A 144179-nucleotide genomic window follows, 5' to 3' on the forward strand; every position below is an offset into this window, starting at 1 on the left:
GCAAAAGAGGAGATGGACAATCTGGCTTGTTATTAGAGCTCAGTTGAAAAGCCTGCATCTCAGATAATATGGTGGTGCACCAATGCCTGGAACTGGCAGCTTGCACATCCAAAAGGGCATCAAAGCTGAAAGGTATATACAGGTTTTAGAAAAACAAATGCTCCACCTGAATGTTGTTTTTGTTGCATATTTCAGCAAAACAATACTAAAGAGCTTACTGCATCTATTACAGCAACATAGGTTTGTTGTAAAAAAATTCTGGGTGTTGAATTGGCCTGACTGCAATTCTGATTTTTCACCAACCGAGAACATTTGAAATATCATGAAACAAAAAATTCTAGATGTTGAGCAGCTAGAATCCTGTATCAAGGTATATATAGCAACATGCCTCCTCGGTTCCCAGACCGACTGTTGTTAAGAAGAAGTGCTACACAGCACTAAAAATGATCCTGTCCCAAGTTTTTGAGACATGTTGCTACTCTGAAATTCCAAATGAGCTAAAATGTTCTTAAAATGGTACATTTTCTCCAGTTTAAACACTTGATCTCCTTTTCCGTGTTCTATAGCGAATAATATATGCAGACATGTGCATTATGTTCTTTTATTTACATTTTACACAGCACCCAACACCTTGGAACTGAGTTTGTATAAAATAGATTAAAGCTACAAATCTGGCCAAAATCAGTATAGATTGGTTTTGCTGTTTATCTACTATATTGAACCAGGGAAACAAATACATTGGAATTCTAAATGAAAATAAACAGTTTCAAAGATCTTTATTGCACAATTTATAAACAATCCAAAATTAATTTGACAAAACACATGCACAGCAGCCCCTGCTGATGAATATCAATATATTTTATCTTATTTGTATATGAATATCAGTTAGGGAGTAGTCTGAATGTCATATTGCCAAACTAAGTTAGCTTTGTAAACCTGTTGCCATTTGAGAAACCATGAAGCACTTTTTAACTAGTTCTGTGAAACATTTAGTGGATAAGAAGTATTGCATAAAATCTAATGTGTATAAAGCAGAGGTTCCCAAAGTGAGGGGGCGCAAAGCCATTGCAGGGGGGTCCTGGTATGAAAAGAAGAAAAAAAAAAGAACGCTTGGACACTGCTAACATAATGAACAGGTTTTTGACAGGGCTCCCACACAAACGCAAAGCAGGAGATGAAGCATCGCCAAATATGTTTCCAAACCAACTTCCTTCCAAGCCAAAGACAAGAAAATCTGGTGAAGCATATCTTCCCTTTGGCTTCACCTGCACAAGTGCCAATGTAGGTCTCTGCGACAGCATTAGTTTCCCCTGCATCGGGAGCACGCGCTGGGCTTTCCAAATCAGGGACAAACAGTATCCCACATTCTTGATTTTTAGTTCACAAACACTTCTTGTAATGACTAACTACTCCCGACATTTTGGAGATGTTATGTCTTTATACAGTAAAGTTACAGTGGGATACAAATAATATCAGGCTGATCCTGCCACAATTTGTTCCCCCGCTCTAAATCACGGACTAACAGTATCCCACAGTTGTTAATGTTTTTGAACCCATTTTGCACAGAGAGACATTTTTTGAAAAATGTATTGATAGCAATGTTGAATATTATTACACAGGAAAAAAACACAACTACACATAAAATAATCACACCGTGATGCCTATGCCTTTCTAAATGGAGGGACAGTAATTGCGTGTGTGTATGTAAGCGGGTAAAACCTGAAGATAGTAAGATTAACTACTATTATTTTGTCTCTATCTGCCATTCTGCAATTCATCTCATGTAAACAATAACGTGGCGCACAGCGTGACGTGAAAAAAGGCACATACAAGAACATTTTTCTTCTAAAACAAAGGGGGGCCCAGCAAAAAAAGTTTGGGAACCACTGATATAAAGGATTACATTTATGTTTAGGTGGTAGGAGTTCTCACCCAAAGCAGTTTCTTCCCATAAACTGCACAGTTTCATAACACATGATTTTAAGGGCATGACTGAAGACGTTTAACTGACCTTGCAGCTTCAGTTCTTGATGCAGAGCAGGAAAAGTAAGTGTTTGTATGAAAGACTTGCCGAGGTCTTTGAGGCATTAGATTCCAGGATGCCTCTTAGAGGAGCACGGTATCCTGCCCGAGGAAATGTGGACAGTTTCCTGCCTCACTCCCTTCTCTGTCCTCAGTGTCCTTGTCTTTTTTTTTCCTGTGCCAAGAGCTGGACCTCCATTAGGCCCCAAAAGATTGCATAAATATTTCGCCAAGCTGGGGTTGCTTTCATAAATACCCTGTGAGCACATTTTGAAAGCATTAAAGGAGGAAGAAAAACTGAAATTTTCCAGTTCAGAGACAAAAGTCAGAAGTCTTGAAATGACAAAGTTTTTCATGTTGTTTTTATGTCAGTTGATCTTCACTAATGATTTAGTAATTTTATTCTCTTGTTACAAATATAAGAGTCAAAAGGATTAAGAAAATGATTAAAATAATAAAAGACTAATTTTCTTTACTGTATCTGGACTGATCAAGTTGTGTCACCCCATTCTGAGCCTGGAAAAAAGCCCTCAAAGAAATCCAAAATATCAGCGAAATATCAGACATTGTACAAATGAGCGTGATACAGAAACACATGTAAGAGCATGGTAACTGACTATGCTCTTCTCCTTTCTTTATTCCACTCCAGCATATAAAAGACTATATCGACATGTGTATGTTAAGTGATAGGCTTGTACAGGGAATTCTGTCACAGTCTGGCTGCGAAGCAGAATGTGTGGGGTGAGGAGGTGGAACCAAGAGTTTTGTCATGCGAGGAGACAAAACAAAACTTGAGAGTGACAAAAACCAGCTGTTTGTTAAGGCTGGCAAAATAGTATAGAACAAAAGGCAAAGCTGAAACTAAACAATAACCTAAGCTGGGTGAACTAAGATTAAAACTTGAAGAAACCTGGAGCCACGACATGGACATAGCAGACAACCTGACCACGACTGAATCAAAACACACAGACTAAATACACACAGGAGGTGATCAGGGGAAGTGGGAAGGGGAAGAAACACATGGGGAAACAGCTGACACAAATGAACATAATGACGGTACAATGGAAGATTAAAACTAAACACACTGAACATAGGAACACAAGCTCTCTTCAAAATAAAACAGGAAACATAATGAGAGGCAACACGAACTTGACGACATAAGCCACACAGACATGAAACACGCGAAGGCCGAGGGAGATTTAAACACAGGGGTAGGAGACACAAGGGGAATCTTGAACCATAAACCATAAACAGCAAAAATAAGCTAAAACTCAAAATGCTGGGTCAAATGACCCAGGATCCTGACAAAGTACATCCTGGCAACAGTTATGAGAAAACTGATCAAAATTTCACTCATTAGCAAGTGTGACCATTTCTATAACAAAATCAAGTTTTATTATCAAGTTTTTTGATCTGGAGCATCCAGATGTGTCTTAACACAGTGGCACAATCATTCCAGGAGTGGACGTCTCCACAAATTCACCCCAATTCCAGACCGTGTGATTCTCGGAGAAACAAAAAACCAAAGGGCTACATCTCAGACTCTGCGGGCTTGACTTAACATTTTAAAGTCAAAGTTCATGACAGCATAGTTGGAAAAATGCTGAAAAAGTATGGCTTGCTTGGACAGTTTGCCATTGCAGTTCAGGTTAGTTCAGTTACATCTGTATAAACCACAAGACCTCTGGAACAGTGTCTTCTGATGAGATGAGACCAACATGAAGACGGACCTGGGCACCTTGCAGTCATTAGGGCAACTGTGAACTCCTGTGTTTACCAAAATATTCTAGAATCAAAATGAAACACTGAAACATGACCTTAAGAGAGCTGTGCAAAAACGAATGCCCACAAACCTGAACTGAAACAACATGTAACAACTGATTTAATCTTTTTTGTGTGTTTATTTTGGTTTAGTGCATAATGTTTGATATATTAATTTAATTAAAATCAAGTAGAATTTCTCGCTTTTTATAGTGAGGTTGGAGAGCAAAGACGGGTGAGTGCGAGACATCTGGAAAGCTGGTGGACGTATGTGTCAAACCAGGAGAACAGTATAAGAGTGTGAAATCAATAAAAACCATTAAGCAACACGGGAACAGTGTGTCAGGTCTAGGGATGGGTATCGTTTAGGTTTTATCCGATACCGGTGCCAAACCGGTACTTTTGAAACGGTGCCGGTGCTTAAACGGTGCTCAAACCGGTGCTTAAAGAATGGAAAATACAAAATTGGTCCAAAAACCTCTCATGTTCAGCTGTTTTTTTTTTGTAAAAAGATAACAATGTTAGCCTTTTCTGCAGCTATGGGGCATATATGGTATCACTCTGGGCTGGAAGCAGTTCTTAATCAATGGAAAAAACACAAACTTTGTCCAAAAACCTCTCATGTTTAGCTGTTTTCCACTTTTTCTTTGGTCATTTTAGCCTTTTTGGCCAGGGTGAAGGGAGTATCTGCCATCAAACAAGAAGACAGCCGCATATAGCTATGATGATGTTTGCTAGTTCACCTTACATGCATTAATGTAATAAAGTGGTTAGCTTACTCAGCGTAAATTACACATGAACAACATTAAGCTACTCACGCAGAGAAGAACGGCTGCTGCTGCCATCATCATCCTTCATCATTTCTGCTACACTTGGCTTAAAGCACTTGTTGCAGGCTGCTGAGTTTGCATCTTTTGCTGTGAAGTACAGCCAGACTATTGACCGCTTCGTCTTGGGCATTTTTAATCTGTAGCTCTGCTCTAACAGAATGTACGTACCTGGACCCGCCTACTATCCTCGGAAACGTAAAATGATTGGCTAGAATCTAAAGTGTATCATTCCATACCAGTTGGTGGCGGTAATGCACCTTTCAGTTGTTTGCCAACCGCCAATACAAATGTAAGGAAGAAGAAAGTGTACCACAGCTCAGGAAAAAAAAGCTCCGAAATAAAGCACCGAAATGTGCGCTGCTTTTCGGTCTGGTTACTACCGTTCATGTCAGAACCGGTGCCATCATGGCACCGGATACCGGTACCCATCCCTAGTCAGGTCACAGTTCTTTCTACAATTACAATTAGATTGGACAGGACCAGAGGACAGGAAAGAGAAAGATGAAGGAAAGAGAAGTTGGGAAGAGAGTTAACAGAAGGAGAGGGAAAGGAAAATAGAGGAGAAGAGGGTCACCTGCTGAAATAAAAACAAGCAAAGAAAACAACATTGTAGGGAAACCAGAGCAACGACCAACATGAGCACAAGTAACAGTAAATAATAAATACTGAATGTTACTGAGCAGCATGCAGTACTAATAATGCATGATAGGTTTAGAGGCAGAGGCCAACCAAGATAATGTGTGTCTGTGAGTGCCTGTTGTACACTGGTGTGAACATTTGTGTGTGTGAGCGCGTTTCTATTCATAAGGTTTTTCCATGTGAGTGTCTAGTAGTGGATGTGATTATTTCAAGTTAATCTTATTATTAATAGCTCTATAAACTGGTGAATCATTTGGTGAACTTATCATATCACAGGACTCTTGTGAAAACTTTCTTTTGTAACGTCACCGATGTGATTCAAGTCAGTAATGCCATATGGGAAAATTAAGAATTAAACATAGTGATCCTTTAGTAGGACTGAGCAGTGTGATACTGTTACAAAATGTAATCATGTACTTTATTGTTGGTAAGAAAGAATACTTTTACTTATCATGTCAAATTGTCCTTTAATTAACCTAACCTGCTAGATGTTTGTAGTCTCTCCGTGCGCTGCCATTCTCCCTCTTCTTTTTGTCTCGTTTTGTCTGTTAACCATTTTCTATCATCTTCTATATCGGATACAAAGATTAAAAGTACCTGTTCCAACCACATTTACAACACCTGTAAAACTATGAAAAAAGGTTTTGTTGACAGATGATGTTTTTCAGATTATAAATCTTTGAAAATTAGCATTTACATCACACTGGAAGACCAAAACTGCCCTAGGGAGAATATCTATGTTTTTAGAGCTGCTGAGATACAGCAGTTTAAACTACTTAGTGAACAAAATAACAGGGTATTGTACATGCAGTATAGAAATAGGAAATAATATACAAAAAAGGCCTCATGCCAACAAAAAGCGACTGGTTTGAAAGCCACTTGTTCACAGGTCAACATTTCCTGAAGGTTGGTGCAGTGCGCACACTGAGCGTTGCCTGCTCTTTTATAGATTTTACACATGACCTGTGTGTAATTCTGTCCCTGATGCCATCAGTGTGCAGATTGTTTTCTGCAGCAAGCAACAATGCATAATGAACACACATACGCTCTCGCTCGTTCTCTCTCTCTCTCTCTCTCTCTGCACGTTTGTGCTGTGGACATTTTGTTCGGTATTGAATTGTGGGACACTGACCTTTAAAATCCCTGCTGTGCCTTGAGACCACAGAGCAAAAACTCAAATGCTGCCTAAACAATTTGGAGCTTTTCACTAAAAAGAATAAAAGAAAACACAAAACAACATACGGGATAGAAACAATTACAGCAGTATGTTTTTTGTTCATAGAAGGTTTAGAATTTTTTATTTTATTCATTGTTTATTAATGTTGTATTCTATTTTATGAAATTTTAGTTGATATATATATATATATATATATATACATATATATATATATATATATATATATACATATATATATATATATATATATATATATATATATATACATACATATATATATATATATATATATACATATATATATATATATATATATATATATATATATATATATATATATATATATAAAATGTGCTATATAAATACATTTGACCTTGGCTTTTTTCTTCTTTTTAAAACTGTTTTTTTCCTTATTTTCTTTGTTTTGATGTTTAATTGTTTGAAAACTTGCAAATTTTATCCTGTTCATGGCTCAGACATTATCCTACACACTATGCAGTTGAATACCATACATAGGCTTATTTCAAAAGAAAGTATTAGGGCCATATTTATGTTAAATAGTCCAAAGGCATATTCCAATGTAAATGTTCAATTTACAGTCATTCTTTTAAAAGTTTTGCAATGGTTATTTCAGTACATGATTGTTGTGGATGTGTGATATAGTTATATTGTGTGTGAACTTATGGAAGTAAACAAACATGGGGATTCTGATGACAGGACATAGAGATGAAACAGAGATAGACTGGACACAAAGGGGGAACTAACATCATTAAACAAGAAATCAACTAAAATCAACTCAAAGGCACAAGAAGATAACATACTTAAGAAAACATCATTTATCTTCAAAGAAATCAACAAAAAAATCCAGAACAAAACTCAAAATACTGGGTCAATGGCCCAGGACCATGACAGCCATACAGAAGCAGCCATGCACCTGTGATATGAGGTTTTGTAATATTTTGTCCATGAAAGACTATAACCTGAACACAGGATACAGGTTCAGAGTATAGATTCGTTAAACCTTACTAGGTGGTCCTCCTTTTCCTTCAGCACTCACCTTTTTTTGGGATAGATTCAACAAAGGGCTAGAAACATTCCTTAGAGATTTGGTTCCATACTGACATGATAGCATCACACAGTTATTGCAGATTTGTCAGCTGCCCATTTATGTTGGCAATCTCCTGGTTCAACACATATCAAAGAGCTACTGGAGTTAGATCTGGTGACTGTTGAGGCAGTTTCAGTACACTGTCACTGTCACGTTTAAGAAACCAGTTTGATTTCATCTGACTTTTGTGAGATTGTGCTGGAAGCAGCCATCAAGAGCCATCAACAAAATTCTCACGTGTGGGACTAATAAAGGTTATCATAAATTATCTTAAGATAGTTCACTGTGATCATAAGGGAATGGACATTGTTATGGCCCCTGGCCTTGGAAGAAGTGAACCAGCCTTCCTTCAAGCAAATTCAACCGTGACAACACCCACAGACGATTGGCTGTCTGGGAACCCGTGTCAGCCTTCCTGCATGTAAATTCAAATTTGACAATCCACTCAGACAATTGCCTGCCTGAGGACCTGTGGTTTGCACCTCCAGGGAGAGAGACCAATCTGCAACCAATTGTGCACACCTGTGCCTTCAAAAGGGCTGAAAAACTTTCATTCAGGGGCTGCTGCTTTGAACCGAATGTGCAGTTCGCCCCACATGCTTCTGTCTGTGAGCCTAGCTTGTGAAACCCTGTTTAAGGTGTGGAATTTGTTTGAATAGCGTTTCTACTTGTACGTGAGCAAGTTATTTTTGTATTGGTTATTTGCCAAGTAATTTGTACTAAATGTCACTATTGGGTTTCAGTTCTGAGTTTCTTTCTGTAAATAAAACTTTGTCTTAACTGATCTCGTTTATGCTATCTTCCCTGTCCCCTAGCAAAACCGGGTCATAACAGACATGTTCACCAACAATTCTCAGGAAGGTTATGGTGCTTAAATGATGTTCAGTAAGTGCTAAGGAGCTCAGAGTGTTTCATGAAAATATCCCCCATGCCATTACATCACTCCAACCAGCCTGAACCATAAATGCATTTAGATCAAATTCTGACCCTACCGTCAAAATATGGCAGCAGAAATCAACCAGGCAACATTTTTCAAGCCTCTCTTATTCACAAACAACCAAAGTCACTTAAATCAGCTTTCTGCCACATTCTGATGCTCAGTTTGAACTTCAGTAGGCTGTCTTAAACATGTTTAAATGTCTGAGTACAATGGGCTGCTTCCATGTGATTGATTAGATATTCACTTGAATGAAGGTTGGACAGCTGTGCCTAATTAAGTCACAGCTGAAAACAGCTGAAAGTCTTATACCATTAAGCTCACATTTTATCCATATATCTCTTTTGTAGATTTTAGTACAACAGTTTAATGGTGGACAAATTAGCAGTTACTACTGCTACTACTACTACTACTAATTATTGTTATTATTATATTGTAATTTTTCAGGAAAATTGCAAAATACAGTAAAATATTTTCTTCCACACAACCACACACACCTCATTCTTTCCTCTCCTTTGCTGAAATGCATTAAACTATAAAAACATTTCTCTTTGTCTGTGAGTGGGCCAGAGTTCAACGCAATCACCTCTCTTTGGATTTAAAAAATAAACAGAGATAGAAAAATGGAAAAATGTTTCTGATTCCAGCTTTTCCAGAAGGGAATTCAGTGTAGACTGTCCTCCAGGAAATGATGGTTACGAGGCAGCTAGGCAGTTTAGTATTCAGAGAGTCCCAGTAGAAGTGACCAGGCCAGGAAACATGTGGATGCAGTGCATAACACACAGCCCTCAATCATCTCCCTCAACCCTCCTGAATCCATGCCAGCATCAAAACACAGCCTCCTCCCTCCTCATCAAATGAAGCACTACATTCATCTCACGTTTGAAGTTCTAGAAAAATACAAAAATGGGACACAATCTGATGTTAATCAGTTCCAGGTATTACCTTTATCCCTTTCCTCTTTTCAAGGCAGCAGTCCTAATGTAAATGTCATTTGGGTTTGGTATAAGCTGCGCCCTGCTTTCCTGACATGTTTTTGGCACTGTCCCAGATTATCTGTTTCTTTTTCCAAACCTTAACAGATATCTTTGGGTAGGTAATGGAACCCGATCCACTGATATATTTGACCCTGTAAAAAGGCCCAGTCTGTGTCACTAGTAAAGCTTAATACTTTGATTATTTTACAGCTGTAATTTATTTCCAAGTATTAAAAAGCTACCCGATCAGCATTGGAGGGACATTAGTCATTAGTAAGGTTTAGTCAGTACTGCATTTCACCATTACTGCTCCATTTTCAGCCTGTTCCAGGAACTGCAAACTTACATGAAAAAGCCTAAATATATATATATTTTTTGTGAATAATCATGATGACTAAAATGCCCAAATTGTAACACAGTTGTTACATAACTTAATGTCTGTATTCAGTAATCAAGAGATCCTGTAAATTTGCAGGTTATTAAGGTGACATTAATTACAGAATGACATTAATTAATTAACCGGTTAATTAATTGTTCTATGAATATCTTAATATTGTTTTATTTGATTATAAAATATCAATATTTTTTTTAATGCATCTTCAAATTCATGATATCAATGCAGTCTTTTATTACACAGTTAGACAACACCATACTGTATTTGTAAAGAGGGGGACTTCATATAGAAATTACATTCAAATCATATTTAACCAACATCCTTGATATCCATTGTTTTTGTTTTAAGTTCACAAGCTGCAGCACACACAAACAACATGTTTAAATATTTTTTTACTCGTCGAAGAATACATTTTTAACTGCGTCTGTAATATAGCGATTTCAGCGCATTTATTAATTAAACGTATTGTGCTTTCCACTGTTTCTTGTATTTACAATCCTCCCAGTGAAAACGCTGGGCCCAGATGAAAAGAATCGACTTTCCGGTTATGCACCAAAACTGATTGAAGATTTGCGTTAAGGAACAATTTAAAAGTTTTTTCCTTAACAAAGTGGCTGTTAAGCATAAGTAGCCAGTTTGTTTTGTTGATTGAGAATCACGCAAAGCAACTCCAGCAGGATACACGTGTGGAGCACTGTGATTATATGGGAATGCGTGGGGTCTGTTCGCTGGGAGTTGTACGCCTCTTTACGGCGCTGGCACGGCTGGCAGCCTTAACCCAATTTCCCTCGGGATGAATAGTATGATCAACATAAACTTTCACCCGAAGTGTGGCGTTGTAACTGTGTGTTCTAGAAGAAGCGTAAAAAAAAATAAAGTTATTCTCATTCAACCATGGTAACCTGTTTTTTTTTTTTTTTTTTTTTTTAAAGTTGGTTGTAGCAATAGTGAAGGAAACAAGGATTTAGTTATTATTAGGCCTCATGACTTTGGTTCTGTGACCTACGACCTGTTACTGTTTTTTTCGTTCTCATCGGTTTCTATTTTGACAGCACTTGGCATTTATTTAAAACTCTTGCGAAAAGGATCCGAAAGCACATTTCCTTCAGCAGATGGCAATCAAGGCAAAAATGGATCTTGGTGTTGGTTTCATATTGGTGAGACCTGAATGCTAATGTTGCTTTAGGTCACATGGAGGAGAGAATAAGCAACTCTTGGGCTTCTTTCTACTTTTATGCAGGAGTGAAAACAGGTCCTTAACCCTAACTTATGAACGCACGTTTTCTTAATGCTTTTGGTAATGGGATTTTCCTTTTAATAAGTGTATAATTTTTATGATTATCACTCTAGGAGTCAAAGTTATGGTGTAAACAGTTTTACGACTCCTCAGCAGGGGGTTATGCATCCTGGCTGTCACTAGTTCTTAAGTCTCCCAAGTTTCTCTCAAAGTTCAGTAAGTCCTCCCATCAACTTGGCAACAAGCCCAGAAGTTTATTGCACGCTGCATTCGCCTTGGTAATTTTACAGAGAGTCAGAGAGAGAGACTCCTCCCCTGCAGGCAGGCTGCTCAGCCGAGGCGCGTCTCTCCATCCTCAGCCGCAAAAGCTCCATGGGGACACGCACAGTCACACTTTAGCCACTGCTGATCACCATCCACTGCAGGCTGTTTTTATGACTTTCAAACTTTCTCTGGGGTGGAATATGAAACAGCTTTTTTTTTCTTTAATGGATTGGTAATGAGGCAGTAGGATTATCATTATTTCTACAGTAACGTTATTAATTGGACTTTGATGAGGACTTTGTCCTTGTCTTTTGTCGGATGATGGCGCAGACACTGTCCGTCATTCCACTACTGGGCATTATTCTGGAAATCACTTGTTTTGCTGGTAAGATAATAATATTATCCCCATTTAATCTTCTACCTTAAACGTCTACCTTAAAAAAAGGATTAAGATGAGAAACATGAAATATATTAGATTATGATCTCTGTCTGATCTTTTTTTTTTTTTGTTAAATCTGTTAACTCAAAGTCACCCTCCAGCTCTATAAAAGCTTTTGCCGCTTTTCTAAGACATTTCAAACACTTTGTCCTCAGTTGTTCTATAGTTTTTGTCTTTGCTGATATCACTTTAGAACTGCAGTCCAGTTTGAGGAAACATTTAAGCAAAAGCGTTTGAACTGTGGCCTGATTACTTGTTTTTATGTTGTAAAATGTAAATGACAAAAGTACCCCGTTTCTGCTGATGTGCTATGTTGTTCAACAGTTTAATTTTTTTTTTCTTCTGAGATCATTAAGGCCCACTTCATCAGCTCAGGTCAACACACAGCGTTTTTTTTTTTTTTTTTCCATACAATGTATTATGTCCTTTAGGGCCTCACGGGGAGGTGGTGGGCAGGCTGTATCCTCAGAAACAGGAACCCCACCTAAGGCACACTGTGCTAGACTATTGAGCCTGACCCGGCCCATCTTCTCCTGCTTCCTGTTTTCACACAGCTCCGCCATTTGCTGCAGCAATGGAAAAAGGGCCCTATGTAGCCAGAGACTCAGATACAAAGCACATCTTATAATGGAGACTGTTTTTTCCTGTGCTCTGCTTTCAGTTTTTACCTTGTGCCGTTTGATTTAATCTTAATCTTAAGTGCATTTGTTTAAAACAGTAGGGCCATGATCTCTGAAACCTTCATTTAATCATTGTTTGTAGAGACTTATGTCATCACCCTGATTGTGTTAAAAGTAAGTCATTGCTGTGACTGATTTGTACTGTTAATCTCTCCAGCAGCGGAACTGCGGTTTATATCTGATCCACCGACACTAAATATCTATGGCATCCATAGGATGAACAAATCTGACAACCTTGAACTAACATGCAGGTATGTAAGGCTATGCACACACCTTATAGACGCTAGTGTTGGGGAAACTGGTTTTACAAACTTTTTACTTCACACCAAAAGATTTGCCAAACAGCAAAACTACCCTAGAACTTATTCATGCCCCCGTCACATGCAACAAATGTGTGCGTGTCATTGTCTCTGTTTAAAAGGTGCCTGCGCAGTATATGTTCTCAAGAACTCCTTATATAAACAACATGAACATCTGACTGGAGTAATTGTTTTTTACAGGAAGACCAAGTCAATAAATGAATAACATTTAAGTAAAAACATGGCCATTTGATAACATTTTGTGAAAGTTAGATGTTTTTGGTATTGGTAGTTTTTGACAGCTGTTCACTGGCAGGCTTGAAAACAAAGACCTGGTTTTAGGCTTATTATTACAATTAAGGTAAGGTAAGGATTGACATATACAGATGTGGTCAGGAGTTTACATTCATCCTGGAGATGAAGGTCATGCTACGTTTTGGCTATTAATGATTACACAGCATTCGTTTTTAATGATTAAAATAAAACAAGAATAAGGTGCACAATTTTTCCACTTTATTTAGTCTTTTCTTTAATCCACACAGTCAAAAGTAAGAACATGCATGCTCAAATATATACATTGAGTTAAATCTTTTAATAAGAGATGCTGAAGGTTCTACAATGTCTTTTAACTTTACATGTCCAAGGCCTATTAACTTGTAATCATGATTGACTACAACTGGTAGTTTCGCTAGGCTCGCATAAAAGAGATTTATTTGACAACACTCATTGGACTGACCAATACTCAGACCAGTGGGAAAGCCCAAGGAACTTAGGATTTAAGATGGAGAAGTGTAGATTTACACAAGTTTGGAAGGTATCTTGGAGTCATTTCTAAAAATCTGCAGTTTCCAAGATCATCAGTTCCTACAACTGTACATAAACACAAGTTATTAGGATGTGTCACCACTTTGAGAGGAAATTGGTTAGGATTTTCAAGAACAACCCAGGGAAACCACTAAGGCTCAAACCTGCCATAAAATGGGAACTGCTGGAACAACAGTGTCATTGTCTCCAATGAAGTAAGCTGTACATCAGCCTGGTGGTCGGGTGCTGATCAAGAAAGAAGCTCCTGCTCTTAAATCAATACCTTCAATTTTGACTGAAATTTGCAGCTGCCCACATGAACAAGCAAGAAACCTTTTGGAGAAAACTTTTATGGTCAGACAAGAGAAAGATTGAGTAATTTGGCCACAATGACAAGAAGTATTGTTGGAACGGTAAATACGAGACTTTCAAATCTAAGGGCGCTGTACCATCTGTCAAGCAAGTTGGTGGTAGCATCATGCTCTGAGGGTGTTTTTCTGCCAGTGGTACTATTACATTGTGCAAAGTGGATGGAATATTGATGAAACACTATCTCTAAATTGTTCAGCATCACTAATAGTGGACAATGATTCTTGGAACAGGTAAAGTAGGCTAACATTAATCTTCTAGAATGGCCCTCCCAAAGCCCCGACAAAGCCCTATTAAAGATTTATGAACTACTCTTAAAAGCCAGATCTGTGCAAGGAAACCAACCAGGTTAAATAAAATTGACCAATTCTGCCAGGAAGAGTGGTCAAATATTAACCCAGAATTATGCCAGAAGCTTGTTGATGGATACCAAAAACATTTGGTCCAGGTGCAACTTGCTAAGGGACATTTCCCTAAATATTAGTGGAAATGTATGAATATATATGAGCCTCTATGTATAACTTAGACCCTGTGTGGATTATAAAAATCCCAGGTAAATTCAAACTTTTGTACCCAATCTTGTTTTTAAAGTCATTAAAGGTATACAGTTTCAAGAGTTCATTAAAACCCCCCATATACCATGGCATTCTTGCCTATTTTGAGTGTATATAAACCTTTGACCATAGCCTATGCTATATAGTGTGATTTTCCCAGAACTGTAACTACACTTTTCACCAATAGAAACCTCAACAACTGTCTATATATAGCAAAATGTGGACACAGTATTGATAGCACAAGGATAGTGCCGTCATGAAAGTGTAATAGGTTATTACCGTATAGTTGACTAATTTTGCTAATGCAGTAACTAGCGCTCTTCCAGTGTAAACATTCAGCTTTTTCTATTGTCATAGCTCTGAAAGTAAGTGTATAGTTTCAGAGTTGTTTATGACGTCATCTCTCCTTCCTGTGTTTCAGTAAAAGTAAGTAAGACTCAAAATTTATTAGCTTCATGCCTACATGAACAGCTCCGTTTCACTCTTAATTGTAGAGCAAACTTTCTCCGCAATCCTCAATATAGCCCTTTAAGTTCCACTTTACTTTTAATCATAGACTGTGGATATAAAACGGACGCAGTTGTAGATTCTTAAATATGAAGCTAATGTGAACGTGCCTTAAACTTGCATTCTCTTTGATGGTCAGCAGGGGGCAGCTACATTAGTTGCAAAAACAACCATGTAGCTATATTTAGGAAAATTACAGTCTGCTCACTTGATCTCTCCCCTTAGTAAAAAATCATGAAGAAAACAAAATGGAACTTTTTATAGGCAGATATTACAACACTGGAACAATAATAGTAATTAGTAAATACTATAATTTAATATACTGTACTTTCTTTTGCTTAAAGTTTAATGTAGTGTTAGTAGTTGACTACTTGAGTCAAAATGTAAATAAAAATTTTGCTACCTCAAAATGCAGATAAACTACTAGATGTTGTTTACTGCTCCCCATCACTGGCTAAATTCACCGACTCGGTCATGTAGCATGTGCAGTATAATTCTCTTGTTTCTTCTCCTGCAGAGGTCGGCAGAATTTGAGGTGGACCACACCTGCTATAAGCACTCGTTACTCTATCAGTGACTGCAGCGGATCAGGACTGTTCTGCAAAAGGCTCACAATCACCAATTCAACTGTCAATGAAACTGGACAGTATCAGTGTTTCTACATAGGCCTGAAAGCTGAAGATGGTAAAACCTCAGCAGCAGTTTATGTGTTTGTTCAAGGTATAACTCTATTTAAGTTTCTTCTTCTTTTTTTGTTGTTGTTGTTTTATTTTTTTTTATGTTTATTGCACTGTGTTTTTCAAGCATCCATTTATATAAAGGAAAATATGGGATTTATCAACTTCACACACTGAAATACATCTACTATTGTGATTTGTTTGTTAATTTTTAGATTATAAGGTGCCGTTTGTGCCATCTGAAAAAGAATATGAGGTGGTGTTTATCCGTGAAGGGGAGCGAGTGGTAATACCATGCCGGGGCTCGGTGGAGAATCTCAATGTCACACTAAACATCGTAAGAAGCTGTTTCTGGTCTTTGCTTCTTGTCAGTAAAGCATTTTTATGAAGATGTAGGTTGGTAAACAGTTGTGTTTACCAGATGTGGTGTTTTATTTACACGCTGTGCTCATGTGTAAAGCAATTGGTGTGAAATTCTTTAAACATTTCTGTTTGGAATCATGAAATTTGTGTGTTTGTCAGAAGTATCCAGTAAAGGAGTTTCATCCGGATGGGAAGGATTCTGTGTGGGATGCCAGGACGGGCTTCACTGTTCCCACTCATCTGATCAGCTACGCTGGTGTTGTGTCCTGCCAAACTCGTATTGGAAACGAGACATTTAAGTCCCCGCTCTACATTGTGGCTGTTGTTGGTAAGATGGAAAAAGATACAAAGAGAAGTTATCAGTTGTCATTTCTATGGCTGTAAAAACACCCATATGTGACTGGAAATAACACCAAAACTTACTGGGAATTCTAATTTTGACTTTGTAAGGTGAAAGACTCTCTGCACCAACACTCTGAGCACCAGAGTGTTGGTGCAGAGAGAGTCTGTAGTCTCAGGAGAACAATAGTGTGTCGATTTACTATCTTCCCTCCTTTTTCCGCAGGATACAAGATTTATGACCTCACCCTGACCCCCAACAATGTAAGGCTGTCTGTGGGGGAGCAGCTCATACTCAGATGCACTGCATTCACAGAGCTGAACGTGGGCATCGAATTCAACTGGACGCACTCTGGTGGGGCTCTGGTCAGTACCCCACACTCTTCTGTTCTCATTATCGTTGTAAACCTGTAATGAACTTATGTAACAGTCTTAAAGAAAAGTTATATTGCTCATGTCAAGAAAGTACTAGCTGTGGATTATTTACAAATACAAACTACAGAAAAATAATTATCAGCACCGGTGAAGCCCCTCAGTTTATCCATTGTCTGAAAAAAGAGACACGTCAGACAACTTTCATAGTATTGGATCCCCCTGAGAAACAAAAAACTTAAACTTATTTTGGGCCTAAGATGCCAGTATCAAAATTATTAGAGGATATCTGCTCTCAGAGGCATCGTAAAGATCTAAAGAGTACAAAATTGGTCTGAAATTGATTATTTATAGCAGTCTTAAGCCTGAACTTTTGGCTCACAATAATTGTTTTTGTATATACACTGATCTCATTATTTGGAGCTTATTTGGAACATTATTTGGAACTTTTTGGAACATAAAATTTGAGCATTCTCCATTGTAACAGTATAAACATGACTGAAAATAAGGAAAAGCGTAACAGTCCACCTTTAGGTTGGCCTCTTTGACTTACTGATGAGAAGAGACTGAGATACCAGAAGTGCTGTATCTCTCTTCCTGCTGTCCTTGCACAAATTCATTACTTCCTGCTTTCAGGAATCCATCAGCCTTCATCTTGTACCACCAAAGTGCAAAGGTGACCAGATGTGTTTTTGATGTTCTGACTGCTTACATTACTGGGAACAATAAGCTGTCTGGACTGAGGCAACACTTGATCTTTAATTTCTGTAAAACTAGAAAAAAAAACCCTCCCACATTCTGTTATCACAGCCATTATGAGTGCCACGTGAGTTTAAAAACTGTGTGTTTATACATTATGTCTTCCCTCTGTCAGACTTCGGTCAATGGTTCAAGGCCGCCCCACACAATTCCCCACAAGAAGAAGCTGTGGAACTCTCTGGAGCTGTCAAACACGCTGATCGTGGAGAATGTGACGGTAGCTCACGGAGGAGAATTCATCTGCTCTGCTTCGAGTGGGCAGATGGAGAAAAGCGCTTCGGCATTTCTTACAGTTTATGGTGGGTGCTCTGAAAACAAAACACCTGTTATGTTGGCTGAAAACTTTCAAAAAGTTCCAAGCCAAGCAATAATTCAGCATTCACAAAAAATATGTGTGTAGTTGTTAAGCTCAAAGACAGCTGAAGATTGTACTGTGTTAAATATTCAGAGTAGGTTTTAACTGACACAAATTATTTAGTTTATGTTATTTGATTACTGGCGTTTTATGCATTGGAAAAAAATTATCCTACAGTATGCTGTATGCTGACATAACACTTCAGCAATATCAAAGATGCTTCTATATTGTTGCTGCAGAGCCTTCTGGTTGAGCCAAGTTCAGCCTACTAGTGTGTTGTCTGTTCCTACTTGGTAAAACTTAACATTAAGTTATTCATGGGAAATTAACATCATTGGTTTCCTGAGGAACTACAGATGTTACTGTAGATGGTGTTGACTGTAGTACTTTGGACTGGGAACCTAAATTGTTAGCTAAGAGGCCACATCTTTAATGTTTGTCTCTGTTAGAGTGGCTTTGCCTGATTTACCCTTCCTTATAGAAAAGTTGTTTTAGCTCCTCTATCTTTAAACCAAGTATTTGTTTGATTGACTGCCCTTTGCAAACACAAGGTTTGAACAGCAGGTGGGTGGGGCTTTGTGCTTGGAGAGATGTGTCTGAGATGTCTCTCCTCACTGACATCAAACAGATCCTAATAATTAAAACCCTAATTCAGCCCTCATTGAAACCCCTGAATTTCTGCTAATTTTCATTTAACATTTTTTAACATTAATAATATTTTTCATCTTTATAAACTTGTTTGTGTTCTTTTCTCAGTCTTTTTTTTTTTAATCTTTTTTTTTCACAAATTTAATCTCTCACAACATGCTGTTTATTATTTGTGCATTTATCTTGATGACAGTCATATGGGGCAATTAATTTTAAGTATCACACCAATCCAGTTGAATTGTAATACTATTATTAGTAATAATAATACTTGTTGTTGTTCTTATTCCTATTATTGCAATCAGTTATGCTTTTAAGCCATCTAATAAATTTTAATACCACTTTCAGGGATTTGGAAATGGTCTAAACTTCCCTTTCCTAAAATTACATTTGTTCAGCATCAGGAGAAAATTAAACGTGCAGTTTGAGATAGATTTTCCTAGAAACAATTGACAAAATCATAGAATCAAATGAATCATTTTGTATGGTATGTATGGTCTCAGATAGTTTTTGGGTTATTGCTTCATTTGAAGCCAAAATAATAATTGTAAGAAAGTCATTAAAAAATTGATCTTTTCTCTATTTTTGTGATTTTTGTATTTCCAGAAAAACCTTTTATTGATATGGAAGAGCCCTGGACAAAGGTGTGGGAGGTAAATGTGGGAGAACCATCTACATACATCCCCGTGAAGTACTCAGCTTACCCTGAACCCATCATTAAATGGTGTGTTCACAGCAGTACTTGCTTTATGCATAGCAATTTCCATGCATTAAAGCTACAGTTTCAAAACTGGATGGATTTTATAACTTTTCTCTTACTCTTACTTTGTGTTCCCAGGTTTAAAAATGACCTCCCATTGAATGACTACAGAATAAAACAGAAGAGTGATGCCCTCGTCATACGTGAAGTTAAAGAAACAGACGCTGGCATTTACACAGTTATCCTGACCAATAAAATTACAAAAGAGGAACAGAGGCGCTCTTTCCAGCTGCTGGTCAATGGTGTGTTTTTTTCCTCTTCTTTCCCTTTTGCATTCATTTTCAGCTGCCTGTTGTGGATATGATTCTACTTCTTCCTTTGCAGTTCCTCCTTGTATCATAGAGAAGGAGATGGCAGTGGACACTGATGTGTACCTGTACGGCAGCAGCACGACTCTGAGCTGCACCGCTCGTGGATTTCCCGTACCTACACACATCCAGTGGGAGTGGATGTCCAAAGAGGACTGCCCAGAGGCTTTCATGCAAGTCAACTCTTCAGTGTGAGTGTAAAAGAGAAACAAAGAGGCCATTTTCACACATAAATGTTAAAGTTGGGACTTTGAACACAGTTGAACTTTTTCACATGTGGCACAGTTAGACAGGTTCAGGGCAGAAAGATACATTCGGTTCAGAGCTTTTTTTTTGTGTATGCATGGAGTAGTCACATGACTTTGAGTCACTCATTGTCAACAGGTTGTTGATATAGAAGAGGAATAGCTGCTTTCGTGATGTTGACCAAAACAAGAGGGGAGACAATGAGAGCACACTGTGATCCGATGCAAATCAGCGGATGTGATTCATTCTCTTCACAATGTCCATTTTTAGAACCATGTCAGTTATTCAGACTTAGAATGTGCTCACTAATTTTGGACGACTTGTACTGGCCTAGTGTTTGTGCTCACTCGATCAGCTGTTTAAGATAACAGCCCTGCCGATGCAATATTCAGCCGGTTACACAACAACCTCACGAAAGACTCCTGTTGTGATTTCACAGTGTTGATAGAAAGGAGGATGGTGTGTGTGTGTGTGTGAGGGACCAGACAACACCAGCAGCAGATTCCTTATCATCTTTCTACACATCTGAGCACTTCCTCTGTCCTGCACTACGTTTCCTGTTGTTCCTGTCATGTTCTTTTTCAAAAAAGAGGTTCTTCCTGCTAAAGCTAAACCTCTTCTTATTACTTACTTACTTTCTTTCCCTGTTTACTAAATTTTATGGTGTTTCTCGCTGTATTTGGGTGTATTGGCAGTTAAAAATGAGAATAAAAATTAAACTAGTAGGATTGGTAAATAGAAAAAAAGTGGAAAAACAAGTACTTAGCCGTCATTCTGAAAGACCTGCCAGCTTCTTTTCATCTTCTTTTTGTGTACCATTTGTCAGTGCTAATTCAGTGTATCAGAGTGAAAGAGGAAACTGCTGTGCAGCTGTTTACACAGCTGGTGTTTTTGCATTTAATAAAAATTTAAAAAAAAGATCAGAGCTGGATATTTGTGTTTTATGATTCTTCTGTTCACTTTTGTCCATCAGGTCAAGACTTGTTAGGTCTGAATCACAGCTGAAGGAGTGCACAAATTGGAGAGATGTCAGCAACAGAACTGGTCACAACCACGTACAGCCAATTAGAACTGACACTGATCAAGCTCAAAAGGTAACAAAAAGTCTGTGATTACACCATATTTTCCCTTTTGCTCCAAGAATTTTACGATATCTGCACGATACGGTATTTGGAGTTTAGCTAAATAGTAGTTACTCACAGATGAAATGTATTTCTCTAGAAAATCACGAGCTCTTTAAAGATTCAGAAAGCTGAGGCTCACGCCCTCTACAGATGCACGGCTGCGAACAAAGTAGGCAAGGATTCACGTGTCATCTTTTTCCATGTAACACGTAAGTTCCATCCTTTTTTTACCTCTTAAAAAGCATCTTGTTGTAATCGTTTTGTGTCTGATGGTGTGGCTTCTGTCATCATTATAAACAGCCTTTTCAGTATTCTTCTTCTTCTTATATCCTTACTCATTCTTTACCCATGTGTTTCCATCCCTAGGTGGCCTTGAGGTGACTATGTCTCCCTCTAACAGGCCTTTGGAGGAGGATCATGTCATTCTGCGGTGTAAGGCAGACTCACTGATCTACGGCAACCTCACCTGGTTTCGTGTGACCAACGTTTCCAAGTCAGAGCAGGGAACATTGGCGCAGCCTTGTCGCTCACTGACTCTGCAGCCTACTCCACTGTCGCATGCTGTCCTGACCCCCCAGCCTGGCACCAATGTGACTCTGGAGCTGTCACTTCGCAATGCGTCCCATCAGGATGAGGGCCTGTACGCCTGTCAGGTGGTAAACATCATCACTGGGGAGAAAACCTGCCTGCTACACAGTGTTTCTCTCAGAGGTGAGATGTACTCACAGCATTTTCTTTTTGTAAAGAATAGGTCAGGGTTTGTTAAGTGAATCATACTTTTGTTTCAAAATAATCTTTATAATTCTGATTTTTAGACCTCGAGGCTCCAAGGATCCTTAATAACTTCACTGACCAAAAGGTTAGAGTAAGTTCGACAGTCACTCTCCGCTGTATGGCTGCTGGGACGCCAAACCCGACTGTTGCCTGGACCAAAAACAACCACACTGTTGTGGAGAGCTCAGGTGAGACATGTGCAGCGTTGCACTGAAAACTGATTTACTTCATGAGTTACAAGAGCTGCAAAACAAAACACCTGGTTGCCTTTCAGGTGTTACTCTGAATCAGCAGAACCGTAGTCTGACAATTCAGCGTGTGACGAAGGAGGACAGTGGTCTGTACACCTGCACTGTATGTAACAGCCTTGGGTGTGACACAGCACAGGCCTCTTTGAGTACTGAAGGTCAGTCACTAACTAAGATGATGCCAATAAGTAATACATTTCATTAAACGTCTTTTATTGTAACTCATGTCTGCTTTTTAAAGTGTTTTTTTCTCTCATTGGGGTTGTGTTTTGTCTTGTTTTTTGTCCATCTGCAGATGCTTTTTTTTAATATCTTTGTGGTTATTTCTTGCAGTTTCTCTGCGCGTTGCATGTCATTGTCATTGACTCAGGGTCTCCCTGACCTTCTGGGCCCTTGGGCCTGTCCCGGGTGTCTTGTGTTGTTTGTAATACATTCTCAGCTTAAAATCATGAATATCCTATTGTCTGTGTGAAAGGTTTTGGCCTAAACCCTTTGGCAATTCCACCAATAGTAAAAAGACTGGTCTCACAAATTCACATCGCACATAGTTTTTCTTTTTATATGTCAAAGATCTAAATAAAAATAGCTTTGCTTCCTCATGACAGGAAGCTACCCCAGTTAACGCACATCCTTCTGGGAGTATCTAAATCTAAAACAATTAAAAGACGGCAGGACAAAGGGAAAAGCCAGCCCTGCCTGAGCTCCAGCCTCTGCTCTCTTGTCCACAGTCTTTTTGTACCAAACACAGGGACACAGCGAAAAACAAACAAATGACCTGACTAGACGCAGAGCCTACGTGACCGTCTCCCCGCCAGCAGAATGTGCACCCGGTTACAGTAGCTCACAATTCTGCTCAGGCGCCAGCTCTGTTAAAAGAGGGGGTAGAGGGACAGACCTTCTGACAACAAAAGCCCTGTGTATGAGGGTGGGGGGAGGCAAGCAATTGAACGTCACTTTAATAACATTTTTTGAGTTTTGCATATTACAAAAAAGTAATACTCACACATTTGGCCAGCTTTTAACTAAAAAAGGAATACCTAACCAGTAAAAATGGAGAGCTTCTATTACAAATATAGCATAATGATGGAAATGGCCAACAAATAATATAGCCAGAAAGTAAGTGAAACTAGCACAGGTATCTGTGGTGGGTGTGCTAGTGTGCTGTTAATGAACAATTTGTGATCAGAAATCTGACTGTCCATCATGTCTGTCATATTCACAAAGGGATGAGAAAAATCCCTGCAAACAACCCTTCAGTGTAACCTTTTCTGCCCCCATCTGCCCCCCAAATAATTCAAGCTCAATAGCAGTGGAACGAAAGGGCCCATTACAGCAGCGACACACTACAATGGCTCTGATAGACCTTTTCCAAGTTGTCTTTGGCAGTAGTTATTCATTCTGACTCCTGACCATTTGTTATGACTAGATAAAATATCAGGTTGCTTACAGTCCAGATTCCAACAGTCTCCTTTCTCCAACCTAAACACAGACATACACATGTGAACAGGCCAAAAACAATGATAAACCTGTCTGAACTTTAGGAAATGCTGCCAAGGCACCTCACTAAAATTATAACCAACATTCCACTGCGACTGTTTTTTCCTCAAACACGGGCCTCAAATTTGTCATGCGTGCAGTAAAATCTGTTCTGTGATACCACTACACATTTTATGTCATGTACCTTTAAATTCTTATTTTAAAAATATTCTTTGTGTATATCTTAGGTGCAGAAGAGAAGACTAATGTGGAGCTGATTGTTCCTATTGGGTCAGTGGTCATCGCTATGTTTTTCTGGTTACTGATCGTCTTCGTCATCCGCGGGAGAAAGAGAGTAAGAACTTCCTCATCCTCTTTTTCCTGTACTTTTCCTTCCTCGGATTTCCCCTCCAGTTACGCACACGGATGATGTCCATTAAAAAAAATGACAAACACGGTAAAACTGACGAGTACAATGACATGCACTGTAAGGCATTTACGGCTGATTGGAAGTGACTGCTCTGGCCCTCAGTAGCCGCTCTCTTTTGTATCCAGGAACAACAGGGAGTCTCTCTGCTCCCCTAAGTCACGTAGGCCCACCACACTGACTAGGCCCCTTTTATGGAATGGCCACGGGAGTCACTGGAAAACTGTTGTGCACTTTGATTGCTGTGAAAGGGAATAACTGAGAGAAATGGCAGCTCATTAATTTACATGTTACATCTCTGCTTGTCTTTAAAATTTGCCACTGCGTCACTGTTTCAGCCAAATGGAGTGGATCTGAAGACCGGCTACCTCTCCATGATCCTTGACTCAGAGGATATGCCAATGGATGAGCAGTGTGAGAGGCTCACCTATGATGCTAGCAAATGGGAATTCCCCCGGGACAGGCTGAAACTTGGTGAGACATGATTATCATTCAAACAATCTTTGAGAAGACTTGTTAAAACAAACATGTGCACTGCTACCAACCAGTGTCTACCTTATGAAAGTTTATAAAGTTTCTAAAACATTACATGAAGTTACAGCCCACATTTGATTTAAACCATGCTAACAACAGGACCAAAGAATCATCGATGTCTGTCTTTCAGTGTTTTGATCACTGGCCAGCCAGAGGCAAAAATAGGCAATCATGAGATTCTAAATATTGTTTTTAAGCCCATAGACCAAAATGTGGATATGGCCCCAGTGACAATACTCACAGATGACATTCCCTCATAAAATTCTAGATAAACACTGATGTTAACAAGCCAGTCAATCAAGACTTGCACTATATACATCAAATACAACAGAAAGTTCAAGATCAGTGCTGTGATTTGAAACACTTGTTTTTGATACTTCCTGTCACAATGGCTGATAAAATGCTTGAGATGGTCAAAGCAGGCACATTGACATCTCTCTCCCCCCCCCCCCCCCCCCCACAAACAAACAAAAAACAAAACCTGATGACTTTTTGTCTGTTGCCATTTTGTCGTTTTGAAACTGTGCCAATATTTGGATAGGAGAATGATATTAAATGGCTAATGCTAGCACTACCTACTTATGAGTTCTGAGCTGCTATTTGAACTGGGCTGATAAGTCTAGCTGATGAAAGTGAAGTGGTAATAAGTTCCAAAGAAAAACTGCACCACACCTGAAGGTTCTGGTAGCCGTTGTGTTAAGTTTGACGCGAGGAGCAGTCAATAGAGCTGCTGAGTGTAGGGCAGCACAGGGCAAGGGTGTAAGGATGAAGGAGGTATGATAGATATGGGGTACCATGTAACTGAAAGCTTTAAAGTGAGAAGCAGAATCTTTATTGGATATGTTAGCGAATGGGGAGCTAATGAAGGTGTAATATTGTCAGTAGACTCTTGCTGTAGAATTCTGTATCATTTAGAGTATCTCAGAGACCTTTACACTTACCTACAAGTGTAGAAAGATCAGGGAACAGCTCAGCTAACATAAATGGCCCTATAGCATAGTGGGTTACACATTTGCTTAACATGTGAAAAGTCCCTTTAGTGTTGTGTCACGAAGGCCATCTGAGCTATCTGCTGTGGTGACCCTTTGTGAATAAGGGAGCAGCTGAAAGAGGCTTCTCCTTCATGTTCAGCATGCTAACAACCATCATACCTGCCAGAAGCTTTTTTACCACCTTAGTTTAGCATTTTAAAATTTCTAGCACTGTCCTCACTAGTTGCAATATTTCAATTAAAAATCACAAGTACTAAAAGTATTTTTTTTAGGGATTTTGGTCATGACAAACATTTTACTTTAAAGGTGACCCACTGGGACGAGGGGCATTTGGCCAGGTGGTAGAAGCAGCTGCATTCGGCATTGAGAAAGTGACCACATGCACCACAGTTGCAGTCAAGATGCTTAAGGGTTTGTATTTTGTCCTCCTTTTATTACACACAGCGAGCAAACACAATAAAAACCTTCAAACACGCAGAACTAATGTTATCTCTATGTGCAGAGGGAGCCACAGCAAGTGAGTACCGCGCCTTGATGTCAGAGCTGAAAATTCTCATCCACATTGGACATCATCTTAATGTGGTCAACCTGCTGGGAGCCTGCACAAAACCTGGGGGTCAGTCAAACCAAGTGCATTATTTACTTTAGCTGACTAAGCATGTCCTAAGCATGAATTTGAATCTTATAATCTTTATAAATCAACATCAGTGTGCCATCTGTTGCCCTTTAATGTGTTAATGTTCATTCTTCCTTCTGATAATTAAACTTCTTTCTCTTCCTTCTGCTTGCAGGACCGCTGATGGTTATTGTTGAATACTGTAAACATGGAAATCTATCCAGCTACCTTAAGAGCAAGCGCGGAGAGTACAGCCCCTACAAGGTAAATTATGTGTAACCCACATGCACCCAGTAAACCACAGTCAGTCCTCTGATGTGGTTTACAATCCAGATGGTTGCACACAATCAAATAGACTGACTGATCATTAAGTGGTAGTGCAGTTCTGTACTGTCCACAGATTGTATCTAACATGAACCATATTGCAGGCAATACAAACAATTCCTGCATGAAATGTTGGGATTTTTTCATTAGTTTAACTATTCTGTGCTGAACAGAGGAAGCGAGTAAATAGCCAGAGGTGGGTGTCTGCAGAGGAGGATGTGACTGAAGGGGATCTGGGTCTGGGGAAGATTGCCCAGCTGGACATCTGCACAGGAACAGCGGTCTGCTCTACCACTTCAGACAGGGCTTCAGGCAGCAACATGGACATTCAGAAAGGTTCTGAAGACAACTTAGAATAACATTACTGTGGTGCCACTCAGGCTTCGTATTTATTCCTGTGAAATCTCGTTATTACAGAGAGTTCAGATGATGACCATCTAACCATGGAAGACCTGATAAGCTACAGCTTCCAGGTGGCCAAAGGAATGGAGTTTCTGTCTTCTCGCAAGGTGAAATCACAAGGGTCTGAATTTTTTGGTGCACAAATCTGCATTGAAAGTGGAGATATTACTTAATTCTTATTATTCTTAGTAATTATTAGTAATTCTTATTACTTAATATTCTTATTATTTATATTCTAAATTCTTATTACTTATTACTTAATAATTATATTACTTAATTCATGCTTTGAATGTAAATGTCTCTGTTTGGTCGATAGTGCATTCACAGAGATCTGGCGGCCAGAAACATCCTTCTTTCAGAAAACAATGTGGTGAAGATTTGTGACTTTGGTCTCGCTAGAGATGTCTACAAAGACCCGGACTATGTCCGCAAAGGAGACGTGAGTCCTCTTAACCGATACTCCACCAGTGTGTCCCTTCATTAGAAGCACTAATCTAATAGCGCTTGGGCTGCCCTCATGCTGTAAATCAGTTCTGACCAATTGAAGCTGAGACTCAAGGTATCCTGTCACACCATTCACCAACACATTACCTGAAGTTCATTTTAGTCAATGTTGGTGCCAAATAGGATCCTGTCTTGGCTTCTTCAAAAAGCTCATCCTGTTGCTTTTTCCTCCCTAGTTAAATGATCCTTGTGCACCCAGGTGTTCATATGATTGAAAAGACAGTGAAAGTCACCAAAGCTATCAGCCATTCTTCCATAGTCAGCTTCTGATGCTCTAGACCTGGGTCAGCATGGGCGTTCTGACCTGTCTGATATCTTTGTATCATGTTCACCTGCTATCCACTATATCCATGCACATTAACAGATACCACTGTAATAGGATAGTAAAGGTTATTCACTTTACTACATACTCATTTACACAAATAAAGCATAAGAAGGAATAATTTACTGTTTTATTGTTACCACAGGCACGTCTCCCTCTAAAGTGGATGGCTCCTGAGACCATATTTGACCGCGTATACACCACGCAAAGTGATGTTTGGTCCTTTGGCGTCCTTCTCTGGGAGATCTTTTCCTTGGGTAAGGGTTAAGTTTAGAAGTAATCAAATAACACTGCTTAATGACCACTTTATATCTGCAATGAAACTTCTGTAATGTCTTCTTCAGGGGCTTCTCCTTATCCGGGTGTTTGCATTGATGAATCATTCTGCAGGAGGCTTAAGGAAGGTACCAGGATGAGACCACCCGAATATGCCACCACTGAGATGTAAGTAGACAGTGACGGTTGAACGATTTACAGAAATGTAACTTGAATCATTTGCTCTTATTGCGGTCCTCATTGTCCATATTCACAGATACCAGACCATGTTGGACTGCTGGCTGAATCGTCCCACGGACAGGCCAACATTTACCGAACTGGTTGAACACCTGGGAAACCTGCTACAGGCTAGTGCCCAGCAGGTCAGTTCAGGCCTAAACAAAAAGGCAGCAGTGTTCATAAGTAATAGGATATTTAAAATTCATTTGTGCCTCAGCAACACTTTAAAACATTGTCAGCTACAAAGAAGTTGTTACATCTGTGCAGCGTACCCTGAATGCCTTTTATGGGAGCTTTAGCAAGTTTTTTAGGTGAAACAAAATCAAAAAGCAAATGACAGCAAATATGAAAACATCACATATATTTGAAATGGATTTATAATGTGGCTTATGTATTAGATTTTTAAAGTTTATATCTCTATTTGTTTATGTATAATTATTTAATTCAGTGTGTATTTTGAGCCAGTAACGTACTCTGTATCTCCAGGATGGGAAGGACTATATACCTTTGACAGTAGGTGAAGCAGAAGAATGCCAAGCAGCCCCTGACCCCAGGAGACCGTATAGCAGGCCTCAAAGTGGCGAAATTCTTGAAGCCCGGCTTAACTATGACAACCCATCATCCCTTGGGTCAGCGTCATGCTCTTACCTCCTTCTGTCCACTGCTTCTCTCATTTTGTTAATGCTAGAGCACTCAGTTGTGGTTTTATTGAAACATCCTCTTTGTACAGGTTGTCCCAACAGAATGAGAGGTGCAGTCGTCCCCTCAGTGTGAAGACATTTGAAGACGTCCCTGTGGCGCACAGCAGTGTCATGGTTAGTGTAAAACTACACATTTAACAACCACCTCATTCATAAAACAAGAGCACAGTTTATCTACTTAGTACAAAAAGTCTTCAGAAAGTCTACAAAGAGCAATCAGCACCTTTAGAAGGAACAAGATTTTATCTGTCCTGAGTTGTAGCTCTCCTTTGAAATGTTGAATTGTTGAAACTTTACACTTTTGTGTTGTCTTGTGTTTTAAGGTTTTCTTAGAGTTTAGTTAAAACAACAGGATCACTGATATGGGAAATAAAGATTATTTGTTAGCCAGAGAACACTTAATGGATGTGACATTTTAGCAAAACCCCTGACTGACATTTTGGAGAATACAAGAATGCAAAAAATCTTTTGAACTAGGACAATAACTTTCAGACGAACAAAAAAATTGAATTTGTATTAAGCAAAACTTTTTGTGTAATAGAGAACCCCCCCCCCCCTCAAATATCTATTAACGACTTTTCTTAATTGCTTAATATTTTTACAAATACAGCTAAATGATAATTAAATAATCATTCAATTCCCATTTCATAAAAAATGTTAATAAGTTAATACCTTCCCGCCATACAGCAACCACTTAAGTTCATTTAAGTGCTGTCCTCTTGGCAGGAGGGTCACACAGACAGTGGCATGGACTTCTCACCAGAGGAGATGAAGGGTCTGAATCAACATCTACCAACCACACCCAACTTAAGGTGGGGACTAAGCCTTTGCATGCTTTCTTTGAGTGGTTTATTTCATATTGTTTTTTTACCCTGTGAATCTGTCTTAAATGTGTCCTCATCTTGCTTTGACTCTTTAGCCAACTGTTGCGGTGCAAGAGTAAAGAGTCTCTGGGTTCGGAGTCATCCAATCAGACGAGTGGATATCAGTCAGGGTACCACTCTGATGACGCAGACACCCCAATATATGCCAACGAGGAAATCATCATGAAGCACAAAATGCTGAAGAAGCCTCCTCTGCCCAAGACGCCGGACAAATTCAACATGGAGATCCGCTACAGCACGCCACCAGTCTGACCCCATTTTTTCCCGCAGTCTTTTCACTGTACAGTATTCATTTAATCTCTGCGGGTATTTCACACAAGGAACGATACAAGTAATAGAACTTCACGTGTTCACTGTGGAGCTGAGATATTTTCACAAGCGATACTATAATTATTCAGCAGAGAAAAATGAAGGTTGTATGATAAGTTTGTAAGTGCTCTCTTTGGACAGCCGGAGAAATGCTATCGTGTTTACTCAGCGAGTAAAAAAAAAAAAATGTCTAAGGTGCCCAAATGTGAAGGAATGCCTACTTCCTGAGGCACAATCCGCCCACTTCCTTTACTACAGGAAATGGCATCTGGAATTTTTAGATAATTAAACCAGCAAATATTTTCTTTCACTCTTTTATCCTTTTTTATTGGTGGCACATTGAATGGCTGATAAGGAGGCAGTTCTCTGATATCGATATTTTTAGAGTATTATTTGTACAGTTTCTTTATTCATATTACTTGCATTATTTTATTGAAAAAACATTAGTAAAATGGCATTAAATGTAAGTAGTTTCATAAAATAAAAATAATCATAGATGAAAGCTCTTCTCGTGTGTTGTTATTTGTTTCCTTTAAATCACTTATCACTTATTGTTCATCCCAGTATGATAATTCGTGAGTGTGTTTGTCTGTTTCTTTGTGTCATACATGTCATTTCCTTTCTGCGTCAAAGCAAACAATGTTTTCCCAGCCTTGGTCATTTATTGTTCATGTGTGTGGGTGTTCTATCGGAACAATGCCCTTCTGCCTTGGTTATTTTCTTTGGTGTATTCAGGTCTCGGTGCCCATAATAACAACCAAGGCCACTGTGGCCACAAACACATTTAAAGTGCATATTATTAAAGCAGGTTTGCAGGCTAATGGCAACAGTTGTATGCCACACTTTATTCTGAATCTTATCATCTTCCTGGGTTGCTATATGTATTTTTAAATAGCTAATGTTTTTAAGCCTTGTTGCTGCAGTCACTGAGGTGGGGTTTAAAAGCTGAGTGGGTGATGAATGAATGGGATGCATGACAACAAAACATATTTTGTCTACAATCAAGGACAACAAGCCCAGCTAATTATAGCATAGACTGGAGGAAACGATACAGTCTCCTTGGAGTTGTTTCCAAACTTCAACGCGGTTATATTGTAATTCAATTTAGGAGGATAGTCCAATGCAGATTTACTGAAAACGACAAATTAGAACTTTTAAACCTAATTTGTGTAATGCATATTCTAACTGAGATCTGATCAAAGGCACCAATAAAGCAAACCTTATTCATATTAAAGAAAAGTATTGACTGTATAGGAATTAAGCACAAGTTGCATTAACCTCATTCTATTAACTATAAGTGAGCAACAGCGCCCTCTTTTGTGGAAATGATATAGCCCCCCCCCCCCCCCCAAAAAAAATAAAAATAAAAAAATAAAAAAAATACACCACCAATTAATTATATGAAAAAGAACTTTGCTGGAACATTTAAAAGACTGAACAAGATTTATATCTGCAACGAATAAACGACAACTGTCCACTGCAGAAACTTGGAGCAGTTTCCTCAGGAATGGATTAGCAGGCCAAAGACAGAGCTCTGCACGGGCAGGAAATACCTTGGCATCCACAAACAGACTGCCTGTGAACATCATCTTGTGTTACACCCCCAACAAACCAGACTGCCAGCTCACCAAATGTACCCAGGCATAAAAGAAAACACATGCAGACAGACATCCTTCCCCAGCATTAATGCCTGAATTATGCTTCTGATGTAATAAAGTTACAGGAAGACTGCAGATGTGAAATGGCTAAAGATGGTATTCTGAAACATAGACACAGAGTCTGAAAGGTGTAGCCAATGTGGAAGTGCTGTAAACTTGCATTCTTTTATGGCCAACAGAAAGATGTGGGAAGAATGATCTCTCAAATGATCTCTGACTTCTATAAACACTCTTCTAGGGAGTTTATCATTTTAAACACTAGTTTCAAGAGTTCTTTGCAATATGATATTCATTTGATCAAAACAAAAAAAACTTGTAAAGTAGCTTGTCTGATGGCCCTCCACTCCTCAGTGGTTCTTTGCGCTTCTCTCGTCTGTCCTCTTTTTTTCTCTTTCTCTCTCAGTATGTTTGTGTGAGTGTGTTTGGGTGTGTGTATCTAACCACACCCTTTTCTTGCAGGAGTGGAATAGCTTTTGGTTTCCTGCCGTTTGTTTCTACACACCTGAGGCTAATAAGCTCTCCTGTTTGTCATCAGGTGATTGTCTCACCACTATTTTGATTGAGGAACGGCTTCTGTTGTTGATTGAGTTTTAAGCTATGTTAGTCAAACTGGCTCCTCATGGGGTAAGTATGATCTGCTTTTGCACCTTGCCTTAAAAGGACAAAAAGTTTCAATTAAATTTGATATACAGTGCATGAAATCTGAGCTCTTGTGCTAGTAGCAGAATTCTTCTGATATGTCTGTTGGGGTACATCTATTATATTGTTGTGCTATAAATATAGCAAACAAAGGTTATCACCACTTAAACTATAAAACAAGAATTCTCATTCAGGGACTTTGATCTATCATTTACACCACTGAGGGGCAGTAATGTTCTAACATCCAGTCTAAGATCACAAAGAGCCAAAGGGCTCTTGATAGGTAACTGTGCACCTCAATTTTGAAACCCCAAGGTCCTGATGGTATGCAACATCAAGTATGAGCATGAAAACAAAAGAGGGTAGCAGCACCATTTTGGATCATACAGGCGATCTACCTTGCTCTTTCACTCATCTAATTATATTTGAAAAGATTAGCTGAAACGTTTGTGCACACACACAAAGTCTGGAGTTGACAGAATGCCTTGTTAAACTGTCAGACCTGGGTTAGTGCGTCACTCACAGATAACAAACTGTGAGGTCTTATGACCAGGATGTCATTAGTCTGTCAGTGTCTAAATGCCTGCATAGAGTCAAACTTTTAACAAAGAGGCTTAGGTGCACGCACCGCTTCACTTGCAACCCCCATCAACCTATCTATCTCTGTCTATATATGTACATACACACTTATTTACCGTTTCACTCATGCTTGTTTGACTGACACCTTTATCTGAAATGCCTGTCATTTGCCCTAAGCGTTCAGAGGCTGGCTGTCAAGATTGCTTTCCATGATACACATACAGTATTTAGCAGCAAATTAACTCCTGTGGCATTTATCGAAAGAGGTAACCTGGAAGCAAAATGTTATGAAGTTTTCTAAGAAAAACCATGGGAAATGGATGCCAAGGGAATATGATTGAATTACGACATAATTAACAAATTAAATCAACCACAGCAAAGAAAATATCATACCGAGTGTGCAGGGAGGGGATTTAAGCTACACTGTCGACTGTGCCTAGAAGGAGAGCTGAGGTCTGACAGGAGTGGGAGGTGATATGGAGTACTGTTGGAGCCTCTGGGCTTGGATTGGAAGCAATGTTTCTATCAGTCTGTCCGTCTGACCTTCCAGTCTGTGGGATATGCTGCTCAGTCACAAGGAAGATCTCCCTCCAATATGCAATATGTGTGACTGACTGAGACCTGCCAACTAAGCTGCTGATGCAGTGCCGACTGAAGTCATACCTGCGGTTTGCAAACTTTCCAGTGTAATCAAATGCATTTCCGTTGCAGGGATAATTATTATTAAATGGTGAAAAAACAGCTTTACTTTTATTCATTCATTCTTGATTTAATGTTTATTTATTTAACTGATGTGCCACCCATCCTCTAGTCAAACCCAAGATTCCTCTTTAATGAAAAGGAGACATCATAATTAAGGACAGGTGCAAGCACACACACTGATTATAATTTGCCACCACATGTTTGAGCTCAAGTCACAACATAATCCTCAACTGCCTGAAATCCAGACCCACCAGGTAGGAAATGTAAATGAGTGGTGTGATTGTAAAGACTGATTTTATTCTCGTAAACACTAGCATAGTGTTTACGAGAATAAATGCTAGTATGGTGTTTACGAGATTAAATATCATGGGTGATATCAGGAACTGTTTACAAAAGCAGAAACATACTTGTATGGCTTTGATGTGTCAATTATTCACGCCACAGCGTTGCAGGAAGCTGTCGGGCATTTGTGAGCAGAGACCTGTATTAAATGGTGCTTAGAATCATACATATTAACAAGCTGGAAATTTTCTTGAATCAGATAATATCCCAGACAGCAATATGAAAAACTGTCATAAATTACATTACAGAAGCTTTCAGAAAGAGATAACATCCATAATTTGAATACAATAAGATTAAAGTATTTTTTTAAGCAAGAGGTTCTTTTGTCTGGGAGAAAAACATGGATGTAATAAAGTTGTTTTATCACGTCAGATGGCTTGGGATAACGACATTTCAGAGACACATCACATGAATAATGCATGCTGAAGAAACAGGCAGGATGATATTTGAATGTACGTTTATTTAATGACACCAAGCCTCAGATTTCCCATGGTACTTTTTAGTCACATCGCTTTGTTTTCAAAAGGGAGCATGAATAAAATGGCCCAGCTCCAGCCCAACATTGTTAGTGCAATACTGCTATCTGCAGCTGGTATCAGGTTATGAACTGAATGATTCCTTCACAACTGTGCTGTATATTCACCACAATTGATTGCACAATTATCCATTATGTATTGAGCAGAGCAGGATGTGCTGCCACACTGTTATTGTGTGTCTTCCTACAAGGGGGTTGAAATCTGCAAAGCCAGATAAGAGTGCCGGCCGGACTGTCCATTCACAAATTTCTCATGAGGTCACTCAACTGTTGGATATTAAAAGCCAGTGGGGTGGCTGTGGTAGTGCTGGTAGAGGAGGGGCAGTAAAAACAGTAATAACCCAGAGGATGTTTTTCTCACTGTCATGATAACACTGCTAGTTCCTTCCTTAGAAAAAGGAATGTCCAGGTACTGTAAATACACTTCATATCAAGGAAAAGAAGACTATCGGTGTCACAATTACCTCTTTAGGTTTGTGAATGTGCGCACGTGTCTTTGGTGAGTAATCGCTGAGAAGTGTTTTTGTGCCGGTCAAACACAGCTGTACAGGAAGGAGACCCTCTTAGGTTATCACTGCTCTCACTGGACGCTCACGTCATTGCCCAGCTCCGCTGCAGATGTGTTTTTCTGTGCCCCAGGAGGGAAAACACGGCAGGAAAACTATAGCGGTGACAGGGACATTGCACAGAACGACAGGCCCTACGTGATTTTGTTGCACAATTCCTGAACACAAAGTGATAGTCAAAAGTCAAAAGATCATAATTCATAACTGTTGCATTCCATTCCTGTTAAACTGTATGTTCATGCATAGACATCAGAAATATTTTGTCTTTCGCAAGAAATAAGCAGTACTGTCAAAACACTGTTTGATGCGGGGACCACATGCTTGTAGCTGCTGTATTTATGCTAATTCCAAACCAGCAAAGCATGACTTTGTAAAGAAGAATTTTGCAACAAAATCCCTAAATGTGAATGTTCTTGTTTTGCTATTTAAAGTGACTTTTTTTATGAAGTGAAACAAGATGAAACTATCTACATCATTATGGTAAAAATTATGTGTGTTTTTTTTTAAATGCAAGTGTGTTTTGGGTTACATAGAGGGTGATGATGAGTTTAATAGCCCAATTACTGGAGAAATCCCATAATTGGAGAGCAGATTGTGCTTTTTATGCTGCACTACTTCCCTTCTTCCCTTTCCACATTTTTTGAATCTTCACAAGATTGATTTTGTATCTGGTATTTGCTAATAGTGCGTTTTATCATTTAATCTTGAATACTTTTTAATGCCACACAGATACCTGGCAATGTTAATCTGTTCTTTATTTTGAAATGGGGTCTAAAAGACATCAACGTGTCTTTTAGACCCCATTCCTACAAAACTGCTCAAAGAAGTCCTGCCATTGATTAATTCTTCGATCTTATATATGATCAACCTATCTCTAATAATCGGCTATGTACCACAGGCCTTCAAGGTGGCTGCAGTTAAACCTTTACTCAAAAAGCCATCTCTAGACCCAGCAGTCTTAGCTAATTATAGGCCAATCTCCAACCTTCCTTTCATATCAAAAATCCTTGAAAGAGTAGTTGTCAAACAGCTAACAGATCATCTGCAGAGGAATGGTTTATTTGAAGAGTTTCAGTCAGGTTTCAGAGTTCATCACAGCACAGAAACAGCTTTAGTGAAGGTTACAAATGATCTTCTTATGGCCTCTGACAGTGGACTCATCTCTGTGCTTGTCCTTCTTGACCTTAGTGCAGCATTCGATACTGTTGACCATAATATCCTATTAGAGCGATTAGAACATGCTGTAGGTATTACAGGTATTGCGCTGCAGTGGTTTGTATCATATCTATCTAATAGACTCCAATTTGTGCATGTAAATGGAGAGTCCTCTTCACACACTGAGGTTAATTATGGAGTTCCACAGGGTTCAGTGCTAGGACCAATTCTGTTTACATTATACATGCTTCCCCTAGGCAGCATCATTAGAAGACATAGCATACATTTTCACTGCTATGCAGATGACACCCAGCTCTATCTGTCCATGAAGCCAGATAACACACACCAATTAGTTAAACTGCAGGAATGTCTTAAAGACATAAAGACTTGGATGGCCACTAACTTTCTGCTTCTTAACTCAGATAAAACTGAGGTCATTGTACTCGGCGCTGAAAAGCTTAGAAATATGGTATCTAACCAGATTCTTACTCTGGATGGCATTACCTTGGCCTCCAGTAACACTGTGAGGAACCTTGGAGTCATTTTTGACCAGGATATGTCCTTCAACGCACATATTAAACAAATATGTAAGACTGCGTTCTTCCATTTGCGCAACATCTCTAAAATTAGAAATATCCTGTCTCAGAGTGACGCTGAAAAACTAGTTCATGCATTTATTACTTCCAGGCTGGACTACTGCAATTCATTATTATCAGGATGTCCAAAAAAACTCACTGAAAAGCCTTCAGCTAATCCAAAATGCTGCAGCAAGAGTACTGACAGGGACTAGAAAGAGAGAGCATATTTCTCCTGTTTTGGCTTCCCTTCATTGGCTTCCTGTTAAATCCAGAATTGAATTCAAAATCCTGCTCCTCACATACAAGGTCTTAAATAATCAGGCCCCATCTTATCTTAATGACCTTGTAGTACCATATCACCCTATTAGAGCACTTCGCTCTCGCTCTGCAGGCCTACTTGTTGTTCCTAGAGTATTTAAAAGTAGAATGGGAGGGAGAGCCTTCAGTTTTCAGGCCCCTCTTCTGTGGAACCAGCTTCCAGTTTGGATTCGGGAGACAGACACTATCTCTACTTTTAAGATTAGGCTTAAAACTTTCCTTTTTGCTAAAGCATATAGTTAGGGCTGGACCAGGTGACCCTGAATCCTCCCTTAGTTATGCTGCAATAGATGTAGGCTGCCGGGGGATTCCCATGATGCATTGAGTTTTTCCTTTCCAGTCACCTTTCTCACTCACTATGTGTTAACAGACCTCTCTGTATTGAATCGTATCTGTTATTAATCTCTGTCTCTCTTCCACAGCATGTCTTTTATCCTGTCTTCCTTCTCTCACCCCAACCGGTCGCAGCAGATGGCCGCCCCTCCCTGAGCCTGGTTCTGCCGGAGGTTTCTTCCTGTTAAAAGGGAGTTTTTCCTTCCCACTGTCGCCAAAGTGCTTGCTCATAGGGGTTCATATGATTGTTGGGCTTTTCTCTGTATCTATGAAGCGCCTTGAGGCGACATTTGTTGTGATTTGGCGCTATATAAATAAAATTGAATTGAATTGAATTGAATTGAATAGACTGGGCTTTAATTGTGTTAGATAAGACATGCTTTTATAAGTCCAAGCGTTTGCTTGTATTTGTAAGTTGCTAAGAAGAAGATCTTAATTTAGTTTATTTAGTTAACTTAGCCAGGTGTCATACAACTACAGTGGTCCACACATTCAGCAGGTCGCTTATGGCACTTACAAGAAAGTGGTCTAAAGTTAATGGAGTAGTTGAACATATTAAGACATGCTTGCTCTCTCTTAGATGGAGCTTGGTTTTAATTGTTCTTTTTTGAACTTGTCTGAGGAGGGTGGAATGACATTAAGATGAACATGACATCAATGTAGGATTGGAGGATGCGTGCATGCGTGTGCATGGATATTTATTTAGTCCTAAACAGCTCAGATTGGAGGGGAAGGAAGACCGATATCCTAACACTGAAAATAAAGAAAGCAGAAACAGGATGTTTGGTGTGCACAAGGGGAGATAACGCCATTGTGTCCAGCATGGTCAGTATGACAGCTGCAAATGCTGTGCCTCCAGTCAAGTCATTTAATCCATCTAATTTTATTTATGATAAAGAGTTTTATTGGTAATAATGATATTGATAATAAAAATTGTTATTATAATGCAATTCCTCCAATTTTTGAACTGTCAAACAACAGATTAATTTCATCATGTCATCCATGCATCTCTTAACCACTAATCCAGTTAAGGGGCTTTGAGGCGAGTGGCGCCTATCCCAAATATCATGGTCATGGAGTGAGATTTGTTAATCATTACTTTCCAAAATCTTATTTTATTGAATTTATCTTGCATAAACAATGTCTGATTAAAAAAAACATTCAATAAAGTCTTTTTTTCTTTTTAGGTCAGTCACCTCCAAACCACTTGTGGAGTGTAAGTCAGATTTAATCATGTTATTATTGTTGACATTGAATGTCATCTGGACAGTCGGCCTTCTAGGAATCCAATAATGTTCAGTTATAATAATTCTATAGATGATCCAAAAACATTCACTAATGCATTCAAAAACATATCACAGTTTAACATGTCTGGCAAAGAGTAAAAGGAGAGACCAGGTCAAATACTGATTATATGATGAGACACAGGTGAGAACAGCTGAAAACAATGAAAATCAGGTGAAAAAATGAGGGAGGGGCAGACAGGAAATAAGACATAGGTGGAAAATATCAGTGGGAGGAAAAAGGACAGGGTGTAAAAGCATAAGAGAATGGTAAATGGCCTGTATTTGTATAGCGCTTTTCTAGTCCCTAAGGACCCGAAAGCACTTTACACAACCTGTCATCCACCCATTCACACACTGGTGATGGCAAGCTACATTGTAGCCACAGCCACCCTGGGGCGCACTGACAGAGGCGAGGCTGCCGGACACTGGCGCCACCGGGCCCTCTAACCACCACCAGTAGGCAACGGGTGAAGTGTCTTGCCCAAGGACACAACGACCAACCGGCAACCTTCCGATTACAAGGCGAACTCCCAACTCTTGAGCCACGATCGCCCCGTGATAAGAGAAGAACAAAGAAAAGAATTTACCAGAATATACCATGGGGGCGACAGCACAAACACATAGACAAGACAGGGGATGGAAAAGACAGAGGACATCTGAAATAACAAAATCAAAACAGGAACCAAAGCTCAATAACATCATAAAAGCAGAACAATAACAAAGGGAGTCCTTCCCACAGACAAGGGTTTGAGGGGTGAAGCTGCGGTTAATGTGGTCTCGAGTCACATCCAAGTTTTTCCTTCCCACTGTCGCCAAAGTGCTTGCTCATAGGGGGTCATATGATTGTTGGGCTTTTCTCTGTATCTACTGTACAATATAAAGCGCCTTGAGGCGACATTTGTTGTGATTTGGCGCTATATAAATAAAATGGAATTGAATTGAATTGAATTTTTAAAGTATGAAAGTGATGTTTTTCATTGAAAAATAAGAGCAATTATAATTAGAAGAATAATTAGAATGATGACCTATCATGCTTATTTCTAGCTCCACATATGTGTTGTTGGACTCTAGATTAGCTTAGTGTGATTCATATTCAAACAGTTCCTGACAATGAAGGGCAGAGCAGTCTGATGACGGAGCATTTTGCTGAACCCATTATCTGAAACTTTAGCACTAAGCGTCCACCCTTGTAACTAATACACATGTAACAACTAGTCATTATATATATTTCACCACGCTTGCACATCACTACTATGTAGAAAAAAGTCTTCAACAGTGACTATTCATCTCTATTAATTTAGCAGAGCAGTCTTCACATGAATCAAAGCTACAATGAATGACATGTTTATGTCGTTCTGGAACGCTAACGTCGTTATTTGTTGTCTGTAGTGCAGAATAGATTGAATTTTAACCTGTCATGACAAAAGTTGGACAGCGTTCTCTTCTTAAATACCACTTGAGAATGGAAAACAGCCTCAGGTCTAAGCAAACATCTAGATATGCATCTATCTAGATTTGTCATCTTTGACATAAAACAAGCATGGCATCACATACACAACATAATTTAAACTGTCGCAAACTACACCGCTTGAAGGTGTCAGTATCATTACTGTGCCAAGTTTTTTCCTCGGGATATTTTTCAGTCAACTACTTGCCTGAGAACTGGAGCCTCTCCCTGTCATTGGGCTAGAGGCAGCACGCATCCTGGACAGTTAGCCATCTAATCACAGGGCTAACACAGAGAGAATGAAAATAACATTCATATCTACAACCAATTTAAAATCACCACGTAACCTAAAAAGCATGTGCTTTGGGAAGAAGCCAGAGCACCTGGAAGGAATGTACACTCCACACAGAAAGTCGTGAGCCCGGTTTCAGACACGCACAGCTCTCAATGCTAACCATTGTACTGTTGCACTATTTTTATCATTATTATTACTCTTTTGTCACATTATAGTGTTGCCATTTGCGTTTAACAACTATGCTGTCAGTACAGCCTTGCATAATATTACTAAACTAAAAAGATGATTCTTTGCCCTCATAAAGATGAAACAATAATTTTGAGTAAAATGCAACTGAAATATATAAAATCAAAGGTTTATTTATGCAACTGATTAATCATTACGGTAAAGTACTTGCTATAAACGGAATGTACGCCAATCAAATGAATTTCATTTGATCAGAATCTGTTAAATTTAAACGTTTACAAAAATAACAGAAACACAAACATGAACATATAAGAACAGCGGTGAACAAATAAATGATAAGGAAACATTTAGGATAATGAAATTAATTAAAGTATTTTTTGAGTGCGGAGAAAAACAAGGTCTCGTTTTAAAAATGCAGTCTGTGTTTGTGTGTTCCTTCAGGTACTAGGTACTAGTGAAACAGTGAAATACAAATCAGGAAGTGATGCTCAAGTGATTCATATTTGAAACAGAATATTGTTCAGACATACAAGACACTGCACAGTGGTTTGTGCTGGGGTTTTCCAGCCCTGGAAGGCGTATATTCTGCAGTTAGGATTACAAGGTAACAAATAATAGTCTGTCAACCTTCGACAAATACTTTCAGAAGTTTACTGTACAGCAGAGTCAGGTTTGGGTCAGGGAGGTGCTCACGTCTCATCTAATTGATGGCATTCTCACTCCAGTTTATTGCCTTTGGTCACGTGTGCTCCCACAGCTTTCCTCTCACATTTAGACCATATGTGAAGGGGATTAGAGGCTCTGACAAGCTGGGCCCTGCAACTGTGAAAAGTCATTTCACAGTCCTGTGCGTTCATCACCTGACTTGAGGAACTACATATTACATGCTTTACAATAATTCTCAGTAAACAAGAATATTGCTTCAAAAGTAGAATACATGCTTTACGTAATCAAGTATAAGTATCAGTAACACCAGCTTTTACAGATAGAGTAACCCTAACCCTTTACCCCATGGTTTAGAGATAATTTAAATTATTATTATTAGTAGTAGTACTAATAATAATAATAAAATAGCTTTGATGAAATGTATTTATTTGCTTGGTCTGTTATTCCCAAACTGTGTTTGGGGTTACTTGCAAAGAGAGAGAGTATCTGAGCTGCTCTAGAAGAATTTATCTTTAAGCTTCATAGATAAATTTCATGCAATATATCTGCCATCTAATAATAAAATGGGCCATTAAACTTTCTAGGAGAGAGAGAATTTAAACATATAAAATTTTATCACTGTGACCACAGTGGAATCAAGACAAGTCAATGTTAGACAAAACAGTGGATCAAGCAAAGTTAAAGTTTAAATGGCATTTTTGGCAAACTTAACTCCGGGTGAACGTCACGAGCTGTGTGCAGTTTTCAATGAAACTGGAGATTAAAATGAAATGAACACCTTGCTTCAGTCAGCCTTGAAACACAAACTAAATGTTTAATGAGCAGACAGGTGATACCTGCACATACCAGTGGAATGTTCCAATGAACAAAAAGGCTTAAAAACATGTCACAGAAGAAAACACCGAACATCTAAAATGTATCTCCTGATAAGATAAACTGATAACCTCTATAGGTATAATTATTTCAAATTCATGAAACTATGAGGCCTGTTGACAATTTATAGGTTGAATGTGAGGGAACCAGATGTTTCCATGACTCACACTGGAGAGTGAGAACTGTTTTGCAGAAACTTTGGCTCACTTTTATAGAGATGTTGCCTGGGTCCAGGAAAACGATGTTTAACGAAGTGACAATTCTGTTTCTGATATCTGGCACAGAAATGTTAGCTAGCATAGTTGCCATGCTGTGCCGTGAGCTGGCACCAACAATGTGGCATCAGGTTAATGATTACCTGAACTGCACAAGGATGTTGACTTCTCTCACTTGAACTTTGAGGAAGATAAACACACTGCAGGAGAGTTTTTCAACTACCCCTCTTTATAACGCTGATTATAAATTTCCAGTTCGCCTTTTGGATTAATTTTAGCCTTTAAGTAAACAGAAGTAAAAGGAGGACCTGAACAAAAACAAACAAACAAAAAGAAAAAAACCCATGACAAATACAAATGTTTCCACTCAGGTGCACTGCACACTGTAATGTAACGTCCGTAGTTAATTGGGTTTTTGACTCTAACTTAATTTCTATTACATTTTTAAATATATAGATTGTGCTTCAAGTATTGTAGGGTCTTTGAAATAAAAAAGCACTTTGAGACGATATATATGTAAATAAAATTGAAGTGAAAATTGAATTGAAGTACTTATGTTGAGTTACTGAGTTGTACTATCTGCCCCCATACTGAAGAGTATAGCTGTGCATTCTTCTGCAATGGTAATTGTAAAGATTCATGGTCCTGTTAATGTTCAAATCCTTTATATAGTATTGTTGTCAACTTATGTTATGTTCAGATTTAGATTCTTGTGAACTGCTTTGGTTTCCATGGTATGTGTAGTCCAGAACAGTGTAAAGGTTTAGCTGGAAGTGAAGAGCTACAACCACTATGTGGTTATTTTTAATATATAAGCCTTTACAAATTTTGAATACATTGTCATTTAAAAAACAGCCTCATTAAATTCTAAGTTTTTTACATATCAGGACATAATAAAAATAATTAAAATATTCTGAAAATGAGGTGAAAACAACCTCAGATGGACTACAACACATGACATATTACACTGCATCATTGTTTATTCCACAAATATTAAGCCAAAATGCAGAAGTACTTTATGAAAAACTAGGTACACTCTTAGTGCTTCCATAGGAAATAAAAGGGTACATAAGTTAATCAGTTGCATTTGGTTATCATGAGCAAGGTGTGAGCACCTCCATAAAAGCAGAAGTTTTGACTGATCTGGAACATGCAGGTGTGCTTTAACAAAATGCCACAGAGGAAAGACACCAGGAGAGGCAATTATTGCTACCCATTAATCTGAGAAAGGCTATAAGGCCATTTCTCAACAATTTGAAGTATTTTATTCACAAGTGGGGAACATTCAAAACTGCTGCCAGTCCTTCTAAGAGTGGATGTCCCCAGCAAATTCAGCCCAAGTTCAAAGAAACAACAACAATCCCAGTGCTACATGCCAGACTGTACAGGCCTCAGTGAGCATGTTAAATGTCAACTAAAAAAAGACTGAACAAGTATGGCTTGCTTGGCAGGGTTCTCTTCTCGTAAATGCTAAACTGCATCTAAACAAACTGCGAGACGTACAGAACAATGGCCTTTAGACAGTTGAGACCAGCATTCATGAAGAAAAGAAAACAATCTAAGTTTTCCACAATCTTTCTGCAGTTTGATTTTCTTTGTGCTAAATAACATGATGTAAAAACACTTGGCTCAAAGGTTAAAATCTGAAGTTACCATCCACCAAATTCGTGAACTTACTTTACTGTATGCCTGCTCGATATCAGGATTTAACCTCTGTGAGCATGGTAATCTACTAACATATGCTTTTAACTTGTAGAAACACTGAATATAAGTACAGCTTCAGTCCTGTTTAAACCAAGCAATGTGAACAGGTTTTAGTTTTTTTCTGCAGTAGTGATTTATGTTTGTGGTTCTGTTAAAAGCACGTCCCATCGTGTCATAAATTAGTGTCATAAATCTCTTATGAAATCCAATGGTAGGATCCAAAGCAGGATGTGAAATTTTGTGAGGTTTGTCATGTTATATAAGTGAAAACTATGCTTTGATTGAATGACACAAAGAAAAAGCAAGTATTTCCTTTTAAGATATGCTTTCGTATATAGTAAACAAGATCTACCATGACCATCACATCATGGCCCCGGGAAGACACTGTTCCTGATCAGGAAACAGTGTGGCATTAAATCTCCTATAAAACTCTTATTTTTGGAGGAATTAAGGAAATAAAGCATAACATGTTCATTAGTGAGGTCTTCTGACTTTATAAGGTAGAATAGATCTCCTCGTGTTTACACACTGAATCAATTTAATTAAGTAATTGTACATCTGTTATGAGAAAAACTCTATAAAATACTGCAAATTAAACAAAGTCACGCTTGAAGTTTGCTCACTGTTTTTGTATTTACAACAGAGTGATGGAAGCCATCTGCTGGGGCCCTGAGCCCTTCTGCCTGAGAGTTGCCTGTTAATGACCTGATACACAGTTATAGGAACAGAAGGTTCACTCTTAACACATGAGGAAGTGCAGTGTACCTTAGATAAAAAAATTTTTTTTACCATACCCACACACACACTCATGCATACACACGCTCCTCCTCACCCACCCAACTCTGCCCACTCCCTCTGCGGTCTGTGTATCTCAGAGCTTCTGGCAGGCAGGCCACAGGAGCACCCTTCTTCAGCCCTGACAGGGCGCACAGAGGGGTGCATGTTTCCTGAGCAGCTTGAGCAAATATGGGAAGTGGTGGTGACCCAAAAAATTACCCATATGCTACGCTCCTTTCCATTTTCAACCCGACACATCCGTTAACTGCTAAATATGTGCAATAAAAACAATGTGGAGGCTTCTAGTGTTATTCAATTTGTGCAATTTATTTTGAGAGGTATCTTTTTCTGAGAAAGACATTATGTCACGTTATTACTAATGAAGTAGTAAGCTCCTCACTCAAGTCATGGGAGTCTTGTGGGTATGGGAATGTGTTTTGGTGTACATCAAGACAACCCTTTTTTCTCTGAGTAAAGACTCGATGTTATCTCTGTTACATATTCACTCGCTGGCGAAAGACAGAGCTCATGCATCACATGGTAAAGCATGAAGCATCACATGATGCTGAGTAAAGACACTGTGGTCAAGGAGGTCATTTAATAGAGGCCCTGGAGGGATATTGCTGAATGTTTCTTTCTGGAAATACAATTATGATTAGTCAACTTCACAGATACTGGAGGCAATTGTGTTACTGGGTATTGCAACAATATTTTACTTTCTGGAAATCTGAAAAAGACTGTTATCATTGTTTATCTCCTGAGAAAAGGCATTGAGTCTTTGTAATGGCCACAATCCACTAGTTTTTCTGTTTCCTTCTTACCATAAGCTTAGAAACACACCGGAGGTTTTCATATTAAACCACCAGATTTACCACGAACAGCATCCAAATGAAAGTGACATGCTTATCAAATTTACAGCCGCAGCAAGGAACCGCAACGCGTTGAGCAATTGCAGACACAAAATATTGACAGGGATGTTTTTGCACACAACACATGGGTTACAAAGACATGCTTTGATGTTTTTTTTTATTTTATTATTTCTTTCTACTTTATGATGAAACATATCATTTGTGTCAGTTTTGTCTGAGCAAAACAGAGGATTATTAAAACATTTTTTGATACTGATTTTTGTTTAGAAAGAAAAGCTGCATTCAATGTCATTGTAAGGGGTTATTAAAGTATTCCGATTCTGATTGATTCTGATTCTGATCAATAATGGTGTGATATGCTTTGGCAAACGTTTTTGCTGTCGTAGCAATAGTTTTCAAAAGAGTGCAAACCTGTTAATCCTAGAAGAAATGCATAAGCCTAGAAGTCAGTATATCTATACACTTGCATAAGTTATGCAAAGAGAAAACCAGTTTTGTGACTGTTGTTTCCATTAAAATGCAAAACACTAGCCAATCCTGAGGGTAAGATAAATGTACTGTGGGATTAGTTATATGTGTGAATTTAAAATGTCTTGTTTTATGCTGTGGGAAATCTGCTAAAGATCTATATTTCTACCAGTGTCCTAATTACAGATTCATCTTAACTTTTCTTTCTAAACCTTCCTAAAGTCTGACTAACAAACATCTTTGCCTCAATGATGGGATTTCCTGGCAGTCTCTTATCAGCTAGATCCTGAAACAATGGACTCTGCCCCCGCAACTTTCTGCACCGGGTCTGTCTGAGGGGCTGCTTTAAGTGCTGCTGTCCTCCTCGTGGCTTTCCCCTCATGAACAGATGTCCTTTTCTGGGTTCAAGCCAAAGGATTTAAAATACAGCAGGAAGAATGGCAAAAATATCAGATATTGTATTATCTGTAACTTTATTTGGCAAAACTGAGATCCAGTTAACCTCAATTTTCTGGTAATGTAGAGCTTATCAAAATCACTTGTGACAGCGGCCTGAGGGCAAAAACCTGCAGTGAAGATTCATCCCCACCCAGGTGGGAGAGAAACATATCAGCCGAGAAACATAACAATTTCCTTTATACTAAGCCATCATGTGTTCTCTTTATTCTAATGACTTAGTATAAAGAGAGTTAAAATTGCCAGGGCTATACAGTAAGTTGAATTGTGGGAGCAAAGATGTAAAATAAGGACCAAAATTGGGAATTCAATATACACAAATTTTATTTACACTGACACGTGTAATAACAACACATCAAATTTACAGAATAACTCTAAAGCTTTTAATAAATATTCAGCAAAATCAACCAAAAGCTCTTAAATGAGAGGGAGGAAATGCAGTTACAACTGATCTCTCTATTATTCTGAGACATCTTCTTCCTGGTTGTAGAATTGTATTGACTTTGTGATGATCACACATGACCATAAGGAGCAGTTCAGCTTTGGCAGTTACCAAGTGAACTGGCAAAACTGGCTGAGATAATGAATTAGCTAAAATTAGCCAGAGTGAAAAGTTGCAGTGGCAACACAGACAGAAGCAATTTCTCAAGTTGAATCTACAGTAGGAAGTTTGTGCGCACATAAAACACACCATAATAAAATTCTGTACCATATCCTCAATAAGATAAACATCTTCAAAAGCAATGTTACTTTAAAATATATGCACATTTATATTTACAAAAAGACAGAGCAGTAAGACTGTGGGGTTTTTGAAGCCTAAATGACTTGATGACTCTTTAGTAGTGGCACCTCTTGACAGTAATCATACAGACACATGCAGACGCGCACACACACACACACACACACACACACACACACACACACACACACATACACAAGCATAGAACAAAGCACACATGTTCATATATTCAAACAGGACACTTTCTGGGTGCTCCTCATAACATCCACCACAAGGAAGAGGGGGTTTCATAAAGGTCTGGACTGATACAGACTACTGGCTGAGAGGTGCTGAAAGTCCCACTTCTGGTGGAGGAAACAGCTGGATACAAAGAAGAGAGGTACTGCTGGGAAACCAGCTACTGGCCGGAGAACAATGAGATGACCGACACGCTGAATTCTGTACCCAGTGTCAATATCTGAAGTTAGAGCCTGGAAGACCCTGTGTTTTCCTCTTGCTTGTCACCTCAGGGAATACTGCAGTCCACTTAATGGCATTTCATATGACTTTAACGACTGTACTGCAATACAGAAGTACAGCGTTAGCATGGGGTGAAAACAACTGCCTTTCTGTTTCCTTGTCCTTTGTGAAGGGATAGAAGGTGAAATACAGAGAAAACACAGCGCAGAAATGGCAGTACCTGTCTCATGCTTGTAAACAAATATCATACACTGGATGTGGCAGGAGAGGAACTATATCAACCTTAACAGCTATTTACACCCTTAACAGGAGAACTCCAGCAATGCATCTGTCAAAAACGACCTGCTTGTCTAAAAAAACTGAAATGAAGACTTAAAGGCTTCAGGAATCATCTCTGTTGTAAAGAATGATCTAACATCTCATCGTAAAGCATTATTACCTATACCTATATACAGTTAAGCAGTTAAAAGTCGAATAAATGAAAAGCTAGCGTACCATCTCTCTGAAGACAACTGTGTGTAAAGAATAAGTGCTCATTCATGGTAATGTGGTAATATGGTTCAGCAAAGACAGGTGTTTAGTGTCTAGGAAATGACCTCCAGCATACAAAAAAGCAGAAATATGTTCTAACTAACATGAAGCACTTACGGACTCTAAGCATGGCATAACATGCTGTCTAATAGCTTATACACCAGAATCTTATCATCTCATTTTCAATTGGCCCCTGAAAAGTAGCTCCTTCATGTAAAATAGATCTAAACAGATGGGTATAATACTGATGATAACAGAACAGGATATCACAAAAAAAAGTAAAAGCTGCATTAGTTAGTATGTGGAATGATGTGAAGTTCAAGTGCCTTGAGTGCTTTTTTTCCTCCAACAACTGCAACAGCAAACCACAGTAAAAATAAAAATGCTACATACATTTTCATGAAAGGAAACAACAAACAATAACAAAACATATAAATGCAAAAAGTATATATATGTGTATATATTAGTGCTGTCCGCGTTAATCTCGTTAAAATGACATTAATGGCATAACTGCATTAATTAAATCTCTGTTAGCGAGTTAGCGCAGATCGGCCCATGCTTGGGTCTGGACAGCACTAACGCGTTAACAAGCAAACCACGCTAACGAGCTAACCACGCTAACGAGCTAACCGCGCTAACGCATTGACGCTGTGCAGCCCCACGCTAACTCGCTAACGGCGATTTGCCACGTTAATGTGGGTTATGTCGTTAATGTAATTTTAACAAGATTAATGCTGATAGCACTAATATATATATATATATATATATATATATATATATATATATATATTGGGAGAGAGTAAGAGACACTCCCCCCACGCCCCGGAAAAACGCAAGAAACAAAAAGAGGTAAAAAAATAAAAACACCAAAACAACCTGTATGAAATGTGTAATATGGTTTTACATAATGACAGTTTTAGAGTAACGTTTGATGTCCCTCAATTCTCCCTGGTGCCTTAACAGTTCCTTCCTGGAAGCAGGGGTGCATTAGTCCAACTGTTCTCCCTGTAGTCGTCAACAACAGTGGCAAAGATAAATGCCTTCCTTCTACAACACATGACAGAAAAATGCTGCTGGTACCAGGTTGAGGAGCAGGTGTAGTGGTTGGGTGTTTTGTGGCGGATCATTACAGGCACTTTATGAGGCAGCCAGACAGGTCGGGTGGGTTCTTACACCCACTCGGCTGACAGGATTGTTCCCTCCAGGAAGACCTCGTGTTGGACTAGTAAGGGCTGAGTTGGAGTACTGTTACTGCCGGCTGAGTTGAGATGGTGAGACGCTGGGCTCTGAGAACTCTGCTCCTCCCTTGCTCTAGGCATCATAGGAAGCATGGAGCTGAAGTTCAGATAAATCTAAAGATAAGACGAAAGAGCGAAACAAAAATCTGTGAGGGTTGATACTGTGTACTGGCGTGTTTAACTTTAAACATATCAGTGATCAGTGTTGTCTCATCTACACAATTACTCTGTCTTTTAGCTGTGTTGTTTTCTTATTCAATCTTTCTTATTTTTCTTTTTTCTTTTTTTTTCTCAAGATTAAAACCAGGTTTTAGGCAGAGCCTAAACAACCATCAACAGCATTGTAATGAAATTCTACGGCTCTGTTATCTTGACAATTTTCATACGGGATGCACAATTACTCATCATATAATGCCTCTGCAAGAGACTTCACAACACATCTCTAACATATCGTGTCCTTTTCAAGCATTCTTGCTGTTTCTAGGATGGCTGTAGCTCAGGTGGCACAGCAGGTCAGCCACTAACCAGAAGGTCAGTGGTTTGATCCCAGGCCCTCCCAAATATCTTGGGCAAGATACTAACCCCATGTTTGTCTTCTGGTGGTGATCAGAGGGCCCGGTGGCGCCAGTGTCCGGCAGCCTCGCCCCAGGGCAGCTGTGGCTACAATGTAGCTTGCCATCACCAGTGTGTGAATGGGTGGATGACTGAATGTAGTGTAAAGCGCTATACAAAGGTCATTTACCATTTCTAACTTGCTCGGTCTCATGTTTGTTGTCAGTGATTGCTGCTTGTGCTGTTACTCTCTCTTAGACATTAGGCTCCACATGTATACATGTGCAAGGCCTGGGTCCATCCAAAATTAAGCCATACTTCTAAATATAAATTATTTTCAAATGTAATAACAATCCTATTTTGGCTAAAGTGGTCCTGTCACACAAAAGATAATACGGTATGAATCACTGCTTTTACTATATTTAATATGATTCCAAAAATGAAATGATATCTTGTTATTTCTAGGCTTGTCTAACAATAATTTCCTGTCCTGAGCCACACAAGTATATATTGTTCTGTAGGCAGGGTTTTCATACAATCCTCAGTTTAACTTATCTATGCTGTTGCCATTGGCTATTTCTTAACTTAATCCCAGAAGCTAGTTGGTGTGAAAATATAGGAAAACATTGTTTATTTGATTAGATTTTTTTCTGGGGAAGAAACCCCAAAACTCAAACCAATTATGTATGTTCCTGTGTTTGGTTCCTACCAAATCAGCTACCCATGAGTGGGAGTCATCACAATCAGTAATCAATACTATAAAAAAAAGCATTTTTGAGCACATTATTTTTTATTAAACCCTACCAACTGGAACAAAAGTCTATCCAAGCTAAACTCACGGTCTGTGAGGTATTCTGGGTACATTATTTTCAGGAATGTTGCCTTGGATAATGAAAGAAAACAACACTCAAATGTTGAAACCTACACGCTTAGTGGCATCTGACAGCTGCTGTTCAATCGTTTCCACGACCTTCCTGAACGGGGGTCTGTTGAAGGGGTCAGCATCCCAGCAGCACCTCATAATCTCATACCTGCACAGCAGTAATCAAACATACAATTATTATATCCCGTTTCTTTTGTGTATATTGTTTTCTGTTCTCACTTCCATCTGAAAGTTTTAACACATCCTCATTTTTAGTTTTTCTTGTGAAAAGCCAAGCACAACAGGAAGACAGAAAGCTGCTATTGATATCCTGCTCATCACACTCTTTCCTAGTCATGCCACCTCCATCTGTCTCACTAAATCTCTCCTTTTGATGATCCACATTTCAATTCAACAAAAACTCACATTTCACTGGGCGCAAACTCTGGGGCATCCATTCTGTATCCTTCTTTTATTAGTTTGTAGAACTTGGCGTCCACCTGCATACCAGGGTACGGACTGTTTCCTATGTTCAACCGAGATATTTAGTTACATTACACACTTATGAAAACACACAGATAGCCAGACAAATACACATAAAGTGGATGGAGAGACATACCCAGTGAGAAGATTTCCCAAAGCAAGATGCCATATGACCACACGTCACTCTCGAATGTGTAAACACACTCAAAGATACTTTCTGGAGACATCCATTTCACTGGCAGACGAGCCTGAAAGGTAAAGTGAATATATGGCAACTTGCAATAAATTACAATGTGACATGAAACCTTTTCCTGGAAATGTTTTTTTTTATGTGGCTGGGGGCAGAAAATGTGCAACAGAGGGTTGATAAATGAATAGCCTAGACAAAGTATGCAGAAAGTATTTGCCTGGGGTCCCAAAGAACACCCAGAGCTCGGCACAAATTTGTGAGGCTCATACCTCACAAATTTGACAATCAGTTTATTGGCTGTCATGCATAGAGAAATAAATTTGGGATAGAGGTGAGTCAGAAATAAGACTACTTACACAAGAGATGTAAGTGTTAAAGTTTTTTCTTTTTAATAAAGTAATGTGTTTGCAGCTGTCTAGCACCTGAGGGATACAGAACAACTGAGGCCACTGTTGAAACAAGGAAAAAATGTAATATGCTAAAATAAAACTTTATCGCAAAGAGATTCTTCTACAAAATGTAAATTAAATACAGTACAGGTTCTCCATAGACAGATAAGATCAGGTACCTACACTGGCTTGGGAAAAACACACGTAAGCTACTGTGTTCACAAAAGCTCGTCTTATAAACAGGTACGTTGGATAACTCCTGAATTTACATATCAGGAAGTGTGGCAAGGCAAATGAACCTCTGGATTTACAATTTGAGAACTACACAAACAAAAGCTTCCAGTTTTCCGGATTTGTCTGTACCATGTTCCTGCGAATCCATTACAAGAGTAGAGTTCCTACTAGCAACCTGGCTAAAATCAACAAACAAACAAACAAAAATCTTGTTCAAGTAATCCCTTATAAAGTCCAAATCTTTCCTTGTGACACTGTTGATGATTTTGATTCTGGTGAAATCTTAAATTTAGACTTTGCAGCTAGTTATTTTCTAGCACGTGAAAGTTTTGCTAGTGAATTCAAATGAAGCATCATTTAAACTAAATCTCACTTTCTAGTGAGCTAGAATAGGTCATAAAGAAGGAATTTGTTTTTATAGTAGGTCTGAATGGTGATGAATTAAGCGGATGACCTCCAAACCTATCAAACAGTCTTATCCTACTCCAAACTAGTGATACTAAAGATGTATCACGCCCAGGACTGGACTGGGACAAAAAATCAGCCCGGGCATTTTGACTAGAGAACGGCCCACCAGGTATTATAGGAAAAGCCATAAAGCCTTTGAATGAAAACAAATGCTGTTGTGACAGTGATGGACACTGTCTTGTTGGTATATATGTATCAATCTAATAAACTTAAACCTACACCATCCTCCCTATTCTGGTATTTTAAACAGTACTTACTAGAAATATCAAACAACCTAATCAATAATTACATATACCTAACTAGCAGGGTTGCCAACTCCCAGCAAAAAAATAGGGGACCACCCCCCACCCTCCGCCTCATGATGCTTAATCGACGTAATCGACTTTAATTTATTTCCAGGGTAAAACAAATGCACGGAAACCAGTTATTTTTCTACAGTAATTAAATAGATTCAATATCTTTCTGCAACAGAATTGCAGACTGCACACATGGTACTATAGCTTATTAGGGCATATATTAGACTTAATATTTACTATATACAATAATGTATAATTACACAGTATAATAATTTTTATATATTTTACATCAGATGACCACTTTGGTTGTAAGATTCGGTTGTATTTATTAAAACCTAGACATTTTAAATGAGAATAAGAAAGAAAAGTATATGGCTGTGGCTCCAGCAAACATCAGCTGATACTAGAAAGTAATATCAAATAAATTATAACAACAGCTTATCAAGCTTAAACGTGTTGCTGTTGTTTAGCGTGACATCCGCTGGTTTCGTCTTTCTGGCGCAAAGTGGGGGATAAACAAACGAGACGGGACTTAGGACAGCAAAGCCGATCAGCTGATCATTGATCAGTTTCATGATTGAAGTAGCAACAGGAGCTGGAGGGGGAGACAATGAGAGAAGAAGAGGCAGCTATGCAGCGTAAAGACACAGAATAACTCCAGCTTTGTGTCTTTTTTAAATTTTTTACTAAAGCTCGGGACAAATGGCGTTCCTTTACACCTAAATACGGAACTTTAAAGTTCGACCTCATCGGTTGTAATTGGTCCAGCCCAGAGTCGATCATGACCATTTGGCCAATCCACCACCTTTCATTGTTTATACCGTTACAAAAAAACAAACAAAAAAAAAAACGTCGGCCCATTAAAAACAAAAAATCACCATCAGCCCACCGGGCAGATGCCCGGTATGCCCGATGGCCAGTCCAGCTATGATCACGCCTCTAATATTATATCCCTGTGTGTCCTGCAGCTAGTGCAGACTTACATTGCCTTTGACGACATAATTAGAATCTGTGGTGATGTCTCGGGCAAGGCCAAAATCACAGATTTTGGCCACTCTTCCTTCAGTCAGTAGGATATTTCTGGCAGCCAGGTCTCTGTGAATACACTGAAAAACAAATGCATCATTACTTATACAATCCAGTGATACATGATACATGTTACATACATTAACAGTTAATCACATAGTCATGAATGAGGTGCTTTTTCTGAATGCTTTTTGCTACTGAGCTGCCGCACTTGGGTCTGTAACATACAACCACTGACACCGATACATGAGAGCACTGGCCTCAGTATCATTGCCTCCACAACCAATGAATTTTTCAGCAGCTTGCTTCAACATCCATTTTGGATCTGTTTACTAGCTGTGGAAACATGATCCATGCGTCACGTTAAAAAGGTCAGATTATCAGGCATCAGAGTTTTATCCACAAATCTAATTTGTTAGTCCATGTAAAGAAAATGCATTTTATACATGGTAGAAAATAAATAGTGAAACAAATGTGGACTGCCGTTTGTGTCCAGCCTAATATTGTCATGACTGGACATCAAAACCTGCAGCACAGTTATGAGGAAAATGGACAAGAAATACTGATCTTATGCAAGCAATATAACCCTATAGCATTAGCTCAAAAGGACAGAATGTGGGGTGGTAATGATAATGTTAAAGGTGTACAGAAATTTGGAGTAAAATCCTTTTTACTCCAAATTTTGAGTAAAAATTTTGAGTAAATTCTCTCTCATTCTCTGTGGCATGAGCGCTAGCTGTGGAAAGAAAAATACGCAATGCACTCATTATTTAGTGAAATATTAAGGGTACACTGTAGCCAAACTCATGTTAAGCAGTGCTTGCATATCGTGATCTGGTATTTGCTAGCTTAAAATACATTTGGAGAATTTGGAGAATGTTCTGGAAGGACACCAAATTTTTTCACTGTGAGTGAAAAAATCAGAACATATGTATTTTGCTGCTTTATATGGACTGCCATTAAAAAATGACATTCAAGTGGATGCTCACATTTTTCGAGGCTAAGAACTCCATGCCTTTGGCAACTTGGTATGAGAAACTGAGGAGATCTTCGGTGTCCAGAGACAAACCGTCATCAGCAAACATCTCATTCTCCGTGTCTGCTTCAACGTAAGGACCACCTGAGAAGACAAACAAAATGAAGATGATTTTTCCAATGTGATGATGTAACCACCTTGGCGTGCTAATAAAGATAGGAGAAATTTGATGAATGGCTGGCCGGCTTGCCTTTGCGTAGCGAGTTTCTCTTCTCAGAGGATGAGCTGACCGGTGCGTTGCCAGCAACAGAAGGCTTCATGGTCATGTAGCTGTTCAAGCTGTCACTGTGAAGAGGAAAGGAGCAGTCTAGTCTCAGCTGAATACAGCCACACATAAGCATGCTGCTGTCCAAATAACTTCCTCCTACGCACGTTCTGGATAGTAAATACTAGTTCTGTTATTTCCACGGGACAATAAATCACTTTTTAAAGATAAAAAAGAACCTGACCCATCTGTGACTCTCTGCTGCATGACGTTGCGGTTGTAGTAATCGTCCTCAAGCTTAAAGCAAATGCACAAGTCTCTCTTTCTGCGTAGAAAGTTGAGCAGATCTCCGAAACAGCAGTACTCTGTGATCACCAGGGTAGGACCTGCAGTACAGTGAAAATAAATCTCCTCAAAATTTGCAGCAATTTATGAAGTTTACAACTTTATTCCAGTCATAAACAATAACGCAAGCGAAAATGGTTGCCTCACCTCCAACTGTGCAGGCTCCCAGCAGGTTGACAATATTTATGTGGTTTCCCAAGTAACTGAGGACTTTCAGCTCTGACATTAGTGCTTCTTTCTCTGTGGCATGAGCGCTAGCTGTGGAAAGAAAAATACGCAATGCACTCATTATTTAGTGAAATATTAAGGGTACACTGTAGCCAAACTCATGTTAAGCAGTGCTTGCATATCGTGATCTGGTATTTGCTAGCTTAAAATACATAATTGTTGAGAGCTAAATGTAATAAAAGAGCTCTGTTGAAATTTTTTAATATAGCTATATAGCATAGCGTGCAAACCACCAGAAACAACAAAATGACTCTGTTTACAGGCATCTGCAGGCAAATTATGTTTTCATTAGAATTTCTGGACAGCGTGAAGCTACTGTGCACATTTCTCACATAGTCAAAACAGCTACACGGTGCTTATCCCACTTACATTTAAATGCACTTACATTTGAGCATTTTCACAGCCACAGTCATGACTGAATCTGCTTTGGAGAGTCCATATGCAGTGGCTTCCACCACTTTTCCAAATGCACCAGATCCCAGAGTCTTCCCTAAAAAATGGAGACAGAAACAAAACTGTTAATCCCCATCCTGTTTTTTCTCCAACAAACAAGTTCCATGGTAGTGTTCCTAGGACAACACCAGTTTTAACCCCCAGGCTGTGTATGTAGGCACCAGGACATGCAGGATCCTGTTTAAGGTTTGTTGAAAACACCCAGAATATGTCAACAATATTGTGTTTGCAGTGAGGGAGTGGGGTTTCATCATTAATGAACTGTGGGACTGGTTAGTAAATAAAGACCACAGACATGGCTAAGCCCCTAATGCTGTGTCCATACACAGAAACCAGAGTGGCTGTCAATCATTGGGAACTAGCCTGAGGGTGGCAACAATGATGTCATACCCACTGGACTGTTAGGCTTTATTACAGATACAAGCCCCCATTTATCTTCATATCATCCTGCTCCCTACTTACACCTAAGACATGGCACCCAGAACATAAATTTTAGGGCTGCAGTGTGTCAGAAATTATGGATTAATGTAATCACGGGAGCCTAGATACGGAACACAGTACAGATTTTGGTAAATAGGTTCCGGATGCTCACCAAAGCGCAAGTTGTTTCGCGGAAACTCCCACTGGTCATCGTACGGTAGCTGGGTGGGGTCAATGTCCACATAGTCGTTTCCGATAACTTTCCACTGAATCTGATATTTGGGTTTCTAGTGTGAACAATAGGACGCGGAGATATCAAAATACAATTCATGCATTAATTCACATGTGGCATCTCTCTGGTCTTTCTATTCACTTGTTTATAAATGTAATCAAAGAGGGTGGGGCATGCAGGAAATGTACAGTGCTTTCTTACCTGCATGTACTTGTAGAACAGCATGATAAGGATGAGGCAGAGGATGCCTGCTGCTGAAATGGAGCCAATTAGCAGAGGGGTGAACAGGTCATGTGGAACTCTTTTCTCTGCAGAGAGACAGAAACAGTAATGTTTGATAGAGCCAATTGGGGAATCTTTTCAAGGTTTGTCATGTTTACATTCTAAACGACATTGACAAGGAGGCATTAAGGTAAGCCAGAGAAGTCTAAGTCACAGTGAAGCCCACTTTGATCAAATAACCACAAACTAATCCAATTATACAAGTATACATACTGTGGAGTTCTGTGCTTTTATTCTTTCTTTAAAAATGATGCACTGTGTTTTGCTAATTGCTTAAATTCCCCTTGTTTTTAGTTTGTTTTTTTTTAAGCCGCAATGTTGTCCTTATTTTTTACAGCTGCGCTGGGAATAATTAGAAGTAATCAGTGTTCTGTTCCGTTGTGTCTGGCTCATTGTGATGCCTTATTGTTTTGCTCCTCTGTACAGTGGGGTGTAATAAGCTCTTTAGCGATAAGAAGCTTTCTCTCCACTTCAAATCTGAGAATGCAGAGTCTGCAGGAACTAATCCCCTGTAAACCTGTCAGTGGTTTCTAAAGCTCTGCGTGTTCTCTGCTGCAGCTCACTGACACCTCCGGGCCTCCCACAGCACCACAATGCCCGGCATCGCCAGGACGCCTACTGTGCTCCACAGTCTCAGCGCCTCCGTCTGGTCTGCTGTTACTCTGTAAAGCAGAAAAATCCTGGGCACACACTCCCAAAGGCCTGTCCTGTCTGGCCACAAACACTCGTCTTCCTCATAATGCTCGCCCACATACCCGCTGGAGCCACAGTGAGCCCCTGTGTCTTGCATAAACCCAGTCCTTCAGGCTCATTTGGGGACAACTCAGCTCAGACTCAGGCTACTTTGAGGACACTGCAGAGCAGATGGGGAGGCCGTTACAAAAAAGTGGTTTTGGGGTCATGAAGTAAACAATGGACTCACCAAATGCTATCTGAGCCAATCATGTCGGTGGTATCTCTTCACCAATGTTTACCTAACAGATCATAGACGAACAACATCTAGTAGTAGGACTTCATTTATGGGTTAATCCCTGCCAAAGTCATGTTTTCAGTAAATATTTTGCTGAGGAATTATCCTTCCCCTCAGTGGCGTTCACTGAGGGGAAGACCTGCTTAGATAACTTAGTGCATGGAGTCACAGATAGAGTTTGCCAGATCTGTAATTTTTTTTGTGTTCCAAAAAGTAAATAAATTCTTACACCTATGTCCTCTGTTGTTGTCCTATAATATTACGAAGAAAGCATGCAGAGGATTGCATCACTTCAGCAGCAAAACATGTGAACTGACAGACGTCAACGCCTCCTTTAATTCCACAACCCCTATTTAGACTACCTGTGCTGCTTATGTATGACTGGATGTATATCCGTGAATTCAACTCACCACTAATAGAGTAAAGTATGTAGGCTTGCTCTCCCTCCACTGTAGCCACACATTCCAGAGTATTGAACCGTGCTCTGCTGATGTTCACCCGACTCTCCACCTCTGTCTTCCCGAACATGGGACTGAACAGTGTGATGGTGATGACATTGAGCTCCTCCTGGGTGGAATTTACCTGCTGGGAGCACCTGAAGGCAGAAGATTATATACTGTTGACAAAAGAGTTGATGGGATCATCTAGATTTCCAATGGTTGTAGGTTGTCTGGAATCTCTTCTGTATGTCTCTGAAAGATTACTTTCCTGAGGCTATAAAACCCTTTCAAATAACCTAACTTTACAATATGCAGAACCACAGAAGCATGCATTTCTATTTTAGTACAACAGCAGCTGTTAGTTTCACCTTTTGTGATGTCTTTTTGTGCTCATGAACCAAAGATGAAATATTTGTAATTAACCTTTGACGGTACTGTACTAATAAGAGTAGCAGTTATTTAAGTGCCCTCTGGTGATAGGCTGACTTAGATCAGGTTACTTTCTACTTGGATATACATGCCTTACATGCCTTTAATGAGTGTGCATGTAGTGAGCGTTAAGTGGATTTGACTACAATTTAAAAAAAAATGACTGGCTAAAGTTTGGATTATCAGCAGTGATTCATTGACCCAGCTGCTTTGGATTGGTATTGCTACAGCAACCCAGGGCTCCTCCTTCAGCACACTTTATGTTTGACACAAGATGAACCCTGTCCACTTGTAGTACCAACCAATCACAAATCAATACTTCTCAATCCCCTGTCACATGGGAGGGTCATCTTATCACAGTCAACCAATCACAGGTCAGCCCAGTCAAATCCCTCAATCTCACATTCCACCGTCATCATCATTCCTGACTCTTTCCAATGTGTCTTTAGTGTGACCCTTAGGACCCTTGACATGCACTTCATTTCTATCATGTTAAAGGTTGAATATGGAGATAAAACTCCAAATACATAAATGGTTAGTGTTGTGTGCAAACACAGTGCTAAAATACGCAGTAAACCACCAAGAATTCTCCGAAATGCAAAATGAAAATGTTGTATTTAGAAAGATTTTCTGGAAAGTATTTAGTTAAATTCACAGATGTATGTCTCATTGCCTTGCTAAAGCCATGAGACTTTTTTTTGAAGACATAAATCTAATAATTGGATAACATTAGAGAATTTTGTTTGTTGGATACAAATTACAGAGCTGCTATTGATTTTGGTTTGGCAGGTTTTCCTTTGTTTAGTCAGTTTATGAGACAGATGACCGATCTGGCTAATATCAGTTTCCAACCAGTATAATTACTTTAGGCTGGAGTTATAAAGTGCAGCACATACCATTGCACTCTGCCTCTGCTAATTATTATTTTACTTTCTGCTGTGTTACAAATTGAGCAATTATTTTGTATTTATCACAATGAAAAGTGTAGTTTTCCCTTGAGGGACCACATCCATTTTTTCATTTTTGCAAACTGAATTGATTAAAGCCTTACTAAATCACATCAGTCAGCATAATAACTGAAACTCTCTAGCTATATTATTTTATAAAATGTTGCTCAACACTTAATCAGGGGCTTTGAGGCCATTGTTTGGTCAGATATGTTTGGCAGTGCCCCAGCAGCTGTCATTGCTAAACTTGGTGCAGGAATGTATGACATGACATTTCAAGATGCAGCCCTGTCCGCAAAAACATTGAGAAAAGCAAGACAAACAGAAACATCTTACGAGAAGTCACAACCCTTTAAAAATATATTTTGACATGTTGGTAACAGTAAGTAGTAGTCAGTAAATAGAAAGGATTTTAGAAGCTTTAAAAATCTCACCTGGCATATGGATGCTCACAGTAGTACCAGGTGATCTGGGGAGCAGGGAACCCCTCAGCCACACAGCGCACCTGTCCATTCACTGGGCTGTCAATCGATACAATTTCTGGTTTACCTGATAAACACAAGTTAATGTCACAATGTGTTAGGTATGTAACAATGAACAAGCAGGAAAAATATTGGTTTAAGCATTAGCAAAGTATATTTGCAAGGTGTGGTGAGGGTGGAGAGCTGGACTTCATTCCACACAAAGTAAGTGTAAAATACACTATGGGTGGGTCATGAAATTCATCCCATGGCTTAAGGGAATATGAAACCTTTCAAAAAAAAAAAAAAGTGAAAACAACTTACTGATCACAAAGACGGTGAATGTCTGATTTGCTGAAGCATCACCATTGGAGGCTTGAAAGGTGTAAACTCCACCCTCTAACATTTTCAGCCGCACTAGCCTCAGCTCACTGATGTAACTAAACATAAAATAATTATTTTATTAGTGCACTTGTTGATTTTTAAGATTCAAATATCACAGTATTCCATTCAAGCTCTAATTGCGCCAAAACAGGAAAGAGCCGATTCTCATTTAGCCACTCTGTGAGAAAGAACATAAAATGTTCAGATATTTGCATTTTATATTGTAACCATCTTTTCTTTGTTTTCTGCTCTTTCATGTGCATCTGCAGTATGCATATGAAAAATATTATTAGACAAGTATTAAATCTTTTCAGTCTTTTTTTTTTTGCATCTATTCACTGTTGTGGCCACTGTAGTAAAAGAAGTTTTTTCTAGTTATCGGTATCAATTGTATCAATGGATATTTACGAGTTATATCAAAGTCAGGCTTAAAGGTTGCATCAGGTTTTTATTAGGAACAAGTCTCGGCAAACATCTTGAAACTAGTCTGGGCGTCTTCTTCCTGTTGTAATGCAGCATTACCCAAATGAAGTTCAATTCTAATGATCATTGAGACATAAAAAAGTGTAGTAATAAAAACATATCTTCTTTGCCAAAAATAAGTATTTTAAAAGCTGTTCACCCTACAGGATATACTCTTATTATCTTTTTTGCTGTTGCAGAATTTTTCAACATATTTCACAATGCCATATCTTCTGACAGTAATATTGAGGGTGGGAGGCACGCAGGATTACATCAGAATACACATTTCTATCTGCAGCATGTAGGTTACACTCCAGATATATCATGGTTTTATTTCTCAAGACAGTCATTCACAGTCTGACAGCTCCTGTTTCACAAGAAACCCCAGGGCACTGTTTCAACTGTATATTTAAAGGGACTATGACCTGCAGCTAAGCCAGAGATTCACCTAAAATAAACTTGGCTGAATGTGATGTTTCCATCTTTCCAACACTTAGATAAAAACAAAGCAAGTGTGTGCTTGTGTGCTGTCACACCTGTATTCATCACTGTGTGTGGTGATCACATGGTCAGTTGTGTTTCTCAGCTCATGGCCTTTAAAGCTCCAGGAGATGTGTGGCTTTGGATAAGCCACTATTCGAACTTTCAGGGACAAACTCTCGCCGGAGCGGACATTAAAGATGCTGCTGTTTGTGGGCATTAAGTCGATGAATCCTCTTTCTGAAAAATAAGAAAATTAAATTGTTGTCAAATTTGTAGATTAATGCACCGAAGTCTGAATGATCTAACTAGTGCTGTTCTCATCCAACACATGCACTCCAAAGGGTTAAGATAAATTTAAATGTGAGCGGTTTAAAGTAAACACCTCACAAACTGTTTGTAACTGTAAGCAGTAGTTTGAAATTTTGGTTCAATTTTAAGTTTTAACAGCAGCAGAATACTGAAAATAGATCTCATCAGGAGTTGGGAGAAAATGTACCACTATATACTGTATGCTCTGACTGATCTGGTCTGTTATTTGGGGCATGATGTTACTTACGTATATTATTATTATCACATGCCAGATAATCGGTGGCTGTTTCAGGAATATTCAGTTATTTTGTTGTCACCATAAAATGTGACTCTAAGTGGTGATGGTCCATGAGAGTTCATGATATACACAATACTGGTGCCAGATGCATTAACGTCTTTAAAGAAAGTGGAAGTGATAGTACAGAATGAATGCTATTTTGTTCCCTTAACTTTTTGTACAGTGGGTTAGATTTAGTTCAGCCTAGTTAATGTCTAATAATCACAGTGAAATATATCTTCTCATTTAACTGTTATGCTCTTCCTTTTTTCTAGTCATATCTGTACTGCTGCAATGGTGGATGCTTATATAAAACACTGGTAAAGTTTCAAACAAGGTATGTTTAAGTATTACCAATGAGCAAAAAGCTCAACATTAGTCAGTTTTGTTCTTATTCTTGACTCTATATGGTAAATGGCCTGTATTTGTTTTTGCTTTCCTGGGGCGCAGTGACAGAGGCAAGGCTGCCAGACACTGGCGCCACAGGGCTCTCTGACCACCACCAGTAGGCAACGGGTGAAGTGTCTTGCCCAAGAACACAACGACAGAGACTGTCGGAGCTGGGGCTCGAACCGGCAACCTTCCGATGACAAAACAAACTGCCAACTCTTGAGCCACGATCGCCCCATGACATTAATGAGAGAGAACATGCTTAATATGGTCATATAAGGTGTTCAGCTTTGGATGTGAGTGTAGAAACACCTACCTGATGTTCACATGTTTTGTTTGTGAGAGGCAATCAGAAGAAAATGATTTTTTAAAAGCATGAATCATACAAAGCTTCATTAGTAGAATCAAAGAATACTAATACTGTTGGAAATTAGTGTATTGGGTTCCCTTTAACTCGTTTAAAACACTGAAAACTTAATGATGCAGCAAATGTTTGAGGAGAATATTTCACAAAAACTCAAAACAAGAATCCAAATGTGTTTTTATTGCCATCTGTGAGTGACAACAGAATTGTCGAGATTGGACAGCTGAATTCCATAACAATTAAGTTCATGTCAAGCTTCAAATTCAAAAAACAAAATTACATCACTTACTCACCATATACATCGAGCCACACCGACTTGCTGCTGACCCCTTTTCCATTCCTAACTTCACATATGTAACTCCCAGCATCCTGTGGCCGTACTGCATCGATTTGCAGTGTCGTTCTGTGGCTATTGGCAAATTTTTCCATCAGGGATTCTGAAGAACTGCCAACCTTTGCTGGTTGCTGTGGATACCAGACGGCACCCTGTCAACGCCCAGAGATCTCTAGAGATTAACCCTGTCTGCATGTCTATGCTCACCAAGCACAAACTACCACATGCACACAACCACCTGCATGCAAGCACACACACCTACGGTAGCCCACAAGGTACACTGCAAGGCATACCTGAAGCTTAGACATCATGGACTTTTTAAAGACAGGCAAAAGGAAGACGCAAGGACGAGGCTGTGCTACCAGTGAAAGATTCGCCAATATTATAAGGGACTTGATTTAATTTCCTTTGAATTATTTTCATTTTGGAGCACCAAATTGTAGCAGCTCATTTGGAATGGCAACAAATGCAGAATTTTAAGGCAACTCAAAAAGGGAAGCATTTAAATCTTTCACTGACGGCAAAGCACACAGCAAAGACAAAGGCAGAAGGTTCTCACCGAGCCAGGTGGGGTGACCCACGTGATGTTGATTTCTCTATTGGCATTACTGGTGTTGCAGGTGAGGGAGAATCTCTCACCTCGGGTCAGAATCACTCTTGTGGATGGTTGGAGCTCAACTACAGGAGGCGCAGTGGGTACTGCAATAAACCAAACCTCATGTGATGTCATTCCTTTGGTTGATTTTAGCCAAATCGAAAAATGTGCATATGCTGCACACCCACACTATTTTACCTGGTACAACACTCAGGAAGAATTGGCCTGATCTGACGTCCTTTCCATGGAGTCTTCCTGCACACACATAGCAACCTTCGTAGGCCTTTTGTGTGTTTTGCAGGTTTATGCCATGCTCCAGGCTGGCGGAGAACTGGAGACCAGGGGGCAGAGTTTTACTGGAGCATGTTTCCAGGTGCATATTCTCCAGATCTGGATCAGTTGCCAGGCAAGGGAAGGAAGCATTTTCTCCCTCACGAGTAACATATCTAGACACCTTTAGTTTTCTGAAGGGATTTCCAGGATCTGGCAAAAAATAAATAAATAAAAGAAATTGCAAAGGTAGCATGAAAGCAGGGTAACAGTATATGGGTATTTGAACTTTTTATTATAATAATGGGGATGTAATGCTGGATATCCAGTTCCTTTATATACAAGGAACAATGTACTTTGCTGTGGCAGTCTTTTCTGTTTCACATTATTAAACCTATATTCCTAATAATCTCCAAATTCAACCATGAAACCACTGAGATCAACTTTTGATCTCAGTGGACCCGCTGGGTACTGTGAGATGCTGACTCGATTGATTGGTTTGCTCAGATAGATTCTGCAGATGCTTTATCAGACTGGGACTGAGGACTTTCTAGGCTGGGTCAATGGCTTTGCATCTCCAACTAATTTCTGCAGATAATTGTCTTGCTGGGGAAGGCTCATCTCAGATGTTTGAGGTAATTGATAATATAAACTAGAAACTGTTGCTACTTAGCTCAGACTTAACTGGCCATGCACTTTGTGCTGTTTGTGCCCTGTGAAATCTGGGATCTGTAGTCTTAAGTCACACTGCTATTACCATGGGAACCATAATTGTTGCCAAAACAACCAACAACCAGGACTAACATGTGAAAGATTATCAATCTGTAGATATTCCTTTTGAATAAGTTTCTTAACGAGAAAACAGGATGATCTTCCAACACGATTTAAACAATTACCAAACAAAATACTTCTCAATATTTCTAAATATCATCTGCTAAGCAGTTCCTGCTTGTTAGATGAACGGATTGTGGAGTGAATGATCAGCACATGATAGAAGCCAGCAGTGATGGCTTTGGGCCAAGGGGATATTGGGTCATGTAGAAGAAGAAATACAGTAAAACTCAGTCATACACTCAATAAATAGCTCTGGTAGGTACTGTACCTGTCCAGGGCAAAGTCACAAACACCTTCTTCTGCTAATACGCCCACACACATAGATTTTGTCTACTTTTCCCTGCAGCCTGCGTACACTCTCCTTTCTCTTTCTCTCACACAAAATTACCACACAGTCTCGAAAGCGTTTAATCACCAAGAAACATTTAGGTACCTTTCACATAGACGTAGATGGAGGCTTGCTCCTTGGAACCCTCCTCCTGGCAGATATAGCGACCCATGTGAGTAGGCAGAGCCTTCTTAATTGAATATGTCAACATCCCATCGATGTTGTTTGCTGCCAGCAGCTTTGACCTCTCCCGCTTCCACTGTATCCTGTTTTCACCCTGGCAACGTAGTTTGAAGGGTTCGTTGAGCTGGATGACGATGTGGGGTCTGGCAGGGGTGATAGTGGGCTTTGTATCACCTTGAATGGGAAAAAGAATGTATTTAAATGAATGCCACAGGTATGAAAATGCAAGAAAGTGCAAAATCAAGGCTATATTTCTTAAGCCTTCATATGAACTTAAGGCCCTACAATTTATCCATTTGGAGATTTGTTTTGTTTTTACTTGACCAAAGCTATTGTACAGCAGTAAAAATGTTTTCAGCACTGTGAAATCAAGATGTTTCCACTTATATGCCCCCACAAGCCTCCCATGCATCATGAAAGCTTAGGGATAAAATCTCTGATGTAAAGTTAAACATAAGGGTAGCCCACACCAAATTTCAAAGCAAAAGATTTATACTGGCCGTCATTCACAATTTGACCAACAGGGACACGAACTTTATGTGTAAAACTTCTTCAGTATATTTATTTGTTCTGAACATTTATGACTTGTGACTTCTTGAAACAACATGAATTGTACTCATGGCTTCTGTACTCAGGATGTCGCTCCACAAAACAAGATGTTTTGCCAAAAAATTGCTTGTCAATCAATGTCTGATTTTTATTGAAAGATGCTAGGAGACCAAAAAGAAAGATTTTCACAAGAAAAAATTAAATCAATCAATTTATTGATTAACTTAAAAAAAACAAAACAAAAGCAGCCCTCGAATTAATAATAGGGCTCTCTGATGGATCCAGACCCTCAAGCTGGAAATGACTTTGCAAATCTGCATCAGTGGTGTAAGTAAAACAGCTTCAGAATATGTAAACTGTTCTACGATAGTTAAAAGAAATGCTTTTCGACTGGCATTATAAAGCAGACTGGTGGTGAAAAATGTGCCATATGAGAACACTCAATACTTAATATGTGCTTTAGCATGGTCTGTATTTAAAGGGGTGGGGGTGTAACCCAGAGTCTTAATCTGCTGCACCAACTGAAAACAGGTGGGGAAAGATTGAGTTGCTTGAGTAATGTTTTTGTCTCCTGAGAAAACATGACTGTCTTTATTGAAGCCACTTGTGATAAACACTATAGGACTGTGGCTGCAGCAGCAGTACAACAGGAATGAACAACAAGGTTTTTATGTGAATAGATGTGCTCTTTCCATCCTTTTAATTCATACTTGGATAAAATATATAAATGAATAAACACTGTTCAGAGAGCCAGTCTGGCACTAACAAGCCATGAAGAAAGACACTATTGTAAGAAGGATGTGTAGCAAGAAAACATTTATCTTAAATGATGAAATACAGGGAATTTCAGGAATTGCAGGGTATCAGTATACAAATACACCCTGTTAAGAGACTGTAAATAATACCAACATTGCCCTGAGTTCGGGATATTAAAACGTGAAGATTTGGATATCAGTATAAAAGAAGGAGATTAATTTACATGCGATGTATATTAAGCCTAACTGAATCTTCATTGCGTTTATTTAGTTGATCTGATTTATTATATCCACCAAATTTAGAACAAACACGGTAAAACTTAATTAGGTCCACACTGTGCGTAAACGGGCTAAAGGCACACTTCGTGGCGTGCCGTATTGCGTCATATGCCAGGTAAGCTTGTGCGCGCTCGCTGGAAATGTGGCAGTTATTCGAAGCCTCTGGTGAAAATGTCGTGAACATCAACCGTCCCCTATGGGCGCATTATATGCTGCCAAGCTGTCGGTCAGATGGAAGTCCACCTGATGCCGCCCTGAGCTGGAAGAAGCTCCGTAGGCGCACCATGTGCGCAAAGGAGCGCAAAGTTAAACAGCAACACTCGCGGTTCACCGCTTTTATAAACATGCATGGCCAATGTCGGTTTTTCATAAATTTCCATAGAGATAGCTCTGGGAAAATCCCAAACTCTGTTTCCTAACAAGATTTAAAACAACAACAACAACCCAAATCTAATTTAAAAAATGACATACTGCACATCAACCCACTTAAAGCGACCAAAAAATTGAATCGTGAAATTTTAATAAACTGACACTGAGTATTTTTTAAAAGGCAGTAAAGATATTATTAACTGTTTATAGACGATTGTCCTATTCGGCTGGACTCTGAAGGTGATGCCAAGTCGTAACAGTTGCAATGTTTTGCTATTCATCCTCAGATCAAAACACAACCAACCCGGAGCGCAGGCGAAACGTTTTACATTGCTCAGTGTTAAAAGTCACACATGTGACAATATTTATCTAAAAAAAAAGTGAGAAATTACATGTGAATGCAGTCCTGCTTTCGACAGGCGTTTTGCATACTTCCTGTGAATCAAGAGACGCCAATAAATTTCCATACTGACGGTTATGTGCAGCTCCAGGAAAAACAAACGGCTTCATCGTGCACAAAATGATCAAGAAGTCTCTTTGAAGCTCACTCTTGCACATTGTTCAACACTTTATCGTTTTGATTACTTTTTTTTTTTTTTTTTTTTTAAATAGCGCCCCGTTTTCCCAATATAACATAAAATATTAAAGTAGCTCCAGCGCCCAGATCGTCCGCATTAGTATCCACTTTCCTCATTAGGTTTCTCTGACTTCGGGTCGTCTTATTCAGCACCCTTCAGATCTGACTACTTCATAGAACAAAGAGAAGTACGGAAAAATCGCGATGGGAGGCAAGTGCAGCGGTACGGTTCGCTATACGTAGATTATCTTTATCACACTGGGCTGCAAAATAGCAATCATTAAAACAGAAACCCTTTCTTTGTTCAAAATTGAAAAGCAACAGTTGTCTGCGTAAACTGGCGCGTCAAGTGTAAAGGCTCAGTCTTACCTGGATGGAAGGTTAGCTGTAAAAACACAGAGAGAAGTATCCAGTGGTATTCCATAGTTATCATTCCATGGGTCTACCTGTGAAGGTGAGCCAATGCCTTTATATGAGTAAGGTAGCTCTTGTCTGCTCGCCTAGCGCGTCGGAGTTGTGGGCAGTTGACCGTGGGCTCTGATAGAGGCGCACTTAGAAGTCTTTAAAGGCACAGATGCTCAATTCATCTCGCAACAGCAGCAGCCGTCGCCAATCTGCAAACATACTGTTCTCCTGGGGAGCGCCAGAGGGGACGGAGCAGGCCGACCAGGTATCTCTGACTGGCTGTGGCGTCAACAACATGTTTATAGGAGCCAGTGGTGGAGCCTATTACTCACACGATACAGTGAAAGAGGGAGGTGTTTGTGACCTGCAGTGTGCTTCCCAGCACACACACACACTGAACTCAGAGAGAGACTGACAGATCAAGACAAGGATATATGCAAGATGGCATATGCTGTAGATGATGTTATCGCCGATGTAGCCCGCATGCACATGCTTAAGATAATTTCACTTTTTTTTTAAACCTTTTACGTATGAGTGGAAGTCAGATCGATAGATGTGCATTTTTTGTGGCTTTTGTTTTTATCAGATAAGAAGTCTAACCAAATGACTGCACACCATTAGCATCCATTTCAGCTTTAATCACACTAGCATTGGTCATTTTTCCTACGGCTTTATTATTTTACATGTTTTTTCACCAGACAACTCCCTCCTCCTAAGAACAGATATGACTAGCCCTGTGAACCTCTCTCTCTCTCTCTCTCTCTCACACACACACACTAATGTGGTCTAGTTTTCCATTGCCTGTCACATCCATTGCTTTCTGACTGTCCGATTTGAAAGCACGTGGCAGCGCGATTTTAGCTAAAAGCAACTGTTGCAATAAACCACAATACCGTCCTCATTAAGTCGATTAAGTTTACTCTGTGAGTTAATTATTCATTCATAACGTACCCTATCTGTCATCGTGTTCACGTCAAATAGGCATAGAACATTAATTTTGGCCAGTGGTAGGAAAAATTGGGTTCTTTTCCTTCCTGCAAAATGTGAAAATATTTTCAGTATATTCAATTCAAATGAATGCAAAATTTTCATTTTTCTTCACCTTATTAAACAAAGATTTCAGTTCTTGCCTCTGTCATATTTAGTATTTGAGCATCAGACTAACAGATCTGTCTAAAAATCACATGAAAATTTAAAAAAAAAAAAGCCAATGTTTAGTTTTTAAACTATAATTTCCATAATTAGACTTTGCATTTTAAGTTGCACTGCTTCACAAAAGCAAAATAGGGCTGCAACATTCAAATAACCCCCAACACACACAAACTAAACCCTTGGTTAGATTTATATCAGATCTAGTGAACCTGCACAAGCAAGCTCAGGCCATGAATGACACTGCCAGCTCTTTGAAAATAGTGCCATGAAATCCGATATGTTTGCTAAGCAAGCAGGTAATTACTAATGACAAAAAAATAGGGATTAAGTTAGCTTTCCGTTGATGAACATATATACTTTGGCTCACTCAGTGCATCATCTAAACAACGTTGGTGTGTAGAATGTATTTATAACCAAACCAGGATGTGTTCATGGTGAAGGACATCTGTAAATATGTATTTGATGCAGTTGCGTGTTTACTTATAGAGTATATGCTTGAACCACAAAATCACCGCATGTCAAAATGACAGGCAAATAAAACCTGCAAATACTCTGCTGCGGCACATTATTTTAACTGATAAGAAGAACTCAACATGCACAAGTGCTCCTGTTTTTCATCTGTGTACAGTGCAGCAACTATCACACAGTTTCGAACAAGCTCTATGTGTCTGAAAAAACATATTTGTCATGTAAATATTTTAACAACATAAAAAAGAAACGAATTTCATCCTGAATCTTCTGACATTTAAAAGCCTCTCCAATCAATTCTTAAAAAAAAGAGTATCACAGACCTCACTATAAGGCTCAAATAGCTAACACATTGAAACCAAATCTCTAATTTAACTTGCTCGAAACATTAGCTCCTGTGAAAGATCATTCAGTTACCACACAGCAATTTTTCCATTTTGTAAACATGACAACTTGTTGTCAAATCCACCATATTCTTTGTGTGTTTAATTGAAAATTACTTGCCATTCATTCCCCTTGTGGTCGAGGAAATGACTAGACTGTATCGCAGCTTGGGTATTGAAGATAATGAATTAAAGATTCTTCTGAGAGTCACAGTGCTAACACTACTGATGCAGCAAAGAATTAAGATTAATGAGTTAAGTCAATGGAATGAAACACACAAACAACAAGCTTTTTAATATATTTGCAAAAAATGAATATAAAAAAGCAAAACGTTGTTGCCCAATATGTCATAAATATAGAAAATGGAACATGGTCTGAAAGAGTCTATGAACAAACCTTTGTTTTTCTTCTGTAGCCAGAGCACATTTTCCACCCACAAAACCATGATTGTAATATTAGAATGTTTTGACTATTTCATGTCCAGGAGGCATCAATATCCCCTCCAAACTTCCAGAACAAGGTTTTTACTGTCTCTCTCCCCTAAACATTTCCTGTGATGAACACGGTACAGAAGAGCAGGAGAAAACACTGGGATGGAGAAGGAAGTAGGAACCTGACACTTGTTTTCATGCTAATTAATATTTTGGACTCCCGATCACCCTGGGCCAAGGACACGGTTTTGAGCCAAACCATAATTGCTTCCAACACTTCACTGAGAGTGACTAGTGAAATAAAGATGTATGCAGGCACATTTACACAGATAAAACGATTATGATGGGAGAAGGGTTTTGGTCAGGATACTGAGGCTTGTAAGAACTTGTGCATGTGATTTAGTCAACAACCCCTTAGGAGCCATCAGCGCAGTACCAAAGAATCTGATACCAGAACAAAAGCTCTTTGTTTCTTGTTTATAAGAATAGTGTACAAAATGGGCAGGCAATGTGTACTAGTACAACTAGTACTTTAAATACTAGTAGTAATTCAAGTTCTAGTTCAAGAAAATTTAAATTGCAACATATATAAAACTGAAAAAAATGAAAATGTATCAAATGGAAATAGCATGCAAAGCATGTATCTTTCATCACAAGCACTTTTTCCATTTAGTTTTTCATCCCCATACATGAGCTGCACCAAGATATGTTGAAGCGCTAAACTAAAATAGGCTGATCTCGCAGAGATACCATATGTCGTGTAAGAACCAGAGCCAGTCAAATGAAAGAGCAGATTGAGATGTACGTTTGGGTAACTGGTCCACCTCGTTTCTCTAGTTATTTTCTCATCAGCCCAGTAACTGCTGCCTGTGCTTTTACAGAAATGCTCTCAAGTCCTAAAGTCTCTTTCACAGTTATGTTTGATGTACAACATCTGTGCTTCAGGCCAGGTGTGTCTTCACTACAACTAGCACTGGGAGATGCCAACTTTCTGTCATTTGCGTATTTCTAATCTCTTACTCTGTGACCTGTAATTACTGTGTTTTAGTGTTGAAAAAAATTCAGTTGATGAGTTGACATTAGGTGATGTGACATATATATTGCTTATGCCTATAATTTACTGTCCTTTTTCTTCTTGGAATTATGAGATTATAAAAAAAAATGTGAAACACTTTCATGAAGCTGCAGAACAACAAAATTTATTTCCTGCTAAGAGAAAACAGATGTACACTGAGGGCAATGTATGTGTGTTTTCGAAAAGGCTTGTGCGTCTCCTGAAATGTTTCCAGTAACAAGATAGAGAGAAAGAAAGGGAGAGAGAGCAAGAGAGACAAAGAGCGAAAGAGAAAGAGAGAGATACAGCTCTTTCACAATAAAAGCCTTTGTTAGTGGCCCCTTGATTCATGCCTTAGGGTCGTGCTAATTGGTATGTGAATGTGTATGTGTGCATGCGAAAGATAGAAAAAGTTCTCATGGTTTCTGTTGAACATCAAAAATCAAACAGCAGTAACAGATTGTTCCAGTTTTTGAAACAAGAAGGAATGCTGGAAAACTTTTTTTCTCAGTTCTGAGTTGTCAAAGCTTGTCAAAGACCTGTAATTTAGCAAAGAGTGAATCTTAATAAGTGACTTGCATAGAGTCACAACCCTAAATCCCCAAATCTTCTGGGAAAAGAGAATAATTAAAATCACAGTCAGTATAATTACTTTTTAGGGGTTCTAATAGTAATTCCTCCATAGCCATAAATGCAGTGTTGAATCTGCTGCCACATATTGGTTGTTGGATGATAGCACCCTATATCTTGTGATTAACGCAAAGCTGAATATGGTTATACAACAGGAAATATTTGTATGACAGAGGACATATTTGGTTCCATGAAATGTTTCATTGGCCTTGTAATGAGATACACTGTCCTGGAAGTACAGAGAGCTGAAAAAAGACAAATTCATACTCAGGTGGAGGTGCTGTAATTTGCTCAGACGTGTTTTAGAATGAGCAGAACAAAAAGGACTGCACAAAGTAAAATCTTTTAAACGAGAGAAGAGAAACCAAAAGCTGAAAAACTTCTGTATAAAAGAGCACCAGTGGGTAAGTACTTGTTGGTGCTATTTTCTTTTTTATGTTCATGTATTAGGCAACCGGTTTTATGCTACACAATTACTTTTATTTTAATAACTGTAATGGGTGGGGATTTCATTGACAATATAAAATTAGTTTTCTCAGAGAGACAAACTGACTTTGACATCAGTACAAGGCTGATGAAACAATTTATTTCCTGGGAATTCCTGTTCACATCAGGATACCAAACAAACACACACCGCACTGGTAATTACCATTGACTGACATCAGCATAGTTAGTAACTGCTCCCAGACTGTCCCAGGAATCAAAATTGTATTTCTAAGAAATGAGCAATTCCTTTATTGATGCTTGGAAATATCAGAGGGTAAAGGGGTTCAAGAGAACACTACCTTACTATGGAATTGGACATGGGGCCTTTTGAATGTAAGGTGAATATCTTATCCACCACAGCATGGAGCCACTAAGTACTTAAAGGTGATCATTTGCTTTTAAACTGCAGAAAGACCTGAGCACTAAAAATACTTGAGTTTTTGTTAACCATACTGCATGCTCAAAGTTACAGCCACACTGACACAGACGGTTAGAGAGACTGAAAACGTGTGCTAGTGTCCACCAGCCTTAAAAACAAAACAAAACAGAAGAAGTTTACACATCTGTGTATTTTCTGTTTCTAGTGTTAAACATGTGAGATGTGATGATAGGAGTGAGGTAGTTTATGCTTTTCTTCAAAGGTCACTGATAAAATATAACTGGTATCGATTAGCTAGTTAATGACACTCCTCTTATTCTGAAGCCTACAGAGAAAACAGTTCAAGTCTGCTGGGTTTGACAAAGAGATCGTTTGAAAGAAGATACATTTTGCTTCAATTTGCTGATAAACTTTTGTCTGTAGAGTGAAAAATGTGTGCTTAGCAGCAGGCTAAAGAAAGGATTTTCAAACCGTTTTCTTAATATTCAGAGTGAATTAATCACCAAGCCACAGGGAGGCATAAGCCAGTGTACGCCTAGTGCCAGATTTGGGATAAATGGGAATTGTTGCATCATGAAGGGCATACGGCATAAAGTCATTTACAAATTAAACATGCAGATCATCAGTAAGATTGCCACATTGGATTGGGGTCGTTGTGATGACTACTAAAGGGAGCAACTGAAATAAGCAAGAGAAGACCTGGTGCAAATTAACAACTGGTCCAACAAGTACAAAAGCTCAACTACCACATTGTGTTTAGTCAGAGAAACCTGCAGCTGGTTTGCTGAAGAAGTGTGTTAAAGACAAGTCAGTATAGACTGAATATCCATGTAATTGGCATCATTACATATTTTATCCTGCTTATCTTGCTGGCATGCTGCTCTTTACATTCAAGAATATAAACCATAAGCCAGTTTGGCATTTATATATGTATGCATATATCTTTTAAACATCATTTTCTACATCTTTATGCTTCAAAAACTGTGCACTTTATCTTAGGATGATGTGCAGCGCTTCTAACACTGTACAAACCAAAGGTTTCATCACACTGTTTATAATACTGAGCTTTGGCCAGTCTTATCAGCCTACGGTGGGGGTCTGAAGAAGATGATTTTCATCTGAGGGAACTGCTGGTGAAGATTGTAAGTCCTGTTTGAGCCCTGGGATATGCATTGGTCCTGCTGATGTTTCTGATATGTCTTCTGCCTTAGTGGATCAACAGGACATCTGGCGCAGGAAGTGTGTAATGAAAGAAGGAAAGCGGTTTCTCCCAGATTGAGCCCAGCAGCCTCCCTTATTCCCATACTGTCCCCCATGGGTGAATATAACTATTTATGCTAATGCAGGTTTCAGGTCCTATTTGCTGGATAAATGAAACCTTCTACTCATGCATTTTTAAAGGTCATGTTTTATACAATTTTTCTGTTTCTACATTACTAGGCTGTAGAGTGTTTTGTGAGCATATAATGCCTGTAAAAATGTTTTAAACTTCAAAATGATTTGATTCATGATGTAATCTAATGCTAAAATCTGACAAGGCAAGGCATACTATCCAGAAAATTCTGATATTTACTGTCACTCTGGGCCTCTGTGGAATATTTGGTTGATGCTATTTCATTGTCTAAAATGACCATAATAAAACTAAATATGCATTGAAACATGTTGACTTAATAAAAAGAGCACAGGTGCACAGGTGGGTAAAATTGCTAACCAAAAGGTACGAACACATTTTATGCCTTTGGTAACTGCTAAATTAGTTAATGCACTAACAGTAGAAGCAACCAGGTTAGGTTGCAGTGGTTGAGTCAAATGGGTGTGTGTTTGATACAGCAACTCCTTCCTGTATCACTACTGTGCACACTAGCTCCAAAAGAGCAAGATGGCATCACTTAAGTGGGAAACCTTAGTTTTAATTGTGTACAGCGGAGCCAGGTCCTCCATCTTTTTGGGAATCATTGACCCAGATATGACGGCAGGACAAGAAAATCAGGGTTTCAGCCTAAGCTGATAATGGTCAACTGTAACGCTGAGCTGTCATAAAATAAATGTTTGAAGTCTATGGTGATAATACCTTTAGCTTCCAGAGGGAGGCTTGACAGAATTCTCCTAAACACTGAAAACAAATGCTCTGTTTACTTAATTCACATGTTTTAGGTGATGAAAAGCAACCTGCTGTTAGTGTTACAAATGTGTGGGACATGCTGACCTGACATTACAATAATGCTGTCCTTGCAAGCTATCACCAGAAACGCTAGCCAGTAAAACATATTATTCTTATTTTATTAATATACGACAGCAGCTACCAGTACAAATATGTTGCCATGCCACCGGCCATGCTATCTGCAGCCCTCGTGGATGAGAGCTGATGGGTTAGTGGAGCAGCTTCAGCTGGCTTTAGCCCCCAGGCTAGCTGGACTGTAGCACTAACTATGGATGTTCACTTCAATCCACACGAAATTCAATTTATTTAGCACCAAATCGCAACAACAGTTCCCTCAAGGCCCTTTATGTTGTAAGGTAAAGACCCATAATTTGCCAGTTGTTTGAACAAGAGAAAAATGTTAAAAGCTCACTAGTCTAAAAGAGAGTTTTATGTCTTTTAGACGAGTGAACTTTCAACGTTTTTCTCAAAAAAGATTGCGAACCGAGCTCGCTTTAAATGGATGACGGTAATTAATGGCCAAACAAATATTTCCCATGTGTTTTAGAAGCTATATAAAACATTAAATAGGTTTCTCTGGAATCATAAAATGCTTTAAACGTAATTGAAACCTGCATCACTTTGCGTCATGTATAAAGCTGCAAACACACACAGTATCAGAAGAGCTTGCAGAGCTTAACCAACCTTTGCAGTGTTTCTTGGTTCCCAAACAAATGTCTACAGCCCAGTACAGAATGCGGGTAATATAACGAAAAACCCTTTTAGGTTTGTACAGAAAGGCAAAATTAATGTAGAGAGGATGAAGAAGTCTCTGTGTTTCACTTTAAAAGTTGCAGTGTGAGGTCTGAACCCAGTAGAAAAACAAGAATATTGATAGATTACCCTCACATAAGTTTTGTGAGATCAAAGTGGGTGATGAAGTGACAGATTTATTAGTCTTTATCAAGAAGTATTTATTTAACCAGTTATTTTATTTTTATCTAGCAAATTATATTCTTTTATGAACAGGAGCATAGTAATTTATTTTAGCATGTCCCCTGGCTGCTCCTCCCTGAGCCTGTTTCTGCTGCAGGTTTCTACCTGTTAAAAGGGAGTTTTTCTCTCCCACAGTAACCAAGTGCATGCTCATATGTGCTCATTGTTGGGGCTATCTCTGTATTATTGTAAGATCGTTACCTTATATGTCTTCTGCTTTCACTATTTTATTGTTCAGTACTTTGGTCAACAACTGTTGTTTTTAAAAGTGCTATATAAATAAAATCAACTTGAAACTTGAAACATATAATATGAAGAAGGACATGTTTTTTTATAGGACATTTGGTCCTATAAAAATAACATTGAAACAAAAGTTGCACACAGAGATTTTGTGTAGTTCCTTGTCTTGCAGCAGTCTTCACTGAAGCCCCTGACCTGCAAGCAGTTTTATTTATGAACTGTCAGAGGTGGGGAAAGTGGCTATGAAAATGTAATCTTCTCCTAAGTGGTTACTGGTTAGAATGAAAGCAGTGTCAGGCTGAACGTGGATCGTGGGTGTAATAGACGACTTTATAAAGGATTTGTTTCTCCAGTCACCGGGTGTAACGAGTTGACATTTCTATTTGACAAGCAACGTGAAGCAACCGACACCATCAACTCCCTATTTAAAATTTACTGGTCTAGAAATGAGAAAGCAAGCTGCCCCTTGAAAGCCATAACTCTAATGTGTGACATCCCACCTTGCTACATCCATGTTTAGTACAGTGTATAAACAGAGTTGTGAAGTTAATACTTTAAAAACTGCTATGTCAAGTCTCCTTTGGAGGCAGAAGCAAAACGTGGTGTACAGGATTAAGTATTGAAATAGATGTTTTTTTCCCAGATTCCCACAGACTGGCACACTGGCAAACAACAGGGCATTTGGGCTGACCAGGAGGTCAGTTTACGGGCACTTGGGTTGTCGAAGTGGTCATATGATTTGACTTTAGGGCAGAAATAAACAGGGAAGTGTTTTGTTATAGAACAGGCACATCCTGGCTAACATAAGGCATTCAGAGAAAAACACTGACACACATACACAAACAGAAGAAAAACAAAAAGCACTGGAAATTAAACATTTTGTCCACACAATGTTTGAAAAAAACAAAGAAATTGACATCAGGAGACTAAGTAGGATGACAGGAGTGTGCTTGGGAGTAAAAAACAAGAGACAATACTGGCCACAACTTTGAATGATTTTACCTCAAGATGTGATGGACTCTTGGCCACCATCTGAACCAGAAACCATTCTTGGAAATTTGTTTTTAGAAGCATTTCAGGATCTTTTCTGTAAAAACCTGGAACAAATAAGCGACTATTAAGCTTTCAGTGTTTATCAGCGTCAACCTATGTAGTTTTGTAGAACAGTGACAGCAGTCAAACCAACAATTACAAGATAGTAACAAAACAAAGATAGGGAAGAATAATAGGGAGCGTTTTTTTAGGATGTTGCTATTCCTTTGCACAGAATATCCAACAAATTAAATACTGTTAAAACTCTAGTTTTACTTTTCTTGCGATTACCTTTGTAGACAGCTCATGTTTCCCAGGACTGTTGCTTTTTTAAAAGACCACAGAATGAAAAATGAGCAGTTATCACTTCTAGTACCCCACGGTGGGAATTGTCAACTTTGCCCTTCCTTCAATTTTATATGTATCACATGAACTTGTTGCAATCGTTTCCAAATATAATGCTGTGTTTGTTATAGGCCATAAACCTATCAGCGTGATACTAACAGACTGCAGTGAATGTCTGTGAGTCACAATAGAGGAAGTAGCAGGTTGGACACAGCTATATTTTAATTTGTGCGGGGAGGTGCAGCTGACACTTATGTATCACTTATGTAGCGAGAGTGGGCCATTTTGTTTCCAGACTTTAGACATATTTATGATCTAGATGCAATTTGCTATTCCAACTTTGAGAAAAAAGACAGCTTTATGTACTCCACCAAGGTTAGTATGATACTTTACTCAAGTTTCCTTGAATTACATTGAAGCAAATCTGTTATCCCCCCGGCCTTTTGCTTTTGTTTAAAATCTTTTCAGATGATAGGTGAAAAAAATCCCTGTGAGATACAACTTTAGAAGAAATTCCTACAGTATTCCTTACAGGCCTCATTGACTTATACCAATAATAACACAGCCAGGGAATGCAGACTCGACAACCGTGTCCGTTTGTGCATCCAGCACAATAGTTATTAATACACAGCCAGGACCAGAGTTTAGGTTTGCAGAACTTGATTATATCTGGAAGCCCAAGAACAACAGAACACAGACAAAAATAAATGATAAACTCGGGGCTTATTCATGGACAGTTGACCAGCACAAGTGTTGTTTCTTAGTGCATGACTGGTTCATACACATCTGCCTCAAATACAAAGGACAATAAATAAAATTGATAATTCCCCCTCCTCTGTTTGTTTTAATCCTCTCTTCTTTTTCCTCTCTCTGATGTTTAATCAGTAGCATAAGTTGCAAGTTTGAGCATATCACTAACACAAACTTAAGCATCAAAAATACAATACTGAAACAGATAAAGATAAACTCGCAGTGTAGAAATACTCCACTGGGGTCCTTTAGCAGTATAGGGTGTGGTTTTTTGCTTATCTGCAGGTGGAGTTGTGGGACAAGATCATTTAGGGAGCAGTGCCAGCTAGAGCTGATTGGCACAGCTGCTGTGTATTTACTTACCAGCTTCCTCCTTTTTTATGCAGTAGTGAGCTGGAACCTAATCACAAGCAAGGAGCACTGGCACACACAACCACGGCAGATTATGGTGTTTATTTCCCAGTCAAGTCTGTATCTGAGTTGTGTGGAGAGAAATTGTCTAGAGACAGATATCTACATGTAAATATGTTAAAGCAGTAGAAAAACCTATTGGTATTTGCTGTTACTGTTTCTAGCCCAGGTGAAATTGACCAAACACATTTGGGCAGGCTTTGATTTCATCAGGATAAACAGCTTTTGTCGAGAACAAATGATGGATTCCATCTGGTGAATCTATTGACTGTCTTCTGATGTCGATTTTGTTTGGTTTTTTGTTTATGCTTTTTAAATCTATCTGCATTTGTAAACAACAAAGAAGGATGGAAACATGAATTTTGGCTCTGACATCTGCACCGCAACGCCAGCTTTGAAATACAGGCTTTTGCCTTCAAAGAAAGACCCATAGTAGACCATCCATTTCTAGTGCTGAGGCCCAGAGGTAATGCAATCATCTGCAATATTTACAAAATGGATACAATGTTCAATAAAAAAAGGCTTACAGCTAGCATTTGAAACCATTAAGTCACCAGGAATGTTTACTGAGTTTGGCAAGCAAGTGGGGTCATTTTCTCATCTATGCCAGCTATGCCCAGCTTTTATATAGCTTGTGCTAACCTGTACATACACAGAGCTACAGCTGACTCACTGGATGTGCTGAACCAAGAAGCCGTAATACAATTCATTTCACATTAACATTTTGAAACAAAAAAAAGAAAGTTGTCGTCTTGCTCACCAACATAATATTATAAAAGATCACACTCTTTTCTTCATCTTCTGTAGGAGATTATGATCATTATTTTATTGGATTATGTCTCATGATCTCACACTGCTAAATTGGTGTTACGTGTTTTGAAGCATGTGTTCAGAATGTTCCTTTGACGTAATAGAAGTCTTTACATGGAAACATAGAAGATTTTGTTCTAATTGGAAGGGTTGATAATCAAGATGTGGAACGTGGAGCAATACCTCCATAGTCTGTTTCACCACCAAGGCTGCTCAGCTGATTGGAAATATCAGTGCTTCAAGCAAGTTGGCTCGTCTACACGTCAAGGGGAATATTTAGGGGAACAACACGATTGAACAACTACAATTTGTCTATCTATCTATGACAACATCTGATTTTCATGTGATATATGTTAAAATCCCACGCTCGTATCTTGTAATATCCAAGTTTTATCAACATAGTAATTATCCACAGAGGTTTCCATTTTGGCTCCATCTGTGACTAACAACTGCAAGTTATTGCAACAAAGGTTCACAGTCGATTTTCATAAAAATGTGTTCTTGCTGGCTCTGGGATGTGGTTTTTCAGATTTTCTTCATTATCAGTTTAATAACACTTGCACGGATGAAGCTTGAATGAGGCTCTAGAGATCAGAATCACTATTTAGAATATATAATACTTTACCAAGTGACTTATTTTAAAATATAGAGAAAGTGTTACTGCAGTTAAAGTTTTTAGGAGAGAAGAAAATAGGAAAAATTCTGACATAAAATTATTTATGGTACTTATTTAAGAATACTTTGATTCGTATCACAGGGTAGTTTAAGGATGTAAAATTAACTGATGGTCTTTTCGCTGGATTTCATTGTTGTAGGACATTTTAAAATGTATAGTGAGAGTTTTTGTCAGGGGTTGTGTGTGGAGGCGTGGAAGAGATGACCCAAACGCAGGACTCACGGTGCAGAAATGATGAGGATTTATTGGAGCGGGTGAATGAACAAAGCAGGAACGGTAGAACTGACTAGCTGACTGAAAGACTGAGTGGCTGGCTGAATAACTGAGCACTAACGGGAATGACAACATAACATCAATGACACGACAAAGAACTGGTGAAACCGAGAAACTTAAATACACAGGTTGAATGATGACAATGATTGGAAACAGGTGAGTACAGGGCTGAACATAATCTGACTAATGACACAAGAGACAAGCTGACACGGGGGAAAAACAGGAAGTGAAAACATTGATGTGGCAACATAACCTAAATGTGACAAAACTGAAAACACTGGGTCACCGACCCAGGAACCCTGACAGTTTTTTTGTTAAGAATGAATTCTCTATAGTTTTTCGTTTCTGTTTTCTTATTTACCAGTGTATTCCCAGTACATATGGTCTTAAGGTAGATTTATGAAAAAAACAGCCTACAATACAAAGATTTATGCATCTACATATCTACAACTATTTTCTGTTCAAATAAAATATATATAGGGAATTTTAGTATGTTAAAAGTTGTGAGTATATTCATAAACTAATTTTTCTTTCATTCATCATTCTAAACCCCTCGAATCTCATTTCAAGGTCTGAGAAATGTAACATGATAGATCGCAATGAAATTATTTGTAGAAAGCATGAATACATTAATTCCATTTTATATATTAACCCCCTGCTGACGCTTGACTGAAGCAAAAAAAAAAAAAAAAAGCAAGAAAAAATAACATGGAAGTCTGAATAATTTAATGGAGATTTCCACTGTAGCTGAACAATTATGATTGCTTTGGATGACTGCAGCGCCTTGGTGTCTGTTTTGTTAATAAATACAGTTCTGTATGCTCGTGGTATGAGCAATAAAACACTGACTGCAAAAACAATGTAACAATTCTCAAAGCAATTTATTCAGCAGCTGAAACAGAGAATGTGCAACCTGCTGCATTTTCTTCCAGCCAAAGTTGTGTGACTGCCCTAACAACAGTGAAAGTAAATGAGGAAAAATCTAATTAACTAAAAAATAAAGCCGCAGATAGCCTTCTTCCTAATTTTGGAGTTTTATTTTATTCTGCATGTGTTGTGAAATGATGCTTTGTCTGTCTTTTTATACTTTTACTGTTTGCATGTATTTTATAAATTGTAGTGTGTCAGGCTCTCAGGCCTTTATTGTGTAACTCAAAAGTTTGACAGAAACTCTCATGGGAGCACCAGTATCCTGACAGGATGTGAGAGATATGAGTTAATATGGAAATTTCTTGTTTAACTAGCAACACAAGCTGCTTTTGTTTCATAATTAACTTGATATTCTGAGGGACAGGATTCGAGTTATGAAAGTTAATGTAATCCTCCTGTCAGGAATTGAGAGACATGTTTTTGTTAAGTGTTCTTTGGCAAGGTTTGCTTTTTTGTAAAACAAAGCACAAACAAAAAAAGCACCAGAAAGCTACTCAGAGAATAATTCCAAGTGTTGTCTGTGCCCAGTGTTGGAGAGTAACGGAATACATGTACCGCCGTTACATATTTAAAATACAAAATATGAGTAACTGTATTCCGTTACAGTTACCGTTTAAAAAGGTGGTATTTAGAATACAGTTACTTTGTTGAAATAAATGGATTACACGGCAGTACTTCCCTGTTTCATATTGTGGCGGGTCAGACTTGTTTGGGTTTTGTTTGACAGCTACGTTCTGTTGTTCCAGGTGGCAGTGTTACGGTTGCCATGGTTACAGTGTGACGCTCTCTCTCTGCGTGTTTCCTGGGTGAGAGGGGCCTTTTTGTTTTTGTTGTGCTAAGCTAATAGGCAGAATGCTACCGGTATAGCTCTAACGAATGTAGCATCATAGGCAGTGTAGTCAGTGTTGCCAACTTAGCAACTTTGTCGCTATATTTAGCGAGTTTTCAGACCCCCTAGCGACTTTTTTTTAGAAAAGAAGTTGCTAAAAAAAGACGTGAAAGCGCATATCGCTTTTACTCTCAACAAGCAGCGGGTGCTGTAACGCAGTCAGTTCTTCTTTTACTCGTTTACTCTTATGCTGTTTTGTGGATCGCAAGGTTTAAAACTACTTATAAACACACACACACAAAGTAACTCCACCAGAGTGCCTATTTCGGGTCACTTTTGCCGGTCCAAGCCAGGGTAAAGGAGCAGGGTTGGAATTGTGACATTAAAAAAACAATAATTGCTAAAAGAAATTTAATTTGTGGTTCTAAATAAATTCTAAATGCATTTAGGACGTTTTTTACTCACTTTATGTCTCTTCCACGATGTTATTTCTCTCCAACAACATAGATTACAATTACATTAGCATGACCAATTATGCAAATTAGGTGATGACGTCATTTAGCGACTTCTAGCGACTTTTAGGACAGCAGATTGACAGACCACGTGACTTTCGCGCATTGCATGCCGGTAACTCGTGGCAAAACAATCCAAGTACCGCATCAAATGCAAGCATTTGCAGCACCGCAAAACGTTCATTCTCCGGTTCCAATACCTTCTTGCTTTTTCTTTGCCCCCCAAAAAAGTTATGTACAAAACGAAGGAGAACAATGCCAGTCCGTACAAAGACAGACTTGATGAAAAGGCAAAGAAAAGATACGAGGAAAAAATCAAAGGAGTGAAAGGGTTAGACCCTTACGAGCACACAGAGTGGACAAAATACGTTAGCGTGCTGCCCAACTTTCACCACGCTCATATTTATAATTATACGCTTCTTGGAGTGAGTGCAGACACTCATGAAGTTCAGTAACTTCAGGTCACTGCAACAAGCCCAGGTACAGTTTACCGACGGATGGGTACAGGACCATGAAATGCACCGTGTAGAACGAAAGACCATCGTATGTATCATAAGTTTACCAGTCTCACAAATCATCTTCATAAATACACATTCGTTAACCGTTTATTAATAGGACCTTTGAGCTCAACGGTAATTAATTAGTAGTGGAAATAATTTCTGGTTCGCATTACAGAAATGTAGCAGTGACAATAATATTGTATGCTGTAATCGTACTGGGCAATTAGTGATAGCATAGCGCCACAATTTCTGTTCAGCGCCAGACTTGCTTGTAACCTATATCACCAATTATGTTATGAAAAATTACGTATTAACTACTACAAAACACTGACCTTTGTGGAAATGCTTGGAGCAGACTAACCTGTGAGCTGGATGTTCTGGGACGTTATATTTGCTCTTTGAATGGCTGCAATCCAGGCCATCTGTCGCCTCTTTTTACTTCGGAAACATGGCTCGAATAATTTCTCTTCAACGACATAATCCGATAAAAAAACCGATCTCTTTACCCGTCGGCTTCCCGTGGCTGTCATGCGACCGGCTATTGCAGTTAATAATACAACAGCTTCTTGACAGTTTTTTGTGTTTCTTTTTATCGCTGTGTAACTGATTTCAATTGAAAGCCTGCGTGCGCTAGTACCTCTTGCCACGAGTTCCCAGAATTCTTTGCGGTTTTACCCTTGAATGACGTCACATTTTCAATCTCTATAGCGATTTTCCTTACTGAGGAGTTGGCAACACTGAGTGTAGTCTGTGCTGCAGGGAGAATGGACTGCCATACACGTTATGTGTCTGTGAGCGAGGGAGGGAGAAAAAGGATCGAGCAAAAACGGGAGCTGGAAGCATGTAAATATAATAATAACCACTGCAGCCAAGAAGAGTGCCAGACGAGCCCAGTTGTAAGTAAGCTATTAAGACTCGACTGTACACCGTGTTTGTGTTTTCCTCCAAAAACAGTAAGTTCCGTTGGAGCAGCCTTTCAACACCTCTCTCTGTCTCTCGCTAGCGAAGTTGACCCAGACAACAAAGTAAAGCTAGTTTTCGGCTACGAGCCACACAGAACCCACCGTATTAGCCAGAGGTCTCTTTACTACGGTTCGGAGCCACGGACCTTCAGTAGCAGTAATAAATCACAGCAATTGTACATTCATGTAGTTGTAAACAGCATGATAATATATTATATATATATATATATATATATATATAATATATATTGATTATATAACGGAATACGTTACAGAATACATTTTGGGGCATGTATTCTGTATTCTGTAATGGAATACATTTAAAAAGTAACCTTCCCAACACTGTCTGTGCCGAATCAATGAAACTGCAGCCGGTGCTCTGCAAAAAACAGGGAACCGGGCACATGAGAAATATGCACGCTGTTAGTTAGCCTCACGGTTGTGTTGGGAGACAGATGCACTTTGATGACTTCCATGAGTTTATTTCTATCAGACTGGCATATGAAAAGAGTATGTTTAACCCAATTTAAGCCTGAGGCTTCTAGAGAGTACCCACATAGCCCACTGTCACCGATCACATGAATCTAAGGGTGTCATCCCCAGGCCAAGGCCACAAGTCAGTAAGCACATGACTACTACATTGGCTTGGTCGCAAGCATGTGAATATTTCCACAAAGACAAGCAGGCCCATCAGAGAAAAGACACGGACTGAAGATACTATGGCACACAAAAACAGTTTTATGCACAAACAAGAGCTGGAAAACAAGCCACAATTGCTTTAAGTAAACATTGTTGTATCCAGGTCATATCTCCCCAGAGGAAACAAAAGGCACAGTGTTCCAATTCAAACACTATAAAATTGAACTAAGGAGGGGGTTTAGTTAAAAAAATATATATACAAAAACAGTCTTCCCTTTGACATACAGGGGCTGGGTATGATGCCGGGCCTTTTTGCGTTCTGAAAGTCTGAAAGACCCTTTGGGCACTTTCACTGTCAGGCAAAGCAAAGAGTTGTCCAGTACAACTTTAGGTTTAAATTCATTGATCTCCTGAACTATCCAACTAGGGTCACATCAGCAAGCTTATCACCAATCAACCTGTGCATGTCTTTGAAGAGCACTCATTGAAAACCCCATGCATGAACAGCAGGAAAATGTAAACACCACACAGACAGACCCTCCTCTGACCGCAGACCACCCCGTGGTTTTGAATTTGACCTAAATTATCACGGGACTAACTGTTTATACAAAGTGTATCTGTAGTTTGTCATAAAACGCAAAATATGAAACAACAATTTAATTTGAAAAACCTAGAAAACTCAAATAAGTAACTGTTTAAATTGGCAAAATAAAGGTCTGCACGAGAACAGATTTTGTTTATATTTTTAACTTTGACCTCAAGAGATTACAACAGACAAATGATCATTATGACCAAAAAAATATAAATATATTTTTTTAAAATTGACTGTCTTGTACAAAGAAGTCTAGGAGCAAAATGTGGCCAAATGAAAGTTGTCTTGGTACGAGTAAATATAAAAGAAAATCATAAAAATGCATTTTGGGCTTCCGTACTGTCTCAGCCTGGAGCTGTCTCATATGATTCCTGAAAGCAAACCCTCCACACAGTCATGAGTTTGCATGATTTCTTGGCTTACAGCAAGTTTTCAACAACAGGGCTTGAGTCATTACAGCTATAAATTCGAGAGATCACTGCAGCATATAGCCTACTGCATGCGTGTGGGTCTTTGGGTGGTTAGGCTAAAGGTACAGTTTGTGTATTTAACATAGTTGCTGTTTGTGTTCCCCTCTTATTGTGCATAATAAATCAATTGCGATATCTCTTACGGTGATGGTGCTTTAATCTGGAAGTGATGCTCTGCTGTTAAACAAAAAGCCTGGGAAGCACACGCAGGGCAGGCCCCTCAGTGAAAAAGCTTGAAATGAGACACCAGCCTTGAGGATGTACAGCGGCCAAGAGACAAATATGCTTCGCAGCAGATCTGTCGAAACCCTGAACTGCTCCTGGACCTGTTTTCCCCGAGGAGCACAGGATGGAGACCGCACAGACGGCAACAAGGCGTCGAGTTTCACGAAGGAGACTGATGTTACATATCAAACAAACCAAAGAGATTGCTAATCTAATTGTCTCACACTCACTCGTGCAGCCAAATATATCAAAATCAGATTCTCTCTCACTCTCGCAAAGTAAAACATTATACAATTAAATTTCCCTCAATCTCTTTCATGACTTATGATCTGGTAAGGTCTCGCTGAGTCTTTCCATATTGTTAAAAGAATCTTTATTTGTCATTGTAAATCCAATCAAGTGTCAGTTTGGTTCTCCAAGCATTTGGTTGATGAACAGTGTTATTGGGTTCTGCTTTGTTTATGACGTATGTGTTATTCACCATTCCATTAGCAACTCAGAGAAATGAATTGTGGAAAGGTCGGGTACACCAAAATCCTTGGAGTCATCTGATTTTCTGCATATTGCTGCACACTAACTTTCCAAACAGCTGTGTTTGTTTTATTTTTATTTTCTGCACTTAAGGTGGGTAAAAGTCTAACGGCTGTGACACTTTAGACAGCGACGAGACTGTTTCACTGGACTGTTTTGAGTAGCTCTAAAGAATGAAGCATATAGTGGGAAGTTTGTCAGCAGCACGCAAAATCGCCTAATAAATAAGCAAGCACTGTCACAGTCAACAATGTGTGCCTTTGTTTTGTCTCGCCCCTTGGCGAGAGAGTTATCTTTTCACATAAGCACATTTGTTAGTTGGATTTGCTTAACATTAACTACAAGTGTGTGTGTGTGGACAATCAGTTAGGACATAAAACTCACACAGTCACATTGTGAGGACTTGCCTACCTTTAGAAAACACTTCATTTTGTGGTAAAATCTTGGTTTATAACAACATTAAGGCTTGTTAAAAATGGTAAAAATGTTTGTTAGACATGGTAAAAATGACCTGCTAAAGCTCTAACTGAGCATGAGTATTGGGAAGAAAGGTGATTTACACGACTATCTGGCTTAGTTGTTGGTGCCAAACAGGCTGGTCTGAATATTTCAGAAAGCGCTGATCTACTGAGATTTTCCCAAACAACTCCTATTTAGCACCATTGCTGCTCATAACAATAGCAGCGGTTCTCTGAAAATACCATGTCAGATGTCAGAGGTCACAGGGAAGTAGCCAGACTGCTTCAAGCTAGTGAGAAGGCAACAGTGGCTCTATTGGTTACAGCCAATGCACGCAAAAGAGCATCTCTGAATGCAGAACACGTCAAACTTTGAAGCATATGGGCTACAGCAGCAAAAGATTACACCAGGTGCCAATGTTAGCTAGGCTGAATTCTGACCGAGTTAACTAAGGTTAGAACTCACACTAGCTCACCAAAGTGGGACAATAGATTAAATTTTAAAAGGGTTGCCTGGCCTGATGAGTTACGATTTCTGCTGCAGTATTTGGATGGTAGGGTTAGAATTTGAAAGTGAAAGCATGAAATCCATCCTATTTTGTATCTGTGGTTCAGGCTGGTTGCGATGGTGTTATAGCAAGTGGGATATTTTCCTGGCACACTTTGGGCTCCTTCTTTTATATCATTTAAACAGCACAGTCTACCTGAGGATTGTTGCTGACCATGTCTGTCACTTTATGACCACAGTGTATCCATGTTTTGATGGCTGCTTCCAACAGGATAACGTGCCATGTCATAAAAGTAAAATCATGTCAAACTGGTTTCTTCTACGACATTGAGTTCATTCCATGTGTGATGATGTCATGCCAATATGGACCAAAATCTCTGAGGAATCTTTCCAGCACCTTGATGAGTCGATACAAAAAAAGAACTGAGGCTGTTCTGAAGGCAAAAAAGAGGGTTCAACCCAGTAACAGCAAGGTGCACCTAATGAAGTGTTTAATGCATGCACACCTTTGACATTGCAAGACAAAATCTGTTTTTTTCTAGAAGAAGTTTTTCAAAACCTTAATTTTTAGTGACCTGGGGTGAATTTTACAAGTTGACAAAAAGATGAAACCTATAGAAAAAGTTACATTTACCAAAATACCTGTTGACTTGTGGACAGGGTCTTATATGCTCTCCTTTCTAATGCGTAGCAGTGTCACTCTGCTCACTGATTGGTTCACCCAATGACAGTTTGGCACGAAAGCAAAACATGTCAGAAACTGTAGGATTAGATATATTGTCAAAACACATCATTAACTTTCTTTTCAGTGAATTCTCAACACTGCCATGAGGTTTGCATTTATCATATAGTGAAATAGCTCAAAAATGTTTAGATAGCTTTACATTACACCACTGACCCCCTCTCACTTTCACACATGTACTCACTTTGGTAATCTTTTGACAAATCCTCTGTCCTTATCAAGGTGAAGTCCTTATTTTGTAACCTTGTATTTCTAGGGCTTGTTTTTATACTTCGAAGTTTTGTTGTTGTTGTTGTTGTTTTTAAATATGCACTTTATGTTGCGAAATAGTGAAATTTAATAGTCATGTGATTATTGACTTGTGGCTTTGGCCTGGTGATGGCTCTCCTGTGGTTCCAAGAGAGATTGTATAAACGTCTTTAAAAAATGTTCTCAGTTGATTGATCACCTCATTAAACATTTTCCCAATGAGCCCCTGAGTTTGAAGTTGTCTTTAATGCATCATTTTGCTTACTGTGTAAATTATTTTCTCATATATAGCAATACAGATGATAAAGCAGGATAAATGGTAAATGGCCTGTATTTGTATAGTGCTTTACTTAATCCCTAAGGACCCCAAAGCGTTTTACACTACATTCAGTCATTCACACATTCACACACACAGTCACACACTGGTGATGGCAAGCTACATTGTTTTACGCTTTAGAGCTACGCTGTGGGCATGAGGTTCCCCAGTTTTTTTACCCACACTGTTTTACCCTTTCTGTTGTGGTTTTAGGTTAAGTGCAATTAACCGTAAACTTGTTAGGCACAAAACAGCTCAAATAGTCGATCAATTTCCAAATATAAATATAAGGCAGATATAAGGCTGTTTCAAATGATCAAGATTGGTTATGTCAAGCTGTCTTACATATGCTCTCTGGTGCGTATGGTGTTGGTAAGTGGTAGATGCTATTTCACATCACCTGCTTTGAAATAATAGAAATAATCGTCCAGTAACCACTGTGTAAATTTTCCTCTCTGAAATCGTTCGAGTGCATTGTGAATTTACAATTTGGTGTAATCAGTTCAGTGTAACACAAGTCAAAACTAGATACTATGCACGCTAAGCCATTCAGGAAATTAGAGCAAGGTACGAAAATCTCAAGTTCTTACTAGCATGCTAAAACTCCTCTCACATTTGAACATATCTTCCTTCATGTTGTTTTAGTACACATGAAACGGCCCAGCTAATGTCAGGGTTCCTGGGTCGTTGACCCAGTGCTTTCAGTTTTGTTCATGTTCAGTTTATTTTGCCACTTCCATGTTCTCACTTCCTGCTTTTCCTGTGTCAGCTCGTCTCGTGTTATTAGCCAGATTATGTTCAGCTGTGTACTCACCGGTCTCTCATTATCATCCTCATCAGTCTGTGTATTTAAGTCTTCGGTTTCTACTCGTTCACTGTCGTGTCATTAATGTTGATGTTGTGTACGCTGTTTGTGTTTCCTATCCAGCCAGCCAGCTTAGTCATTTCAGTTTAGCCAGCTATCTCAGTTCAGTCAGCCCTCTGTTTCATGTTCTGCTTCATCCATTCATCATAATAAATCACCAGGCTTCACCTACCTGCGAGTCCTGCGTTTGGGTTCCTTCTTCCTGGCCTCCACACAAATCCTGACAGCTAACTGGGTGATTGGCATCTTTTGAATTTACTGACCTTAATGAAAAAAATGTTCTTTGTATAATGTCGTAGCTAAAGGCACAATCTCCTTTTGGGATTGAATTAGTCTTGTTTTCACTGTGTAGTTCTGCAATGGTGTATGGGAAAACATAAGCTCTGTTGCACAATGGAAGGCCAGCAGATATTGACTCCCTTGGATAAAAGAGCTTTTTTTTTTTTCCTTTTAACTGAAACAGGTTTTTGAATTCAGGAATGCAAACAAGGACCAAAATTTGATCAGATATATTTCATGAAATAAAATGTATTCATACATGCAGCCGTTCCTTCTGTTATTTTATTGCACAAAGTTCACCACAACACTTTGCATGCATGTCTCACGGCAGGCAAAGTTGTCTGAATGGAGCATTTGTTATCATCGTTGGGGGGTTGGGTTGGCTAGTATTTTTCCACCACTCGAACAAAGTTTCCAATGCAAATAAAAAGAAAACTTTAGGAATATTATCTTTTTAGAAGCTAGTAACAAATACTTGTTTTGTTTGCAAGCACCTGCCTGCTGACAGAGACAAACAGGTTTTCCTAAATGCAATAAAATTACAAATAGAACAAAACAAAAATTGAACATAATGCTAGTTCATTTTGGTTATAAGACAATCTGCATGTGGAGTATTTTTACATGCGGGCATGTTTACTAGAGGTTTATCAAAACAAGACTCTTCAGAATAAGCTCCTTTACAGCTGTGGGTTTGAGCAGATATTGACCCTTTTGTGTACAAGTACAGGTCCGCCTTCAGGGTTCAACAGCTTGAGCAAACAGAAGACTCAAAATAAAACTGGGAAAACAGGCCCCAAATAAATAAGTCAGAAAAGTTGCTTTTGCTGTTAACAGTGTGTAGCAGTGCAGATGGTGATAAAGTTATAAAAAGAATACAACCAGAGTGATAAAAAAAAAAAAATCCATTCCCAAACGGCAAATAGCTGGCAATTCACCACAAATTAATTTATTGAGTTAGTTATTGCTTTATGGCAGAAAACAGCTTCAGATTGCAGCTCTGGAGGCTTAAGGCTCTAATGGCCTACAGGTGCACATGGTTTTGGAGTGATGCCGGCACAGCTGCCTCTTTCTCAAGCAACATCCTCATTACAACAGCTATGGTTGATTGTAAGGAGGTGGAGAGGGGACTAGATCTACCCATGTCCGCATGGTTAGGCTTACACAGATCTGCATTATGTTGCCATCCCCTTTTTCTTCATAGGCCCTCCTGAACGCATATAGCATTATCTTGATACTACCTCCCCCTCGTGGAAGGTCGGTCAATGACAGCCAATACTCACTTGTAGTGTCTCCAAATGCAGTTGAAGGGTTTTTGTTGTTGTTGTTGTTTTTTTGTTTTTTTTTTTTAGTAGTGAAGCACACAAACAGACACTAAAGCACGGACAATAAACTAGAACAGCGCCATGTATGACCTTATACTTTATACTTTTTACGTTTAGTTGGCAATTTCACAAGGTGATTCATGAGGAGATATCTTCGCCCCCCTGTGGCAGTGTCTTAGATTGCACAATATATTGACACTGTTTGGTGTTATGTTATCTTATTAACCTCTTTTTAACACATAAAATATGAGTGATGTGAAGTGATACAACTAAGTAATTTGCTGAAACACTATGCTATTATGTTAGTTATTTCACATTAATAGATATTTGAAGTTCCACTTTATATTTAGATTAACATCGTATTAAAGGTATATAAATACAGTTTGTTCTGTTGTAACAATAAGTGTCCACCTCTTTGTCACACTGTTGCTTGCATGAAAGCAATGACCAGTTGGGGTCACTTGAGATAAATTAGAATTTACATTTTGAATAAATGCGTTTTGAAAATAAGATTTTGTAACAAAAGATGAAAAATAACATATCTTTGTCTCACATTAAACTGCTGACCACGCAGTGACATTTTTTATGCAGAAATTGTCTTTCATGTGTACTTTAATACTTTTACTCAGTAAAATCTGTGTATAGTACTTCAAGGAGAGGATCAGGGTATTTCTTCCATTGTTGGTTATTTGTGTATATTTGTTTGTGTGCGTATAATGACACTGATTTAGGCAAAAGGCAATTCTGTTCCTTTTGCAATTTATATTGGTTTATTAGAATATTACAATCAGATGTAGGGAATCAATGCCATTTATATAATTATTCTAATTATTTTTCTTTCGCTGCATCTTCATGGCATTTTATATCGCTGTAAGCAAATTCTTTTAATTGATCACTTTATTTTTCTTTATTCTGCATTGACAAATGCTTCAGAAATAATTTCCTACTCCTATATATTTTTTGTTTGGGTGTGCAATGCTTAAAAATCACAAAGAGTAATAGAACATGATTTTTTTTTTTTTTTTTTTTACATTATAAATCATTTATTGAAATATAAATCATCTCAATGTACATGATGTAAAATAATGAAGCACAGTATTGAATCATCATACTGGGTGTGATTACCTTTACTTACAGGTAGGGTACTGACAACAACACATCACTCAACCGCACCACAAACATTCACATCCATACAGCCTGCCATAAGCATCTAAGACCAAAAGTAGACGAGAGCTAATTTGTCAGCAACATCAAACGACAACAGTAAGACAAAAAGACAGGAAAGTGCAACAACCGTACGTAGTTTATGTCACAGTAAAAGAGAAGGAGGCAGTGGCACAGCTGGTTCAGCAGCAGGAAGATACAGAGGGTTATAAAGAGTCTACAGATAATTGATGTATGACATCATATAAAAATGAATCTGTAGTTTATCTACTGTCTTCTTATAACTAGAACCTGCTAATAGACATCAGGACAACAGATAAAATATGAGGTTAGAGGATGTAACCTTCTGGTAAAGCACTATATACTTTTTATTGGCCATGCTGACATATTTACTGACACAAATGTCTTTTGATCTCTATTATTTTATGATTCCCATATTTGCATGAGAAAACTAATATTTTTGACTGTCTATTGTGATGTTTTAATGTTTCTCTGACTGAAGAAGGGAGAATTATCTCCTTTTTTGTAAGGAATTTCACAAAATTATTGTCTTCAATCGGGTGAATAAGGGTGGACAAGTTGAATATGTGTTTATAAAATATTTGAGTGCTATCCCAATAATTCTTTCTTATATAACAACTCTGAAGCTATTTACATTACAATCACACTTCGTTAGACAAAGCCTATATGACAGATATGACTGAGAACAAATGTTTGAATTTGTATTTCTGCAAAAAGCGCAGCGCCAAGAAGCAACTCAGAAGCTCATTTCTCCGAACCATACAAACCGCTGTGGTCAAAATCTACTCGGTATTCACAAACTAAACATGTTTATATATTGATAAAGTAAAAAAATAAATTTGAATTACTGTATGTACTTAACCACTGAATACATTAAATGGTTATATACAAAAAAAAAATGCACATAGTCCAAATTTTGTGCTTTGAAATCCAAGTATTGCTACTGATTGTACCAGCATCAGGTGCTTCTCTTGCAGCAGGCGAGTATGGGGTGTGTTTACCTGCCAAAGTTGTTGCTAGTGTTGGAATCATATAGTTTAAATAGTGCACTATAGTGGTTTTATAGATACCATATGAATGACGTCCCGCGGTGTTCAATCAAAGTTCTGACTAACATGTTTAATTTGTCCCTTGTTGCTTATATTGCTGTTAAAAGAATGCCCGATAGAATAAAGCTCTGCAAAGTACAAAGACAAATTTGATCTTTTTATCTAGATGTCTCCAACACACAGGCTCTGAGTCTTCTGAGTTCTTTAAGGTAACCTTCTGCTCACTCTCATCTCCAGCCCACGGGGACGGGGGGGGGCAATGTCCGAGGGGTAGCGATGTCACCACAGAGTCATCCAGATACTGAAGTGGTTTTGTTCTGTCCTCTCTCTCTGATGGGGTGACTGATAGGAGGGATGGCGGGGCTAGAGGGTTGACAGAACAGTCTTTGGTTCATTTACAGGTCTTTCTCTAGATTCCCATATCCTCACACCCCTTGTCCTTTTTGCCAATGCTATATAGGCTGAGAAGTTGTCACAGAAAGCTGTCTTCCACCAGGTCACTACAGTCTAGACACATCTCATCCAGCAGCGTGATGTCCTCCAGAGTCTCACCCTCGCGCTTAGCAAAGGTGGAACTGCTGGAGCCTGTCTCAATGGCGCTCTCTTCAGATGTTTGTGAGCTACAGGGGGCATAAATAGCACACACGTTAGTCTCGTCTAAAGTGTAACACTGTGAACTGTAGCAAAAGTCACTGACTTTTACCTGTGTCTGTTCCTCTTTCCATATTCTTCGTCAGATATAGGGTCCAGGTCAGGAAGGGGAATGATGTAGCCACTGTCAGAGCTCAACCGCTGTTCATCAAAACCACTTTCTCTGTCCTTCAGCTTCCCCTGGTTTTTGTAGGCAATCCCAATGTAGTCCTCATTTTCCATGCATACCCGAGTAACCGCAGGGTGGTCGCTCTTCAGGAACTCGTGGTTTACTCTTTCGTATTGCTGAATCAAAAACAACATGGGCCCATTAGAACTAGATACCAATACATGGTGGAAACAAAAGATATAACTTTTTCTTGTTGCACAAAAGCAATGATGATTCAATTCACAGAATAACCATAGCACTATGGAGCCACAGGACTGGAGAAGTGCGGTATGTTGTGTGTAATCACTAGCTAGCGATCTAAACTGAAAATTACATATCTCATGCTAGCGTGAGGTGCTAAAACAGGAGCTGGTTCGTGTTCTGCCACCAGCCATTTACACTGTGGGGAAGGCAGAGGTGAGGCCGGTTTGATGTGCCATGTGTCGTGGGGTCATTAAGACTGGGTGGTGGAGGCAAGAACTGGGGCTGTGTCATTAGGCCAGCCGCTCTGACATCCAGCTGCTGCATTTGAACTCTAATCACTTGTAGGTTTGTGTGCTTGCGTGTGTGTGTGTGTGGTTTTTTTGGTGTTTTTTTTGTTTTTTTAAGAAAAAGCGAGAGAGCTTGAAAAAAATATCCAAATGCAGAGAGAGTGGAAAGGGCGTTAAATACACAACTTGCATTTTAAACACATGCTTGGTAAATGATACCTAAAAAGCCAATAAACAGCCAGAAAATGAAAAAAATAAAAGGGCAACAGAATGCACAGGTCCAACCATGAGGTCAAGAATGAGCAGAGGTAAATCTTGAAAGCAGGTGTTAAGTTTCCACAGAGCTCTGAGGCTGTAAGAGGTCACAAGGAGACGCACCCTCTTGTAGCTGGAGGGTAACAACGAAGCTACTGTTTCACTCAGACCCAGGAACGATGGCCTCTTCTCTGGCTCACTGTTCCAGCACTTCATCATCATCTCATACCTGAAAAAGCAACAAACATGTGATCTGATGCAATCGTCGAGAACATACAAGCTGTCTTGCACTTTGTAAGTTTATCTTGACAGATTCGAGATGCTGTGTATCACAGCGCAGAAATGAACACCCCAACAAAGCAACTGTATAACCATTACGTGAACCCCTACATACACATCATGAGGCGCATGCTCTGGTTTTGACATCCTGTATCCACTCTTGATCTTGTTGTAGAAACTCGAGTCCACCACCATCCCTGGGTACGGGGTGCCACCTTTGCACAGAGACATTTTCACGTGAGTTTCTCAACCAATATTTGGATTTGCTTTTCTTTAACAGAGGTTTGCTGGGACTCACCTAGGGAGAATATCTCCCAGAGGAGGATGCCGTAAGACCACACGTCACTCAGAGTTGTGTACAAGTTATCAAAAATACTCTCTGGTGCCATCCACTTCACCGGGAGAAAAGTCTGTTTTACGGCAGAAACAAAATCTTCAGCTATTGTTGAATCTGTTATTTTTTAAACTACAGTATAATTTGTCCGGAGAAGAAACACTTACGCTCCCTTTGGATACATAGTTGTTGTCATGCATGATGTCTCTAGCCAATCCAAAGTCACAGATCTTCACTATCTTGCCCTGAGAGAGAAGGACATTCCTGGCTGCAAGGTCTCGATGTACACACTGTTGAAAGAAAGTAAGGAAACCTGATTAGCACTTCATTGAACGACATAGCTGTTCTCAGTTCTCTCTTAAACTCATATTCTCTTCGAGCTTAAACCAGTACACTCTGCTCCCATAGCTACTCTCTCAAGCACATTTTTAATGCAGTTTCATAATGCTTTATAAAGCATACTCTTTGTGTATACAGTGGGGCAAAAAAGTATTTAGTCAGCCACCGATTGTGCAAGTTCCCCCACTTAAAATGATGACAGAGGTCAGTAATTTGCACCAGAGGTACACTTCAACTGTGAGAGACAGAATGTGAAAAAAAAATCCATGAATTCACATGGTAGGATTTGTAAAGAATTTATTCGTAAATCAGGGTGGAAAATAAGTATTTGGTCACCTCAAACAAGGAAAATCCCTGGCTCTCACAGACCTGTAACGTCTTCTGTAAGAAGCTTTTCTGTCCCCCACTCGTTACCTGTATGAATGGCACCTGTTTGACCTCATCATCTGTATAAAAGACACCTGTCCACAGCCTCAACCAGTCAGACTCCAAACTCCGCCATGGCCAAGACCAAAGAGCTTTCGAAGGACACCAGGAAAAGAATTGTAGACCTGCACCAGACTGGGAAGAGTGAATCTACAATAGGCAAGCAGCTTGGTGTGAAAAATCAACTGTGGGAGCAATCATCAGAAAATGGAAGACATACAAGACCACTGATAATCTCCCTCGATCTGGGGCTCCATGCAAGATCTCATCCCGTGGGGTCAAAATGATCATGAGAACGGTGAGCAAAGATCCCAGAACCACACGGGGGGACCTGGTGAATGACCTGCAGAGAGCTGGGACCAAAGTAACAAAGGTCACCATCAGTAACACACTACAACGGCAGGGAATCAAATCCCGCAGTGCCAGACGTGTTCCGCTGCTGAAGCCAGTGCATGTCCAGGCCCGTCTGAAGTTTGCCAGAGAGCACATGGATGATACAGCAGAGGATTGGGAGAATGTCATGTGGTCAGATGAAACCAAAGTAGAACTTTTTGGTATAAACTCAACTCGTCGTGTTTCGAGGAAGAAGAATACTGAGTTGCATCCCAAGAACACCATACCTACTGTGAAGCATGGGGGTGGAAACATCATGCTATGGGGCTGTTTTTCTGCCAAGGGGACAGGACGACTGATCCGTGTTAAGGACAGAATGAATGGGGCCAAGTATCGTGAGATTTTGAGCCAAAACCTCCTTCCATCAGTGAGAACTTTGAAGATGAAACGAGGCTGGGTCTTCCAACATGACAATGATCCAAAACACACCGCCCGGGCAACAAAGGAGTGGCTCCGTAAGAAGCATTTGAAAGTCCTGGAGTGGCCTAGCCAGTCTCCAGACCTCAACCCCATAGAAAATCTGTGGCGGGAGTTGAAAGTCCGTGTTGCTCGGCGACAGCCCCAAAACATCACTGCTCTTGAGAAGATCTGCATGGAGGAATGGGCCAAAATACCAGCTACTGTGTGTGCAAACCTGGTAAAGACCTATAGTAAACGTTTGACCTCTGTTATTGCCAACAAAGGTTATGTTACAAAGTATTGAGTTGTATTTTTGTTATTGACCAAATACTTATTTTCCACCCTGATTTACGAATAAATTCTTTACAAATCCTACCATGTGAATTCATGGATTTTTTTTTTTCACATTCTGCCTCTCACAGTTGAAGTGTACCTCTGGTGCAAATTACTGACCTCTGTCATCATTTTAAGTGGGGGAACTTGCACAATCGGTGGCTGACTAAATACTTTTTTGCCCCACTGTACATGCCAGCTGGAGGGATGTCTGTGACCACTGGATATTTAGGGATAATAACTATGAAGCTGAATGAAAAACTTCTGGCTGCAGTGCGTCCCTGTCTGGTAATTCTAGCTCTGGCGGTGCTGCTACTATATTCGGTTCCTGGCCTCTCTCTGGAGTGGGCTCAGCAGCCTTCACGGGACTGCTTATCACACAACCACTGATTTCCTTAGTTCGCCCCTTTGGCCAGTATGGCTGTCTTCATATAGGTCAAAGCACAAAACCTACAACCTGCGATTAGTGCAGAGGGAAGCAAGGGAATGCAAGGTTGTAGATCTGTGCGTGGGGGAAAAAAAAATTTCTTTTAAACTTACATTTTTGGAGGCAAGAAACTCCATGCCTTTGGCCACCTGGTAGGTAAAGCTGAGCAGGTCAGTGGTGGCGAGGCCTTCATTTACGTCGTCTGACAGCATGATTTCCATTTCACCTTCTGGTTTAGAAAACACACACAAACACACCCTGAAGCGTTATGCGAGTATATGTTCAACGTGTATTGCAAATATAGCACTGCCTGCGCAAACCTGGCTTTTACTAATGGCAGGGAGAAATGAGGCATTATTATGCATGTGCTGCAATTATCCTCTCCATGTAATTGCAGGGTTTTACCAGTCCTAAAATTCTGACAGGGTGTACCCCCTGGCTAAAACACTGACTCAAACATAGCACCAAGGCCAAACAAGTCCACATCAATAACTCTGAGGGCAGAGCAAGAAGCAGGACAGGAAGACGGTGCGTACCACTCGAGTCTTTCTGCGAGGGTGGATGGTCATAGTTAGACCGCTGGATGTCTGAGTACTTGGAGGCATTGCTCATCTCCAGCATGGGCACATACTGAGTGCTGTCAGCCTGCTTCATATCCATGTAGTCCCCTTTGCTTTCAAATGACAGGATCACATAACTGGGAGCAAAGACAAGAAAGGAACGTTGTTAGTGATGGCAACCTATAGCAAAAATACATTCTACAAATTATGTGCATGTCAGTTTATGTGTGTGTGTCCTTTAATCCTCTCACTCCCCTAGGCTGAGGTTAGAGGAAGATGTGGTTGAGGATAACATGGTAGGCCAGGATTAAATTGTGTTATGGTCATTTTGAGGTGTGGTCACTGTGAGTCATCCATCAACACAGATGAGCCTCAAAAGAGAGCGAGAGAGGGCTGCTATTTTACCATGAGGATTTGGGTGGACACAATTAACAGGTACCTCCATAGTAACGCAATTAAATTGAAAGCGGAGACCACTTCAGACTGTGATCTGATTAGGCAAAGATGCCAGACAACCTCCTCAACCATGGAGAAACTGGTGATAGAGTTACTGATTGGGGGGCGAGATGGACAATGTGAGTGCACGTGTTGTAAACGGTTGCTTGGGCTTGTAAAGACTTGAGGATGTTTGGTCTTTTTGCAAAGTACCTTTTGATAACTGTCTGCATGGAAAAAAAAAATATCATTCCACAAATGAAAATACATTATTTGTGATATATGTGCAGATGTGAGCAATATCTTCTATATGTTGTACCTCCTGCTGCTTTCATCTGCAGGGTTGATTCCAAAGATATCCAGCTCCTTCTTGTTCTTCTCGGGGTTCAGACTGAGGAAGTTCTCCCTGTTCTTGTGCAGATAGTTAACCAGGTCCCCATAGAAGCAGTACTCAGTGATAATGTAGATAGGGCCTGGGAACAACACAGAAGATGAAGTCGTGCATTGGCGTCAGTCTGCAGGCTAATCTTATCAGAGGCTCATAAAAGGCTAAAAGCACAGTCAAGAGGGCAAGCCTCCACTTTCCCATAAAAAGCCTATTAAAATACCACACCCAGCAAGAGCTGAGGAAGGCTGTCAATCTTTTTGGGCTGTTACGATTATAAATGTCTGCTGTTCCCAAATCTGAAAGAGTGTTTGTGTGAGTGCGTGCATGCAAATGTGGGTGTTATTGTTTGTGTGTCTTTGTAAAGTGGTGACTAAATTACATAGGAGAGGCAACAGTGGTTATGATAAACAGTCATTATACTACCTTACATGTTTGCTTATGAAAGTGTGTGTGTTTATGTGTGTGTGTGCATGTGTCTCTATGTGTGTGTGTTTATGTGTCTTTATGTCCTTGGTTTGTGTGGGTTATTTACCTGACTTGGTGCATGCTCCCAGGAGGTTAACAATGTTGAGATGGGGTCCAAGATGAGTCATGATCTTGAGTTCAGACATCAGGGCCTGTTTCTCACTGGAGCGTGCTGTGGCTGAAAGAAGGTACAGCAAGCATGACTATCACACACTCAGTCAAACCAACAACAAGCCACTCAGTCCCATATCTAAAGACCTTAATCATAAGATATGGGACTAAAGACAAAAATATTTCTCTGTAGTGTCCTGTCTTCACTATAGTGAAAACTATATTTTTCTTGTCTTTACAGCTTTCACTTTACCACCCCCTTGAGTTCCTTCAACAAATAAAATGAGCTGTCAGCTGTTTTCCCAGTAATATATGATAATGTATATAGACAGACCTGTGCCACTGACTGAATTCATTGTTAGAGTTTTTTCAAGGCTTATTTTATTTACCACTGAATTGGCAGCAGTTATGACATGGCAACTGTTAAACTCACGTTTCAGCATTTTCACTGCCACCTTCATGACAGGTTGGGAGCGGCTGAGCCCATAGGCGGTGCCCTCTACCACCTTCCCAAAGGCTCCAGAGCCCAAGATACGACCTGTGAAAGACGTGACAACAGGGGATCAGTTTCCTTGTAATAAAAACAAAAGAAACTGCTCAGGCATACAAACACATCCATACACTTTGCATGCTTCTGCTCTCTCATCTGTGACTCTTTCCAGTGATTGACTGTCCCCTTGATCACTGACTCAAAACAAATCCCAGGCAGAAAAACCTCAAGCTAGATTAGTTTATCGCCCCCTAACTTCAAAGAAAGAGTGAGCCATCCTGGCTGGAACATCCCAGCAGGGAGGCCACAGAGCCTCTATAGAGTTAGCATATAAAAAATGACTGTCAGCTCACCAAGCACAAGTCTGTCACGGGGAAACTCCCATCTGGAGTCATAGGGAAGCTGCATTGGATCCACATAGATGTACTCATGACCGTCTGGGCTCACAGATTCTATGACCCTCCAGCGGATTTCATATCGTGGTTTCTGAGAGACAAAGAACACATAAAAGATGGTTAATTAACCTTTGCAAATTTACTTTTGTTCTAACAGTATTGGGGTCTTTGTTTTGCAGATCCACCCACAAATTAAATTTCCTTTATTGTCTCGAAAGGAAATTATTAAGTTCAGGAGCTGATAATGCAATATCCAAATATCTTGCAGGTGAAAAGACTAACAGTGTCCAGTTGAAAGCTCAGAGTAAAATCTGCAGTTCATTATGTATGCTGAAAAAGGAGAAATGGATGAACTGGTGAGCAGGTGAGAAGTGGGGATAAAATGCAAAAATGATCACAACAATACCTGTTTCCAGATAACAACCAAGACAATGAGTGAGATGATGACAATGACCAGGAGCACCAGCACAGCAGCAGCTACAGTCAGCTCAGGGTGAGGGCCTGTTCAAGAGGAAATCCAGCAGTCACACATGTTAAATGGATCACGCATTAATCACGTGGATGCAGCATGTCTACTGAAATTCTTGCAGTGAAATGTGCTTTATTTATTGCATAAGAAATATGAAAACCACAGGGTGCGCAGAGAGTTAAGCCAAAAAGTCATGTTGAGAAAACAACACAGAAGTGGGGGGGATGGGGTGGAGATGAGGAGCTGTTGTAGGGAGATGGGGGTGAAATTGTAAAGCTCATTTGAAAGGACCAAATGGCCTAGTGATTCCTGCAGTCCCAAAATTAGCTGTCAGAAGAGCAGCCCCTTCCTGATGACCCACCATCAGTTGTGCCACTAAAAAGTCATCAGCTGACAGCTGCTACAACACTGGCAGAGCTAAGCTAGCCCTAAACAGTCTTTACAGAGCACATCACACCCCGAGCGTCAAAAATTAAAGGAAATTTGGAGGATAAAAGGTGGAAAAAACAACATAATTTCAAAGCTAGGTTAAAAAAAGGAGGTTATTGAAGAGGATGCAGTGAAATATGTTTGTGTGCTCTCACCATTGGACACCAGTTTGACCTCCCTGCTGACAACAGCCATTTCGTTCCTGGCCAGGCAGCGCACTGCCATTGTGCTTTCCAGATGACCAAACAGGACCTGGCTCTCCAGGTTATTGTCTTCATCGATGTGTGAGTCCAATGTGATCTCAGTGGAGTTGGCAGGGATGGGCGCCCACAAAGACGAATCATTAGCGCAACTGGATGGTAACAGCAGTAAAAAGACTATGTAAAGCATGTGTGTATATAGAGAGGTCCAGAAACAAATGAATGTTTTCTCAAAGAAGACTGCACGTACTGTTTGATATTCTTGCAAACAAACCACTCCACCGTGGGTGTTGGCTGCCCTCTGGTAATGCAAACCACAGACTGGCCTTGAGGAGAGCCATGGTGAACGTCCATCAGATCAACAATGACTGCAGGCACTGTAACACAGTCAGTGTAAGCATGAGAAAAAAAACAGACTTTAACTGAGCCTAAAAGGTTGTCAAAACAGTATTCATGGAAATTGATTTCTCTGACCTTTGATTTCAAGGATTAAACTGATATCACGACTTTGGTTTCCGTTCTCCACCCGCATGGTGTAGTTCCCGCTGTCCTCCTCCTTGGCTCGGATCAGGGTGAGAACACTCATGTAGCTGTAAAGAACAACACAACCAGAAGTTCCAATAAGCACCCAGTAGTGACAGCCCACAGTCGCATCAACTCTAACTAATTAAAAGGCAAACTAGCTAATGCGTGAGAATTTTACTTTGAGGTTGTCATTAGCTCTGCTGCCATTAGTGGCGTTTCACCTGGTTTCATTGATCTGCCGAAGGCTGGTGGAGATCTCTGCAGTCACATAGCTGAGTGGGTAGCCATCTTTAAACCAGCTGACATGAACACTTGGGAAGGAGTTGACAACAGCCCTGAACTCACAGACTTTATCCAGCGCTGCAGATTCGTATTCTCTGAACTCCGGCTTGATGGACAAGAACTCACTTGCTGTGAGACATGAAGAGAGTCGAAAAGATAATCAGTAATATATCATTGTAAAAAGAAAGACCTCAGAAATAGTATACATGATATTCACTCTGGATAAGGGAGGTTTTATACCATAAACTTGAATAGCTAGTTGTTTCGTCTGGCCCCTGTTACTCAGTATGTCAGTGATGGAACAAGAGTAGATGCCGCTGTCTTTGGTTGAAGCTTGTGGGATGGTCAGGGTATAAAAGATCTCCTGAGTTCTCTTGTTTTCTCGCACTGTTTTTGTACCACGATTTGCCTGCCAAACAAAAAAGGAACATCAGAGATGCTCAGTTACAAACAATTTTAATACAACATTAAATACAGTTGGAGTCAAAATGACGTGTGCATTCACCAGTTTGCCAGGATACTTCCAGTGATCTTCCAGAATCTCAGATCCCCGAGCCAGACAGGTGACAGTTATTGTGTCGCCCACCAGCAGAGCGGTCTTTTTTGCTGTCAACTCAACATCCAGCTCATCTGTGATACAACATTTTATCGAGTTAAAATGATGGTGTAGAGGTAAATCTTGATCAAAGAAGTTCAAGCTGAAAGCTTAGAATTAACATGTAGGATGCTAAACTTGTGTCTTTGTCTTACATATTCACAAACACAAGAAAACACACCTGTCCAGCCATGGACAATGTATTCCTCGCTGTAGAATTCGTGTCCATTTATGACGGCCTTGCAGACATAGGTTCCAGCAATGAATATCCCCAAAGCGCCCCTCTTGCTGTCATAAATACTAGGCACAGGCTGCTGGGTGTCACTGTTAATCAGAGTCACATTAGCATTTGGATCGGACACTCGACACTGGATCTCCATCTCATCGTATCCAGACAGGACGTGGTTGCCAAAAGGTATCAGTGATTCCAGAAAGGGGACATCGGGGTCTGTGTAGGAATAAAACAAGATTATCACACCAGAAAATAAAATCAAACACACAAAACACACAAGCTCAGTTTACTCCATACCTGGAACATAAATGTAGATTCTGCTAAATTCTGCTGTATCCTCAGTGATAGTTCTACTATAAAAGCATGTATAGTAGCCAGTGTGGCTTGCGGTGGCACTATCCACTGTGATGGTGCTGAAATACAAGCCGTTGGGGTCCTCCTGCGTTTGCTCCAATAAATTGATTGGCGTCTCCCAGCCCAGTTTTTCCTGTCCATGACAGGTCAAGGTGAAAGGGGCGTGGAGAGTAACTACCATCTCGTCCAGCTCTGGCAGCAGCACAGGGACTGAAGATGATGAGATCATTCCTGCAGTGGGAGCTGAAAGAAGACACATACAGTGGGTCATAAATCTTCTATAGGTCCTAAATACTCTATGGTCTGTCAGTCTGTCTTTCTTACCTTTCACGTGCAGGTTAAAGGAGAACTGAGCAGTATGAGAGCCACTTTGAGCAATTATGGTATAATTTCCATTGTCTTTTTCCAGAGGATGTCTGAATTTCAAAGTGCTCATATACCTGGGTAAGAAAATGATAAATATCTATAAATTTTAAATAAGTTTCCCACATGTGTAAATTGAGCATTATGGTGACAGCAGCTCATCCATCTTAGCATGTTGACAGAAAACACCCAATCTAGCTCTGCACTTTTACGCTAAAATCACATTTACATCTCATTGTCATACATCTCTTTTTTTTTAAAAAATGTTACTAGTTTTGCCACTACTTGCGGGAGATGTTATGTTGGACAACCACCATAAGACCTTCAAACTAAATGTCAATGTTGAATTTTCCTGCATAAAAATCTAATAACAAAAAATATTTTTCCTCACCGATTTCCTCCCTGGTGGCTAGTCGTAGTAAAGAGGTAGTAGTTCACTTGTAAGTCTTTGCCATCTTTCATCCATGTCACTTTGGGGGCTGGGTATGCGTCAATAATGATAGTAAACTCTGTCTCCTCAAAACTGTGGACAAATTCTGTGGATAAAATCCCACTGTGGTCCATGGCCACAAAGGAATTCTCCTCTGCAAAAGGAAAAAGCAGAAGACTGCAGGTTAAAATGGGTTAAAGTGAGTGAGGAAAGTTAACAGTGGTGCGAGTCAAGGACTGGGAAGAAGGCACATTGACAGGGAGGCTGAAGGTGAAATGAAGACCTGACACACATCTGTTGAACCCATCCTATAAAACACAGTAGCTGATGCTGAAAGCAGCGGTGATGTTTTATGGTTGGATAGCAGAAAATGACTTCCACACACTGCTGAAAGTGCTTTGTGTACATATGGGAAAATACAAATATGACCTGAATGATGATGAGAATGTTAAATATATATGATATAGCTGATTTTAAGTCGGCCCTTTACGCAGTTATTCACATTATTACAGCTCTGCTGGAAACTCATTGGTGGTATCTAGGAAAGGTTCTGGGGGATGACTCACCAAAGACCGTCACAGCCACCTTTTTGACTCTGACATCACCGCGTTTGTCTGTAACAGAGCACTCATAGGTGCCACTGTCCTCTGAGGCGGCTCGTGGGATACTGAGGATGTAGACGACCCGCTCAGGAAAAGTTTCCTTCATCAAAACTGCATCCTTAGCCTATAGACACAAAAGAACAGTGTGAGATCACCAGAGAAAAAAAATATTAGCAATATGATATCTGAATGTTGTAATTCACAGAGTTTTCCCTTTTGCAGATACAACATCTGTATATCAGAATCTGTATGTCGTGGTGCTGAAGGCTAATGGTTAAAACACTTGCTAGGCCACAGGAGATAAATTAGGATCACAGAGGCTTTTAAAGAGCCTGTAATTGCAGCTGAGACCAAAACCAGGAGTCATGAGTCCTGTGTTCCTACCCTGACCATCTCTGGAAAAAGGCTTAAAGGAATCCCATGCAAAATCTGCACATAGATTAAGTATCTGAATATAAACAAACTTAAGTTACAAATGCAACTTGCTCTGACCCTTCAACGTAACACTTTAAAAGCATTAAATGTTTAGCTGGTTTACAAGTGCAGATAACATCTGTCCGACATGTTTCAAGGTCAGTGGGGTCAAAGATTTACTATGGTTTCTCTTGCCCTTCTTTTAAACTGCTTCTTTCCCTCAAGATAGCTGTGGCAGTTAACTCTATGCAAAAGTGCTGTGTTTGGCTTAGATCCTCACAATAAAGACCCAACCTTCAGTTGCTGCTTTCCTAACACATAATTTGTAACCACTAAAGGCTGTCCTCTGAGCTATATTCCACTTGCCACTGCTAGCTTTGGGTCCAAAACCATTATTTTCTTATTTAAGGCTCAGTACTGCTGGCTTGGAAATGACATTGGGTAGAAGGACACACTGCAAGATGAAGTGGATGAGTGGCTGAAGCTGTATAGGAGACTAAATTTAATTAAAATGGGAAAACACAGAGGGAAATGACTGCATCTTGCCTGTTTTTTAGGATGGAGCCACTGCTGTTGAAAGTCCAGGCCAGAAGGAACGATGCATGTGATGTTTAAAGGCTGCCCTGCTCGCAACGTCTCTTCACTGGCTATTATCTCCATAGGGTCTAAAGGGGGACCAGCGGAGAGCATTTATCAGCAACACAATCTCTCACATCACATGTGGCAGCCTGATTACCGTGACTTGATTTATCGCAGAGTGGTGGTTATACACCAACACACACACACACACACACAAACACACAGAGAGTGCAAACATGCATGTGAAGTCATCCCACTTCTGTAATAATGACATAATGTCATGCAGTGAGGTCACCCTGTAGCCTTCTCTTCATAAACAGGAGTGTTTCCAGCTGTTCAGTTATTCTTTTTTTTAATCTTTATCCTGCCATTTACCATGTCTATAGCTCCTATTTCTTTTTTAGTAAAAAGAGAGTATATCATACTACAACTACACTTGTCTTGACTTACCATTAGACATTACAGTGTAAATAGAACTTCGGAATATCTGGCCATTCACAGTGGTTTCACACTGGTACTGCCCAGGAGATAGGTTGTTTGAGAAGAAGCCTTCTTTGCTGTTGTATAAGGCATGCATAGCCTCTCCACTGGGGACTTTTCTCAGGATGACATAGGAGTCCCAGTGAGACACACGACATGGGATGTTGAATCCATAATTGTCCATATTGTCCATGGAGACAACCAGGTCTGTGGGTAACTCGGGGACAAATGGAACATGTGGATCTAGGTACAAAAAGAGGATTTTTATAATTTGCTTCATGACTTTGTTTTGTTTTTTGTTTTGTTTTTTGCTAATGCTCTGTTAGAGTCAACCTAATATTCTTTAAATGTCTCTAAAGCTGCATTTACAAATTCACTCTGTTGGCCTATTTCAGCTTTATTTGATCGATTCGGTGAGGAAACGACAGGAAAGCGGGGGCAGAGAGAGAAAGGGGAAGACATGCGGCAAAGGGGCACGGGTGGGACTTAAACCCGTGGCGGTCGCCCTCAGCCTATGGCATGTGGGCGCCCGCCAAACGCAAAAAACCGACAGCCCCCACAAATTCACTCTAGTGCTGTAAGCCGCCCGAGCAAAGGTTATATGGTATAGCATAGCATATGACCAATATATTCACCTGGGACAAAAACATAAATTTCTGCTTCAGCATCTTCCAGTTCTTCATCCGGGTCTTCATATTTGCATGTGTAATAACCCGTGTTTTCTACAGTTGCGTTGTCTATGAAGAGTGTTGAAGTGTAATACCCCGGATAAACCAGGACGTTTTTCGGCAGCGGTTCCTCCCAAACCACGTTTCTTTTACCGGTGCAGCTTATATTGAAGATGGAATTGCGCTGTAGGACAAACTCCTCCTGGTTAGACAAGATGGTTGGTGGAGGCAGTCCAGAGGTAACTAAGAGACAGTTTGGTAAACATCAGAGAAACAGCTGGGAAACTATCAAAAGGATTTACCTGCAGACTGTTTTACTTACCTGAAACCAAAACCACCAAACTGCCTCCAAAGAGGACAAACGTCTTCAGCCAATCCATGACTATGGATGCTTTGACCTGTAAAGACAAACGGTTATTTACTAAAGACGAGGACACTTTATCCGATCTTACATGATTTATCCAATTTGAAAGCATTAATGTTTAAAAAATGGATCAGTGGAGTTTTCACTTTTGAATTTTGACTTCTACTTCCTAAGCCCAACTTTAAGTAATTATATCGAGCTATGATAACCCCATGCGTGCACATTTCTGGTGCCACACATTGCTTTAGTGCTGAAACTGTACACATGTGAAATTTATTGCAGATGTGCATCCATTATTTTATTAAGAGGAGAATTACTATTCGCAAATTGTGACTCGCAATTCTGCCGTTAACCCTTTAACCTGAACCATGAAATAACTGCCAGAAATCTTAAATTTTTTGATAACGGAGTGTTTGTTAGACAAAATATATAAAAATATATCGAATTTTAATCTGATTATATATGATATTTAATTTGTATCACATTTGCTACACAAGCCATATTTTTGCAATTTAGTCATTAAAAAGTTGTCATGCAATTCATATCATTTTTGAGGGTAAAAAAAAAAAGTCACGCTGATGATGCAGAAGTCTCAAAAACTCACAAAAACACATGTATCAAATATGATATGCTGGGCTTTAAAGGGTTAATAACTCCGAGGTACTTTGAATAGGAGCCAGTGGTGGCTGCTCCCAATCGATAGAGGGCGACACAGTCCACCTTATAAGTGCATCGAAGTTAACCCCCCCCCCCCCCTTGCTTACTCGCTCTCCTAAAGCTTATCTTTTCGTTTTATAAATGCACATTTTAGTTTTTGCATGGAATGTAAGCACAAATTGGTTGCACATTGTTCTGTTTCTCCCCTTTTTGTTACAATTCTAAATGTACCTACAAAAACACTGTTATTAACTGGATAATCAGGTCTGATACCTTCTCAAATTTAGCCCATTATTCCGAACAATTCTTTACAAAGATCGTGTTATGTCTGGCTTTTTCAGGTAGCTCTGCAACTATGATCCCCATGTTCTTTGAAGCTGATGGGCGATCAGGGATTTTTTTTTTTTTTTTTGTAAATCAGGGGGGACGTAATTTGAGTGGCTCACTCAAAGAAAACTCTGCTAAAGATTAAGCTCCCCTTCAATTAACCAATTAACTCTCTTTAAGTACTTTTCTTTCTTTTTATATCTCAAAATAGGTTTTACATGTGATGGGGAGGTCTAGATTCCATTTTCTGTAACTTCCTTGGTCCCAGACAATACAGCTGCTGGTCCCTTTGCTGTTTCCTGTGGCTGCCCGCTCTGGCTCGGTCGAAAAGAACTAAATTATCCATGGGTAACCTGGGTTTGTTTAGCTCTATAATTAGCGCGCCCAGTGTGCACAAAAGTACATATTCGCGTGGGAATCAGTTGACAAAATGCCTAATCCGTTTGGCATGTTTGTGCACTCGCGTTGTCTCAAACAATTTCGAGAGGGGATTTTTCAATTGCATTGGCTTGGCAAGAATTCTGTAGCCACTGCGCGTAAATCTGACTGAGCCTAAAGTGGCAGTAAGACTTCGTGCACGTCCCGATCCACTTTTATTTCCTCTGCTCTCCCAGCAGGAGACTCAACAAATGTGCCACAGAGCAAACGCATCCTCTGCTGGGTTTGGACACAGTTGAGCAACAGCTGATATTGGCTTGTCTCAACTTTCACTGGGTCGGTTATGTACCATAATTTTCCATAAAATACAGTTAAAATGTTTTAAATTCTTGTGAGTATTCACTCTTGAAATTTTGACCACAAGCGGTATTCCTCTGTTAAACCCGTTGGTGACATGGCCCTAAAAGTTCTTCCTTTCTCCTTTTTCTCCTCTTGGATCAGTTCAGCCTCCGCTCGAAATCTCCAGTCAGCCTTATTGAAGTGCAACCAGCACAGATTTTCCATTTTAATTCCTCACATTCCTGGGACAGACTAGAAAACAATGTGATGTACAATTTCCAATGTGTTTCTCATTAAATGCCAAGCAGCATCCCACAATGGAGCCTTCAGTCTTCGAATTGACACCTCCAGCTGTGAGCCTAAAACCGAGCGCTTTTATCCAGCAGAGTCAGCATGATCTCTCCGCTTGGCGTCCAGGGGTGAGACCATATGGTGCAAGGGGGAGAGGAAATCAAACCCCAAAATCCTTTTGGATTGTTTAATGCAAAGCCTGCATACAAATTGCAGGGTCGAAGGGCTCCTTGCGATCCATATTAAGTGAATGCAACTTTTAGATCAACTTTTCTATTAATATTATACGAAATGATATGGTGCATTAATAGGCTAAACTAATTAGGAATACAATTAAACTCCATCTAATCTTACAGAACAGGAATCTACTGTAGATTTCCCACTCTTTAATTATATCAAAACGAGACAACTTTTCAAAAGACTAAGAAAAATAAAATTCAATCGACCCCTTAATTACCTTATACTAATCCCTGCTTTATATTCCTTTCGTGTAAGTATATCCACAATGAATTGGTCACTCCAAATGCCGCAGCATAAAGGGTCCTTTGCAGCGGTTATAATCCTCAGAGGTCCTGCTCTGTGAGAGCATATGTACCACCCTCTGTCCGCATCCACGACTGCCTTCACTACTGCGCTCCAGCTACATCGACCTGTAACTGATTCGATGTTACAGTCCACCCTCCTCCCACCGAAAAAAAGTAATCATCTGTCTCAAAGTAAATAACTCCCAGGAAATGACCCCCCCCCCCTCCCTTTCTCTTCTTTCGAGCTCCGAGACCCTTTTCAAAGTAAGAGTTGGACGTGTATACCCGCTGAAATCTGGGCACAAAATGGCATTTTCACTGGACTTTAGTCGGATACGAAAACTTCTGAAAGTAAAACTCTTCATGAGATATTTTGGGGAACCTATGTTGTATGTGATGATGTTTAGCTTTGATGGATATGGTATTTTGTGACTAATTGTATTACTGATTCGTGTTAAGAAGGGTTTTCCTCAAATTAAAACTTACTTATCTATGTTTTCTTGCAGGATCCCCGTAGCCTACAGTGAACACAGTTCTCAGTCAGAAACCGCGAACTGCGGCTCTCGGAACGCATAGAGGGCGCTCCAACACCACCATATCACCACCTACCTTTTCGTCTTTGCTTCCTCTCTCTCTCTCTCTCCCTGACTCAAAGGACAGAGCCTTCTCGATGAGGGACACACACACACACACACACACACACACACTGGCACACGTGAGTCAGCTGTTTACCGAGTGCTCATCCAAGGCTATTATTTTTTCACCGTATCTCCCTTCACCCCGGGCCTCTCCTGGTGGGCTCACAAAGAAGAATGGGTCCCTATGAATCACCTATCTTTTGGCAAAGCAGAGGGGTATCAGACCGTTGTCTTTGCATAGAGCAGGGCCCCGGGGCCGATGTTTCACCCCCCCACCCCCAACTCCATACGGCCCCTTGGCGCAATTACTTCCACATGTTAGGGAAAAGAACTGTGTCCTTGTTCTCCAAACAAAGGATCTCAACTTCGGAAGGCAGAGCTTAGCTCAGACCTGTTTTTGCCTCGTTTTGGGGGTATAAAACTGCTCAGTTTCAACAGTTCTAACTTCCGTAAAACATTACAGGTAAACTGGAAAAAGTTTTACTTCCTTATCTCTTCGTGTGAATAAGTTCAGCGCAAAATCAAGCAAATACCAGGCTTCGCTAATAGATTTCTTAAGAAAAAAAATCCTCACAGTTAATTTTCACAACAAATTACAAGCACAACAAACGCCTAAATATTCCAGATATAGGCCTACACTGCATATAACTCCAGAGTTCCTGCATGGTGACTGTCTTGCCACCAACTCTCCACCAGGGGGCTTTGACAAAAAAAATATAGCGGTATTAATTATATGTTAACAGCAACGTTCAGTTGCTACATAACAAATAAACACATAAAAATAAATAATATATGTAAATAAATAAAAGACTGAGAAACTAAAATCGTTACACCCTCCATTTGATGTGTGTTTAAACATCCCTTTTAAGCAAAAAAAAAAAAAACAGCTTCTTGCCAGAGCAAACTCAATGCACAACTGAGTTTAGCAAACATCGATATACAACATAACATTTCGTCTCATAGACATGATAAGTACTTAAATGGAGTACTTAAACTACTGGATGGACGATGGCCTTTGGAGGGCGGTCCTTGCGGGAGCTGTCCAGCGTGCTGAACTGAGCAATTACTAGTGTTGTCCGTAACCTATTCAACACCCTCTTTTTTTATAGCTCTAACCTCTCTATAAGGTCAGGCATTAAATTGATTTTTATAGATCATAGAAAACGAAAACAGTGCATGAAACACAACACACTAAACATTCACCAGAATCCCGCATTATATTACGATGTATATTAAAAACAATTCCAAAAACCTCCAAACAGTGTAAACAAGGAAAAATGGGATTCATTTTGGATCAACAATGCAGCATACAATTGTCAACAATATATGTAGTTAAGTTCATTTAAGCTGATATTAATACAAATATATGAGGTCTCCATAGCGCTCCATGTGTGAATGTACCTGACCCCGTTTATACAAAGATGGATGCAACCACTTGACTTTTTGAAAGGTCAACGTAATAATTAATTATCACATCCTTGTCTTGCACACACACACACACACCCCCACACACACACACACACACACACACCTACACAGAGAGAGAGAGGGAGAGAGAGAGAGAGAGAGAGAGAGAGAAAGAAATTGGCCACCATATAAATGTATTAGTTAATTACTATACTCCAAAAACGTAACCCAGTATCATAATTTCAGATCCATGTGCTTAAGTGTAAAAACGTTCAGGTGTTTAACGTGAGATCAAAGCGTGTGTCCCAGAGGAAACCCGTTGATATGTGATTTAAATGAATGGAATAGATATATGTGCGGACGGTGAATGCTACACTGCTGATAAATAAATAAAGTGGACCTCTCTTGGAGGAAAAAAACAGACAACACCCCCCCTCGGGTACTTCAGCTTCTTCCAGCCCATCTCTCCGCATGAGACAGCAGCTGCACCAGGCTCAAAAGAGCTCTTATTAATTGTCTTTTGTCATGCGTAATTGCTGTATTTTCAATGGTGGCCGATGCAGGACGACTTTGGAGGGCCCTTGTTTTTCTGTGCATTGGTTGGTATAGTCCCTTTACTGCAGAATTTATGCTCCACAGTCTCAGCCCGGCATTATTTCAAATGTCTGTGTAACCTCCGTGTGATCGGAAAAGTTCGTCATTGTGACAGTTATAGAAGAGATAGCCGTTCGACCTGGAAAAAGGAGCTTCAGCCCATCATTATATAGACCTTACAGTTTGAGGTCACGTCCCGTGGGGCTGAAAAGGGGGAGAGTCTTTGTCGAAACTGTGGTTTATTCCATTGTTAATAGCTTTAAATGCTGCACTGGTCTTTCACACCTGCAAGGGAACTCTAATTCGATTAATAGGAACTTCAATATATATTCATTAGATGGCTTTCCCCCAATAATATATGATCACCAGCGGGATGTGAATGGGGACCATTTATTCCGACTCTGAATGGGCCTGCGTGGGACCAAAACTTCACCTGCTTCCCCTCTCAATTAGGAATGTATCCCAAACTCTGACAGAAACGAGTTAAATTAGGCGTCAGCTAATTTCCAGTGGCCCCTCCTACGTAATCCCTCCTCAGAGCCTTTCCATTTGAGCGTGCCCCCTTTAATTCACCATAAGTTGAAAGGTTCAAATAGTGCCTAATGAAACAGTGACTAAATCGTTCTCTGTCGCTCGGAGGAACCCTGTAGCTGTCTCTCAAAGCTCTCTCAGCACACAGCCGTCGGGGGTCCTGGGCTAAATGCGAGTCCCAAGGCAGGACAATCTAACCTGTCAAAGCCTTTGCCCACTTCTATATATACTTGTTCTGTGGTCTCAAGCAATAGCAGCATAATCAACCAACGTGGGACCGAAAACGCAATTAAACTCGCTTTGGACAACCAAAATCTTTTCAAAAGCGAACATTAATGGACTATTGGCTGCTCCCCGGGGGCGTTATCGGGTACCCTTTTGTGGTCACATCTAAGGAGAAATTACACTTTCATAAAGCTCACTTCATCCATTTTGAATTAGATAGCTAGATCTTGTAAATTGAGCTGCTTCATAATGTTCTTAAATAAAATACGCACAGTGGTCATTGAGGTGTAACAGAATAAGGCCACTGGTTAGGAATGACAGCTTAATAATGATAGCTGTCGTGACAGAAACACCTTAATTCGGTGAAATGCTAAAAGATAACTGAACCCACGGTTTAATGAGCCAGAGGCTAGGAAAGTACAGTCTTTGTAATACAATAAAACAACTTTATCTTTTTTAAGGTGGAATTTTATTTTTTTTAAAAAAACATTTAATTGTGTTTAAATTAAATTATATAAGGGGGGCCTTTTTTTCATAAGATTATAACGAATGTACGTTTGAAACCTTGTAATATTTCACTTATAATACTGAATATTTACATATTTCTAATGGAAAAGTGAAAAAAAATCATCCCTGCGAGCAGTTTTTAAATCAACTCGACTCTCAAAGACGCAAAAATTAGTTTTTCCACTTTGTATTCATTAGCAGTGTTAGGAAATATTAGAGATTCGGGTGAGCATGTGCCTAATCAATCATAGTAAGTCAATAATGACAAATTATTAGGTCAACTCGTCATGTTTATTTCAATAAATACAGATATACAAAGTTTACAAATTGTTACATACAGGTTTCGGGTTTACACGTCAGACCTTTACTATTTATTGGGGTTTTCTGTGCTACACGTCACTGACTGTAAAAGTATTTCCGGCAATAACTGAAATCATTTACTGGGGATAATTAACAAGGTAGTGTAGGTGAGAACCTCAGGGGGATCCACATAACATCAGTCACATAGTTGGTCATGTTCCCAAATATTTCACGAACACCTATCCACACTGGTTTTAAAACATTAAACATTTGTTTTGAACATTATAAAGAACATGGAGCGAAGAACAATTAATATTTGCAGAACTTCTTCTCAGGCTTCATGCAGCAGATATTTGGCTCAGGGGCTGGGTGATGCCGTGATCCATGAATGCAGCAAGGCAGAGGATGCGCCAGCAGTGGAACTTGTTGAGCCGAGTTGCTCTCAGATGGGTGACACCTCTTTCTCTTCGGAGGCTGAGGCCGGAGATAGAGACTCCTCGTCTTCTGACCTTGAATAGTCTGTGTGGCCGGTTGTGCATTTGCAACCACTGTGCGCGCTCCTTTGGGTGGCTTTACCCTCCTTCTTGTGCTTCACTCTGCGGTTCTGAAACCAGATTTTCACCTGTTTCTCTGACAGGTTTAAATATGTAGCGATTTCGATTCTCCTGAGTCTAGAAAGATACATGTTCGTGGAAAACTCCCTTTCAAGTTCCAGGAGTTGCGTACTTGTAAAAGCCGTGCGCATCCTCTTGCCATTCTGTATGTGGTTACTCTCGGAGGCACCTGTTAGAGGAAACAAACATTTTTTGAGTCATGTTTTAGTTCTCTACTTCCTCTGTGAATGAGCGCTCAATCCAAGACAGGCGAAATATCGCGCGTAAATCGTCATGCGTAAAAACAAGTGCATACCATTGATCTTACTGCTACAAAGTACAACACGAGTTCTAAAAAGTACGCAAATATGTGCCGGACAGTAGCTCTAGTCATGAGCCGAGATAGTAGAAAACACGTGCTTACCAATAGAGAGACAATGGTATCTCCTGGGATCTGTGACGCTGAAGGTGGGCGTGCAGACAGGTGTATGTCCAGGGTGAGCGAGTGCAGGAGACTGCTGATGTGCTATTCTCTGACAATACTGTGGCTCTGCTCCTGGAAACTGACTCTTCAGCATGGGAATGCCGCTGCGGGAAGAGTGGATGTGGGATGTGACGCACAGTGGACAAACACAGAAAGTCCCATTTTTCCTGGAGGGGCACACGGGAGCGGTGACAGTCATTACGCTCGGAGAGTGCATGCTGATTGGAATAAGGAAGTCTTGTCCTGGATGCTCTGTTGGTCCAGGTCGCACCGTATCCTTGATTATTAAAGAATCAACATAAAATGACCTCGACATGGCTGCGTCGCTGATAAGTGATCACTCGGTGAGCAGGTTGATTGCTGCTTCTCATCTGAGCCCCTCGGGATTTCCAAAGGTGCTTATGTTTGATGGTCCAACAAAAGAGAGCCCGAGGAGGGTTGGCCCTGCAGCGTCACCCACGTGCGCACCCGGCTCTTGGGGTTTATGCTGTCAGTGACCTAGACCACGTGATGTCTCATATGGGCCTCCAATCACAGCTTCAAGATTTGCTTTTTTTTATGCCGAATTTACAAAAGTCTTGACTGGTAACATAACATAATCAGGAATTTTTATTTATTTATTTATTATTTTCAGAACTGTGTAGAAAGTTCTACAAAGACATTTTTCAGCATATTCACACTGACTGAAGTATTACTTTGTAATACATTTGAAACAAAACCTTATGTATATATATATGTATATATGTATATATATATATATATATATATATATATATATATATATATATATATATATATATATATATATATATATATATATATATATATATATATATATAGATAGATATAGATAGATAGATAGATCGATATTGCGAACGTTTAAAGATTGAGACTGGTGAGATTTGAAAATTCAAACTTGTCACTACTGTACAGCTGTTTGGAAACACCTTCAACTATATAAATAGATAGTTTAGTATCCATAACACTTCAAATTTCTGACAAAACGTGCTTTACATACGCAATTCACTTTTCTTTTTTCTTTTTCTTTTTTTTTTTTTTTCCAAATTTGACCTGCAGTCAGTTGTTGGTTTATTCACATTCTTTTAAATTACTGATAAGTCTGACATAGAAATGAACGATATATGGCCAAGGCTAAGGATTGATAGTTCGCAAATGAGATTTAAGGAATTGTCCACGCGACCATAAGCAATAATTGCTTTGCAGACTAATCGTGCATTGAATCCGGTTGGTCCAGGTTTCACTTCTGGCAATTAAAGAATTATGAACTCATGGCGAGTCTGGTCTGGGGTTATTTGACGGCGATTAGGATTCAATTAGAAAGTGTTTATAATGGCCAGTCTGTGCGGGGGTAAACAGGCAGCTATTTCAGAAATGCGTTAATCCCTCATCTTGTGACAATAATTAGCGAGTTTGATCCCCAGGCGGGTCACCGGTAGGTTTAGCTTCTGCTTTCATCTGCCAAATAACGCCTCGAACCTTCATATGTGAGCCGTCAGTGGGGTTAAGGTGCAGACGGTACAGGTACAACACCACAGCTATTAAGTTGTCCGCTGTCTGTAGCAAAACAAATAAGGCCAAAAAGAAAAAAAAAATAGAAATAGCCTCATGTGGATTCCAACTTTTAAAAAGTTATTTATTTGTCACCATTTTTTTCTTGAAAAACCTGCTGTATGAAACTCATCATCGCGGAGCAAACACACATGTTTACAACAAACAAGGCAACTGAAGCACTTAGTCAGCTGTGACTTTCGATGCACTATTTGAGAGAATTACAAAATCTTTAAAATCCAACCATAATAAAGATAAAAAAACAGACATGTCAGTCACACAGACAGTAATTGCTCTAATAAAGCGAATTCAGCGTTTGACAAGGAAGACGCGCAGTTGTTATGGTACAGATAACAGTCCTGAACCAGAGAGAGACGGAGAGAGAGAGAGAGAACGGGAGAGAGAAAGTAAACCAAGCGGAATGATGCGTGGCGCGCGCCCTCGCCTCACCATGCGAGGTCTAATATTATTTTTCCATAATTTTGCACGATAAAATTTCATTGTCTATTAAGTAATCCTACAAATGAGACCCTTTATGAGGCTATAATGAGTCCTAATTGCCAGGACTAGTGGAGCCACGTGGAAGGATTTAGGAAGCATTAAGCCGTCGGGTACTGAGCACAGGCTGTTACCTAGCCATTACTTTCATAATTCAAGGAGAAAATTAGTCCATTTAAGGGAAAAATCCTTTGATTCCCTTTATTCTGCTCGGGGTGACAGGGCTGCAGTGCATTTTTTTGTCCGCTTCGGTTAAGAAGTCGGTGCAGTAAATGGGGCCGGTGCAATATTACTGGGTGTTTAAATGTTAGATTAAAAATGAGAAATGTGTCCAACTCCCGAGGCCCCACCTCCCACTTTGCCTCTTCTTTCTCCCTAACGTTTTGCGCCTTTAGTGCAGCAGTACCCTCCACCATTCAACCCCTTTTCAAATCATGCTGATGGGCAATTAATCAACGGCCCATTCAATGACTTGAAAATTAAAATTAAAAGAGGGGGATTTTTTTTAAGTTAAATCCCTTCTGAGATAGGTGCAAGTTTGTTTTTTCTTTCAGTCCCGTACAAAATTTCTAGTATCAAGTTCATTAAATAGGTGGGTGTGTATGTGTGCATATCCAGCTCCTCCCAGCAGTAAAAACACACAAACTTATTAAAGTGCTAAAGTCCCCCCCCCCCCCCCCCCCCATTCACCTCGCATCCCATGCCATATTATACCGTGAAGAAGTCCATTAATGTTTTGTTCAACAAGCGTCATTAACTTGTTTCAACGCCTTTTTACAAACCTTGCATTGTTGTGCAGGGCCAGTCTGCGGCCCATCTTGGCCAATACAGTCGATGATTTGCCCCTTTATTAGTTTCCAGGCAACAGATCCTGAATACCAAAACTCAAAGGAAACACTCTGGTTCTCCATATAGATCTCAGTGGCGATGGGGGGAAATGAACAATGATCCCGTGGACAACATAATGCCATCCAATGACTTTTCATTAACAATTATCTGGTTGATGTGAATAGCAGCTGCAGTGGCTACTCTCCATCTCAGAGCAGGGGAGAGAAAGAGGCTTGCCCCTGAATAGTATCCTGCAGGAGTTTGGGGGGTCATGGTCTCCATGAATGTGGAATCTAATTTATATCTCAGTGAATAATTAGGTTTCTATGCAAAATTGAGATAGAAATAATTACATCTTAAAATGGTGTGACAACTTAGCCGGATAAACAAAACAAAGCAGCGCCATTTAATGTCTCTCATCAGGAGTTTTTGAACTCTTTTAGTTCCCTGATCAAGATCAATAAACGGCATTTAAAGTTTTGTCCTAAAAAAATGGATCAGATATTCTTCTTTCAATATACAATCACAGGACTGTTGTGTTGCAGCTATATCCTTGAAAATATCTACAAACTGTTCCAGTGATTGGGTACACACAACACTGTTAAGGAGCTCAGGCTTATAGAAAAGTAAAGTGACAGCTTCAGTGTAAGAAGAGGCTGCTGAACAAAGCCAGCGAGGGCCCTGTTGATGGCCTATAGAGATGTCCTGCACCAGGCTCCCTCTAATTAGGGAGACACTTCTCAGCCTTACAGAGCTGTTCAGACCAGACACTCCAGTCTGAAGTGTGCCCCTACATCAACGAGTGTGTCTGGATGTCCACACTCGGTGTAGTATGTGTATGAGTCTGTGCTTCGTAGCGCACACAATTAAGGAGTCTCGAAAATGAGATAAACAGCAACTGATAGTGACGCCGATCACGCTTAAGTTCCCAGAGAAATGTCTTTATTAGAGCTTATTGTTAGAGCCCTGATTTGTCCCTCTGCCTGCTCTGTTGTTTCCAAAAGACTAAGCAAATGCCATTAGAGTGAGTGCAGCACAGAACAGCCCTTATTTCAATCTTTTCTTGCTTGAGTTGTCAAATAGTCGTGAATTTCAGTCCTTATTGTAATAAGACGCTATTCCATTGTCGGTCACTTAAATCTACACTGCAGGGCTTAGGAATAACTGTAACGGCTCATTACTGAGGAGGCGCACAGGTTTCCAAGAAGATCAAGATTCTGTTTATCTCTGTTAATGATTGGCCTTTTAGCAGAATTATTCACGTTCAGAATAATGCCATTAGAATAGCTTTTCTGATTTTTTAGTAGATCAGCACATTTTCAGAAAAAGTCTAAATTTAAAATGTGAAAACAGTCATGGCCTAATTGGCCCCTTTTTTCTATTGCGAGCTCCCGACTTCCAGTGAAACCTAAATCAGGAAATGAGTTGGAGAGTGAATGACAGCAGTACCTCCATCCTGTCTCCCGATTTAAAGGAGGTGATATTGTAGCCTCCTTTTTTGGCTTCTGAAAGGGGAAATCCCAGGGATTGAGCTTGTGTGCTGGAGCGGAAGCAGACTGGAATGTGTGTCCAGGCCGCATCTTTTGTCACCAGCCTGGGCCATGAATAGACGTGGGCCACAATCTCTCTGTTTATCAGACTGTAAGGAAGCAAACAAAGCAAACTGTATCATCCATGTTTTTCACACCTTATACCTGTCAGCTGCTCTCATGCAGTCACCGTGTATTTTTACACGGTGGTTATTATTGCAACTTACAGTCAAAGTAAAAAGACAGTATAGCCTCTATCAGTTTTTTTTATCAGGTTTTACATATTAGGGTATAATGAAAGAAACATCTGGTGCTTAGAAAGTCTTAAAATTAGGTAAATGCAACCTCAAATGAACAACAGTGCATGTCATATTACGCTGTTTCATTACTTATTTAAAAAAAAAATTAAGCCAAAATAGAGAAAGAGTAAGCAAGTAGCAAACAGGTGCTGATAACCAAATGCACTTGAAGCTTGCTGGTCTGTTAATATAATGCTAAACAGGAAAGAGATCAGCAATGATCTCAAAGAATTAATTGTTGCTGGGAGCAATTGGAAGACTATTTCCAAACAATTTGATGTCCATCACTGTGCAGTCAGAAGGATTATTTACAAGTGGAAAACACTGAAAACAACTGATAGTCTTCCCAGGAGTGTGGAAAATGCATGTGAACAAACCTCAAGACTCCTGCAACAAAGTGGAGATATTTGGCTATGATGCACAGCGCCATGTTTGGAGAAAAACAAACAGAGCATATCCGCACAAATACCTCATACCAAATATCAAGCACAGCGGTAAAGGAGTGATGATTTGGGCTGCTTTTGCAGCCACAGGACCTGGGCATCTTGCAATCATTGTATCAACAATGAACTCCTCTGTATACCAAAGTATTCTAGAGTCAACTATGAGCCCATCAGTCCCATAACCAAAGCTTGGCTGTAACTTGCTCATGCAACCCAACAAAGATCCCAAACACAGCAGCATATCTACAAAAGAATGGCTGAAAAAGAAAAGAATCAATTAGTTGATTGGCCCAGTCCAGACCTCAACTCAGCTGAAATGCTGTTATAGGACTGTAAGAGAGCTGTACATAAGCAAATGCAACAAACCTCAAGGAAATGAAGCAATATTTAAAGAAGAGTGAAGGTGAAAATGCCTCAACAATGATGTGAGAAACTGATAAAGTCATAAGAAAACCTCAAGTTATTGCTGCTAAAGGTAGTTCTACAAGCTACTGTATCATGGGGTACAGTTAGTTGACATTAAGGACATAATGTAATGTGTCATGTGTTGTTTTGTATTTATCTAACTTAAGACCTGGCAAGAACTGGGTCGTTTTTTTTTTTTGTTTTTGTTTATTATGCAATGATATGAAAAACCTCACAGTTGGCAAAGTATATTTGTCACTATTGTGTACCTGTGGGTGTGCCCTTTGGTCATGGCTTTTGAAAAGAGGTCATTTAGACATACACATGCAAACAAACCACTTTTGCTTCTTTAGTGACATGAGCTCAGTTTACCAAATCCATATTTGCTTTAGTTTTAACAGGGTTTATTTTGGCTTATCTTTTATAAAAGCAAGCCTAGGTAGACCTAAATATAAAGAGTGGTTTACATCAATTATACAAACTAACATACTTCAGTTTTTAATTAATATTATAGTATTAGCAAAACTGTAAAATATTGATATTTGTCTAGATTTAGTTTTAGTATTTCAAATCAGACTGTCTGCATCTTTTAACATTATAAGTGACTGCATTATAGTGCTGTTTGCTTAGATAAGATTAATGTAATGATTAATGTTTTTTTTTTAAATGATGGTGCTTTGTTTGTTTTGTTTTTGTTTTTATTAATGCTTCTCAAAATCCAATCAATTCAGTCCTCCTACTTAGCACTGGAAATTTAGAATAATGAGACAACAAACGTGTAGAAATTACACTACAAATCACAGGCTGTATCATGCGTTGCTGCAAAATATCTATCTGAAAAAGTGTCATGTTGAGTAGAGTCTGTCATTATCTTGATCCTCATTATTGCCCGTTAGTGTCTCTAAGGCAGCTTGTCGCTTGCAGCTTTTCCCCGTGTTTGAGGTCAGATACGGTCGTCCACAACAACACAAACTTATTTCTTAATTCAGATAATGTCCACTTTTTTTTCCATCTGTTACACATATATTGAAAGATATGTAGAAGTTAAAGGGAGTTAGAGAAATCCACTGTAAGACTGCATTCTGAACCTTACTCCTCTCATCTGAACAATGAACACATCAATCTCAGTTTCCAGTTTAGTCTTCCTCGCTGTTTGCATTTCAGTGTTCATTTAAATTCACTCCTCTACAAACAGCATCCAAATCCTTTTTTTCTCACTTAAAGAAAATTTAGATTCAGTAAAAGGCTGCAGAAATGACATGATGATGGTTACTGTCTATTTATCTATCTATCTATCTATCTATCTACACACACACATATTTATATATATGAATTCATGTTAATTAAGTATTTTACAGACTATCACTGCTATGTAATGCACAAATTATGCTTATAACAAGCAAATGTTAAACAGCCAGCTCTAAAGATCTGGAAAAGCCACCTGCTCTTTTTTGTGTGTGAGTGCATCTCACACACAATTAGATTTTTGTAAATAAATAAATAAGTAAATAAATAAATAAAAAGTCCAAATTTGTAATCACAATCTGTTGCCTGGATCCATTCTTTTCCCACCAGTCACAATATGGCATCAAGCACAGTGAGGGCATCACAAGGTCTATTAGCAGAGAAACTAACCTAGTGTTTTAAGCCCAGCAGAGCTTATTATGTAACGTGCAGCTAATTATGTGGTAGGTAATTTGGAACATCACATGAACTGGCTAGTGTTTGCTGGGAAGCATCAACCAGCCTCCAGCCTCTGTGAGTCATCAGGCATAGCAGCAGCAGCAGCAGCACAGGGCCACCCTCTGCAGGAACAAAGCCCCGGAGCTTGTTGCAATTATTATTAACACCTTGAATCAGTTCATAATATCATAATAATTGCACAATTAAATTACCCTAGGGATAATCCCAAATGTGTAACTATGATCTGTGCAAATGTAAACATTTTATGTGCTACTTAGTGAAAGCTTCTGGCGTTTTCATTTATTGAAATATATTTGCATTGGTTCAGCAGACTGTTACATTTTTCTAAATGTATTATCATCTACTAACAAATACAGCATACATCTGAAAGGATTAAGTCTTTTTATTTATAAAAAGGTGCTTCAGTTAGGCCAATGCACTGACTGAAAAGTTGGTGCTGACAAACATATAACAACTTTTTATGAATTTATATCTGGTCTGTGACCTCTAATAAAGTTATTAATAAAGGTCATAATTAATGCTCAATAAAGCGATATATATTTTCGCTTGTAACTGAACTGGTTTGGTGATTATTTCTAAAGTAATAATTTAGTAAAAGTTACTTCAAAACTGTATTAATGGGTGTTGTTTGTGACGTATACACACACAATAACACATGAATCTGCAAAATAAATGAAAAATATTTCAAGTGAATGATGAGCCTTGCAACACACAAGATGAGCAGGTTGTTTAAAATGATAAACTCTAAAAAATATATTCTAAAACAAAAAATAACTACCATTTATTCATTTAGAGGAGAATATCCATATCAAACATGAATTTCAAAGTATTAGAATACATTTAAAATTTATCAGTGTCAGGTACAATTTTTCTTTTTCTTTTCATAAAGCCATCTCACTTGTCAACATAGACATAACTACAAAGAAAAAAATAGAGACAAATGTAAGGTAATTGTTTTTGTAAAACCACATAAATTGTGTACAGTCCAGCATCTGATGTCTGAATGATAGTAATTTATTAATGAAATACTACTTTGCCCAAATAAATTTAAACATACACACATACGCACACAGCTATGCCATCACAATTCCACTTAGTATTATACTCTATCATGACAAATACACTTGAATTCCTTTTTCTCATTTTCTCACCACATTCATTCCCAGAAAAGGGGGGAAAAAACTAGAGATTTTGTACAACAGTTGAAACTTGGATCAGTGTAACTTGTCCATCACCTCCGTCATTATTCACTCTTTTCCCCTCAATTTCTCTGGAAACAAATGAATTAATAGAAACGAAACAAGTGTTGACATCGCTTTGTTTGCATTTCCAAGTATGGTGGGCTTGCTTTTGAGCGTTTATAGACAGCTGAGGTCAGGGGTAAGGGTGCCTGTCTGCATCATCCCAGCTCTGTGCCAGCCAGATAAATGGAGAGTGTGTTTATAAGCTGTCTGAGCTTTTTGTGTTTGCACAGAGTCACAACTTTGTATGGGGTTGAGGGGGAGTACGGGGCAGTTAACTAAGATTTGTATGCAGACTACATCGCTCAACCGCCCCCCTGGTCCACTCTATGTCCTCTCACCTGCCTGTTGCAGTAAATCATAGAGCCATCAACTGAAGCGTGTTGATGGGCCTGCACGTGCAAGAGCTTTGCTGCACCTGTCGTGTCTGTGTGTGCGCATAAATGTGTCTAAAGAAAGGACTTGTTTCATGGTTTCTGTGGATGTTTACGTCTCTGTATTCACATCTTCTGTCCGTGTGATTCCTCTTGGAGGTCTGAGGGTTGGCGATAAGAGAGTTTTGGATATCTGCCTAATGCCTTGGTAAATGTGTGTGCATGTGCACAACCTACTGTGTTAGTAGTAGGGACTGAAATAGAGGTAGCTGGGTGTCAAACAGGAGGTCTGCAGATGCCTGTCCGGCTGAGTGCTGCAAGGTCCCTCCTTTTGACAGAGTATCCATTCAGAGTCAATGAGCTGGGTCAAAGCCTGCACGTCAGGCTGCAGCTCGGCCGAGCACTGGGGCGGTCCAAGAGGTCAGTCTTATTCACATGGCGCTGTCATGCAAATGAACCCACCCACGCTTAAACAACTCTTGGAATTTTTATGTGTGCTCCCTGGCCTTTTTTTCTCCATTTCTCCCTCATTTCCCTACTTTTCTCACTCCCTCTTCTCCTCTCAAAATCTCTCTTGCCTGTATTCACAAAGTCATTGACGAGACATTCAAAGCTTTTTAAATTGGCCAGCTTCATTGTGCCCGCACTAAAGTAGGGGGGAATGGAGAGAGGGAGAGCGTAAAGAAAAGTGGGCCTAAATATACTCCGGTCTGAAAGTAGTTAGATCATGTTCTTTTCATGGTCCGATTAGAATCAAATCGATCCCCCCGCCCCTCCTAACACTCAAAGGTTTGAAGAGGAGCGACCAAACAAAGATTTCTTGGCTTAGACAGGGGTGATGAATGCCCAAACCTGAATGCTAAACACACTCTTAAAAGTCTTATTCTGACACATGACAATACCCATGAGAGTAAATTTGTTTTAAGTGTGAGTGAGAGATGTTTGTGTGGATGAAGAAAAGATATCTCTACAGTGATGATACTGTAGGAGCATCTCTGGATGAGACCTGATCTGCATATAAATCAGGGAAACACACAGACCTCAGTGGATCTTCTCTTTAAAAAAAAAGGCTTTGAGACTCTTGATGACAAAGACGAGGATTTCACACAAAAGTACTTTATCAAAAAGTGGTATTTTTCAATCAAGGAGTATTGTTGTGTGAGTTTTCTTTAGGACGAAGGTTACATACACGAAAGACAAAGAAGTGAGTTAGTGTTAGGAAACTGGCACTTTGGCCCGAGGATGTCAGATGACAGAGAGAATTACAGCTGGACGCTGCGGCGGTCCTCTGGGGAGGCGTTTTGAACTTGGTGACACCCTTTCTGCACCTGCAGCTGTGAAAATCATCTACTTATTCTTCATTTTTTTTGTCCTTTTTATGGGTTTGTGTAGTTTTTGAGGGAAACAATTACAGCATCATTTTGACCTGATGAGCAAAAAAAAAAAATAGCTTGAGTTTTTGATTTTTTCCTCTTTAAAATCTGGCAAAACCAGCCCTATTACCAGCTTTTTTATGATGTGTTTTTCACAGAACCCAGTGGATTTAAATCAATTTAAAGTCTTAGAAGACAAAAAGAAAACTTAGTTCTCAAAAGTTTAAATCATCCAGAATTGGAAAGAGAAGTTTTTCACTACAGAACAATATTTTTAGGCATGCTTACGTTTAAAATTATAAGGTGAAAAAGCTGTTTTTAGCAGTCAGTAAGTTAAATCAATTGATAAACTGGCAGGTATTTTACTTTATCCATCTCATTTATACCAGGAATGCAGTTTAAATAATGATGATAGCCTCCAAAATCATAATGAAAGTTAAATCAAAACCTGACTACTAAACTGTAGGCCTCATTAGTTCTTTAAAGGTATACTCTGTGGATCCAGAGACTTCACTGATTAATGAATATAACTACCTTTTTGGTGATCCAATTTTTTTTTAATCTGGTTCATTTTTAAAGCACTGATTTCATACAGTAAAATGTGAAAAGCATGCAACTCCCCCAAAGCTCTGTGTGAAAGGCTTGAATAAAATCGCTGTGGAAACATTTTTTCCTTTCCCCTTTTTTTCTGTCTGACTTCTGGTTTCACTTTCTCTCTGTAGGTATCATTAACCTTTCATAGTCTTTTGTTTTTGTTTATTATATGTTTTTTTTATATATATCTGAGTCAAAGTTTAACTTTCTTCCACTTTTCTATATTTTTTTGTTTTGTTTTTAAAAATTATAAAATTATGTCCTCAAATTTATTTAATACACTCTGAGAGCAAAGGGAAAATGAACAACATGGCATCTGATAAAAGAAAATGGAAACAAGCTTCTTTGGCCCCCATCACTCGGTCAGAATGAGATTTATTAAAGTAAAGCAACTATTTTCATTTTTACTTCAGATGACTTAAAACTATAAAGTGAATAAAAACATTTCTGAAATTTTCTCAATGCTTAACAATGCTTCACCCATTTCCTTGGTGGTTTTCTCTTAGCATGATATATTTTTAGCCAATATTTGACCCCTTTTCTAATGTTGTAATATATAATGTCTTGTCTTGTTGTTAACCAGGATTTAATTTACTCATGTCTTGTGACAGGAACAGAACATAGATTTTGGTCAAATAAAGGCTTTCATTTCCTTTACTGTAAACAGCAAACCTGCTTACTGTTAAGCATGCACAAACACTGTTTCTATGCCAGTAAAAATCCTATTAAAATGCACCTTTGGTATTAACTTTTGGAATGATGCAATAAGAAATCCAGCCTGGTCCTGACGCTGGAACCTCCAGGGTAGAAAGGGTTAATGGACTGTATTTATTTATATTTATATTTACTGTATTTAACAAGTGATGCAAGTAACAAGGCTGATATATGTAGTTGTGTTTTACTCAATCGGAGGTCATTATTGCTTCTATTAAACATTATGTGTGAATAAACAGGTATAAATGTTTTGTCCTTTTAAGTAGCATAGACTTTTAGCTTTTATAAATTGTATTCAAACTGAGAGATTTTAATTTTTTTTTTATTGCTTTTGCTTTAGTGAAAGAAAACACATGAGTCAGAATTTTACCAAAAAAAAGGCACACGAGATTATTTCCATTAGTTGGGATAATGAAGCCATGTGAATTCTAATATTTGCATGTTTCACTCAGTGTAAACATCATACGGCCTCATGCGGAGCTGGAACAAACTGATGCTGTAGACAGTTTAGGATGTGGTCAGACAGTTTGCAAAAAAGATTGTACAAATGAAGGGGGGAAAAGACAGGGAAACCGAAGCATCAAGGTAAATGTATACACATTGGCCCCTTTCAGTCCACATTCTCTACTTTCTCCTCCCCTCTCAGTTCTTTCACAGTTATAGGAGCAGTCTGAACTTATAGCACGTACCATGAAGTTGTTTGTGTTCTGAATCCTAGGAGAAGCCAAACAACTCTCTCGAAGTTGGTGGAGGTGGAGGGACAGAGGGGTGGGACCACCCTGCAGCTGCCCCCTTCTCTCCTCTCTCTCTCTCTCACTCCCACCTCATCCCTTCATTCCCTCTCCTATTCATCCTGCAGCTGCAGTCTTGTGGCTCTCTCTCACTCTGTCATAAAAAGTTTCTCCCTCTCTTTCTCTATTTGTCCCTGAGACACAAAGATGGATGGAGAAGCTCCTGGAATGGGGTCCACAATAGACTGTGCCACAAGGTGAGCAGCCTCAGCTGCATACGGCTCAGTGCTGCCTTTTTTAGCTCCTGCGAGGCTCCTTACCCGACTGGAGTATGTGTGTGTTAAGGGGGGGTTGAACGGCACAGTATGGCAACAGATGCTTTTGTTCGGCCAAAAGTCTGAAAGGGGCCTTGGGTGGGGGGCTTAGCAGTGTCAGAGCACAGAGTCATTTTTCTCTCACTCTGCCTCTCTTTCTCTGTGGCTCCCTCTCCCCAGCTGTGCCTGCCGTGGCGGCTGAGCAAGAGGAAATGCAAGGGCAACGGCATGATGGAATACGTAAGTGGGGCGCGCGGTTTTGGCCTGTTTTGTGGGCGACTTCATTAAAGGGTCGTTTATCTGGCCTGTGATCCCATTGTCCTGGGCCTTCTTTATCGGACCCGGTGTGTCAGAGGGGTGTAATTGGCTGATTGGCCACGGTCTGCACATGCTGAGGTGATTTATAAAGCTGTGAATGGAGCTGACTCCTCTCCGGGCAGCACTCCCTCTCCCATATAGGAGACACTGCACTGCAGAATAACACTGAATAAATGCAGAAGAAATGTGAAAAGGATGAAACGTCCCCAAAGCTCTTTGTGCGAGTGTGAAATCAGAGGCTTGAATAAAGGGCGCTGGAATCACTCTTTCCCTTGTCATCTATTTTCTCCACCTTTATACTCTGTCTGACTTTGTTGTTGCACCTCTTTAGACGCTCGTCTTCTCTGTGGTGCTCACCCCCCCCCCCCCCCTAATTTCCTTCTTGTTTAATCAGTTGAAACTTGGTATGAGTGAAACTTTTCTTTTACCTTCCCTACAAACTTTTGTCCTAATAAGTGAAGAAACATGGGGCATACAGCAAAACTGTTTCATTTTAGTAGCATGCTTGTCTTTTTTATTTAATATACTTATCATAACATTTTAATTCTAGGCTGTGGAAAAGGGTGAGTATTTCCTTGCATAAAATCAACACAGACAAGAACAAGACATGAAGTTTTTTAGGTATTCAGCACTGTTTGACTGAAAGTCATTGTCCAGATTTTGTGCTTCCAGGTGGGAGTGCTGGCATTACGTGTTCCCGTGGTGTCCAGAGGTTGCCTCTTAATGACCTCCTAATTAAAGCAGGCCCTCCTCTCAAAGGGTTGATCATGTAGTGGAGGTCAGAGGTCATTTACAGGGCCGCTGGTGGCCAGAGTTCCTGCTCATGCTAATTGTTTTCCAATATACACAAATGAGCACATGATCATTCTGATCAACTATAATGGTAAATCTGATTTCTAGTGGAATCAGCAGACGAGGCTCTTTTGATATTATTCCCAAGCATGATTTATTTTATTTTTTATTCTATTTGTATAATTTTTTTCTGTTGACTTAGAATGACTTCACCAGTGCTTCTTCTTTTACAGCCGCCAGTCTCTCTCAGGAAGTTTTTGCATTATCCCCCCACAAAACCTGAGTTCATTAAGCCAGCCTAAGTGTTTATCTAAAGGCTAGACGAGACGACTTAAATCTCCAACAAGTGTTTGTTGACATGCAGATAAGGTCTTGCTAACACCATTTAAAGGTACATTCACAGGTAGACCCTCACTTATTAATGCTACTTACTCACATACTGCTTAAATGGTATAGATTGTAACCTGTTTGTTAAAAAGAAAGTTGATTTTTAAAAAAGAAAAAGAGAAAAATAATGCAACTTAAGAAAAACAAACGAAGACAGCATGTGTTCCATCTTAAACGAGAAACTTAGAAAACAAACATGTTTTTCTTTGGCAACTACTCTCTCTGGAAGTTCTCTGGAACTGGGCAAAATCCTGATGGAGCCTCCTTCCACAAGCAAGAGAAGGCCAGGCGAGGAGGAGGGGCCTGGCTTGGGTTTAATGTAGCTGATTGTGTTCCCATGAAAAAAGGAACAGTTTCTTCTGTGTTAATTTTCAATTTTGTTGCTGTCTGTGTGCCCACCCTTTGTGTCCAATTCTTCTTCCCTCCCTAACAGCACCAGCACCCCTCTCTTTTTTTTTTCTTTTCACTTCTTCTCTCGTCAGGCTGTCTAGATTATGTTGCTAAGGAGATTTTTTTTTCTTTCTTTTTTGCTTTTTTTCACCGTTTCCCATTGATTTGGTGTTAATGTGTTTTGAATGCCCCTTGGTGTGTGCCGAGCACTGGGGGAAGGAGGGGTGCGCAGGGTCTTGCTGAGTAGAGGAATTTAAATCTGAAGCATTTAGGTGGGGGTACGTGTGGGTTAAGGCCCAAAGAGAGGCACTCAAGTGAGAGCTGAAGTGGTTTGCAGAGCAGGGGAACTTCTCCGGCAGCCGCTCCCCTTTTCTTCCCCATCTCTTTATTCAGGGTCACTCCTTCTTTGGCAGCCCACAGGTGCACTGCCAATCTTCTCTTTTTATATCCAAAACCTAGCCCATGAGTAAAACAAACATATTATTTCCTTCAGCAAAAAAAAAAAAAAGGAAAAAACTTGAGGTCCAGCTTGCACAGCATATTAGGTGCACAACAATTCAGTTCAAGGTTGGATATAAATCATGGTTATCATGGGAGATTTTCGATGCGGTGAGGAAGCCTAAGAAAACACGCCTTTTCATTTCTAAAGTGTAAAGTTTTCATGGATCCTATTCTAGTCCCAGCCAAGAATCCTGTGCAGTTATCGGGGCGATCGTGGCTCAAGAGTTGGGTGTTCGTCTTTTAATCGGAAGGTTGCCAGTTCGAGCCCCGGCTCCGACAGTCTCGGTCGTTGTGTCCTTGGGCAAGACACTTCACCCATTGCCTACTGGTGGTGGTCAGAGGGCCTGGTGGCGCCAGTGTCTGGCAGCCTCGCCTCTGTCAGTGCGCCCCAGGGTGGCTGTGGCTGTGAATGGGTGGATGATTGTGTATAGTGTAAAGCGCTTTGGGGTCCTTAGGACCAAGTAAAGCGCTATACAAATACAGACCATTTACCATTTATGCCTCTGTTGTATGGTCATAGAGCTCATTGTGTACATACAGAGGGAACAGTCAGTGCCTGTGCTTTATGAAGCAGAAAGTAAGGGTGTGAATGTGAGTTATTCATGTAGCCAATCCAGCCTTCACGCAGTCAGCCATATTTTTGCCTCCTGTTGCAGGCATTTGTCTCTTCTTTCACACTCTCTATATTATCCAATAATGACATTCAAGTCTGGTGATAGGTTGACTTCTTTAAATGTTAGGGCACTAAAAGCAGATGGTTAGGTAACTATGTCTATCTTTGTGTACATCAGAGGGCAGGGTATGCTTCTTGTGCCTTTCACCTGGAGCTCATGTTAATTTCCACAGTTTTTCCTTAAAAACAACTGAGTGAGCAACATCAACAAACAACCTACTGAGTTTTCAGATTGAAAAATTAGTGCATGGTTTGTTTTGGAATGCGGTGACAAATGATTTGACTAGTTAATGATGTTTTCGGTGATTAAGTGTGGTCACATCTGCGGCAATAAAACTTTTTTGCACTGGGTATTGCTTTGTCCCAGTGTGAGTCATCGTCTTTCAGTACCGTAATAGTTTATTAAAAACACTCCGCCTTCCAGCTTCTTCCACCTCTTGGGTGGAACTTGAACTTGGATGTAGACTGTTATTATTCTACTGGGACAGGGATTACTGATTTGGGTGTACCATACAGAAAAAGCATGTGTACCAAGCAGGCTTACAAGTTATTGCTTTTACTGTGGTTTTAGTTATGAGATGGTTGGAGCTAATGGCTAAATGGGTAGCCACCATAAACAGTGCAAAAGATGAAAAGAAACATGCGTTTTGTCCTTCTGCATGCTTGCACACCAACCTGCTTACTTCAGTTCATGTGCAAAGAGGACAACGCTAGAGTGATATACATGAGCTTTTGAGGAGTAGAGATATAGACATTTCCGCAGTGTTGCTAACACAACCTCGACTCTTCAAAATAATCTGCACAGACAGCATGCTAACACAAGGCTAGCTAAGAACCCAGAGTGAATGCTGACACCAGACCAGCAGCCAGACCCTAAACTTCAGCAGGTAACAAAAGTAGTGATGAGGAGACAGGCTTCATGTCTACCTGTTCATGTTTCTACAGTAGAATCACTGTGACAATTGCTTTGAAGTCTCTTTGGGCTGTTTTTTTATCTTTGCTTTGTGTAGTTAGCTTTGTGTTCATACGTAAAAACTAAAAGAAGAGTCATATGTGTGTCTTCATTGGGATAGGGATTTGTGTTGGTATGTGGTACTGTAGCCTCTGATTTATATTGCTTAATTATGAGATAATGCATTTCAGGTCAATTTGCAGAATAAGGTAAAAGTAATGTAATGAGCAGTGTAGCAAATTACTTTCTCCGTCAAGTAATTAAGTAACACAATGCATTGCTTTTAAGAAAGATAACAAGTAATGTGTAATGCATTGCATTTTAGAGTAAAGACCCCAATACTGCTTACAGGTAGATCATATGCAACCAGACGCAGTGCAGTCCCCTCAGCTTCATGTTTCATCTTCTCCTTTCACTCACACACACACACACACCTACACACACACACACACACACACACACACACACACACACACACACACACACACACACACACACACACACACACACATCTATCTATGCCCTGAGCAATGTGAGAAGTGTCCCCACATAATGACCTTTCAGACCATTTCATTAACATCAGGGTTTAGCATAATTAGGCAATCGGAGATTTGCCTCCAGCACAGGCTGCTGTAGCAGGAAAGTTTTGACACCCAACTGCTGTGTATATCCTTTAGTTAGACCAGGAGTCTCAAACACATTCTACTTTACCCACCCAGTTTGATCTTAGGCGGGGTCATCCCCAGTATATTTGTCACTCTTTTTCAGCTCAATAAAGGTCTATAGCATAATTTGGCATTTTATGCAGCATTAACAATGAAAACAAGATATTCTATTTACAGTTTTTTCTGAATGCTTAAACCCTAACTGTGATTCTTATAGCACAATTCCTAAAACTATTAACACTTATAGCAAAACCACTCACTGAGTTTGCAAAACTAAAAGCACAAACACTGCTTTGCACTCAGTTTGCAATTTTGTAACACACACTTTGCAAAACTGTAGGCACAACTCACTGCTTACACTCAATTACCAAATTTCCAACACACTCCTAGCAAAATTATACACATGTATGGCTATCATTAACACTATTTTGCCAACTGTCTGGCACACTTTCAGATGTGAAAACTGTTTTAGATAATTAGTCCACTTTGCAATCAGCCTAAGCACTATAAACAGGCCACAGGTAAGCTGTCTATGTGGAGTACAATGGAAGGAGCAGTAAGAGTGAGAAGAGTGAGAATCAGAGGAGGCCGAGGGAGAGGACGTGGAGGTGAAGAAGTTGGAGGAAGAGGACGTGGAGGTGAAGAAGCAAGAGGGTTAGAGGAAGTTAGAGGAAGAGGACAAAGAGGAGCAAGAAGAGGACGAGGAGGGGAAAGAGGAAGGGTAAGAAGAGTAAGAAACAGAATAACTGATGACATCAGGGCTACAATAGTGGACCATGTCATCAACCATGGGATGACCCTGAGGGAAGCTGGCCAACGGGTTCAGCCTAAACTGAGCCGCTACACTGTGGCAAGCATCATTAGGACATTTCGAAATGAGAATCGGTAAGTACTTTGTAGCACTGCCATACTCTAATGAGAAACACAACAGTACCATACATGCAAAAATACTGAAATTGTTACTTTACAGAATTGCTAGACGTCCAGATGTTGGGGGCAGAGGCAGAATGTTCAATTGACATCTGTACACAGAGAAAGCAAAAGCCAGATGTGTTTTGTATTCATACCATCAGTGTGCAGTTGGCGCATTGTGTGCTTAGTAGATGATGGCTTGTGTGTACTGTTTGATACGAAAACACCATTTTTACGAAGGTGTGAAGAGTTAATCTAGCTGTGTTCGCTTTTGCAAGAGAACTACAATGTTTTGATAATTGGGTGACAGGTTTTCTTATTTGTGTGTAGAGTTTTGCAAAAATAGCCAATAGTTACAAAAAATGTGCTTAAGCAATCAGAAAAAACTGTAACATCTAACCCAAGCCCAGCTATTAATAAACGCTTGTAACTCCAAACTAAAGCTTTGATTTGGAATTTGGCAGCAAACAACACTTTGAAACGTAAAAAGTGGTTATTTGTCTCCACACGTGTATTTATGTTAGATAAAATTAGAGTTACAGGTGAATGCCTGAGGTTGTTGTCTCTAAGTCAATTAAAACTGTTCTACACCAGGGGCAGTGTTGACCTCTGACCTTTGACCCTGGTTTAACTAACTAGCACCAGTGTACTACAAGGAGACAAACACTCCCAGCTGCTGAGGATCTCAATAGTCTTCAACTGAAGGGGAGGAGAGGCCATTCTGTAGCAGCAGCTAAAGAAAGCCCGAAACTCTTGTACTCCACTTGTAGGAAGTCGCTTGAGACTGTTGTTGTCTCAGCAGATACAATGAAAGGTGCATAATATGTGCAAATTGGAAATGGTGCTTTGATTTACCAAATAATTTGAATTAATAAGGCATCTAATTCATTGTATTTTTGACCCCCTTAAAAACACATCAATCGCTTCATGAGGTCGGCCAAAATACACGTACCAAAATATTTCCGTTTTGATATTCTCGCTTCTGTGTTTATTTTTAGTCTTTGCTGGGAACCTCTCTTGGTTGGCGTCAACCAGTTTAGCCATGCATGGCCTGTCACGCTGACATAAATCATATAATGTGTATGCAGGCAGAACGAAGAGACAAATAAACTGACACTTTTCTGATGTGATCTTTTATTTAAGTACTGATGCTGGTTTTCTTGGGAGATGAAACAGATGAAAATAAAGATTACTGTGCAGCTTCACTGTCAATTATGGTCTGCCCCGTTTGTTTAGTCTTCTCTTTGATTGGATAATGATAGACTAAGATGTAATGAGACATACACGGGAACAAAGAACGAATTTCACACACCAGGAATTATCTCTTTATGCTTTGTGCTTATTGATGAGCTGTAAGCCTTTCTCTGAACAAGTACCGGTTTATTCAAATATAAATAAAAAAGAAACTTAGTTCAAACGAGCTGTGTAAACCTTGGTGACTTTGTGGTCTTCTCAGGTCTGATGCAGATAAAATAATTTGTTTGTAAGAAATTAGGGATTTTAAAGGAAATTTTTCATTTATGGGAGACACACAGACCTACAGTGGCTTTCTTTTTGTTTAACTCTTGTAGCGTGTAGGAATTACCTTATTACTGGCCACTGGATGGTTGCAAGCTTTCTTTTCAAGTGGCGTTGATGGTGATGGAGGTTTGTTTATCTTTAAGTCCTGTGGGAAACATGACAAATATTCCACCAATGTGGACACCACTTGTTCAGAAGCAGTTCCTCACACAGGCAAAATACACAGGCTCAGTAATTTTTACTGACTTAAATTGACAACATATGCATACACTTGCTTCTGAAGCCACCTGTTTTTATCCTCCACATAACTCACATACAAGAAAAATGCACACATATGCATACTCATACTGGATACACACTTGTGCAACGCAACAGTAGCAACAGCAGCAACAGCAGCTGCAGTGGGGTGCCATCACTGGTCATGTCTTCATACGTTTGATCCTTTTGACAGCGAACTTTACTGGTGGAGGAGAAAAAAACAGCAAAACTGAGCTAATGTGTGTCTTTGTCCGCCATGGGAGGGGAGAGCCTTTCTTCTCCCCAAGTACAAATCGCAAGACTTTGGCTGCATTCTCCCAGGACAGAGGGAGGCAATGGCAGAGTGAAAGATCCCAATCAGACATTGATCTGAACCAAACTAATCCCCCATTTGTGCCAATGTGACCTTAAAAAATCGGCTTAGAGCAGCTCGGTTAAACTGGACACGGTTTTCTATTTAAGCGGTTCCAGCACAGCCCACCCTAATTTTGCCACCCACAGACATTAGTAGAAGAGAATTAAGACACATACATTCATAACACTTTTCATTACATCGAGGGTGGGGCTGTGGGTGGCGTATCTGCCGCCCTCACACAGCGAAAACAGCTCTACAAGACGGATAAGCCTGTGGGCCTGATGAGAGGAGGTTGGATGATAGGTTGATTTTTATTCTCTAACGGTTTTCAGTGGGATTTTTTAGTATGGAAATTGGTTCTTTTGAACCTATGTGCTGTAGAGCTCACATAGTATGTTTGTTTTTGTGAAATATGCACATAGAAATCACTTAATCTTAATGCTCTGATTCGGATTAGAATAAAAAAAATGTCCAACTTTACAGCATTTAAAAAGCCTAATGCAACAAACAGTTTCATCAGTCGGTATACTGGAAGTATACACACTCGAGTGTGTCCATGTTGATTGACAGGAGTCTGCTAGGTTTTACCTCCTGAACCAGAAGTGACTGAACTGGACCTGTCGGCGCCCTTTAGAACATTTTTAATGGAATTATCATACAGAACCCAGGGCTTTCTGTGTGTGTGTTGTGTTATGTGTGCATTAGACCCATACATTTTATGACCACAGCTTGCTAACCGAGTTTGTCAGTGTTAGTTGATAACTTAGCACGGCACCCTCTCATCCAAATACGGTAACTTTGCATGTCAGTTACAGTTAGAGGTTTTGTATATTTGTCTGGTACAGTTTTTGTGTCTTGCTGGCTTTGTGTTTTTAAAAGAACTCAATTAAAAAGCAAGCGTGTGGTTTTTACACTAACAGTCGTCAACAGTGGCCAATCCTGGCTCATACAGTACTTACGGGGCTTCTAAGGGTTCTATGATGGAGAAAACATGTAATGATGAGCTTTCTGTCTTTTATTGTATAGCTAGTCATGGGAATGTCCACCACCTTGGGACAGACTCAAATACATTTGCCGCTACATCCATGTTTGGTGGAGTATTTTTTCATATTTGGGTTGCTAGTAGGGATGGGTATCGAAAACCGGTTCTTGTTGAGAACCGGTTCCCACTGTTTCAATTCCTTGGAATCGTTTGCCATTTTTGCAAACGATTCCCTTATCGATTCCAGTCGCCCCGAATGACGTCACCACGTTGCGGGGCGTCATTTACCTGGCAGGAAACATGGCGGCTCAAACGCTAAAAAGTTTGGTTATACTTTACGAGAACGGATGACAACAGGGAAACTTGCAATACTTGCAAAGTAGATATTTCATTTAAGGGAGGAAACACTACGAATATGCAAAAGCATTTGCTCACAAAACACACGATGACCTTAAATGAATGTCGTGTTTTTAATTCCGCTCCGGACTCGTGAATCTCAACCCAGCAGCAGCGGTAACATTTGCACGTCCTCTCCCGTTAATACGGCAGGTAAATAATCAACTAACAGTGCATATTATGTTAGCGCGATCTGCCTTATTACAAAACCTGCCATTACTGTGCATTTAGGTGACCATGATGAGAGAGACAGACAGAGTCTGGCTGGCTCAGATGCTGGCAGTTCTTGCTACAGTCTACCGTTAGCGTCTCCTTTCAGGCCAGGATAGACGAATGTCACCGAGCAGTGACTAAGTTTGTGGTAAAAGGCTTGCACCCATTTGCCACAGCAGATGCCCCCGATTTTCGGTAAGTGAATGTGTTTAATTGTAGGCAGGGACATTATTGGATATTCTTGTGTAATTGCTACAGAAGAGTATTTATTTTATTATTTTACATTCACAATTTTTTTTCCTGGGGACCCTGTGACACCCCATTGAAGAGCCGTAGGTTGGATCTGTTAAGATCTCACTGTTGGGTTTGTAAGGCCATGTTATTCCTAAATTTCTATCTTGTTCAAAGAGAAGATATAAAACAAAGATCTAAGCTAATTGACCTTAGTGTTATCCTTTTTTAAAAAAAAAAAAAATCGATAAGAGAATCGATAAAGAATCGAATCGTTAAACAGAATCGAAAATGGAATCGGAATCGTGAAAATCTTATCAATACCCATCCCTAGTTGCTAGTATCTCCAGCCAGGCTGTCTCCTTTGAAGACTGTTAGTTTATTGAAATTTCTTCATTGGATTGATTGTCATGATATTTGGTACATGTATCAGTGAGAACTAGAAGTTCAGGTATGTTGTCTTACCTATCAGTGGAATCTTTTTTACATGAGCTGGCTGTGACCAGTCTGACCTTTAATAATAACCAAAAAAATAGCATATTAAATTCTGTGCAATAAAAACAAAGCAATCTGTGAACAACAAATAATGTGCCATATTCTACGTACCAGCCAGTGTGGCGTAAGCCTTTCTTAACCGCATCTAACGTTTTCATTTCTGCTTCTGATTAGAGACCATGAGCCCCGACAGCTAATCGCAGCTCCACCGTGTCTGCTGCCCGCCTGTCTGTCTGTGACTCTGAGTAGGAGGTTAGTATATGAATAGATAGGAAGGATGTTGCATGTAACTTTGTTTATATGTACAGCACAGTGAAACTAACATTAAAGAGGCTAAAGAAACACTAAAGATGTTGATCTGTATTGTGGCCTGCTAGCTTACAGGCTTGTCTGAAGACAGAAGGCTATTTTGAGCCTGGGTAGGAAGCTTCTCAGCTTTGTCAGAGATTGTAAAGATGAAGAAAGCAACCACAGTAAAAACAGTCATATCTTGATTTATATGAGCACCAGTATGGCCGCTATCCTCGACCGCCACTTCCAGGGATCAACGGCTAAACCAACAGCCAATAAGAGGCATTTTGGGGTTGCTGGCAGCATGCCAGGGCCCATAGAGAGGGTCCCATTATAAAGCCAGATCCTCCTATTATACAGCCTTCGCCACAAAGACTCCTCTGACAGATCTCACATAGAAGAATTACGCAGATACAATGAATACAATTACGCATAGGTCTTATAGATTCTGTCAGATGGCCTTTCAGTTTATGACTTCACTCCTGTATGACACATGTCTGTGTAATTACAGTCCAAATGTTTATCAATAACAATGGGGATAAATTTCAAAGACAATTGTCCACTTCTTTCTGTGAATATGAATGATTGTGATGTGGCCGCATTGGAAATTATGAGATTTTGTTTGAGTCTTTGGCAATTCAGCTGGGCAATTCTGTAAACTTTGACCGTGCCCTGTGAGGTGTCTGTTTACTGTTTAGTCTGCCCCATCCGACAACACAGGCCTGGCCCGCGTCCTGTCTACTACTGAGACTCTCTGTGGGGAGGCCATGAATGTGTGAGAGTGTGTGTGTTCCTGCACCTTCATAAATCACTCAGTTGACTTCTTCTGGACGTCTTGCTGATACATCAAAAGACTAGCTATCCAATGAAGACAGCAGTAATCTTGCCCACCTACAGCAGGAAAACAGGCAGACACTTCACACATTTGTCTTGAGAAAAATGCAAGGTTGCAGACGGAGGGAGATTCAATTGCTAATTCGTTCACTGAGCAGAGGGATTCGGCTGTCATTTAAGATCATTTACATGAGTTAACACAGAGCTAGGTTACCTACTCTTTATGGAAATTGGAAGGAGGATTTATAACAGCAATAACATTTCATTTGCGTACCCAAATGAAACATAAAAAAATTGAGTTTTTCTAAAACGCTTCTACTTCAGACAAGCATGTCTTTTTTTTCTCGTTTTTTTTTTTCGCCAGCTGTATATCTGACCACATTTAATCTGGCTCTGACACAGTCAACATGTTTCTGACAGTCAAACAAACCTCATTTATTTCCATGATAGTTCTAGAGTCTCCGGTTTCCCAGCACTGTTCTCATTGAAAAAACTGAGCGCTTGCTGGAGACACGAACTCTCAGGGTAAATGAGGCAGCTTACAAAAACCACACCACTCTTAACTTCTCAAGAGAGACAGATGCACTCGAAACCATTCTCAAGACCATCGTAATGTGTCTCTTCAAAGGAGACAAAAGTATAAGAGCACCAATTACGGTAAGTAATCTTTTTTTAGGATCAACAAAGTGCTATTGAGATTCAAACCACAATGTGAATGTAGAAACTTCATCAAGCTCTGTGCAGGAGAGACGAGTGAAAGGTTACATTATTGTTGTTCTAGGGTGTGATATAGTTTTGCATGGTGCTTCTGTTGCATCTTTGGATGTGAAGGCAGTGTACTTGTTTTTTAAGGCTTTAGTCTTTCATATGTTGCTGATAAACTGACTCCTCCAGATCTGTTTCCCATGAGACCACCTCAGCATGAAAAGACAAACACTGCCCTCTACCTTTTTTGTGCGGAAAGACAGGAACATCACAAACCCTTATTTGGCCTATCTATAAACAATGTGATGCAGCCAGACTTCGCTCACAACCTGCAATGTCTAGCTACAGTTATGTATTTTGCCCTGGATGATAGTATATTTTTTGTGCAACAGTTTCACATGGCATTTTCCTCACTTGTTTACAGAAGGGAGACTTCAGCTGCAGCACCTCTGTTGACTTTGTGAGGAGTGTGGTCGGTGAGTCGGTAAATTGTTTCTTTAAAAGGAACCCAAAAAGTTTAATTTGCCAGCCCAATGATAATGTGATGTCTTTTTTTCTTACCTGGGGTTGGGGGCTGTCCCTTAGGGGAATATCATTCAGCAGGTCCCTCTAAAAAAACAGCGATTGTGAAGCTGTCAACCTGATCTGCACATCAGCACAATATTGTATTTTCACACAGCACTTTCTAATTCCAAAGTTTTTGTAAGCAAAACAAACTTTTTTTTTTTCAGCGAGTTAATTTGGAGACACAACATTTGAAAAGTCCACAGGGCAAAACAGACAAAAGGTATTAGATCCAGGATAAAACTGAGGATGTTACTCTGTTGCTTTAAGTTAGACACAAAGAAACATGAAGCTCATACTTGTCTTTAGTATGATGCTGATCTTTGAATGGCAAATGTGAAAGTAATACCTGTTCAAGGCAAGAGAAGCTGCTAATAATCCATTTATACGTTTGCAGAACTCAGAGGAAAATGCATCCAAACATATATAAGCAAATAAAAGGCAATAACAAGTAACTAATTATTTGTTACTAAAAGAATGATCTGTTTTTAAAGGACATTTTCAGCTTATATTTAAGATCACTTTTCCCACTCACAATCTGTAATGAGTTCTTCAGATAACAACTACCACAAATGAATCCTTCAAATACGGGAAGACATCAATCCAAAGGAGGGTTTAGCAATGGGCACCTTACAGTTGCCTATAAATCCTGAGTCGTGAGGAAGAAGCATGTAGAAGCAGCATCTCAAGTACCACTTGAGATGTTGCTGAACACCTGGTCCCTCTCAAGGTGTTATTTCGTTCAAATCAAATATTTAGTATACGTTATCTTCTGTACCATTATAGAAGCACAAAATCAAATAAAACTTACGAGCTAGCTCAGGCAGAAAAGTCAAGCTGTGCAGCGTCATACATACTTAATCACTAATACGTCAAACAAACGCACTCCCCCAATCCTCCCTCTTTGGTGTGACTGCTGTTGTGCATCAAAAGAGTGATGCTAAATTCAAGCTCTTCTGTTGTAATAAATAATTTAAATGAGTTTTAGAACTGAATAACTTTATCACCATAGTCATGTAAGGATAAATATATATGTTTCATATATAGTTATTGTCATATTTGTCTCTTTGTGAAAACCAACTAATTGCATTCACTGAAATACTGTTAGTTCAGCACTTCAGATGTACTACTTCCTGCTTCTTTATACTTCTGCTACACTACATGTGATAGGAATATTATACATTTTACTGTACTTGTGTTTATGATTTATTACCCTTTCCAAAAGAGCAAATTTACATTTTTCAGCAGATTCTTTCCTTTGCAAAAACATTCATTATCTCATGCCATGTCAGATTTATTTAGAGGGGCACTAGACCAAGCCAGTGAACTTTACTTTATTAACTTATTCAAACTGGTTCTACAAACATCATGCACCAATTTAAAAAAAAATATCTAATCATGTAAAATTTAGCAATACATACTTTTATTGTGAAGTGGAAGTAGGGGTCATTACTCTCCCTTTACACTGTTAATTGTTGTGAAAAAGATATGAATGCTCCCCTAATGAATTTAAAACAAAAACAAAAGGTCATCTAACACATGACAGATTTTACTACCTAAACTTGTTTCTTTTTTAATCTTTAGTTATAATCAAGACATGAAAAAAGATGCACTCCAAAACTGGAACAAAACAGCCAAGCCACACTCAGTTTTGATGAGTCTGTCCTCTCACTTGATCCCAGGACAACTATTCTCCCTGTGTCAGTAACAGGCTACTTTCTCATAACCATTATATTTATTTCAGGGGTTGCAGCTCATCATGTCTAATCCCCCCTGCAGCCATCTGGTTTCCATGGTGTTAGCCTGTGGCAGCTCCTGGGGAGGTGACCTATAACTGTGGATGGGGACCAGCTACAAATGACAATGACCTGAGGGTGGCACTCAGAAAAATCCCTGTCATTTCTTCGATCGGCCTGACCTGTCATTTGGCCTGCAGGGGGATTAAAGCCATCGGTCTTGCAGAAAAACTCATCTTCAGGTGGTAATGACTTTTCTGCACCTTTTAATAAATGCAACCAGGAGCAACTGGATGATATTCTCAGTCAATAAAAGTGATCAGATTCTGAAATACAACTTAAAGTTTTTATGTTTACTTGTTATTTAGTAGTTCTTTAGCTGTATATGTAAAAATCATCAAACCACCGCTTCTGCTGTCTGCTGGCTCCATGTGGGAGGTCAGCTTAGTAACCTAACTCCACCTCAGCCCTGTGTGAAGGAGGTGGGCCAAGATAAGGGACTATAAGGAAGCATTCAAGGGAATTTGACATGGTTTGTTGGAGGGCTAAAACAATTTCCGGGCGTTGCATTTTTTGGCTCTGTTGAGCGTGACTTAATTCATAAAATCCTAATCATTTCTAAATTCTTCTTTTCACTTTCTCAAAATTTAGAATCACATCCCTAGATTTTCTATATTTCTAGCTAGATTAGACATTTCTTTCTTGTGTGTGTTAAGACAAAAACTTATTTCACCCTCTTGCCTTCGTAGTTCTTGAGGTGTTAATGATCCTGGTTTCTTGGGTGTTTCAAACTCGCTATATTTTAGGTT

At 39.6% G+C, this 144179-nt stretch overlaps 4 protein-coding genes and 1 long non-coding RNA gene across 8 annotated transcripts in view; 2 read left to right on the plus strand and 3 right to left on the minus strand.

Annotated features, from left to right (window-relative positions):
• Window positions 1-11408: 11408 nt before the first annotated feature.
• On the plus strand, window positions 11409-31335 carry kdr (kinase insert domain receptor (a type III receptor tyrosine kinase)). Of its 3 annotated transcripts, none has more exons than XM_085151644.1 (30): window positions 11409-11731; window positions 12626-12716; window positions 15516-15718; window positions 15891-16012; window positions 16198-16366; window positions 16604-16743; window positions 17624-17807; window positions 19115-19232; window positions 19347-19510; window positions 19593-19767; window positions 20796-20916; window positions 21044-21155; window positions 21313-21657; window positions 21762-21908; window positions 21995-22126; window positions 23693-23799; window positions 24210-24345; window positions 25704-25808; window positions 25900-26013; window positions 26189-26277; window positions 26511-26673; window positions 26755-26846; window positions 27056-27178; window positions 27711-27822; window positions 27910-28009; window positions 28098-28203; window positions 28547-28689; window positions 28791-28875; window positions 29488-29573; window positions 29681-31335. In XM_085151644.1, the coding sequence occupies exons 1-30, from the start codon at window positions 11665-11667 to the stop codon at window positions 29895-29897; spliced, it is 4068 nt and encodes a 1355-aa protein (XP_085007770.1). In that variant the 5' UTR covers window positions 11409-11664; the 3' UTR covers window positions 29898-31335. The 3 variants fall into 3 exon arrangements, with proteins under 3 accessions (XP_085007770.1, XP_085007768.1, XP_085007769.1); XM_085151642.1 differs by having other exon boundaries at window positions 11410-11731; window positions 12623-12716; XM_085151643.1 differs by having other exon boundaries at window positions 11410-11731; window positions 12623-12716; window positions 16201-16366.
• Window positions 31336-46900: 15565 nt separating this feature from the next.
• Window positions 46901-68974, minus strand: kita (KIT proto-oncogene, receptor tyrosine kinase a). Of its 2 annotated transcripts, none has more exons than XM_085151594.1 (21): window positions 68628-68974; window positions 65652-65903; window positions 64313-64597; window positions 64079-64218; window positions 63479-63650; window positions 61899-62082; window positions 60841-60956; window positions 60490-60604; window positions 58650-58834; window positions 57189-57295; window positions 56928-57042; window positions 56268-56372; window positions 55802-55912; window positions 55554-55695; window positions 55295-55389; window positions 55058-55188; window positions 54026-54148; window positions 51602-51713; window positions 51409-51508; window positions 51046-51151; window positions 46901-49682 (listed from the first exon to the last, which is right to left on the minus strand). In XM_085151594.1, exons 1-21 carry the CDS (start codon window positions 68689-68691, stop codon window positions 49500-49502), a joined length of 2943 nt encoding a protein of 980 aa, XP_085007720.1. In that variant the 5' UTR covers window positions 68692-68974; the 3' UTR covers window positions 46901-49499. The 2 variants fall into 2 exon arrangements, with proteins under 2 accessions (XP_085007720.1, XP_085007719.1); XM_085151593.1 differs by having other exon boundaries at window positions 63479-63671.
• A 25139-nt stretch (window positions 68975-94113) lies between these two features.
• On the minus strand, window positions 94114-111459 carry pdgfra (platelet-derived growth factor receptor, alpha polypeptide). Its single transcript, XM_085151660.1, has 29 exons — window positions 111238-111459; window positions 108747-108822; window positions 108392-108667; window positions 107727-107999; window positions 107244-107362; window positions 106248-106407; window positions 105643-105835; window positions 105213-105328; window positions 104832-105131; window positions 104484-104750; window positions 104213-104337; window positions 103948-104116; window positions 103647-103836; window positions 103375-103490; window positions 103151-103277; window positions 102856-103052; window positions 102209-102303; window positions 101761-101893; window positions 101351-101455; window positions 100874-100984; window positions 100273-100426; window positions 99495-99655; window positions 99072-99187; window positions 96809-96931; window positions 96606-96717; window positions 96423-96522; window positions 96152-96257; window positions 95187-95419; window positions 94114-95103 (listed from the first exon to the last, which is right to left on the minus strand). Exons 2-29 carry the CDS (start codon window positions 108802-108804, stop codon window positions 94956-94958), a joined length of 4383 nt encoding a protein of 1460 aa, XP_085007786.1. The 5' UTR covers window positions 108805-108822; window positions 111238-111459; the 3' UTR covers window positions 94114-94955.
• A 3963-nt stretch (window positions 111460-115422) lies between these two features.
• On the minus strand, window positions 115423-117044 carry gsx2 (GS homeobox 2). Its single transcript, XM_085151661.1, has 2 exons — window positions 116524-117044; window positions 115423-116289 (listed from the first exon to the last, which is right to left on the minus strand). The coding sequence occupies exons 1-2, from the start codon at window positions 116897-116899 to the stop codon at window positions 115949-115951; spliced, it is 717 nt and encodes a 238-aa protein (XP_085007787.1). The 5' UTR covers window positions 116900-117044; the 3' UTR covers window positions 115423-115948.
• Window positions 117045-139212: 22168 nt separating this feature from the next.
• Window positions 139213-144179, plus strand: part of LOC146490997 (uncharacterized) — a 5933-nt gene continuing 966 nt past the window's right edge. The window contains exons 1-3 of the long non-coding RNA XR_014872182.1: window positions 139213-141022; window positions 141495-141546; window positions 143379-144179. The exon at window positions 143379-144179 is cut by the window's right edge and continues 966 nt beyond it. This is a non-coding gene — a long non-coding RNA (uncharacterized LOC146490997). The remainder of the gene's footprint in view (window positions 141023-141494; window positions 141547-143378) is intronic.

Source organism: Neolamprologus multifasciatus, chromosome 23, assembly GCF_963576455.1.
Source record: "Neolamprologus multifasciatus chromosome 23, fNeoMul1.2, whole genome shotgun sequence".
In the NCBI taxonomy this organism is placed as follows: Eukaryota; Metazoa; Chordata; class Actinopteri; order Cichliformes; family Cichlidae; genus Neolamprologus; species Neolamprologus multifasciatus.

Coding starts and splice junctions, on each gene's coding strand:
- kdr (XM_085151642.1), top strand. CDS start 11,665: ATGATGGCGCAGACACTGTCCGTCATTCCACTACTGGGCATTATTCTG. Junction 11,732..12,622: donor GGAAATCACTTGTTTTGCTG/GTAAGATAATAA, acceptor TAATCTCTCCAG/CAGCGGAACTGCGGTTTATA. Junction 12,717..15,515: donor AACCTTGAACTAACATGCAG/GTATGTAAGGCT, acceptor CTTCTCCTGCAG/AGGTCGGCAGAATTTGAGGT.
- kita (XM_085151593.1), bottom strand. CDS start 68,691: ATGATAACTATGGAATACCACTGGATACTTCTCTCTGTGTTTTTACAG. Junction 51,509..51,601: donor TTGGGAAATCTTCTCACTGG/GTATGTCTCTCC, acceptor GGTTGAACATAG/GAAACAGTCCGTACCCTGGT. Junction 49,683..51,045: donor TGTCAGATGCCACTAAGCGT/GTAGGTTTCAAC, acceptor TCTTATCTTTAG/ATTTATCTGAACTTCAGCTC.
- pdgfra (XM_085151660.1), bottom strand. CDS start 108,804: ATGGATTGGCTGAAGACGTTTGTCCTCTTTGGAGGCAGTTTGGTGGTT. Junction 104,338..104,483: donor CATTGTCCATGGCTGGACAG/GTGTGTTTTCTT, acceptor GTTGTATCACAG/ATGAGCTGGATGTTGAGTTG. Junction 96,523..96,605: donor CTGGGAGATATTCTCCCTAG/GTGAGTCCCAGC, acceptor CTCTGTGCAAAG/GTGGCACCCCGTACCCAGGG.
- gsx2 (XM_085151661.1), bottom strand. CDS start 116,899: ATGTCGAGGTCATTTTATGTTGATTCTTTAATAATCAAGGATACGGTG. Junction 116,290..116,523: donor ATACCATTGTCTCTCTATTG/GTAAGCACGTGT, acceptor TTCCTCTAACAG/GTGCCTCCGAGAGTAACCAC.